General features: G+C 55.1%; 12 protein-coding genes, 4 non-coding genes and 1 pseudogene across 31 annotated transcripts; 9 read left to right on the forward strand and 8 right to left on the reverse strand.

Moving 5' to 3' along the window:
- Nucleotides 1-3515: 3515 nt before the first annotated feature.
- NPW (neuropeptide W) lies at nt 3516-14748 on the reverse strand. Its single transcript, XM_073793238.1, has 3 exons — nt 14540-14748; nt 4065-4586; nt 3516-3830 (listed from the first exon to the last, which is right to left on the reverse strand). Exons 1-3 carry the CDS (start codon nt 14746-14748, stop codon nt 3746-3748), a joined length of 816 nt encoding a protein of 271 aa, XP_073649339.1. The 3' UTR covers nt 3516-3745.
- On the forward strand, nt 14675-26696 carry ZNF598 (zinc finger protein 598, E3 ubiquitin ligase). Of its 3 annotated transcripts, none has more exons than XM_073792436.1 (12): nt 14675-14968; nt 20038-20150; nt 20836-20965; nt 21298-21509; nt 21589-21806; nt 22330-22447; nt 23057-23205; nt 23477-23561; nt 23669-24447; nt 25223-25373; nt 25489-25633; nt 25722-26696. In XM_073792436.1, exons 1-12 carry the CDS (start codon nt 14747-14749, stop codon nt 26073-26075), a joined length of 2676 nt encoding a protein of 891 aa, XP_073648537.1. In that variant the 5' UTR covers nt 14675-14746; the 3' UTR covers nt 26076-26696. The 3 variants fall into 3 exon arrangements, with proteins under 3 accessions (XP_073648537.1, XP_033696958.1, XP_033696959.1); XM_033841067.2 differs by having other exon boundaries at nt 14676-14968; nt 23057-23271; XM_033841068.2 differs by having other exon boundaries at nt 14676-14968; nt 22330-22438; nt 23057-23271.
- Nucleotides 26697-28187: 1491 nt separating this feature from the next.
- SYNGR3 (synaptogyrin 3) lies at nt 28188-37396 on the reverse strand. The gene is made up of 5 exons (XM_033841072.2): nt 37263-37396; nt 32291-32858; nt 30160-30397; nt 29760-29902; nt 28188-29665 (listed from the first exon to the last, which is right to left on the reverse strand). Exons 2-5 carry the CDS (start codon nt 32387-32389, stop codon nt 29456-29458), a joined length of 690 nt encoding a protein of 229 aa, XP_033696963.1. The 5' UTR covers nt 32390-32858; nt 37263-37396; the 3' UTR covers nt 28188-29455.
- Nucleotides 36098-38162, reverse strand: GFER (growth factor, augmenter of liver regeneration). The gene is made up of 3 exons (XM_033841071.2): nt 37812-38162; nt 37263-37459; nt 36098-36331 (listed from the first exon to the last, which is right to left on the reverse strand). The coding sequence occupies exons 1-3, from the start codon at nt 38070-38072 to the stop codon at nt 36169-36171; spliced, it is 621 nt and encodes a 206-aa protein (XP_033696962.1). The 5' UTR covers nt 38073-38162; the 3' UTR covers nt 36098-36168.
- A 165-nt stretch (nt 38163-38327) lies between these two features.
- Nucleotides 38328-43588, forward strand: NOXO1 (NADPH oxidase organizer 1). The gene is made up of 8 exons (XM_033841074.2): nt 38328-40997; nt 41094-41174; nt 41355-41430; nt 41532-41709; nt 41851-42032; nt 42132-42245; nt 42875-42992; nt 43073-43588. Exons 1-8 carry the CDS (start codon nt 40932-40934, stop codon nt 43338-43340), a joined length of 1083 nt encoding a protein of 360 aa, XP_033696965.1. The 5' UTR covers nt 38328-40931; the 3' UTR covers nt 43341-43588.
- Nucleotides 43589-43695: 107 nt separating this feature from the next.
- Nucleotides 43696-49978, reverse strand: TBL3 (transducin beta like 3). Of its 4 annotated transcripts, XM_033841070.2 has the most exons (22): nt 49848-49978; nt 48300-48351; nt 48124-48219; nt 47990-48037; nt 47744-47885; nt 47570-47654; nt 47314-47484; nt 47154-47229; nt 46988-47081; nt 46721-46902; nt 46487-46628; nt 46328-46386; nt 46141-46244; nt 45518-45665; nt 45202-45432; nt 45058-45128; nt 44818-44974; nt 44680-44738; nt 44324-44427; nt 44167-44238; nt 43920-44078; nt 43696-43836 (listed from the first exon to the last, which is right to left on the reverse strand). In XM_033841070.2, exons 1-22 carry the CDS (start codon nt 49886-49888, stop codon nt 43727-43729), a joined length of 2403 nt encoding a protein of 800 aa, XP_033696961.1. In that variant the 5' UTR covers nt 49889-49978; the 3' UTR covers nt 43696-43726. The 4 variants fall into 4 exon arrangements, 3 of the variants coding, with proteins under 3 accessions (XP_033696961.1, XP_033696960.1, XP_073648539.1); XR_012326147.1 differs by lacking the exon at nt 44680-44738 and having other exon boundaries at nt 49848-49976; XM_033841069.2 differs by lacking the exon at nt 47744-47885 and having other exon boundaries at nt 47314-47434; nt 49848-49975.
- Nucleotides 49979-51105: 1127 nt separating this feature from the next.
- On the reverse strand, nt 51106-55190 carry RNF151 (ring finger protein 151). Of its 5 annotated transcripts, none has more exons than XM_019943397.3 (5): nt 54928-55190; nt 54390-54651; nt 52830-52975; nt 52405-52501; nt 51106-51635 (listed from the first exon to the last, which is right to left on the reverse strand). In XM_019943397.3, the coding sequence occupies exons 3-5, from the start codon at nt 52886-52888 to the stop codon at nt 51183-51185; spliced, it is 609 nt and encodes a 202-aa protein (XP_019798956.1). In that variant the 5' UTR covers nt 52889-52975; nt 54390-54651; nt 54928-55190; the 3' UTR covers nt 51106-51182. The 5 variants fall into 5 exon arrangements, with proteins under 5 accessions (XP_019798956.1, XP_019798953.1, XP_019798954.1 ...); XM_019943394.3 differs by having other exon boundaries at nt 54341-54651; XM_019943395.3 differs by having other exon boundaries at nt 54269-54651.
- On the reverse strand, nt 54734-54860 carry LOC117308381 (small nucleolar RNA ACA64). Its single transcript, XR_004522363.1, has one exon. It is a non-coding gene; the product is annotated as a small nucleolar RNA ACA64 (small nucleolar RNA).
- A 148-nt stretch (nt 55191-55338) lies between the features above and the next one.
- RPS2 (ribosomal protein S2) lies at nt 55339-57170 on the forward strand. The gene is made up of 7 exons (XM_004332150.3): nt 55339-55549; nt 55638-55727; nt 55869-55976; nt 56233-56406; nt 56487-56646; nt 56866-56957; nt 57054-57170. The coding sequence occupies exons 1-7, from the start codon at nt 55364-55366 to the stop codon at nt 57132-57134; spliced, it is 891 nt and encodes a 296-aa protein (XP_004332198.2). The 5' UTR covers nt 55339-55363; the 3' UTR covers nt 57135-57170.
- On the forward strand, nt 56030-56163 carry LOC117308427 (small nucleolar RNA SNORA64/SNORA10 family). Its single transcript, XR_004522404.1, has one exon. It is a non-coding gene; the product is annotated as a small nucleolar RNA SNORA64/SNORA10 family (small nucleolar RNA).
- Nucleotides 56673-56799, forward strand: LOC117308356 (small nucleolar RNA SNORA64/SNORA10 family). Its single transcript, XR_004522341.1, has one exon. It is a non-coding gene; the product is annotated as a small nucleolar RNA SNORA64/SNORA10 family (small nucleolar RNA).
- A 263-nt stretch (nt 57171-57433) lies between the features above and the next one.
- On the reverse strand, nt 57434-60131 carry NDUFB10 (NADH:ubiquinone oxidoreductase subunit B10). Its single transcript, XM_004315730.3, has 4 exons — nt 59892-60131; nt 58391-58529; nt 57862-58001; nt 57434-57598 (listed from the first exon to the last, which is right to left on the reverse strand). The coding sequence occupies exons 1-4, from the start codon at nt 60037-60039 to the stop codon at nt 57495-57497; spliced, it is 531 nt and encodes a 176-aa protein (XP_004315778.1). The 5' UTR covers nt 60040-60131; the 3' UTR covers nt 57434-57494.
- Nucleotides 60132-61063: 932 nt separating this feature from the next.
- Nucleotides 61064-61418, forward strand: LOC141276575 (small EDRK-rich factor 2-like; annotated as a pseudogene).
- A 1570-nt stretch (nt 61419-62988) lies between these two features.
- Nucleotides 62989-69912, forward strand: RPL3L (ribosomal protein L3 like). 4 transcript variants are annotated; one of them, XM_073793297.1, is made up of 10 exons: nt 62989-63088; nt 63582-63774; nt 65071-65239; nt 66401-66536; nt 67842-68028; nt 68128-68288; nt 68492-68596; nt 69063-69158; nt 69390-69509; nt 69777-69912. In XM_073793297.1, exons 1-10 carry the CDS (start codon nt 63086-63088, stop codon nt 69831-69833), a joined length of 1227 nt encoding a protein of 408 aa, XP_073649398.1. In that variant the 5' UTR covers nt 62989-63085; the 3' UTR covers nt 69834-69912. The 4 variants fall into 4 exon arrangements, with proteins under 4 accessions (XP_073649398.1, XP_073649396.1, XP_073649397.1 ...); XM_073793295.1 differs by lacking the exon at nt 62989-63088 and adding an exon at nt 63265-63377; XM_073793296.1 differs by lacking the exon at nt 62989-63088 and adding an exon at nt 63265-63377 and having other exon boundaries at nt 68495-68596.
- TRNAE-UUC (transfer RNA glutamic acid (anticodon UUC)) lies at nt 64458-64530 on the reverse strand. The gene has a single exon. It is a non-coding gene; the product is annotated as a tRNA-Glu (tRNA).
- A 474-nt stretch (nt 69913-70386) lies between the features above and the next one.
- Nucleotides 70387-74975, forward strand: MSRB1 (methionine sulfoxide reductase B1). Of its 3 annotated transcripts, none has more exons than XM_033839526.2 (4): nt 70387-70526; nt 72315-72463; nt 72809-72923; nt 73857-74975. In XM_033839526.2, exons 1-4 carry the CDS (start codon nt 70472-70474, stop codon nt 73886-73888), a joined length of 351 nt encoding a protein of 116 aa, XP_033695417.1. In that variant the 5' UTR covers nt 70387-70471; the 3' UTR covers nt 73889-74975. The 3 variants fall into 3 exon arrangements, with proteins under 3 accessions (XP_033695417.1, XP_073648545.1, XP_073648544.1); XM_073792443.1 differs by lacking the exon at nt 72809-72923 and adding an exon at nt 72044-72121 and having other exon boundaries at nt 70391-70526; XM_073792444.1 differs by lacking the exon at nt 72809-72923.
- A 12162-nt stretch (nt 74976-87137) lies between these two features.
- Nucleotides 87138-99149, forward strand: HS3ST6 (heparan sulfate-glucosamine 3-sulfotransferase 6). Of its 2 annotated transcripts, none has more exons than XM_033839525.2 (2): nt 87138-92749; nt 97871-99149. In XM_033839525.2, exons 1-2 carry the CDS (start codon nt 92337-92339, stop codon nt 98484-98486), a joined length of 1029 nt encoding a protein of 342 aa, XP_033695416.1. In that variant the 5' UTR covers nt 87138-92336; the 3' UTR covers nt 98487-99149. The 2 variants fall into 2 exon arrangements, with proteins under 2 accessions (XP_033695416.1, XP_073648543.1); XM_073792442.1 differs by lacking the exon at nt 87138-92749 and adding an exon at nt 92765-96371.
- The last annotated feature ends 33390 nt before the right edge of the window (nt 99150-132539 follow it).

Below are 132539 nucleotides of genomic sequence, written 5' to 3' on the forward strand. Positions count from 1 at the left end.
GCCACAGCCCCTTGGGTGTCCACACCCCAGCTGCTGTCCCTAAAAGCCACTTAGGCTGAAGCGGCAAGGCTGCTCCCCCATCCCCTGGATGATGCTGCCATAGGCTGCTGCCTGGCTAGCCACCTCCATCTGTCTGTCTGTCTCTCCAGAGGCTGCCTGTCTGGCCTGTGACTGGCCTCCCTGAACCCAACCTGGTACTGCTGTCCCCGGAGGCAGTGAGGGTGGGTATGGACAGTGGGGTCCACCATATGCCACCCCAGGTGGGGTTTAGGGGTCACCCTATAGCAACCAGGACCACCCAGGACCTGCCATGCTATAGCTTTGAGGCCATACCAGAGACGAGGGAGGTGGCTGGAGGGGAGACCCCCAGACCAAGGGGAAGGGAAGGTAGGGACCCCTGATCCCTTGGGTCAGGAGGCTTGGAGACCTCTTCCCCTTCTGTAGAAAAGACACTCCCAGATCAGCCTTCTGCAGCCCAGGACTCAGCCTGTGAGTGAAATGGATGGGAACAGAACACCACTGGAGGGTGGGGTAACCAAGGGATGTGGTCACAGCCAGGGGCCAGGAACACTGTGCCCCAGAATAACAAAGGAGGCCCCAAAGCAAAAGAGAAGCCAAGGAGGTACCAAGAAAGGTTAGCAGAGTAACAAAGCCAACATCATAGTAACAAAGGGGACAGATAGCAAAGGAAGTGGATAAAAGCAACAGAATAAAGGCAGCAGGGAACCACTCGGAAGGGAGAGCAGGAGTGAGTGAGAGGGAACAGGGTGAGTACGGAGCGCCTGGGGTGACAGAGGTGAAGAAAGGTGACCCAGCAGCTCTCTGGCCAAACTCTCCCAGGCCTCTTCCTTCAGCCGCACTGTGCGGAGGTGCAAGAAGAGAGAGTCCAGGCAGCAAAGGGAAGGGAGAAGCCTGGGCAGCGGCCCGGAAGTGTGCACTGAAAGGTGTTTGGGCTGGAAGCTGTTTGGGTCGCTGGGGATGGGCTGGGGGAGGTGAGCACGAGGCCAGCAGCAGGCGGGAAGGCGGACAGGTTGCAGGTGAGCAGAGGTCTGGGTGACCCCCACCCCCTCACGCTCCTGTGCTCACCCCACTCCAGCCATCCTGGTCCGCTGGGATGCGACAGAGGGAGAGGAAGTATGTCAGATCTTCCAGTCCTTCTCTCCCCTAGGTCCACCTGGTGTAGGATTGTCCTGTGCTCCTGTCTGGGGGGAGGGGGTTTCCTCTGACCTTTGAACCTACCTCCCTGCGGAGATGGGGCAGAGCCTGGGTCTGGGCAGAGACTCTTTTGGTGTGACCGTGAGCAGAGGCCTTGTCTCCTGAGGGAGGGCCGGAGCCCCCTCCCTAATAGGCATTAAGGGCCTCGCGCGATGACCAGGCGTCGCTTACGACCCTTTCCTTTAGACTTCGCCAGGCCTCTCTTCAGAGCCCCATATTGGAGCAGGCGGGACCAGCACAACGGGAAGAGAGATGAGAACAAGAGACCCAGAGATGAGAGGGAGAGAGAATTGGAGAGGCTTCGAGGATCGAAGAGTGCGGAAGTGCATAAGGCCCGTGGTCAAGGACTCCCAGGTGGACTGCCCCGCCCACCCAGGGATGGCCCCGCCTACCTCCTCCCATCGCCAGAGGAGCGGAGTGCGACTGTAGCCCGGGAGAGCAGCCGCGCAGCGCTCCCTGCCGGCGATGAGTGGGATTACATCGTCCGGGGAGCTGCCCAAGGTTCCACCTCTCTGTCTCTGACTGGTCCAGCCCTGCCGAGTGGGGGATTGGAGTGACACCTGCGCCCTAGGGCTGCTTGCACTGCAGGAGCATAGGGGCGCCATGGGGGTGGTAGCAGAGAAGCTGGGCCTCTGCTGAGCTCCTAACAGGCTCTGCTTTCTCGTCTTGAATCTGGCACCAACCTCTCTGGACTGGGGTATCTTCAGGCACCATGAAATCTAGCCCCTCACCGAGTGTTCCAGCACTTGTGACCAAACATTTGCAGGCCACTTGGTGCCAGGCCCTGGCGAGCACTGGGGAAACATCACTGAGACCCAGGGAAACAGATTTGTGTACCTTGGCAAGGGGAAGCCCAGGGCTGGGGCAGCCTCCAGGAGGGGCATTTAACCTGGCCTGGGGCCCTGGAGTCCTCAGGCAGGGTGAACCACAGGGCTGTTCTGGAATCTGCCTAGAGTTCCTGCAGGCTGTGTGGGGAAGGGGAGGGAGGAATGAGACTGTGGAACAGGGCCTGGCCTCAGAGCATGGATTTCATTGCATGGGTGGTGGGAGCCCTTGAGGTGTTGTGGACTGGGGGTGACAAGGTCAGGACACCCATGTTTTGAAAGGCCAAGTTCAGTGAGGAGCAGGGGCGAGAGCACTGGTGGAGTTGGGGGAGAGGAGGTTGACCTCAGTGGCCTGTGACTTCCCCCAGCGCAGATCCTAGAAGAAAAAAATACTGAGTGGAATCAGAGTAAATAAATTCTGGAGTCCGTAAGAATTGGAAGGGTGGAGTAAAACAGAGTACCCATATTAGCAGACCATGTGGAAGAGAGATGCACCCAGGAGGTGAGAGGAAATTGCCAGTGGGAAGAGGCCTCCAGAGGGTGCTTCCAGAGGCCAAGGAGGTTAGTGTGGGAGCTGGCTCCATGTGGGCACCCCAAAACCAAGAGCTAGACAGACGTGAAGCCACCCCTCCCCTGTCCTTGCTGGGTGCCCCAAGGGCAGCCTTGCCACATGGCCAAGGGAGGACTAGAAGGGCAGACAGCATCAGGGCACAGTGACCAGGCAGTTCGAGGTCCAGGACAGTTGTGGGAGTCGGAGACCACACTGAAGAGGGTTGAAGGGGGAGCAGAAGGGTGGAGTGAGGGGGGCACTGGAAGGGGACCCAGGTGTCCTTGCTATTCAAGATGGCAGAGCACATTTATATGGGGGGACTGGAGATAATAACTGGAAATGCAGAAGGGGATAAGAAGTGGAGGGGTTCCTGAGGAGGAAAGGGGGTCTCAGGTGGAGGGACCCTTCCTCCCTAGGGAGAGATCACGGCCATGGCGATGAAGAAGGGGGCCAGGTGTTTCCCACTTTGTCTCTGGAAGCCCTTGGCTGAGGGGAGGGAGGGGTTCCAAGGAGATCCGGGTTTGAAATGAATTCTGGGAGATGGGGAAAAGACTGGATGGGCTGCCAGGTCTTAAGGTCTCACCCCCTTGGGGAGGACATTCTCCCCATGCTGGCCAGGGGGCATAGTGAGGGGACCTCCTGTGGGCCTCCTAGGAGGCTGGAGTGGGGGCTCCAGCTCAGCGCGGAGGGTGTGAGCTACTGCTCTCCTCCTCCTGCACACCTTGGTAAGTGGCAGCAGGACCCAGCGTCTGACTGCCCTCCCCCACCGTGGGATACCCCTCCCCTCCTGGGGGACCCTGGGACCTGGTCTAATGACCTCACACCCTAACAGGAGGGGCAGCACTGGCAGAGAAGGGAGAAGGGGACCCAGCCCCCAGCAGAGTCAGCCTCCGTCCCCCATTCTGCCCCGCAAGGACACACAGATCTCGGCTGTTGAGGGGAGCTTGCCCGGGCCAGCTGGAGGGCTCCTGACATTTGCCAGGGCGTGGGCGCGGCTGTTTGCGCCCCGAAGCTAGATGTAAAGTACACATCGCGGAGGAAAAGGGTCAAACACCGGGGCGCGGCAACTAGGCAGGTTTTATTGACCAGATGGCCGGCCTGCTGGCAGAAGACATTCCGCCTGCGTCAGGCGTGGGGGCGTGGGCAGGGGCTGCGATCAGGACGGCTCTGGGGAGAGGCGGGGGCTGGCGAAGGCGGTTCCCTGCGCAGACCATGACTGAGCAGGAGACACTCCGAAGGCTCTGGAAAGAACAGAGAGGACCGTGGGAAGAGGGTTGTGCGACCTCCACTACCGCTCCCCCGACTCCCCAGGCTGGAAGAGTAGGGACTGCCCCAGGAAAGCCTTCCTCTACTGGGAGTCGGGGATGGAAAGGTTGTAGGATGCCCTGTGGGCAGGCAGACGTGCGCTCCGGTCTCAGATCTCCCGAGACACCCTCGTCCACTGCTGTCCCCGTCCCCTTCCTCTCCCCGCGTACCTGGCCCGCTCTTCAGAGGTCCAGGAGTAGGATCCCAGCCGCAGCTCCGGTTGGGGCGCGGACTTCGGGGCGCGCGGGCTGCGAGGCGCACTCACCGGGAGCCCTGCGCGGGAGCTTCTGCGTCGCACCTCCCACAGTTTCTGAACTCCGGAGGGAAGCAACAGAGCATCGCGGGCGGCGGGCCCCCCAGAGACGGTGCTTCTGGCAGATGGCCCCTGGGGGGACACGCCCAGGCCGAAGCCGTCCCAGGCAAGGGGCCCGGCAGCCGGGCGCAGTGCGCGGCGCCACACGTAGGGCGAGCGGCGCAGCCCCATTAGCAGGCCCGCGGCGCGGCCCACCGTGTGGTAACGGGGACTCGACACGTGCTTGTACCAGGCGGCGGCGGGCAGCGGCAGCAGCAACAGCAGCAACAGCAATGCGATCAGCCAGCGGCTCGCAGTGGGCCCCCGCCCGGGGCTCCGCACCCCCGTGCCCCGCGCCAGGGTGCTCACGTTGACCGCCGCCCGGAGGGCGGACCAGAAACTGGCTCAGTCGTGTCTGGGCGCGCAGTGTCGGGAAGCTGGAGTGCGGGAGGCTACAGGCTAGGAGTTGGTGCGGGTGGGTCCAGCTATAACTGCTCGGGGGCCCCGCCCCTGCTCGCCCCCGCGGTACCTGAGGGGCTCCCCAAGGGTAGGGGGAGGGATGAAGTGAGAGGAGGAGCCCAGGCTGCGAGGCGGGGACGTGTGTTACTGAAGCACCCTCGCTGAGTGGGCCTCTATGTAGAATTCATCTTGACGCTCTGCTTGGGGCTCCCCTGCTCCCCTCTCTTAGCCCCCCTCTGCCTCTTCCCCCCAAAGAGAGGAACTTCCAGGCATAGGGATGGGGGGACAGGATGTTCCCTGAGCCAGAGCTCTTGCAGGTGGGGCACAAGCAGAGCAAAGACAGGGAGGCCGGCAGAGCCCTACTGGGGTAAAGCAGGAGAGCTGATTGGTGGGGGCCCTCTGCACCACTCAAGACCCCTCTGTGTATGTTCCCCCTGGAGGGTTGTTCCCTGTCCTCGCCTAACACAGCTATCAAATCTGTTCCCACACCCATTCCTCTCCTCCCTAACCCCTAGCTTCTCCCCAACAACCCACTTCCCAGCTGCAGCTGGATGGATGCTTGCAACTGCAAGTTTAGCCGCATCAAACCCTCTCTGAAACAGTGGTTAGGTTAGGCTCCCAGAATAAAGAGTCAGCCCCTCATACTGCCTGGGAAGGATAAGCTCTGCAGTCTTCCAGCCTCCTCTTCGGTTATGATCCCCCCCAAAACCACTTTCTCTGGCCAGGGCAGTCTCAATTCACTTGCCATACCCAACAACCCATGAGTTTGCCCACCTCTGTGCTTCTGTGCCTGGGACATTCCATCCTTTTCAATCTGGCAAACTCCTACTCATCCTTCAGGATCCTGCTTAGATAGCCCTTCTCTGAATAGTCTCCCAGAGTATCCCTCTGTGCCTGCCTGGGCTTAATAGCCCCCTTCCAGAGGACAGGGCCTGACCCATTCTTGCCTGAGTCCTAAACCAGGGAGGATGCAGCCCTCAAAATAATCACACCTCACCCCACCCCCCAGCAACCACACCACTCACGGGGCACCTTCTAGATCCCAGACACCAAGGATCCTGAAATATCTTATTTTGATCTTCAAACAATGCCACGACGTGGGACAATTATTGATTCCATCTACCAATGAAGAAACTAAGGCATGGGGAAAATTAACTTGTTCCAGGTCACCTGTTGGGTAAGCACTAGGGGGAGTGGGGCCCAACCTAGACCCCCAGCCTGAGAGTTCCAGTTTGGGGACCCCAGCTGCAGTGCTCAATGGAAACCTCCCATCCCCCTCCGCCTGTCTCTTCAGCAAAAAGGAGGGGTGATCCCGGGGGCATGGGGGAACACAGTCTGAGTCTGTCCTTCCTCTCAGACCTGCATGTTGGAAGAGGAACAGAGGGGCTGAGGGGTGCCGAGGACGGTGTCTGCTTCTGAGGCATGAGGGGCAGAGAAATTCTGGTAATCCCCTGGGGAGCTCTAGAAGCAGCAGCAGCAGCAGCAGCTCTCCCCACAAAGGCCCTGCAGAGCTGCTGAGAAATGTGTCCTGGAGCCCAGTGACCCAGGCTTGATGGTGGTGGGTGGGGGGGGAGGGGTAAGTGCCTCAACCTCTTCTGCCTCAGTTTCCTCATTTGTAAACTGGGGATAATCCCGGTCAGCTTGCTGTGAGTATTAAGAATACAGGCTGGGACTTCCCTAATGGTGCAGTGATTAAGAATCTGCCTGCCAATGCAGGGGACACGGATTCGATCCCTGGTCCGGGAAGATCCCACATGCCGCAGAGCAACTGAGCCCGTGCCCCACAACTACTGAGCCTGTGCTCTACAGCCTGTGAGTCACAACTACTGAGCCCATGAGCCACAACTACTGAAGCCTGGGCGCCTAGAGCCCATGCTCTGCAATGAGAGAAACCACCGCAATGAGAAGCCCGCGCACCACAACGCCCCACTCACCAACTAGAGAAAGCCTGCACTCAGCAACAAAGATCCAATGCAGCCAAAAATAAAAATATAATAAAATAATTTTTTAAAAAAAAGAAAAGAAATCCAGGCTGGGGGACTTCCCTGGTGGTCCAGTGGGTAAGACTCCACGCTCCCAATGCAGGGAGCCTAGGTTCAGTCTCTGATCAGGGAACTAGATCCCACATGCATGCCACAACTAAGAAGTCCGCATGCGAAACTAAGACCTGGCGCAGCCTAAATAAATAAATAAATATTAAAAAAAAAAAATCCAGGCTGGGCCTTGACATCTTGACACTGTGCCTGGCACACAGTAGGCGCTCTATAAATGGCGTGGCTACCATCTAATTGCTGTTGCTGTTGCTGTTCTAGCGGCTGCCTAGTCCCCTAAATTGTCAGAGAAATCCCTTTGATGGAGGGGTGACAGCGCTGGGACCAGGCAGGGAGGGGGTACAGAGGAAGCCACCTGCGCACCTGGAAGGGCCTGGAGGACCGAAGGGACCAGTGGGCCGAGTGGAAAGCTGCCCCTCCCACCTCTGCCTCACTCTTCTGGGGCCCCTCCACCTTGAGAGCTGCCTAGAGTGCTTGGTGGGCGGGCAGTGTGGCACAAGCGGGCTGCCAGGGTCCCCTGGCACTGCTGCCCCCTCCCTAATAAGGGGATGCAGAGGACTGCAGCCTGGGCAGACAGGGAGCTTCTGCAGGGAGAACGTCATCGATGTGAAATCTGATCAATCATGGCCTATGCTGTAACGGACGTTTCTGCGCAGTTGCAAAATTTAAGAGAACTACAATTAGCAGCATGGTAAATCTGAAAACGCAACGTTGAGCAAAGAAAAAAATGCTCTGCACAATGATACGTTTGGTGTCTGAAGTTTAAATACCGGCAATCCCTCCCGCTTGTTTATGACTGCGAACCAGAGAGAGTGAAAATGTCAGGGTGCAGGTGAAGGATGAAGGCCACATTAGGACAGAGCAGGGCGGCTGCCTGTCAGCTGGAGGTGTGTGGAAGGCAGGCAGGCAGGGAGCCCAGGGCTGGGTAAGGGAGAAAAGCACAGAACAACTTGATGGTCCCTGGTGGCTCCTAGTTTGGGGTGCTCAGGAAGAGGGGCTCTGTGCTTTACCTAGCCCTGACCCCAGGGGCCCAGGGACAAATGTCTCTGCCAGCCCTCCCCCATCCAGGACTCTGGAGCCAAAGTCTATTGCCAGAGGAGGTAGTGGCCCTAATGTCCATAAGAGCTGCCTTGTCTTTCTGGGGCTCACCACTCCTTTCATCCACACACAGCCCCTTCTAGAAGCTGACTGATCATGGCTTCTGACTATTTGCACACCACCTCCCCTGACACTGGACCAAGCCCTCCAGAGACTGGGACCATGTCTGCCTCATACTCACGGCCCCCATCCCAGGCACAGAGCCTGGCTGCCAACAGGAACCCCATCCTAATGACACAGTAAATGAGGAAATCTCTCCGTTTTGTCATTTTAAAAATTATTATATTTTATAATATCAAGGTCATATACGTTATAAGTCAAATGCTAGTATAAGGGACAAAATAAAGCTGTCTCTGTTCCACCCTTTCACATCCCCATCCTGCCCTCCAGGGGCAACTACTTCCAACTCTTTCAGCTATTTTTCCTAGTATTTGCCTCCATATTTTGAAATCATAAACTTAACTGCTACTCTAAAAATGTGTGGTCTTTTTAAGGAGGTATAAGATACTTTGAGTAAAGTGTGCACATCCTAACAATTGCATTTGTTACATATGCCTACACTTGTGTGCCCACAGCCCAGATCAAGGTAGAAAAGATTTCAGCTCCCTAGGGGGCTCCTTTATGCCACTTCCTAGCCAGAAGCCCCAGAATAACTCATCTATCACCTTAGATCGGAATTTTCTCAACCTCAGCATGGTTGGCATTTGTGAGGCTGTTCTGGCATGGTAGGATGTTGAGCAGCATCCCTGGCCTTTACTCATTTGTGTAGGCAGCAAAATAGCCCCTCCCCAAAGACATCTATGCCCTAATCCCTGGAACCTGTGAATATTTACTTTACATGGTAAAGGGGAATTAAAGTTGCAGATAAAATTGAGGATGCTAATCCACTGAATTTAATATAAGCAAAGCACCCTGAATTATCCAGGTGAGCCCAATGTAATCTCAAGGGTTCTTTAGCGTGGAGGAGGGAGGAAGAGTCAGAGAAGGAATGGTGACAATGGAAACAGAGGGTGAAGTGATGTGCTTTGCAGAAGGAGGAAGGGCCACAAGCCATGGGATGCAGGCTCCCCCTAGAAGCTGGAAAAGCCAAGGAAATGGATTCTCCTCTAGAGCCTCCAGGAGGAATGCAGCCCACCTTCACCTTGATTTTATCCCAGTGAGATCCATTTTGAATTCCTGAATTCCAGAACTGTAATCTAATGAATTTGGGTTGTTTTAAGCCATTGTTTGTTGTAATTTTTTTACAGCAACAATAGGAAACTAATGCATCAGTAGATGTCAGTAACAATCCCACCCCACTGTGACAACCAAAAATGTCTCCAGACATTTCCACGTCTCCTTGAGGCCAAAATCACTTCCAATTGAGAAACACTAACTGAGATTATAAACTGCTGCTTTTAAATTTACCTTTTTTTTTAGGCATCAAATGGCTTCCTCCTAATTTATTAAATTTATTTATTTATTTTTGGCTACGTTGTGTCTTCATTGCTGCGCGCGGGCTTTTCTCTAGTTGCAGAGAGCAGGGGCTACTCTTCATTGTGGTGTGCAGGCTTCTCATTGCGGTGGCTTCTCTTTGTTGTGGAGCACGGGCTCTAGGCGCGTGGGCTCAGTAGTTGTGGCTCACGGGCTGTAGAGCACAGCCTCAGTAGTTGTGGCACAGGGGCTCCGCAGCATGTGGTATTTTCCTGGACCAGGGCTTGAACCTGTGTCCCCTGCACTGGCAGGCGGATTCTTAACCAATGCGCCACCAGGGAAGTCCCATGGCTTCCTCCTAATTTAGATGAAGCTTTGGCTCTCTCCCACCCCAGTCACCTCACTTCTCATCTCTCCATCCTCCCAATATGATTTTATCATAATTTTTGGTTGACACTAGTCAGCATTTATATTATTCTGACCATGTAAATATTACTCTCTGCTGAGCCAAGTAGTGTACTATAATTACATTTTTTTCTTGTTGATAGCTGTCTTATTATCTTTCTTTCCTTGTTTTTCTATATTCTTAGTTTGTTATTTCCCCCCAAATGCTCCAAGGAGCTCCAAGCTCCTTGCAATAAATTTTCCTGATTCTCAAGCACACAAGGAGATCACCCACCATCAGTTCCTTATTTACTCTGGAAATCTCCCTCTGGGAGCCCTTGGCCTCCTGCTCCAATCTGGACATCCACTCTCTAAGCCTCTGCACAGGCATCATTTGAATGGGGACATGGGAGCTAAATACTTTGTCCTTTTTATGTTGATGGCTTTATGCGTTGATGGAAAGTTATTCTAGGTGTATAATTTGTGGATGGAAATCATATTCCTTCAGAAATTGGAGAGAATTTCTAGCTTCCAGTGTCCCAGGATTGTAAGTCTGATTCTCAATCCATCATGCAGGTTTTTCTCCCTCCTTACCCCCTCCCTCCTGAAGCTCTCAGGCCCTTTGCTTTATCTGTAGTACTCTGGTATTCCACGATGATGTCCCTCACTGAGGGTCTTTTTTACTTGATTGGGTCCTTTAAACGTGGAGACTCATGTCCTTCAGCTCTGGCATATCTTGCCTTATTGGCTCTTTGATAATTTGCGCCTCTCCATTTTCTCTGTTCTCTCTGAAATTCCTATTAGTTAGATACTACACTGTCTGGATTCAGACTTCTATCTTCTTATTTTCTCTGTTTTCTATCTAGTTGTCTTGTTCTGCTTGCTGAGAGACTTCCTCAACTTTATCTTCCCACTTTGCTCTTGAACTTTTAGTTGTTGTTAGTTTTGTTTTGTTGGACGCGCCATGTGGCATGTGAGGTCTTAGTTCCCCGATGAGGGATCAAACCCATGTCCCCTGCATTGGGAGTGCAGGGTCTTAACCCCTGGACCACCAGGGAAGTCCCTGTTGTTATGTTTTTAATTTTTAATTTCTAAGGGTTCTTTCTTGTTCTCTGCTTTGTGGTTGTTATGGTTGTTCAAGGCATCCTAGTCTCATTTCATGGAAGGAATATCTTTCTTGTGAATATCATATATATATATATAATATATATGTATATAAATTATATATATATAAGTAATATATATATAAATTATATATATGTGTATATATATGTATGTATATATATATATATATATATATATATATATGTCTCTCCTTGGAGGGAGGAACATCTCTTGAATCTTTCTCCTCCTTTTTTTTTGCCGTAGGCGGGCCTCTCACTGTTGTGGCCTCTCTCCTTGCAGAGCACAGGCTCCGGACGCGCAGGCTCAGCATGGCTCACGCGCCCAGCCGCTCTGCGGCATGTGGGATCTTCCCAGACCGGGGCACGAACCCGTGTCACCTGCATCGGCAGGCGGACTCTCAACCACTGCACCACTAGGGAAGCCCTCTTTCTCCTCCTTTTAATCTCCACTGCCACTATCCAAGTTCAGATTTTTCCCTCCTATTCTGGGATTGCTTCTGTGGCTTATATATATATAAATATAAATATATATATAGATATATATGTTTATGATCTGTCTAAAATTTCCTTCTGATCTCTGGGTCTGCTTGTTTTCATCCCTGTATCACACACTGCAGGCTTTCCTCATGAGTCTGGAGATCATTTGTTGCCTGTGCACAGTTGTGAGTGAGACCCTGCAACACTGGTTGGCTGCTCCTTTTTTGGGGGGCATGGCTTGCTGAGTGTGGGCTTCACTGTAGGGCAGCTGGACAGCAGGACAGCTTTTCTTTCTTTTTTTTTTTTTTTGACTTAAAACATTAGGTGTTTATTTTTCTCAAGTAACAAGTCTTGAAGATATTAAAACATTTTCCCTTCAGCGTTATCACATATCTTCTAAGGGATAATGAATGAATAAACGATTTCTCACAATCATTGTATAACTTAGGTTTCTTCCATATATGCATTACTTAGAGGCTTTCTCACATTCTTCACAACCAGTTCTTTTCACTTACCATTTGGTTGTATGTCTTAAAGATTGAGAGTTCACTGAAAGCTACTTTACATGGATATCATTAAAAGGGGGTTTACTGAGCATGAGTTCTCTCATGACACCAAAGGGGTAAGGATTTACTGAAACATTGCCTGCAGACATTGCATTTATAGGGTTTTTCTCCAGTATGTATTCTTTTGTGTGCAATGAGATTACACTTTACACTAACGGATTTTCCACATTGATTACACTCATAGAGTTTCTCTTCCATGTGAGTTCTCATGTGTATTGTAAGGGACACATGCCTGCTAAAAGCTTTTCCATGCTCACTGCACTTAAAAGGTTTCTTGTCCCTGGTATGGATTTTCATATGCCTCCTATGAGATAAGAGACCACGGAATGTTTTCCCACATTCCTTACATTCATGTTTCATTTTCATGTGAATTTTCTTGTGTAAAACGAGGAAAGATTTCACTCTGAAGGCTTTTCCACATCGATTACATGTAAAGGGTTTTTCTCCAGTGTGAATTCTCACATGTTCTTTAAGGCATGAACTATCCCTGAAGGTTTTCCCACAGTCATTGTACTTACAGGGTTTCTCTCCAGTATGAATTTTCTTGTGCCTGATAAAGTTGGAGCTCAGCCTAAAAGCTTTCCCACATTGATCACACTTGTAAGGTTTCTCTCCAGTATGTATCCGCAGGTGTATCTTAAGAGATGACTTACTACTTAGGGCTTTACCACAATGGCTACATTCAATGGATTTCTCTCCAGTGTGGATTGCCTTATGTCTTTTAAAATATGGGAGGATACTGAAGGTTTTCCCACAATCACTGCACATATAGGGTTTCTCTCCAGTATGTGTTATCTGGTTATGGTAAGCCTACAGCTTCTACTGAAGGTTTTGCTGCATTGATTACATTTGTAGGCTTTTTCTCTTGAATGAGTCCCTGAATGTTGTCTGAGAAGTGAGCTATCTCGGAAGGTTTTTCCACAGTCATGGCATTCATAGGGCTTCTCTCTAGTATGAATTCTCTTGTGATGTGTAAGGTAAGAGCTTGAGCTATAGGCTTTCCCACACTGATCACACTTAAATGGTTTTTCTCCAGTGTAGGTTCTCATGTGCAACTTAATGGATGAATGGCTCTGTAATACTTTACCACACTGATTACACTCAAAAGGTTTCTCTCTAATGTGAGTTTTTTCATCCTTCTTAAGGTGTGAGATTGAATTTAAGACTTTCCCCCAGTCACTGCATTCATAGGATGTCTCTTCTGTATGTTGTCTCTTAAGCCCAGCTAAGTTAGAACTCCTGAGGAAGGCATTTTCATCTTTTTTACATTCATAAGATTTTTCCCGAGGAAGAATTCCCTCAGGTGGCTTAAGATGTGAAGAATCTCTAAGGACTTTTGCAGAGTCAAGGTATCGATGGAGTTTCTTGCTAGGGTAAATTTTACTGTGAGTAATGCTAGATTTCACACTCAAGGCTTCAACAATTTCACTGCATTGAATGGGATTGCCTCCAAGAGTTTGTTCCTTCTTGCCATTGAGTGTATATTTCTCCAAAATACCTTGTTTTTGCTGTGGTTGTTGGGCTTTAAGGAGAATCAGCTCATCTGAACAGGTATCTTGATGAATTCTTCTCTCTACTGTCTCCATTTCATCTTCCTGCTCCATCTGGGTGATGAGAGGAGGTTTGCTGAGTTGATGTCTCAGTGAAGCCAAGTTTCTGTAGTTCTCCAGCATCACATCTCTGTCCCCTGCAGTGGAAGGGCATAGTCTTTTTTTTAATTAATTAATTTATTTTTGTCTGCGTTGGGTCTGCGTTGCTGCGCGCAGGCTTTCTCTAGCTGTGGTGAGCGGGGGCTACTCTTTGTTGCGGTGTGCGGGCTTCTCATTGTGGTGGCTTCTCTTGTTGCAGAGCACGGGCTCTAGGCGCACGGGCTTCAGTAGTTGTGGCACGCGGGCCCAGTAGTTGTGGCTCACGGGCTCTAGAGTGCAGGCTCAGTAGTTGTGGTGCATGGGCTTAGTTGCTCCGTGGCATGTGGGATCTTCCCGGAACAGGGCTCGAACCTGTGTCCCCTGCATTGGCAGGCAAATTCTCAACCACTGAGCCACCAGGGAAGCCCAAGGGCATAGTCTTAACCACTGGTCAGCCAGGGAAGTCCTCCAGCCCATTTCTGATTCTAAAGTCCAAGCTCATCCGCTCACAACACACCGCCTCTTTTCTAGAAGGGTTCAGATCCGGAGTAGCCTCCTGTGATAGCAGAAGGGAGGTCCTGAGTGTGCCTGGCCCCCAAGGGTAATGAGGAGGCCCCCCAACAGCTGCAGAGACCCAAAGCCCCAGGATTCACAACCGTCCAATCAGCAAACCTGCCCTGATGTTTCTCTGCGTCAAGCCTCCGGGCTCAGCTGGGTGGGCCCAGCCATGAAGAGGACAGGTTCTCTACCCGCCTTTCTATTGGGACTGGGGGAGACCGCTCCTAGTTCAGAGACTGATGTCACCACGTGTTGTCTTTTCTGATAGGGCTTGTGTTTGTGAGTGCGCAAGCGCGTGTGTGTGCCCTATGACCACGCCCGTGTGTGTCCCAAATTCAAAAGAAAGATCTGGGTTGGAAAGAGATTTTGGGCTCCTAATAGGGTTGCAAAATATTTAGCAAATAAAAATACAGGACTTCTAGTTAAATTTGAATTTCAGATGAACAACGAGTAACACTTTAGTATAAGTATGACCCATCAATATTTGGAGCATTAAACATTTTGCTCTGGGAGGACAGAGCTGGCCCAAGACTAAGGTCAGAGGAGAGGAGGGCCTGATACCCGCAGCCCGGCGCCGGACCTGCGGCTGACCTACAACCTGCCCACTCCGCCTAGAGCGCCCGGTGCCGGTGGCGCCACTCTAGCCGGCGCCTCGCTGAGGCGGAAGTCGTGAGCGCACTTCCGCCAGGTGGGGCCGTTGCTGGGCGGGGCGGTGACGTCGCCCCGGAAGGGGCGGGCCCGCTGGGAGCCAGTCTGTCCCGCGCCGCGCCGCGCCGGCCGGGAGGGGGCCGGATCCCGGACCATGGCGGCGGCGGCGGCGGCCCCGGAGGGGAGGCGCGCGGCCCTGGAGGCGGCGGTGGCGGCACCTGAGCGGGGCGGCGGGAGCTGCGTGCTGTGCTGCGGGGACCTGGAGGCCACGGCGCTGGGCCGCTGCGACCACCCGGTGTGCTATCGCTGCTCCACCAAGATGCGGGTGCTGTGCGAGCAGCGCTACTGCGCCGTGTGCCGCGAGGAGCTGCGCCAGGTGAGCTGCGCTGGCAGGGCCGCGTGTCGGGGCAACTGGGCGGGAGCGGGGGCGCGGCCGGGCGGGGCGGCTGGTCACCCGGAGGCCGGAAGGGGACTTTGCCTTCCTGGTGTCCGGCTGCAGGCCTAGTGGCGCCGGCTTCCAAAAGAGAGGCCTGGCGGGGCCACCCGGGGCGGGGTCCCCATCGTGGGGCCGACTGTGGGGCGTGTGGGGGCGGGAGGCAGGAGGTGGCCGAGCTGATTTGAAGAGGCAGCGGTCCTTGTGGGGACAGAGTCTGGGGGCTTTCCTCCTGAGCCCCGGGAATTCCTGCCGGGCCACAGGAGGGGCATGATCAGAGCAGGAGCTCCTAGACCTGCTCGTCTTGGGAGATTATTCATCAGAGGTCTCCATTCCGGTGGAGGCAACAGGGAAAGTGGGCACCTTCAGTGGCAATCTGTCCTGGAAGCAGAGGGTCAATCTGGGCATTTCCAGCCTAGCTGTGCCTTTCTGGGTGACGCTGAGCAAACTCCTTCTGAGAATGGCATTTCTATCTATTAAGTGATGGTTGTACTCACCATCACCACCAGAGGGGAAGGCAGAACCACTGAGGTCTCCTCAGGGTGCTTGGTGGATGGGGATAAAAGTGTTGCGAAGTTTTCCTCCTTCTTGCCGGTTCCACCTGGTGGCGGTGGCGTGGCGGGGGGGCGGGGTGGGGCTCAGCTCCAGAGTGGAGGAGAGGGAGTTTCTGATTGTCCAGACTTGGAAGCCCTAGTGAGGTCAGAGGGCTCCACGGAGCTTTCTCCCACCCTCCCCGCAATGCCAGCTGCTGGCTGGGAGCACCTAGCTGGAGCTCCCTTGGTTTGCTGTGCTTTGAGATATGTTTGCTTCCAGAGTTGTGAAACGAAAGGAAACGACATCCTTTCTTCACTTTCTTTTTTAAAAGTAGACTTTTATGTTAAAGGAGCCAAGAAAATGCTGTAATCCCATGAGCACTCTGTGGGCACCTACTCTGTGCCCTATCTGAAAAAGACACTTGGAGATGCTGTCAGTCTGTAATGGGGTGGACAGAGATGCACCCGGACCTGGGAGGGATCTGGGGTGCAGGAGCAGTTGGGGAAACCTTGGGTCTGTGACTTAGTCAGAAGGCACCTCCCAACTTCACCAGAGCCTGCCTTGCCTTCCAGTCTTGCATAACGTGATGTAACTCTTGAATGGCCAGGTTTCCCAGCACACCTGTAGCTTCCTTCCAGGCAGGCAGGCAGGCAGGCAGGCACGTGCAGCTGAGGCCCCGGCCCTGGGCACTGCAGGTCTCACTGAGGAAGTAAGCAGACACCTATATATGGGTGTTGTAGCTAGCATCTGGCCTCTCTCATACCTTGTGGGTCCCATACCCTTCAAGGACTCTGCGGCAAGGGGGTGTGGACATGAGCTTTCAGCTGGCTCCAGCTGGGGTGTGGTTTGGCATCAGGTGCCCTGGCCAAGTCTGGCCTTCCTCTCAGGCCTGCTCCTAGTTGCTAGGTAGCAGGAGGGTGTTCTGGGAAGTTTGGGAAGATGATGCTCCTCTCCATTCATCCTGTTTGCGTCTCACTCTTGAACTCTGAACGCCCCTGTATCCCTTCTGTTCCCTTGCTGAGTCCTGCACTGTCCTCTGAATACGTCCTGTGTCCCATGCCTGCTCGGAAATCCCACAGCAGCCCCAAATCCCTGAACCCTGCCTCTCCTCTGTCTCTTTTATGGGACTAAGTCTTTGTAAAAAATTGGGAGGAAAGTGTGCCAAAATGCTTTTTGCGACAGGCCAGCTCCGTTTGCTAGTTAATTCCTACATCTTGACCTGGTGCCTCCCTGTGCCGGCCTGGGTGAGGAGCCAGATCAGTTAGATTGCCCGGCACTTGCTCAGGGTGGAGGCCGAGGCAGGCTCCCAGCTGATGGGTAGCAGCAGCGCTGGTCTTGAGGGCACACTGGCTGAGACTGTTGTCAAGTCCTGGGTTCCCGTCTTCCCTGGTTGTATCTTTCCCCCAGGCCACTTTCTTCTAAAAGACAATTCTTGTCTTACTTTCCACCTTGCTCTGATCCCCGGTGATGTTGAAGAGGCTTGATGGGGCTGCTGTACAAAGTGGGATGTGTCTGAGCTAGGAGGGGCCCTGCAGGCCACCTGGTACAGCCCCACTGCCCCATTTCATAGGTAGGAATTGGGAGGGGAAGCTGAAGGCAGGTCAGGAGGCAGGACCTGCTGACTCAGGCCATGTACTTCTGTTGTCCCTGCCCCCTCTCCACCAACCTGGTCCTGGCCCGCCTCCTCTGAGAGGACCTGCTTGTCCACGTCTGGCTCCTTGGGTCCCTGTACTCTCCCCGTCCAGCCGCTCTCACACTGGTCGTTGCTGACACCCATCCCTGTCCTCTCACGCACTCATTCTCCGTGAGTGCTCGCTGCACGCTGGGAGTGGGGAGCAGCAAGGCCCCAGGCAGAAACCCCTGTGGTGGGGGAGTCTGAGGGGACTTTCGCCCCCATCTGCCTCTCCTCAGGACCTGATCTTGGGGCCCACCCAGAGGCACCCTTGCCCCGTTGGTCATTTACTACCTGGCCCACCCAGGGGCTGCCCAGGGCGGTCCCTCCTCAAGTATCTAGGCCTGGCCTGTACCTCTGTCCTTGGACCCATGATCCCCTCCCATCAGGGTGATCACCAGGGTGGGTGGGTCTTGGGCCACACTGGTTGGATCCCTAATGGGTTCCTGCCCATCCCTGGCCAGGCCAGCATACCCTCATCCTCCTCCATCCATGCAGTTTTGTGTCTCACCTCATCCTCTGCTGAGGGCAGGGACACTGGCCATTCCAGGCTGCACTGCCATCCCATCGTCTGGTGCAGGCCCGGGGGGCCCAGTCCTGGTCCCAGCCTGTCTGTGAGGGGCAGTTAGCATTTCCCCATCCCACCCCCCAGCTCCAAACCTGCTCACCCTCATTCTCAAATGAACACTTTCCTTTCCCAAGCCTCTTCTGTGGTTCCAATCTCTTCCTGAGCCAACCCAGTGTCCCCCTTCTGCCCTGGCTCAGCTGTGCCCAACCTGGGCTGCCCTACCAGACTGCTCGGGAGGGACAGACACCCCACCCAAGCTGACTGTCACTCAGTCCACGGCAAGGGTGCTCACAGCCCAAGGAGAGATACCACCTGTGGTGGATCAGAGCAGACCTCTGAAAGGAGGATGACGGGGTGAGGGTGGGGTGCGGGCCCTCCTGGCACAGGTTTCTCTGGGAGGGAAGTTGTTCCTCTGCTGAGTCTGTCGAGCTTGGATGCTTGTTGGCAGTTTTGGGGCTCCCCTCGAGGCTGGGGTTATGGGCACCGAGTCCCGGTGGTTAATTCCTTGTTCTCTGTGCTCCTCCAGCAGCATCCTGAGTGGTTCATGGCCCTGCACCTGCAGGCGCCTATCCCCAGGCAGGAACTGGGGTCTGTGCTGGAAAGGTACCCTTGGGAGTGGTTGGAAGGCAGGGCTGGATGTGGGCTTGCTCTAGGAGGGCAGATCCCATGAGAAGAGGCCAGTGGAAGGCTCGGGGACCTTCCCCATGTCCCTTTGGGACTACGGAGAAAACTGGGGCAGAGGGTGCGGAGGGTGACCCTTTGGAGGCAGAGCCAAGACCTCCCTGTGAAGATGGGTCACAGGGTGCAGCTTGGATGAGGTGCGCTCAGCGTGTGGCGGGGGCAGGGGTGGGCAGCCACATTCATCCTGCCCAGCTTTGCCAGACATGGTGACAAGGGGAAGAAAAGCCTGTTGGGGCGCTGCCCATCCCCCCCACCCGCTCTGACCCTCCAGAATGGCTGTGGCTGGACCATGATGCTTCCATTGGGCTCCTGTGGGGGCGGGTGGGGGGCAGGCTTGGTTGTCAGCCTGCTCTCCACACCCCCAAGCATGTCCTCACAAGTAGAGGCTGAGCTCCCCATCTCCTTCTCCAGAGCCCCCAGGGAATCAGTTTTAACCACGCTGCTGTTCGGGATGGTGTAACCATCCCCAACAGTCCTACGCTTTCCCAAGTTCATGGCCACCCTGGCCCCAGACATCCTCCCTGACTGGGCCTAAACCTAACAGGGGTGATCTTGATGTGGCCTTTACCAAGGAAAGGCTGTCCCCCTGGGTGTGCTGGTAAGGACTCTGAGCTGAGGCGAGTGGCCAGCTCCAGGCTGGGGGACAGTGGTGGATCGGAAAGGGGCACGGAGAGGAGGAGATGGGCCAGTGTGGTCTTGATGCAAGGGGGAGGGGACAGAGAGAAAGGGGGACTGGAGGATGAGGGAGCCCTGGAGGGAGCAGTGCCCTTGTTGACTCAGAGGGTAGGCCTGAGCCTGTGCGGGGGCCCTGGGGGCCAGGCTGGGGGCATTGGGACAGGGGTCTGGTCATCGTCCAGTGCCAGGGTCTGTGGAGAGGCAGAGCAGGCTGCTGGGCCAGGCTCAGCAGGCTTTACCTGAGAGTGCTGGAGAAGTGGCCAGGCTGCAGAGGTGTCCACAACCAGCACACTAGCTCCTCTGTTTGGCACCCCCAGACAGCCCAGTTAACAGGCAGGAAGCTGGCCAAGAACGGGCGGGGGCCATGACCGAGTCCTGTGGGGGAGCCCTTCTCCCCCTTTGCCATCATGGAAGCATCATGGGTGCGTGGAGGGTAGCCAGGCCTTGACGCATGCAATCTGGCCTGGTAGCATTCACTGTTTCCTTAGCTGCTCCTTGGACTGTGTCTCTCCTTTCTCCTGGTGAAAGTCATCCTGTGCCCAATACCCATGTGATTAAGCCCCGGTTTGCCTGGCTGTCTGATCCCTGTCTCTGCCCCTGGGGCGGCCTCTGTCTCTCTGGCAGGTGCCAGTTTGTCTGTGGATGAGTGTGGAGCCGGCTGCCCCCTGGTGGCAAGGCTAGCCGCTGCATCTCTGTCCTGGCAACCCTAGGTGGGTGGGCTGCGGGTGGGGAGAGGAGACAAGGCTGGCCCAGGCTGGCAGAGGGTGCTTCCTGCTGGGACCTGCCTCAAGCCTCCCAGGAGGGGCCCTGAGTGCCTCCCTTTCTCCTCAGCCTGACGCGTCCATGGTCCGGCTCACCAGTCCCTTTTGCTTTTGGTTTCAGGTGGTCTTTGGGAAGAAGCTTCCTACCTTTGCCACAATCCCTATCCATCAGCTTCAGCATGAGAAGAAGTATGACATCTACTTTGCCGATGGAAAAGTGTTTGCCTTGTACAGGTGAGAGGGGAATTCTCGGCCTGGGTTTCTGAGGGTCTGTGGGATGCTTTGTGGTGGGGACGGACTGTCACCTCCTCTGCTCCTCACATCCCTCAGCGGGGAGGGGGCACTGGTGTGTTGCAGATGTCAAGGCTAGGTGGCTGGTTTCTATCATTGGTTTTCTCTACTGTAACGAGGGATGCTCACAGTCCCCCTCCTGGGGTGGTGGTAAAGAGGGGGCAGTGGGCGACAAGGGGTGAATTCAGGGAAGGCACACAGCCCTGCTTTCTGGGGCTTTTTGAGGTGGTCAGGAGCTCCTGCAAATCAAGCTCTTAGCCTATGGCGGAAAAACCTCATAAAGGGATACAGTTGTTTTGGGGGTGGTCCTCATCTTCCAGGTGAGGGGGCAGGCACCTGTGTGGGCTCAGTCATCATGTCCATCTGATGCAGGGGTCAGTCTCCTGGATCGTGGACCCAGCCCCACCCCGTGGCCTTGTTCAGCTCAGGCCCTGGGCCCAGCACCATCTGGCTCAGTGGTCAGAGTGCTGAAATGCACGGTGGGGCAGGAGTGCCCATCCTCCTGGCTCCTGCTTCCAGGGCATCTGCAGGGGCGTTGGGTGAGGGGCCATGGGGTGGTTCTAGTGCCCCTCTGGACAGTGATGCTGAGTGCCTTTGGGGGCACTGGTGGCTCTCGATGTCTCCCTAGGCAGCTGCTGCAGCACGAGTGCCCACGGTGTCCTGAGCTGCCACCTTTTGGCCTCTTTGGGGACCTGGAGCAGCATATGCGGAAGCAACATGAGCTATTCTGCTGCAAGCTGTGCCTCAAACACCTCAAGGTGAACCCTACCCCATGGCACCTGCCTGGGGATCGGGCATTCAGGGAGCACCTGGTGGAGGTGGGTGGAGGCCAGGCCCAGTAGAGGCTGGCACAGGGTGCTCAGCCAGACAGCTGTGAGCGGCTTGTTGCTGCCTCTGGCCCTGGACAGGCCAGATCCCCAGGGTTTCCCAGCATCCCCAGCTCTCCTGCCTCACAGAGCCTTCCAGGCTGCTGGTGTCTGGGGCTCTGGGGCAGAACTGATGCCACAGGGTCCCCTGCATTGTCGGGCCGTGGGAAGGGGCAGGAGGCCTGGGAGCCCCCACCCCATTCCCAGCCCCCCATTCCCTGCAGATCTTCACATATGAGCGCAAGTGGTACTCGCGCAAGGACCTGGCTCGGCACCGCATGCAGGGGGACCCTGACGACACGTCACACCGTGGGCACCCGCTCTGCAAGTTCTGTGATGAGCGCTACCTGGACAACGACGAGCTGCTCAAGCACCTGCGTCGCGACCACTACTTCTGCCACTTCTGCGACTCAGACGGGGCCCAGGACTACTACAGGTGGGAGTGGGCGCACGGCAACCTTGGGACACCCAAGCGGGCTGGGCGAGGGCCCCTGCTGACACCCGGTTTCCGGCAGCGACTACGCGTATCTGCGTGAGCACTTCCGAGAAAAGCACTTTCTGTGCGAGGAGGGTCGCTGCAGCACCGAGCAGTTCACCCACGCATTCCGTACGGAGATCGACCTCAAGGCCCACAAGATGGCCTGCCACAGCCGGAGCCGTGCCGAGGCCCGCCAGAACCGCCAGATCGACCTGCAGTTCAGCTACACGCCGCGGCACTCGCGCCGGAACGAGGGTGAGCGGGGCCCGCCCTGCCGAGCGGGGGCCCCAAGGCAGGGCTCACGTTGCGGAGCCCTGCTCTGGAGGCCTCAGACCCAGGTCCTGATCTGACCCCTCACGTGTGAGCGGGGACAAGGGACAAGCCTGTTGAGCCTGTGTCCCCCCAGCCTATTGAGGAGCCCCAAGCACCTGAGCATGTTGGGACAGGGAGCTCTTCACTGGCTCCTGAGGGTTCTCAGATCTGCTGTTCTGGGGTCCCTGGGACTCTTCCCCAGGTCAGGAGGATGACTGAGTGCCCACTGTGTGTAGGTCCCTCCTGGGACTGTGGGGCCAGCAGGCCCAGGCCCCTCTCCCAGCCCAGTTCTTGCTCTGACCTGGTGCCTAGGCTAGAGGCCCAGGACCACTGTGAACCCTGAGAGGTGTCTGCGCCCATACCCCAGGTTCAGGTGCTATGGTGGGTGGGGAGGCCTCTGCTGTCTAAGCCAGAGCACTGGCCTCGGTCTGGCCTGGGCCCGTGACGGGCTGTGTGCTGGCCGCAGGGGTCGTTGGTGGCGAGGACTACGAGGAGTTGGACAGGTACAACCGCCAGGGCCGCACGGGCCGGGCCAGTGGTCGTGGAGCCCAGCAGAGCCGCCGAGGAAGCTGGAGGTACAAGAGGTGGGAGGATTTGCGTGCCGCCAGGACTTAATGTTCTCCTGGCACCACCCCTGAGGCGGTGGCAGCAGCCAACAGCTGGGCTGGGGATAGGCACCGCTGTCAGGGGACTTTGGCTTTCTGGCCTCTGGTGTCCTGGGCATGGCAACAGGTCTGCTAGGTGTCCTCAGTGAGGATTCCTTCACTTTCCCCTAGTTTTAGCCAGAGACACTGGGACCCTGCAGATTGGGGTGGTAAGGGGGGTCCTGGGTCATTGGGGGTTCAGTGCAGTTGTGCCATGAAGCCCCAGCGTGGCAGGCACGCACTCAGGCTGGGCTGCCCCCGATGGCCGGGCTGGATCGAGGCATCTGTGGACCCCAAATGCTACCCCAGAGAACAGGGCCGGGTGTTGCCCAGGGAGCCGAAGCTTGAGGCTGGCAGGTGGATGGTCCAGCTCCCTCCACAGCGCCCTCTCCTGGACAGGGAGGCTGGGCTGGCACCGGTCCCGCTGGCTCCTGGCAGGCAGCCTCCTGGTGTCCAGGCTTCCCAGGGGCAAGGCCCCTCCCCAGCCCCTCATCCTGCATGTCACTGTAGTCCTGGGCCTTGCCCAGCCTGAAGTCATCCCCATCCCAGGGAAGAAGAAGACCGAGAAGTGGCAGCTGCCATCCGGGCCTCGGTGGCCGCGCAGCAGCAACAGCAGCAGCAGCAGCAGCAGCAGCAGCAGGACACACGCAGGAGTGAGGACCAGGAGGAGGGCAGCAGGCCCAGGAAGGAGGAGGCAGGTGCGCGGGGTCCTGAGGAGCCCCGGGGCCCCTGGCGCCCGCCCCGGACTCAGGGCGAAGGCCCAGGTGAGTGGGCCTTCCCTGTAGGCAACTCTACTCTGGTGCAGGAGGTGGGAGGTGGGCTCCTGACCAGCGTGGCGGTGCCCGGACTCGCAGGGCCTCCACCCACAAGGCCAGTGAGAACCCGTGTGCTCGCCAATCACCCCACAGGGTCTGATCCTGCCCTTCAGCGTTGGTCAGCCCTGACCTAGGGTTCTTTTGTGTCTTGTAGGCTCCAAGGAAGCCTCAATAAATGGTCCTGTGAGCCAAGAGGCCTTGCCAGCAACTGGCTCGGCTGCAGGAGCCACATTTCCAAGGTACATGTGTGCATGAACCGGGGCTCCTATGTAAGGTGGGTGGAGGGTGGCCGCCGGGCAGGCCAGGGCCTGGCAGGCCACTGACCCCTCTCCTCTTCTCGGCACAGTGCTCTCCCGCCCCCCACTTCGAAGCTCAAGGACGAAGACTTCCCCAGTCTCTGTGCCTCCACTTCTTCCCCCTGCTCCGCAGCGGCTTCCCTGGGCCCCGTGGGGCTGGCGCTGGCCTACTCTGTCCCCGCCAGGGGCAGGAGCACCTTCCAGGAGGAGGACTTTCCTGCCCTGGTGTCCTCTGCCTCCAAGCCCAGCACTGCCCCCACCAGTCTCATCTCTGCCTGGAACAGCAGTGGTAGCAAGAAGGTGGCGCATCCCACCCCAGGGGCCCAGTCTGCCAGCGGGGGAAGCCAGCCCCCCAGGAAGGCTGGGAAGGGGGGTAAGGGTGGTAAAAAGAGCGGACTGCCCCGCGCGGAGGAGGAGGAGGAGGAGGATGGCCGCTCCAGCCTCACCACCCAGGAGGTGCGGGGCGTGCCCACGACAGTCGCCGTTTCTTCCCTGCTGGCTGTGGCCTCCACCCAGACCTTCACCAAGGTCGGCAAGAAGAAGAAGGTGGGCTCCGAGAAGTCGGGTGCCTCATCTCCCCCGCCACTGCCCCCTGACAAAGATGGGCCCCCCGGGGCTGAGCAGGCCCCCGCGCCCCCCACTGGCAGAGCTGAGGGGTCAGCTGCTGTCATCATCAACGGACACACAGAGGGGCTGGTCCCAGCTCGGAGCATCCCCAAGGAACCCCCTGGGCTCCCGAGGCCCCTGGGGCCCCTCCCCTGCCCCACGCCCCAGGAAGACTTCCCAGCGCTCTGCGGCCCCTGCCCACCCAGGATGCCCCCGCCCCCAGGTATGTGTGCCTGGCTCAGGCCTGCTTTTGGGCATCTGGGAAGGGGCCAGGTTTTTGAGTCAGGCTGGAGCCCCTGGGCCCAAGAGGAGCATAGCCCGAGGTTGTGCAGGTGCAGGTGGGGAGAGATGAGCCTGTGTGGTGGTTTCCAGCTTCCTTGGAAACCTGACGGCCAAGTCTGGATGCAGGCTCCATGTCTGTGAGCGGCGTGACTTTGGTCTGCCACATAACTTCTCTGCATCCTTTTATTTGTTTTTGGCTGTGTTGGGTCTTCGTTTCTGTGCGCGGGCTTTCTCTGGTTGCGGCGAGCGGGGGCCGCTCCTCATCGCGGTGTGCGGGCCCCTCACTGTCGCGGCCTCTCTTGTTGTGGAGCACAGGCTCCAGACGCGCAGGCTCAGTAGTTGTGGCTCACGGGCCTAGTTGCTCCGCGGCATGTGGGATCTTCCCAGACCAGGGCTCGAACCCGTGACCCCTGCACTGGCAGGCAGATTCTCAGCCACTGCACCACCAGGGAAGCCCCTAGCACTCTCTTGAGATGAAGGCAAAAATGAGTTAACTTAGGCCAGCATTTGCCATGAGGGAGCACAGCATGCATGCCGGCTCTTGGCATCATCAGGCCCTGGGCCTGCTTTGTGGGGGAGGTGCGGTTGTGGACAAAGCCTGACCCTGACCCTGGTGAGATGGGCAGCTTATGGGAAGTGGGGGACCAAGGCTTGTCTGCCTGGCCAGCGAGGGTCACGTCCTGAGATCTTCCTGTGTGCCCCCCCATCCTCCACAGGCTTCAACACCGTGGTGCTCCTGAAGGGCGCTCCGCCTCCACCTCCACCGGGTCTGGTGCCCCCTGTCAGCAAGCCACCCCCTGGCTTCTCTGGCCTTCTGCCTAGCCCCCACCCGGCCTGTGTTCCCAGCACTACGACCACCACGAAAGCGTAAGTGTGGGTGGGCCACCTGGCCTCATGCCCCTGTGGGGGGAGTGCCCTCACCTTGGGCCACTCCAAAGGCTGAAGCCTCCACCTCCTCCCCATGTCCCGATTCCAAACCCAGGCCAACACCCGTGCCACGGGCCTACCTGATCCCCGAGAACTTCCGGGAAAGGAACCTGCAGCTCATCCAGTCCATCAAGGACTTTCTGCAGAGCGACGAGGCCTGCTTCAGCAAGTTCAAGAGCCACTCGGGGCAGTTCAGACAGGTCAGGCAGGCGGGGGTGTGGGGGCCAGCCCGGCCACCTGGGGCCCAGGCCTGGGCCAGGTGTGACTGGGTCTGGCTCTGGGTGGCAGGGCGTGATCTCCGCAGCCCAGTATTACAAAAGCTGCCGGGACCTGCTGGGGGAAAACTTCCAGAAGATCTTCAACGAGCTGCTGGTGCTCCTGCCCGACACGGCCAAGCAGCAGGAGCTGCTGTCTGCACACACAGGCTTTCGAGGCCGTGAGAGGCCTCCCGGCACCAAGGCCAAGAAGAGCAAGAAGAGTGCATGGCAGGCCAGCACCCAGCAGGCGGGCCTGGACTGCTGCGTGTGCCCCACCTGCCAGCAGGTGCTCGCGCACGGTGATGTCAACAGCCACCAGGCGCTGCACGCTGCCCGGGACGACGACTTCCCCTCCCTGCAGGCCATCGCCAGGATCCTCACGTAGCTCCGGACGTAGCTCCTGCCAGCACAGGCAGGAGCCGCCACACCCATGAGCCTCCTTTCTCCCTCCTCCTCCCTCTGGGCTGCCAGGCAGCCAGGTGAGGCCCTGGTGAGGCCACCCGCTCAGGCCCCTCAGCTGGCCGGCCTGCCAGGGATCACCAGGAAGGCCCGCACCACCCTGTCAGCACACCGTCATGCAGGAGTCCATCTGGATTTCTCCTGGGAACTGGAGAAAGACCCCTGCCTCAGCAGCAGGCTGGTCTGGGTTTACATTCTCATGCTTTTGGAAGGTGCTGGGGAGGGAAGGGCTGGGATGCCAGGACCTGTGTGTGCTGTCAGAGCCGGTGGCCACGGTGGCCCAATCTGGGACCGCCTGAGCCTGAGGGCTGCGGCACCGTGGTCCCTGAGCTGTGGGGCCAGGGGTGCTGGAGTCAGATGTTGAGTGTGTTGTGTAAACAGTTGGCTGTTTCATTATTCAAAAACGTTCAGGATTAAAAGCAGACACGAAATCGTGCTACTTGAAGTTGAATCTTTTTACGAGACTAGCTGAAACTGGGATCTCAAATTGCCTCTGACCTTTTATAAGACAGTTTATCTTCAAATAAATTTATTTTGCAATAATGCACATAGCTGAGCTTCTCTGCCTTCCGGGGTCACCCCACTCATAGTTGTCAGACACTACAGCTCAGGTGGTCACCAGTGAGTGCTGGGGCGGGGAAGACCTGTGGGGAGAGCTGGGCTTGCTCACAGGAAGAAGCAGCCAACCCTGGGCTCCAGTCCTGGAGGTCGAGCACCGCCCAAGCCTTCCAGGAGTAGAGACAGCCATGCTTGACCTACACTGTGTACCCAGTAAAACTATTCTTCCAGAACCTGGGAGTAACACAGACTTGAGGTTTCAATCCATAGACCAGTGAAGGAGCTACTAAAGATCAACAAGAACAATTTAGAAACAGTGCAGGGCATATCTGAAATACTGAAAGAAAATAATTTGTACTTAAATATTTGGATCCAGTATTTTGAAAAGGAACCAGACACCCAGTGAACTCTCTCCTTTCTGCCACAAACACATATAAATAGTAGGAAAAAAGGTCTAAACACATAGCTACATCCAAATAAGGCAACATCCTTAGATGAAAAGAAAGAGATGTCTTTCTAAAAGAAGCAGAAGGGGGTACCCCAGGTGATGAAGGGGACGTGGCCTGCAGTGGGGCCAGGCCAGAGCCACACGGCTGCATGGGTACTGCCTATCTGAAGCCGAGGGCCTGCCTGCCTGCCTGTGGCTGAGACTGGAGCAAGTTCCTGGGTGATGGCCATGCTCGGAGCCCACTAGGAGACAGAGACTTCACGCTCTTCACTCTCCATGGGACTGCCTAGAGGCCACCTGCATTCCCCACCACACCGGAGAAGCCCCTCATAGCTGATGCCCTCTTTGCAGACCTGAGCACAAGCAGCACCCCCAAAGAGTAACCTGGAAGATGAGCTATCTCATTAACAATACTGAAAATACCGATTCTTAAAGACACACACACACACACACACACACACACACACACACACACACACACACACACACACACACACACACACACACACACACACACACACACACACACACACACACACACACACACACACACACACACACTTTTCCGGAAGGGGAGCCTGAGGCACAGACAAGCTGAGAGACTTGCCCAGAAAGACCAAGCCTGAACACGGCCAAGCCAGCATTCCAGCTCCAGCTCTTACCTGCTTCATTCAACCAGAATGTTATTAACCAATAAGTCAGAAATGAAAAAGTAACAGATAAGAATCCCAATAGACAAATTCAAAAGTAAACAAGACCAAGCTGGGGAAATCCCCAAAGGGCAGTTGGCCAGGGAATGTGGCTCTGGATGCTGCATGGTACACATGGTGGTCTCCCAGGAGCAGAAGGCGGTAAGAAGCAGACATCTGGAGAAATCACGACTGCTTTCCCCAGCACTCTCCAGAACATGGGCATCAGCCTGGTCTCCACCTCCCTGTGCCCCTTTCTGGATTCTTGGCCCTGGTGCCCCTCAGGTCCCAACCTCTGGCACTGGAGGGGCAGGAGTAGAAAGGATTCCAAGAGTGTCTGGGCCACAGTAAACTCATTTACAGTCTTTATTGTAAAGAAGCTGCAGTTGGAACATGGGACACTGAAAATACACAATCACAGATTGTTCTTTCAGAAGAGGGAGGGAGAGACTCATATATACAAAAATTGTAAACATGTTCACTTAAATAGCCACAAATAATTGGTCTATGCTACAATGTACAGGGTTGTCACTCAACTGCAACTCCAGAGGGAGGCGACTGTCTGTAAAAATGTAATGTGGCAACCACATTTGGTATTGACTTAATGTGAAAAGCCAGCTTTGAGCAATGCATGAGTACTCAGCTATGCAAAGGGACCCCCAACCTTGGGCTGGGCCTTAAAATGGGGTGCAGTGTGGGGAGCTGAGGGACTAGTCCAGGGAGCCGAGGTAAAGGGGTTTGCGGGGAATGGCTGTCTCCAGGGCACGGTGGGAAGGTGAAGCCTCTAGGCCTCTCTCCTCGTGAGGGGTGTGTCCTGCTGGGCACCCAGATGTCTGGAGCCTCCCTTGGGCAAGGTCTTACTGAAGGGCTGGGAGAGGGCTGATGCCCAGGCCTACAGCCATGTTGTGCTTTCCTGGCCAGAGCTGCCCGCACCCCAGCAAGGGCCTGGGCCAAGGCAGGTAAGGGCCGGAGCTGGGGCCACAGAAAAGAGGGGCTGCTTGTGGGGAACTACGAGGTGAAACCTGAAGACTTGACCACAATCACAACATCGACAGGGCTGGGCTACTCTAGTGAGCCTGTAAGAGGAAATGGAGGGAGGCTCCAGACAGAGCACATGGCCCTACAGGGTGAACCACCAGGACAGAGCAAGGACCACCACTACCCACAGGGACAGGGGATGGGGAACAGTGGCCACGGGGTGAGGGTGGTGTCCCTTCCCCCAGTCACCCCCAGTCCAGGGCAGCCCCTGCATCTGGCTATGGAGGGCAGCTGCACCCCTGACACCAGAGTGTACAGGTGAGCCCTGCCTGGCTGGCTCATGAGGGGAATGGCCCGCTGCCTAGGCTGGTCCACTGGAGGCTGAAGGACACGTGCCCAGGGCTGTGCTGTTCTCTCCTCAGGACCTCTGGCCCTGGGCTGGGGACTAAAGGGACTGGAGGAACTTGGGGGGAACAGCCCAGGCACCCTGGAGGCTACCCTCTCTTGGCCCCAGATGGCCCACAGCATCCACACGTTGCTGCTGGGCCAGGAGGACCTGAGGGAGGTCCCAGGAAGCCTTGGATCCTGCATTGGTGGGGCAGCCTTTGTGCCTTGGTCTGGGCCTGCTGGCCACTAGTAGGCAGGAACCTGGTACCCTTTGGGGCTGGTGTCCAGAGTCTCGGTGAAGGGCGGGCTCTGGTAGGTCTCGGTGCCCTCCACACCGCTGCCCACTGGGTAGCCTGGGTAGGTCTGGCCCGCCCCAGCACCCAGCTGTTCGGTGGCAAAGAGCGACATGTCGGTGCCCAGACGGAACCGCTGCAGGGCCTTCACGGTAAGCGCCGCCTGAGGGGGAGTCCGGGGTCAGCCAGGGCCGACCCTGCCCCGACCCTTACCTGGCCCCAGTCCCTGCCGGCCGCAGGCCGCCGGCCGCACTCACCCAGCTGAGGATGGAGAAGAAGCTGAAGGCAATGGCGGCCCGCGCCGCGTCTGCCGCCTGCGTCGTGCCCGGCCCGGGCGCCGTGCGCTGCCACTGGTTGGTGAGGAAACAAAAGCCCACGAACCACAGGAAGGACCAGAGCCCTGCGGGCAGGTGGGCGGGCGGGTCAAGGGATGCTGCACCGAGACGCCCGGCCCAGCTCTGCCGGGAAGGAGAATCCGCAGACCGAGAACCCGACCCGTCCCGCCCACTCCCGCCCCGCCCGGACCTGTCCCCGCCCCAATCGGCTGAGAATCTACGCGCTCCCTCTGGCCCCGCCCCGAAGCCCGCCCTCCCGACTCCGCCCACCCGAGAAGCCCCGCGCGCTCCCCCAGGCCCTGCCCCTCACGGCCCCGCCTACCTGAGAAGCCCAGGTCCAGCAGCACCGCGCGGCGACGGTCGCGGACGCTGCTGATCTGCTGGAAGCGCACGTCGAGCAGCAGGAACGCGGCGCAGGCGAAGAAGGCCCCAAGGCCGAGCGCGACGCCGAAGCGGCAGGCACCCGCGTTGCCGTTGAAGACGCAGCGCAGCTCCGGGCCGCTGTCGGCGTTCACGTAGCCCTCGTTGACTATGGGCCCGAAGACGGCGATGGAGAACACCTGTGGGCGGTGGGAGCGCTCAAGGCCCTGCGATGGCCCCTTCCTGGTCGAGGCCCGAGGTCTCCTAGCCCACCGTGAGTGCCCATGCCCTCGGGAGTGTCCCTGCGTTCCCCTGCAGCACAGGATCTATCTCTGGGTGGGGGTCTTCGGGGACCCCCTCCCTTAATATCTACCTCAAGTTTAGTAAGTATGGACAAAACATACCATTTAGTGAGCATCAACTGTGCCCAGGCACTGTGCGTAAAATGGCTACATGTGTTTGCTCATGGAATCCTCCCAAACAACCACAAGAGTGCCACTGCTCTTATCCTCTTTGTAGATGGGGAAATCGGGGCTCCAACAAGTGAAGTGCCTTGTGGAGGGTTGCATGGTTGATAAAAGCCAGGGCTGACATTCAAGCTGGGTCCTCTGTATCTTGTGGAGCCCGTAGTGTCCCCCATGGCCCACTCCAGAGTGTGGGAACAGGAGCTTTCACCTGGACCAGTGATCCCCAGGCCTGAGTCAGCAGGGCTAGGGGAAGTAGATGTGGAGTCAAGCAAGAAGGGTGGGAGTATGGGGAGGGGGGGCAGGCAGCAGAAGGTCAGCTGCACAGAGCTGTCAGCCAGGACCTGAGTGGAACCTACCCTCAGCATTTGGGAGCTGTGCAGCCTCGTTTCTTAGCATGCCAAATGTAGCAGGCACAACTCATGGGGTGCTGGGGACAGGAATAATACCCACCATCCTGCACTTTGTGGGCACTCCAGGGATGATGGCCCCACATGACTGTGGCTAATTAACACCATCCATACATGCTTGGGCTTAAAAGGCGACACTGTTGACCTCTGGGGTTCAGTCAAACCTCAGTGCCCTGTGCCCACGAGGGCTGGAGGCAAAGGAGTGTGGACCACAGTCCTTTTAAACCAGAAGCTGCTCTTTGAGCTCTGGGCAGCCCTATATTTCTAAAAAAAAGACCTCTAATTTCAACTTCATTTCTCTCCTTTCCAGCCCCAGCTCCTAGAGACTTAGTCAAGAGTGAAACCAAGGTGCAAGATATGGACACGTACCCAGATTGGTCCACAAGTCAGGTCAAAGCTGGGACCAGAACGTAGGGTCCCTACTTCCTGGTCTGGCCAGTCACTCCACCCAAGGGCCCCTGCCCCACTCTGGGCACCGCCCTCCTGGAACACAGGTGAGTACGCGCCACCACCAGCCACCACCAGGTGGACAAAACCCAGAACTCAGCATTCCACCTTCCATCTCTCCTGCCTGGAGGGATGGGAAGGAGGAGCAGGCCACTGGGCCTAAGGTTGCCCCAGTAGGCTAGGCTGCCTCTAAATCTGCCCCTCCCACACCACCTCCAGGAAGCCTTCTCAGTGTAGAGCCCCTTCCAGCTGCCCCACTCAGAGGAATCCCAGAGCACACCCCCCAACTCACAACTGCAACTGGGGGGCCTGGGAATGGCCAGCTCCCTTCGAAGGAGCCAGGAGGATGTGCGTGCAGAAGTAGGGGGTAGGCTCTGCCTGATTCTCTTGGCTCCGGTAGCCCTTACTCGTGCTGAGGCTGAGCGCTCAAGCCCCTCCGCGAATCCTGCCCCCACCCCTGTGCCCGCTTCCAGGGTGTAAGCACATGAAAAACCGAGCGAGGGCTGAGGAAGGGGATTGAGTTAGACCTAAGGAAGAATTGAGAGGTGGGTGCGGCGGGCAGTGACCTCTCAAGGTACCCGGCTGTCGCCGCCGGCCCCTCCCCCGCCCGCAGGTGGGCGCGCCCTGTCCGGTGACGTCACCCCAACCTGCGGCCGGCGGGGGAGGGGCCGTCAAGGATGAGGAAGGGGGCTAGAGGCAGGTGATAGGGATGAGGGAGGCGAGGCGAAGTGGGACGGGGTATCGGGGCGGGGCTTGGGCCGGGGCCACTCACCCAGGACGCGATCCGCAGCAGGGTCTGGGGCCGCCGCGCGAAGCTCACAGGGTCCAGGGTGGCCCCTGCGCGTCCCGCGCCGAACGAGGCTCCCTCCATGGCCAGCCCGGGCGGGCCGCGTGTCCCCGGCGCCCTCTGTCCTTCTGTCCGTCGGGCCGACCCCACCCGAGGCCGCCCGGGGCTGCTGCCGATGCTGCCAGTGCTGCCGCTGCCGTCGCCGCCTTCCGGGAGTGCGCGCCGGCCGCGGCGGGGGCGCGCGGGGCGGGACCGAGCCTACACCCCTCCCTCTGGTCCACGCGCGCAAGGCTGGAGCACTCACCTCCCTCCACCTTGCCCACCTTCCACCCCACCCCACCCACTCTCACCGCAAGACCAGGGTCCGAGATGGAGACCATCCGCCAGGTCCCCATCAGGAGGCGGGGTCAAGGGGCTGAGTCCCCCACGGCCACTCACAAGTAGTCAGGAGTCAGCAGGGCAGGTGGACACTGGGCTCAGCCTTTGCCGTAGCCACGTGGGTGGACAGACCGACATGACCCCACTCCTCTGTACAGGGCCCTTTCCTGAGTGCCTAAGGAGGTAACAGGTCCAAGGGCTCCAGCGTCTCCCCCAGCCCTCAGGGAAAGGGAACCCAGCTTCCTGCCTCTGGTCCCCATAGACCAGAGGGAGGTTACTGGGGCCTTTCCCATGACTTCCCACTGCACCCTAGCTTCTCCTTCACATTCTATCCTCCCTAACAGGGAGGGAGGATGGCCTCTGCCCTCAGGGGCACTTGTCCAGGCAGGCAGAGCCCAGAGGCACACATGGGTGGGAGTTGGGGCATCTCTGCTCTTTTCCTGTGGTTGGATGTTGTCATTCCGAGGGTGCTCACTGAGCCCTGCACACTCCTGGGTCTCCCCAACTGACTTTCTGCTGACATATTTAGTTTTGGGCCGAGGAGTGGGGAGAAGCATCAGAGATGGGGAGTTGGAAGAGTGGGTACCTAGCTTCCCAGCACCCCCGCTGGGTCTTCACCACAGATGGCCCAGCTCCAGGTTAGACAAGGTCCCTTCCTGCATGTTCCTTCCAGGCCAGCCTGGCAGGGGCCCAGATGACTCCTGTTTCTGTCTAGGACATTGAGGAAAGTCTGCATTTGTTGAGCATTTACAGTGCCAGGTGTTTCACCACGACCTGTGGAGGCAGGGACTGTTTTACTGCCATTCTTCAGATGGTAAATAGGCAAGTGGGAATTCCCTGGTGGTCCAGTGGTTAGGACTCACGCTTTCACTGCGGAGGGCCCGGGTTTGATCCATGGTCGGGTAACTAGGATCTTGCAAGCTGCACAGTTGGCCAAATTAAAAAAAAAAAAAAAAAAGGGCTCCCCGGTGGCACAATGGTTTAGAATCCGCCTGCCAATGCAGGGGTCACGGGTTCGAGCCCTGGTCTGGGAAGGGCTCACATGCCACGGAGCAACTAAGCCCGCGAGCCACAACTACTGAAGCCCGTGTGCCTGGAGCCCGTGCTCCACAAGAGAAGCCACTGCAATGAGAAGCCCACGCACTGCAATGATGAATAGCCCCCGCTCACCACAACTAAAAGAAAGCCCGTGCACAGCGAGGACCCAACGCAGCCGTAGATAAATAAAAAATAAATAAATAAATAAATAAATTTAAACGAACAAACAAAAGGCAGACTGGTTGAGTTCCTTCATCACACTTAGAAAGTGAAGAGCTGGGATTCAAATCCAGATCCCTACTGTGCCAGGGCAGGTGTAGCCAGAAGTGCCACCCACTAGTTGACTCCATGACACTGCATCCAATCCTATCACCTCTCCCCTGTCAGTGACAGTTTCCTCTCTGTCTCATGCATCATTCATTTCCCCCTTTTACTTGATCATTTACATCAGTACCTAAACCTGCTCCATTCCTGAGCCCACTTCCCCTCCAGCTATCACTGCTCCCTTTAGTCCCAGGGGCAATGCAGCCACTGCCATCCTGTCCCCATCCTCCTAGAAATACTTGTGATGTCACCCTCTCCTCGTGTTCCACCTACTTCATGGGCCCTTTCTTGTTATCTCTTTCTGGTTCCCTCCTCTTGTTCCATCTGTGACCTTTGAGCCTTAGGGGTCCCAGGGCATGGTCCTGGGGCTCTTCTCCCTGCTCTATGCTCACTGTCTTGGTCTCCATGCTAACAACTTGAGCCAGAATTTTCCCTTGAACTACAGTCCCACTCATCTTAGCCTGGATACCCTGGAAAACAGAATCTGTGGCAAAGTTAAAGAGTTTTATTGGGAGGTGAAACTTTGGGGAAGCCAGAGTTAGGGAAAAAGGAAAGTGAGGCAGGGAAGGAGGGAGAGCAAACATGGACGGCGTGCTCCTGAGCTGACCACAACTTTGCTGGCTCCCAGCGCACAGGTGACTCGGGAAAGGCCAGAGACAAGCCCTGTGCTGGGGACGTCCATCTGTAGGAGGAAAGAGCAGTGACTTCTCTGCTGGTTGCTCCCTGCCTCCTATTTCTTTATGTAACCTGGCCCCTTGGGCAGCCCCTGAGGAAGCCAGCACCCCCGTGGGGCCAGTGGGGTAAAGATGCCAAGGAGGCTGTGCCAAAGGTTGGCCCCTGCCCAGGGAGGAGCCGAGACACTATGGGGAGAGGTGAGAGCTGTACAACCACAGGGGTACGGCGCACTGTTGCTGGGCCATTCCAGCTGGGAGCCAGTGCCTGGGAGCAGGTGTGGCTGAGAGGGTGTGTGAAGGCCCAAAACCTGGGTGCAGGTCACCCCCAAACCTGCTCCACTCAACAGCCTTCCACATCTCACTGATACACTGGGCAACTCCCTCCTTCCAGCGGCCAGAACCCCACAGCCACCTTGGGCTCCACCTTCAGAGTGTAGCCAGTGAGGCCTCCCACTCATCCTGGGGCGAGCTTCCCTCTCGGCTGCCACAGGGGTATCTGCCCCCCCTCCTCTCGCCCACACCTGCCTCATTCCAGCTCAACAGCCAGAGGGACCTTTCAAAAGTCACATTTTGCTGTTCCTCTGCTCCAAACCCTCCACTATGTTCCATGGGAGCTGGGTGTTAAAACCACATCCTTGCTGGGGCCTTGAGGACCTCCTGCCATGTGACCTCCCCTCACCTCTCTGATCCTCCCTTGGCTCCAGCAACTCAGCCTCCTTGGTGTTCCTGGAACATCCTGGCCCACCCTTGCCTTGGAACTGCTCCCTCTTCCTAAGGAGCCAGAACCCAGATAGGAGGAAGCAGGAGACCACAGAGGGACGAGGGCAGGCCCTGTCCATCGCTGCAAATCCCAGCACAAAACACACTGAGGCCAGGTCTTCAGTTACTTCTCCAGCATTTTATTTTTGGTCTCAAGCTCCACGGAGCCTCCTCTGACAGGCCTGGGACGGCTCTGTGAGACCATGAGCCAGACAGAAGGCGCACAGCAGAGCTCAGCCCCCAGGCCTCTTTCCTGAAGTGCAAATGGCACACAGCCTCTGCAGCTACTGTCCCTGTTGTACCCCTAGCTGTCCCTAGCTACAAGATGGGGAGACAGTGGCCTGGCCCGGAGGGGCGAGACAGGGGAGCCCAGCCAGGCCTGTCACCTTCCTGTGCGGGGAAGTAGGCAGCAGGGTGTCAAGTGGGCAGGAGGCCAAATCCTAAGGAAGGGACAGCCTAGGCTGCTCCTGCCTCCTTCACCTGCAGCACCACGGGGCGCGGGTTGAGGAGGAGGCCATCGGGGTGCCTGCAACGGGTACCCCCACTTACACTCAGAACCTGAGAGGGAAAGGGCTCCACGGGTAGCATCTGGGGACCACCCAACTGAGACAAGGCAGGCTTTGGCTCTGACACGCACTTTAATAAGCCCCACCCTCTCTGGCCAGGCCGCCTACAGGCTCTGGCTGCCCTCTAGTCACAGGAGCCGTCCTTCCAGCCGTCTCGCCAACGCTCGTCCACCAGCGAGCAGTTGAAGTCCGGCTTGCCTAGCTTGCGGTTCACCTCGTTGTGCAGGCGGCATAGCCACTGGGTGAAGCAGGCCCGAGTGCGAGTGTCTGGCTGGTTCCTGCATATCCTGCGTGTGGGGGAGCACAAGGAGAAGGATGGCAGGCAGTGCTCCCACTGTCCCCGCCCCACCAGATCCTTGCCTGCTCAATTCAGGGAGGAGAGCTGGGGCACTGCTGTGAGCTACACCCAGAAGTGCCCTCATGCTCTGAATTCCCAGAAGGGGGCAGACCCTGCAGCAGCAAGGCCTGGTGGACTCCTAGGCCTGCTCAAACCCTCACCTCGGGAGCTTTGCAAACCCTGGCAAGAGCCCTGGGCAAGACATTGAGGCAGAGGTCTCAACTTTACAACCTGGTAACAATCAGGAATCCTCACCCCAGCATCCCTGGCCCCAGGCAGTGTGTGGAAGGGGTGGGGTTGGCATAAAGGCAAAACTGAAAAACAGATCTGTTTCTTAGCACCTGTGGCCCTGCTGCATCAGCTCAGCAAGAGACCTTGTTCTAAATGCCCAGGCTTCAAACAGCAAGGGCTGCCCTGCCCCCCACATCCAGCCCAGAAATGCCATGGGTGCCAAACAACAGTTCTTGGGCTCCCCAGTGAAAAAAAGGTGGCTCCTGGAAGCAACAGCAATGAGTTCCCAAGGTCTTGAAATTGGCAGTTCTGCTCCAGAAGTTAGGCAAAGTGGAGTCCTCCGAAACCTGCCAGAGCCTCCATCAGTGCTAAGCAAGGGATCTTATGAGGGAAGCCCTCCCTGGGAGCATTGTGGCTGCAGGAAGAAGCAGTACCCAGCAGCAGCCCCAAACAGCTTGGCCTTTGAGGAGGAAGAAGATGGCTCAGATGATCCAATCCCTTCTCTGTTGGTGGTCCCTGCTCTCAGCAACCCTCTGCCACCTCTGCATCTTATTTCTCTAGGCTCCCCTTTATGACATCAGCCAGGGGCCCCAGGCCCAGGCTCCAGGTGGGATGCTCTGCTGCCTGCAGACTGTGCAGACACAACTTACCTTTTCCTTATGTCTTCAGCACACTCCTCACACGGGTAAAACTTGGAAAATAAATGTATGAACTGAGCCATATCTTGCTGCTGTTCTGGGGTGGGCAGGTCGGGATAGTAGGCCGCCAGGGTATGGAGGACAGACCAGCTGTGGCGGCCCAGTTCCTCGCGATCCGGAGGACAATCTTCCCTAAACTTGCTGTCCCGCTGCGGAAAGAGGCCGACAAGGGTCAGTTCGGTTTTCCCCAACCAGAAACCTACAAAGCTCCCCTTTTTCCCCCACCAGCCGCAGGTCCGCTGACTGGAGACACAAGTCCTGAGGCCGATCCAGCCCACATGTGGCTAAGAGCCGAAAGGCCTGGGCTACCTTGGCGGCAAGGTTTAGGAACAGCCAAACCCGGGAGGCAAAGTCTCTCAGGCCTAGGGCCTGTGGGAACGCTCGGCCTGGGCCTTGGGAAGTCGGCCCGGGGTGCTTGAGAACAAGGTGTGGGGGCCGGGGCTAGGAGTCAGCAGGGCTCGCGGGCCTCTGAGGGGAGGTGGCGCCCCCCCGCATCTGCACCTTCTGCTGTGTCCGCATCCACGACTTGAAGTCCACGCAGGCCCGGCAGGGCAGCCTCCGGGAGGCGTCCTCGGCGACCTGAGAATCGGAGGCCGGCGCCTGGGATGGCGTCCGGGCCGAAGAGGCGGAATCTCTCCGCCCCGCGCCCCGGCCGCGCGCGTCCGTCACCAGGTCGTCCATCACCTCGGAGCGCGCGCCGCCGGGTAGGAAGGAGAATAGGTTCCCACCGCCGAAACTCCCCCGCTCGCCGGGCGCCGCCATGTTGCCCGCGCAATGCCTGCCGGGCCAGGTCGGCCTCCAGATGGGCTTCCAAGTCGGCCTCCAGGCCAGCGCGCGCGCAGCCGCCAGGGCGCGGCTACAGGAGCCGGGCGCGCGCGCCGCGGGCGCGGGCGCCGGGGCTGAGCCGGGGCCGGGGGTGGGGGCGGGGCCCGGGGCGGTATCCGGCATGGAGGCGGGGCTGGGGGCATTGGTCTGCGGCCGGGAAGCGGCAGAGACAGGGGTCCGGGCTAAGGACGCGTCGGAGACCCGGGTCGGGGTGTGCGCGGAACCGGAGGCCCGAGTCCTGGCCGCGCCCCTGGGCCTCGTTCCACGGCCTGTGCCCGACCTGCGTCGTCCGTGTCTGCGCTCCAGCCTCCTCCAGTAGAAGAGCAGCGTGCTGTGGAAGACGCGCCCTGGCCGTGCCGCGGCCTCGGGCTGCGGCCTCGGCCACGTCCGTGTTACGGTCTTCGATGCCCCCATTGCTCCTCTCTGACCGTCCCGCGTGCCCGCGGCTCTGTGCCCTCAGTTGGGGGAGCGCCCAGCTGGGCCGTGAGCGCACAGAGGGCGTGCTGTTGGTGCTGGGGGTCCACGGGTTCCACTTTGGCGACCGGCGCCATGGCAACGGGCGCCTGGCAACGCGGGGCAGGGCCGTGCCTGCAAAGGAGGAGGTGCGTCTCTGGGCTCCCGCGAGTACCGAGCAGCCTCTCTCCCCCGCCCCCCGCCCCGAATCCTACAGCCTACTTGAAGAGGTTAAACCCACGTCGGGAGTGGCCTCAGGGATACCTCTGCTTCCATATGTACATTAATTCATTCTGCAAATATTTGTGTAGTGCCTAATCTGTTCTAAGCACTGTTCTAGGCACTGGTCTGTGCAAGGAGCAAGATTTGTCCGTCCGTGACCTCCTCAGCTCATAGTCCAGTGGTCAAGACGGAAAAAACAAAACCAAACAAACAAAAAAGAGTCACACTAATAAATGTTCAGGTACAAACTGTGATGGGGGCCATGAACAGGGCATGGTAAATCTGGGAGGCCTCCTTGAGGAGGTGACACTTAGGCAGTGGCCTGAAGGATGAGGAATCAACTGAGGAGGGCAGTCAAGGCCAAGGCAGGAGGGAGGAGGATCTTGGCTACTTGCATGGGCAGAAAGGCCAGTGGGACAGGACCCGGGAAGGGTGGTCGGAGGAGAGATCCAGAGGTGGCCAGGGACCCACCAAGGACCTCATCAACTGCCGTGGCAGCTGGGAATTTATTCTGAGGACCCTGGGAAGGTGCTGGGAAGTTTTGGGCAGGGTACCCTGGCCTGATCCCATTTCTGTTTTGCAAAGATTCCTCTGAAGAGTGGATTTCATGGGAGCGTGTGAGGAGCACAGGCTTTGGGGGAGGATGGGGCTGTTGGTAGTTGTCCAGGTGAGAGATGAAGGTAGGGGGTGTCAAGAAAGAAAGAGTGGAAAGGATCTAGGTTGTTGGGGGTGTAGAGCAGGGGCTCTCAGTTGGCATAGGGAGAGGCCTCAGCATCTTTCTAGGTCCCTGGCTGTGAGTAAGCTGGCCCTTCTCCCACTTCTCTCCTCTGTCTTCCAAGGGAGCAGGATCTGTCCCACCCTGTACCCTACCAGGCCAGTGGCCCCCACTGAGATTGGCAAGGTGACAGCTGGGCTGAAGGCACTTTGCAAAAATTAGGCCTATGTCCACAGGTGTTCATTGCCTGGGCCAAGACTAGGGAAGGTTTGAAGGTTTCAGAGAGAGCCACTGGTTGGACAGATACACAAAGGCCTTTTGTCAAGGCCAGAGTGGTTTCCTGGAGGGATGCCATAGAGGCTGACCCCTCCCTCGAGGGCTTGGGGTAGAGGGAGTCTCAACACAGAGCCGGTGGCTCCAACAGGGGGAAGAACCACTGTGTGCCAGGGTTGGATGGGGCTCCAAAAATCTCCCCTATAAGGAAGCAGTCCAGAGATGTGGGGCACCTGGGCACACCACCTGTCTGGGGATTCTAGGGCCTTCCCTTCACCACCCCAGTTAGTGGGGGGATGGTCACTCTTGATCTCAGAGGCTGTGTTTACAACAAACTATGATAAATCATGAATTCAGAGATGGCTCTCAAAACAGTCCTAGTCGCCACTTCCCCCATCCCCCAAGCGCTGGTGACCCTCTTCATCCTGCCCCAAGTCTCTCCACCACAGGGGAACCTATGGGGTAAAACTGTGACGTCCGCCTCTCCCCAACACATAAAGAAAGAAACCCTGACAGTTAATATCCATTTAACACAAATTTCCTCCTCTGTGATTTGGGGACATTATAGAGACCTTTCCTCCAATGTGAGGATTAAGCCAAACAAAGCACTTAAAGCCTTTAACAGTGGGTCACTGGTTCCAGATGACGACTGCTGTTAGCTCCCCAGGGAGTTCAAAGAGCCAAAGGGCACACCCGGCAGGTGGCTCTGACTGATCTCAGCACTGCACAGGGTGTGGGAGAGCCGGGAGGTGTGGCCAGGCCTGGCGGCACTTTGATGGCCCTTCCTTCTCCTCCTTCTCCACCCACCGCCAGACTCCAGCAGGAGGGCCTCAGGCCGCAGTCCCAGCCCCAGCCCTTCCACTCTTTCTTTGCTTCTCCTCCCACCCACGGAGCCCTGTGCTCCTGCCCCTCTACAGGCTAGGGGTGCGGTGAGGAAGCTGTGAAGGACCCAGTCACAGGCAGGGAAGTGCAGCAAGGACGTGGCAGGTCTGGGGCATCGCCGGAATTCCAAACCGTCTTCTGGGTACCCGAGCCCTCCCTTCCTCCCCAAGTAGGCAGGGAGGCAGTGGGACGCTTGACCACACCCGACAGACTCCAGAAACCTGTGACGGAGATCTGGGGAAGCCACAGCGATGGCAGGCCCCCGGCACCCGGTGTCTGTGAGCGGGGCAGCTCTGGTACAGACAGACAGGCTCCAGGTCGGGACTGATGGGACCCCTGCCAGCCTCAAGGGGGAGGGAGGGAGTTCCTGGCCTAGCGCCTCCAAGAAGCCCCCAACCTATTTCATCTAACAGATGTTCGCCTTTTCCGTGTGCTGGTCGGATGACAGCGACACCTTTGCACGAAGAAGCTGGGAGGAGTTCAGGAGACTCCATGTGAGTGAGTTTGGAGCCACCCTGACTTCCCCCAACTGCATGACCCACCCGTGACCACCCCGCATTGCCTGCCCTTGTGCCCACTCGGGCTTCCAGCCCCTAAGATCCTGGAAAGGGACCCCCGCCCTCCCAGGGGAACAGTGGGCCCTCGGAGACTGACACGCCCCTTCTCGCCCTCAGAAAACCCTCAAGGAGACTTTTCCAGTGGAGGCGGGTCTGCTGCAGAGATCTGACCGCATTCTCCCCAAGCTTACAGGTCAGGCCAGTAAGGATCCCAGGAGGGGCGGGGGAAGCAGCAGTCTGATGTGGGGAGCCCTGGGGTGTGTGTCTCACGGTCAGTCCCTATCCTGGCCACAGATGCATCGTTGTTGGTGCACTGGGGCCGCACTGGCAGAGGCCTGGCACGCCTGCAGCTGCTGGAGACCTACTCAAGGGCGCTGCTGGCGACAGGGGAGCGTGTGACCCACAGCCCGGTGCTCACTGGCTTCTTTGCACCACAACCCATGGACTTGGAGCCTGTGCTGCCAGCTGGCAGGTGCCTGACCCACCCCCAACTCTCTGCCAGCAGAAACATCTGGAATATGGGGGAGGCGGGGTGGAGGAAGGGCCAATGAGGGGAGGCTTAGAGGCTGAATGGACAGGTGGACATCCCACCTCTCACCTGCACCCTCACCAGCCTGGTGATCCTGCCTGCCCCACAAGAGCCCCTGCCAGGCCCCACGGGCAGCCCTGCCATCCGCAGCCAGGAGGCTCAGAGCCTGCACTGTCTGCAGCCCTTCAGCACCCAGGACACATGGGGCCAGCCCTTCCATGCTCGGGCCCAGGAGGCCCTAGATGTGCTGCTGCGACACCCCTCAGGTGGGCCTGGGTGGGAATCTGGGGACACATCCTTCTGCCCCCTGGGATGCCAGTGGGCCTCAGGAACCAAAACACCCCCTGCCCTTATCTTGGGCACAGGCTGGTGGCTGGTGGCGAATGAGGACCAGCAGATGGCATGGTTTCCTGCTCCCTACTTGGAAGAGGTGGCCCTGGGCCAGGGACGAGATGGGGAATGGTCCCTAGGGAGCAGTGGTGAGACTAACCCTCCTCCCCACACCCACCACCACGGGGCTGTGTTCGGCAAAGCTGAGTCACAAGCAGCACGCAAGCCAGGGGAATGAGGCCTTGGGACGACCAGCGGGTACCAGTGGCCCTGTAGTGTGTGCTTGGTCCCCACAGTGAGGCGGAGCCCCACTGGGTTTTTTTTTTTAATTTAATTTACTTATTTATTATTTTTGGCTGCATTGGGTCTTCGTTGCTGTGCACAGGCTTTCTCTAGTTGCAGCGAGCAGGGGCTACTCTTCCTTGCGGTGCAGAGGTTTCTCATTGCAGTGGCTTCTCTTGTCGTGGAGTACGGGCTCTAGGTGCGCGGGCCTCAGTAGTTGTGGCTCATGGGCTCTAGAGTGCAGGCTCAGGAGCTGTGGCACGTGGGTTTAGTTCCACGGCATGTGGGATCTTCCTGGACCAATGTCCCCTGCATTGGCAGGCAGATTCTTAACCACTGCGATACCAGGGAAGCCCCGCACTGGGTTTTAAAGCGGTCCCTGGTGTCAGCAGAGATCCAGAGGGGAGCCCAGAGGTGGTGATTCAGCAGGAGATGATGCAGGGACTAAGAGGTGGGGCCCTGGCCTCTGTGGTGACCACCAAGGATCCGTTCCCAGGGTACCAGTTCTGTGCTTCCCATTCCTACGAGAGCAGCCAAGCCGATGAGCTGTCTGTGACCACAGGGGCACGCGTGCGTGTGCTGGAAACATCAGACTGTGGTTGGTGGCTGTGCAGGTACGTGGGGTGGGGCTCTGGTGGGCCCAGTCTAACAGAGGCAGGGCCCAGTGCTAACCAAACCCCGCCCTCCCCCACAGGTTCCAAGGCCGTACTGGTCTTCTCCCAGCTGCAATACTGCAGCCTGATGGGCTGGGCACACTCCTCAGTGGACCATGGCTCCACCTCAGGGTAGATGGTGGTGAGGACAGGGAGGGCGAGGCCCAAAGCTCCCCCAAGTCCCCCCAGGCCACGACCCTGCCGCCTACCGTGCCTGCCCGACCATCTCGGAGTGCCATTCAGAGCTGCTGCTGCACCATCACCTGTGAGGCACTGGGGCAGGACCCAGGGTGTCACGGACCCCCTTGAGAGTGTGTGGCATGTTGTGGAGGGCTGCGCTGTGCACCCCACAGCTGGAGCGGCAGGCCAGAGGCTCCAGACCCCAAGGATGGTGGCTGCCAGCCACATCAGCCTCAGGGCTGTGGGATGCGCAGTTGAGGGTGGGACTCCCTGGCTGGTGGGGCAAGGAGACTACACTCTCCCTTGTCTTCTGAGTAAAGTTCTCCTGACTGACCCCCACCCAGTGTCTGTGCTGAGGGGCAGGGACTGGGGGATCTTGGGCCAAAGTGTGGGGGCGGGGATGGCTGGTGGGCCCAGCCTCGGGCTGGCCCAGGCAGTGGTCCAGGACCTGGGGTGAGACAAAGCCCAGACAGACACAGGCAGCTGAGATAGCAAAGTACGTGTTTTGGTGTGTTTCAGAGGGCCGCGGGGGCCGCGGGGAGGGTGGGCAGCTTCATGTTGTGCCATAGGAAGTCCAGGAAGGTGGCTGCCTGCAGCATCCGGCTGAGCCGTTGAAAGTGCCGCTCTGGGGGAGGACAGCAGGCGATCAGGGTAGGAGGAGTCTGGCTGGACGGCCCCCTGCGCCCACCTGGGGCTGGGTCTACATACCAGTGTAGGGCAGCAGGGCCTCAAGTGAGGCCCGCACACCGTCGTAGGCCAGCAGCTCTTCCGGGGCTTCATGCTGCAGGAGCACGGCCAGCACGGCCTGGGCTTCGTGGCAGTGCCGTGAGTTGGTGTTCCACGTGACACAGAAGCGCAGCAAGGCCTCTGTGGGTGATGGGGACCGTCAGACCTGCCTGCTGGGCCACCCCAGCCTTACTAGGCACCATCCAGCCCTGACCTGCCTGCCCCAGACCTTTCTGGTCTCGCCGCAGTTGGAGCACCGTGGCTTCCAGCTTCTCGCAAGCCTCGGGGTCCCTTTGGATAGCTACGGGAGGAGAGAGGAGACTGAGCCCTGGGGAAGGACCCGAGAGACTACCCCTGCCGCCTGTCTGGCCCGAGGCAGCACTGACCCTGGATGACAGTCAGCACAGTGTGGGGCCGGTCTAGAGAGATGGCCAGGCCCAGCGCCTGCAGGTACCGCTTCTCGTGGAGCAGGTTGTCCAGTTCTTGTTGCCTGGTGGGGGAAGGAGGGAACAGGACCACTCGGGGACCTGGCTAGGGCTGAAGGCAGAGCCATCGGGGCTGGCTGAGGAGTCTGCAGCCCGGGCCTGAGCACCCGCTGGGGGTGAGCTGTGTTGCTGCTCCGAGCCTTGGTTTCCCCAAGCTATAGAGAGAAGGGACGCCAATGTGCCCTATTCCAAGGGGCAGGGGTGGCGCTAACACATGGGACTTGCCGTGAGGGGTTGGGTGGAGACCCCCAACTCACTTGACCATCTGCTCCTCTCTCTTGGCCTGCTCCTCTGCCTGCTCCACCTCGGTCACATCCTGGGGTCAGACTGGGGTCAGACTGGCACACCCACGCTGTCCTGCCCACTGTCCCCCCACCCCACCCCAGGCCACACACCTTCCAGAGAATGACGCAAGAGTCGCTGGCGCCGGTGAGGGCATGGTCATCCAGCCGGCTGCAGTGCAGACCCCAGACCTTGTCCTCGTGGGCGTCCAGCGTCCTCACACACTCATTGTTCTTGATGGTCCAAAGCTTCACAAGCCCATCAGAGCCGCTGTGTTCAGGATTGGGAGGGGGCTCAGCCCTGGGGCCTGCCCCTAGCTCACCCCTAACCCTGCCCCGCCCTCACCCACTCACCTGGACAACAGCTGTGTGCCGCGGCTCACAAATGCCACCTTCAGCACAGAAGCATCATGTCCCTCGAACGTCTGCAGGGTGGGGAGAGGGGAGGTGTGAGGTGTCACCAGGTAGGGGGCCAGGCCTGGGCTGAGGGAGGCTTACCTTGAGGCAGCTGAAATCCTGCAGTGCCCAGAGCTTGACAGTGCCATCGGCCGAGGCCGTAGCCAACACCTGGTCCATGGGCGAGAATTGGACACACCAGAGGCCACGCCGGTGGCCTGAGAAGACGCCCAGCAACTGGCACTGTGGCAGGGCCCAGAGTTTGGCCGTGCGGTCCTGTGACCCCGTGGCCAGCAGCTTGTCGTTGGGGGCGATGGCCACACTGTTGATGTCCTGGTGGTGGGAGCAGACAGCAGCTCAGATCCCCATCCCAGCAAGGGCCCTGCTACGACCCCACCTGTGTGCTGCGTGCAGTCACCTTGTCGTGGCAGTGCTGCGTGGCCTGGGCCTGTAGGAGGACAGGTCCACCATCGGGGCCTGTGCTCTTGGATGACAGGGCTTCAGGGAGGGGCCACAGCTTCACAGTGCAGTCCTGGCTGCCCGTCACCAGGAAGGTCTCCTTCAGCCTGAGGCCCGATTTGGGGGAGGGGGAGACACCTGCTGAGCCCTGGCCAGCCCTGTCTGCAGCGCACCACAGCTCAGGCCTGTCAGACCTTGGTCCAAACCAGAAAGACTGTCCCGGAATGTGAACTAATGTGCCACCGCCTTAACACCTCTGGGACCACCTGCTTCCACTCGAGTCTGCACTGTGTGCCCTCAGTGCTGTCAAACTCGGGGACTTGGTCCCAACAATGGGAGCCCCAGGCCTAAAGAGCACCCTCTCCCCCTAGAAGCTGCTTAGTGTCATTGTCCCTGGTCTACCACCCCTCCCCTTTTATCCACACAACCTTAAGATCACTTCTTAGGAACCTCCTACAGTAGCATCTGAGGATGCCCCAGCCCCTGTTCTCTAGTCCACATTCCTAGGCTGGAGACTCAGAGAGCAAGGCAAAACCCGCCTCTGCCTCCGTGACACCCCGGACCCCAGCCCTGAACCACTACCTTGAGCAACAAATGGTGCCCACGCTGTGTGTGTGTCCAGAGCCCTGAGCCACACAGGCCACCTCGCCTGCCTTGTTCATCCTCCAGACGCAGATGCTCTGATCCTGGGGATGGGATGGGTGAGGAGAGGCTGGGCTGGGCTTCCTGACCCAGGACCCTGTCCCCCGCACCTCTCGTGGTGCTTCACCTTGGCACAGCTAACGAAGAGCCACCCCTTCCGGAACACATCTAGGGCCAGGACAATATCTAGAAAAAGGTGGAGAAGAAATGGCTAGAGAACAGCTATGGCAAGGCGGGGCAATCCAGTCCTGGGTGAAGTTCGGGGGCGCTGGCCTGGCGCCCTCACCTGTGTGGCCGTGGAGAATCTGGCAGGCGGACGTCTGCAGCTCAAACACTTTCAGGCAGGGGCTGTTAGAGGCCACCACAACGTGGGAGTCCTTGGGCCCGAGGAACCGGACGTCCAACACCTCCTCACTGTAGCCGGCAAACTGTAGGGGCAGGAGGGACACAGGCCAGGGCCTGTGTGAGTGGAGGGCTGGCATCCTGGGCTGTGGGCCGAGCAGCGGCAGTGCTTGCTCACCTGTTTCTGCAGCTGCAGGGAGCGGGCCTCATAGAGAAGCAGGTTGTGGTCAGCAGTGACGCTGAGGAGCAGGCCAGCGGCTCGGGCCAGGGTGCAGTGGGTCAGCTCCCGCCCGGGACCTGGCAGCTGCCGTTGTGCATGGACACACTGCCCAGAGGCCGCCTCCCACACGCGCAGTGTGCCTGTGTGGGGACAAGGGCCGCTGGGACTCACGGGTCCACAGGCCTCCATTACCCCTGCTGCCCGCCCTGGCCTGGCCCCACCCACCTTGGTCGCCAGCTGTCAGGAAGTGCAGGCCCGCAGACTTCACACCCAGCTCCGGCGCCGGCTCCTCTGGCAACAGAACTGCAGCCTCCACACTCTGAGGACGAGCAGGTCAGAGGTGGCAGCCCCGCACCCCACCCCGCCCCACTCAATGGCCCTGGCGCCCCACCTCAAACACCGGCACGGTCCTTGTGGCCTGGAGGCTCTGCAGGTCCCAAACAATGCAGATCTTGTCACGGCCTGAGCTGGGGGGAAACAGCCACCTCAGTTCCCAAGTCTCAGCTGTGGCCGTCCCTTTCCTGCCAAGGCCTGGGTAGCTGGCTACTGACCTGAGCATGGTGTGACCATCGGCACTGAAAGTCAGAGAAGTGACAGCGCTGTAGTGGGCAGTCAGCATGGCCAGGCACGACCGGTCCTGCAGCGACCACACGCGGATGCTGGTGTCTGCGGCTGAGGAGAATAGGAGCAGGCGTGCGGGGTCCGGGTGGAAGGCCACCAAACTGCAGGCAGGTGGAGTGGGGCTGGTGAGCTATGCCACTCTGACTGTGACGCCCCACCCACCCGCCCTCCGCCACCCCTACTCACTGTATGACACCCGGTGAGCCCCGAAAGTGGTGTGTCCCATAGTGCTGCACGACATCCCAGACACGCACAGCCCCATCACAGCCGCCTGTGGGAATGTATTCGAGGTGCAGGGGCTGTATGCCCAAAGCCCCCTGCCTGGCTCTAGCTGCTCCCTCTACCCAGCCGGGGTCCTACCTGTGGCTAACAGCGTGGAGGTGGGGTCAAAGGCCATGGTGGCCACAGGGGCTGTGTGTATTGCCTTCCACAGGCGGGTGATGCTGCCCTCTTGCCAGGCCCACTGAGCCAGCAGCAGTGCCCGGCTGGCTGTCACCAGCACCTGGGGGAGCACGCAGTTCAGCTGGGGGCAGAGGCATGGACGCCATCCTCATCAACTCTGGTTGGGAGGTACCGAAGCCCACCTCTTGTCCCGGTCCCATATACCTTGTCATCGGGGCTGAGATCAAAGGCAGTGATGTCCTCCTGGTCCTCCTGGGGCGAGAGTGAATGCACAGGGTGCCATGAGAATAGGCTGCCCCCCACACCAGCCCCTTACCCTGACCCTCCCCCGCCCTCACCTGCTCCAGGCTCTGCAGCATAGTCCCCGAGGCCACATCCAGGATGTTGACTCTGGTGCCACAGACACAGAAGAGGTGCTGCCCAGTCTGATCCAGCTAGTGACAAAGGAGTCTCAGTCAAGGTAACACTTTTCAGCCCCTGCCTGCCCCACCACTCTGCTCCCCTAGGCCAGTACCTGCACCTTCCCGCCCTTGTAGAAAGGCTCGATCTTGCGCTCGACAGCATAGCTGGAGGAGAGACGGGGAGAGAGTGAACCACCCACCCCTTGGTCCTCAGTGCCCAGCCCTGCGCTAGATGCTCCCCTAGAGATCAACCCAATAGGGCCCTGCCCTTGAGGAGTTCCTGGGTAGCAGCAGGGATGCAGGAAGCATGAGAGAGGAAGAGTGATGAGCTCTTCTACTGTTCCTTTCTTTAACTCTCAGCTGTACTGTGAGATGGGTACCCCCATGTTACAGAAGATTTGGGACCCTGGGCTGGTCCGTGATCCACACGGGTCCCAGGGCAGTCCAAGTCTTCCCAGACTCCCCGGTATGGAGGAAGCCAGGCCTTGGGGGCCCCCTGCTGGCCATGAGAGACAAGGCTTGGGTACCAGCCCAGAGCAACATCCTCTTCAACATCCTCAACACTTTCATTCCTGAGGTCCAGCCTGCCCCTTCCCCAAGCCCGGCTCCTTCCTCCATCTCATTCTCTGAGCAGATTCTCATTTCAGCAAAAGTGTCAGGCTGTCCTCTCTCCTCCCTCTTGGCTACTTCCATGCTGGTCCAAGCCACTGCACTCTCCTCTCCGGGGAGCTGCTCCAGCCTCTTCATTTGGTCCCTATCACTCTCTCAAACCCTGCTCCCAGAGAGGCCTTCTAGAACATAACTCTGTTCATGTCATCACCCTGCCTTAAAGTCCTCTGCTCTCCTTACACGTTTACGAGACCCTGCCTCGAGGGGTGTCTCCTGACTCTTTGTGTTCACATGGGCTGTTCCCTGTATGTGGCCCGGGTCTCTCTTCCCGAATTTCAAAGGTGCCTGGATGACTCCGCTGGAGGAAGCCTGACAGCCAAGATGAAACGGAGCCCCCCTGAACCCACTCGACCATCCAACAGATGGTCTCGGCATCAGGGCTACCCCTTGCTAATGCGTGTCACAGGTCCTGATAGAAACGATTTGCTTAATATGTTTATCCCACCAGACTGCTGCACAGGGCGAGGCTGAGTGTGTCTGGTCCCGGGCACTAAGCACTCAGATGTTCAGCATAAGTTTGGGGGTTGAAAAAGCACGGGATTGAGAGCTTCCTGGCCACGGAGGACCAGCCCATCTCCTGACCTCTCTTCCTGCTGCTCCCCGGAGAAGAGGGACAGCAGATGAAACCCCCCAGGCCGCCTGCCCCAGAGGTGGTTCTTCTCCTGCTACCTGAGCGCTGGGGAGTCCCGCTCCCGTCCAGGACCAGCCTCGACCTGTGCTCAGTTCGCCCCTTCCTCCCTCTCTCGGATTTCTTGTCCCCCTCCCCCTCTCCAAACCGGCTCCAAGTTTAAGTAGCGGAAGCCAGCTGCACCCGGTGGGACTCCAGTGCCCGCCCTCCGAGAGCAGTCAGTGCCGGCTCTCCCGCGAGGACTCCGCGGGCCTGTCCGTATCCAGCCCTCACCCCCTCCCCAAATGGGTGCAGGACCCACGCCAGGCGCCTTCGCTACTCCGGCAGCGAAGCCGGCTCCCTCCCCGGCGGAGCCCCGGCTCACTTGGACTTGAAGCGGCCTACTCCGGCTGCCGCCTCCGCCATGTCGCCGCTGCCGCCGCCGCCGCCGCCGCCGCGTGAGGGAGACCTGGGCGCGACACCACACTGTCGGCGCCGGGGGATGGCGTCACCGCCGGCAACTAATGTGACGTCACCAGCGCTGCGGCCTCGGCGACATCTTTGCTGAGGGCAGCGGAGCGGCGTCAGGAAGCGGAAGATGGCAGAGGTGTTTCCGGCCTTGAGGGCGGGCTGTAGAACAACGTGGAAGCGGCTGGGGTCGACTGGCAGTGTGCTGGGGTCTCTAGCTGCCTGTCGTTTTACTGGACTTTTTTTTTTTTTTTTTTTTTGCGGTACGCGGGCCTCTCACGTTGCGGGGCACAGGCTCCGGACGCGCAGGCTCAGCGGCCATGGCTCACGGGCCCAGCCGTTCCGCGGCACGTGGGATCTTCCTCCGGGACACGAACCGTGTCCCCTGCATCGGCAGGCGGGCTCTCAACCACTGCGCCACCAGGGAAGCCCTTACTGGACATTTAAAAAGCTATTCGGGAACGTACCTGGTGGCTCAGTGGTTAAGAATCCGCCTACTACTGCAGGGGATATGAGTTCGAACCCTGGTCCAGGAAGATCCCACATGCTGCAGACCAACTAAAGTTAAACCCCTGCGCCTCAACTACTGAGCCTGCGCTCTAGAGCCCGCAAGCCATAACTACGGAAACCTGTGCGTCTAGAGCCCGTGCTCTCCAACAAGAGAAGCCACTGCAATGAGGCGCCCACTTACCGCAAGAAGAGTAGACCCGGCTCGCCGCAGCAAAAGGCCGTGCGCATCTTTATTTATAAATAAATAAATGTATTAAAAAAAAGCAAAAAAGGTATTCGTAGGAAATGTTTACTAAAGTAATCCCAAGACTCCTGCCCCCTTGGCATTCTGGGATTTGGGGCAAGAGTGGTCAGGTGTGGTGAGTTAGCAGATACAGCCTGTGAACCGGGCGCTGCCTTAGGGCTTCCAGTATAGTATGAGAAATAACGCAGGTAAATTAATAAGTCGGGTGATTTCAGAGTCGTTCAAATATTGATTGAGCACATTCCACGTGCAAAGCAGTGTTCTAGGCACTTGGGAGACACCACAGAAGCCGGTGAGCCAGTGTGAAGAACTAGTGGGAAAGACCTTGGAAAGGTTCAGGTAAACAGGCCAAGATGTCCCTTTCAGATGAGGTGAGTAATGCCTGGAGGGGAAGGCGTGAGGCCAGCAAGCACAGCGGTGGTGAGGCGGCCAGGCCGGGGCTCTGCGTTTATTTACTCTCCTATTTACAAGGTAGCTTGGCCCTGGGCCCCCCACATCTCAGCCCCAATGCTGCCTTCTGGGGGGGGCCTCAGTCTCCTCTTGCGGGGCGCCCAAGAGCAGGGCGTCATCTTCCTCCAGTAACTCTCCGAGCTGGGCCAGCTGCCGGCGGATGTGGTTGGCAGACCGGTACACCTTGCGCATGCGCCGTAGCAGGCACAGCACCAGGGTCCGGCTGCGCTCCTGGCGCTGGCACCAGGCCTTGCGCAGCTCACGGTAGCAGTTGTGGCTTGCGCGTTCGGCCGGGCCCAGGGTGGCCCCGCAGCCCAGGGGGCAGCGCTGATGGGCACCATGCTGGCAATTCTGCCGGTGCTCAGCCAGGTTCCCACGAGGCACCCGCGACGTGCACCCCTCATTGGGACAGGCCATCAGCTCGAAAGGGCATGAGTCCTGGTGCCCCTTCCGATGGGCCAGGGGGCACGTCACCAGGCAGCCAGCTTCGGCGTTCTTGCACTGGGGGTGGAGGAGAGCATCGTGTGAGCCAAACCAGGTGAGGCACTGCCAGCCATGAGCCGGCTGCCCCCCATAGAATCCCCCATCCATGGCATTCCACTGAGCAGGAACCACTGAACTGGGAGCCTCCCAAGCTCTTATGTACCACTGGCTTGGTAGAGAGAGGGAAACAGTGGAGCAAATGCTTGGAGGTGGGAAAAATCTAAATCTCTGAGAGGAGGGGGACAGGACCTGAGGTTTAGAGAACAGGGAGTTACATGGTTGGGTTGGTCGGGTGGATTGTTTGTATGCCAGGTTTTTTTTTTTTTTTTTTGGTTCCACTGTGTGGCTTGTGGGATCTTAGTTCCCTGACCAGGGATTGAACCTGAGCCATGGCAGTGAAAGCACTGAATCCTAACCACTAGACCATGAGGGAACTGCCCAGTCAGGTTTTTAAAAAAAAAATCTAAATTTCTCCATCTATAAAACTATGGGGCTGGAGAGTAATGGGCAGCACAACAGACACTCCATTCTCTATAATCCCCATTTTACAGCTGGGGCTCCTGGGGCTCAGAAAGGTTAGGTAACATGCCCAAAGTCACACAGCAAGTAAGTGGTAGAGAAGTGAATCAAATTCAGCCAAGTCTGATGACCTCAAGGAGGGCAGTCTGTTGGTATAGAAACCCTCAGTTCTGAGGATGGGATTCTTTTCAACCTCTCTCCTGGCTCTGCTCCCCACCCCTACAGGGGTGAGGAGGGTAGGGGGGTGGGAGTGGGTGTTTTGAGCTACCTTGACTTCCAGGCGGCCAATGAGCTTCCGGAGTTTATTCACATGGACCATCTTTTTCTGTTTCACCTCTTTCCTGCAGCACGGACAGGTCTTCTGCCTAGGAGACATGAGTGGGGGTGATTATTGGGAGTGGGAGGAGAGCAAGTGGCAGCAACATGCCTCCCCTGGTGGTCCCTCCTTCTCTTTAGCTGGAAGAGACATAAGAGGGCATTATAGGGAGCTCTCAGCTCTGAGGCTGGGGCTAAGGGTTGCAGATACCACAGGGTGACCAGACTCACATAAATTAGTGTCCCAGGAGATTTGGCAGCTGAACTTTATGGCCGTCATGACCCAGTGCTTGGCTGACCTTCCTCTCTGTTCTGGGCCCCAGGAATGGCTCCCAGCCCCACCCCTGCCCTCCCAGCCTTTTGGGTGCCCAGTAGCACCTGGCTAGCCACGGGAGGATGCACCTCTTGCAGAAGATGTGGCTGCATGGCAACCTCATCGGCCTCTTGAGAACTCCATGGCAGACAGAGCACAGGAAGTTGCAGTCGGGAGGGCTGGTGAAGAGGTTGAGATCATACCCGCCACTCTGCAAAGGCCAGGACAGCATTAGGGCCTGGCTGGGACCAGGATCTGGCTCCCCACTCCACATGCCCAGAGAAGGACCCCAGGAAGCTTTGGGTGGGAGGTGGGCCACATGAGAGCCCCAAGTGGAGGGCTGGGTTAGCACCCACTATGAGGCGACAGTGGGGAGGGTCAAGACCCCCCATGACTACCAACCTCCAGCTGTAGAAGCTGGCCTTGGCCTGGAGTTAACACCTGCCCAGAGGGGCTTCCCTGATGGCGCAGTGAATAAGAATCTGTGCTCCCAATGTAGGGGGCCCGGGTTCGATCCCTGGTCAGGGAACTAGATCTCACATGCATACTGCAACTAAGAGTTCTCAAGCCTCAACTAAGTAGCCCGTGAGCTGCAACTAAGACCCAGTGCAACCAAATAAATAAATACTATTTTTTTTAAAAAAAGACTTGGCCAGAGCCCTCTGAAAGGTTTCCGTGTCCTATTTGGGAGCTTGTACCCCACTGTGCACATCATCTTAGTGAGGAATGGGGTCCAGCTCTGGACAGGTCTAAATGCTCACCATGATCTCTGGATGGCAGCTCCACTGACCGCTGGGGCTCAGGAGCCTCCATTTCATAGCAGGAGCAGGCCGACATCACAGTGGCATTGTCCAGCTCAGGCCAATCACAGCCCTGGCCCAGGGCACCACCTGGCTCTTGCTCCCCTCTCAAGAGTCACAGGGCACCCCAGAGCCGGGATAGGTCTCTGGAGCCCCTGCCTTGCCTCTGCCTTGGGGGTGGCTGACAGCCATCTTCAAATAGCATTAAGGCTGGAACCAAGCTTCCAGGGGCTATTTCCTCAAAGCTGAGGCTCCAGCAGGAGCGCAGGGACTGTTCCCCTCTCCTTCCTCAAATAGGCTGCCCAGGTGGCCAGATCCCCAAGAGCTCAGGGGGCATTAGACATTGACTCATCATCAGGTCTCTTAGGATCAGAGACCTATGGAGCTAGCTCCAGGGTACAAACCAGGAGTGAGGACCAGATTTCCGTGGTACTGCAGCAGGAGCCTAGCATGTGGGAGAGCCTCCCAGAGCAGGTAGGCTGACCACCTGGGTAGGCCTATGAGGAAAGGTGTGAGGAAACCAATTTCCATGTGTGAGGCACAGAACAGAGAACTGCAGTTTCAATACCACTGAGTGTTGAGCTCATCAAATCCTAAAGACCCTAACCCTTTCCTGAGAGCAATAGGGAGCCACTGCAAGCCTCTGAGCTGCAAGTCTTACCCTCCCACCCTTGTTAGTGTTTTGCTGATCCAGCCTGACTCACCTCAAGCTCAAGGTACTTTACATGCTGATGTAGAAGATACGGGGTATGGGTAGAAATAATATGGTTTCAAACCTGGCTTTGCCGCTTTTAGAGGGTGGGACCTTAGAAATCACTTGCCAACCTTCAAGACCGGGTTCTACCCCTGCGTGGCATCCAAAGCAGAGTTGAGCTGGCCAGGAAGGTGTCCCACAAAGGTCTCCCTCCACAGCACACCTCGGTTCCCACGTCAGCAGATGCGTTTTCCAGGATGGTAGTCGGGGGTTCAAGAACACCCACACACGGATGAATCAGATCAACAGCTTTATTGAAAAACGAAAGCAGAGCCCCCCCTTCCCCCCCCGGTCATGGCGGCGTCGGCCTCAGGCTCTGAGCATCCAGGCATCCTAAGGGTAGAAGACGAGATCAGGGATCAGGTACCAGAGTCCGGAACATGAGAGCAGCCGCAACCGGGCCCGGAGCGGCGGCGCGTGTCGGGGCCTGGGTTTCACCTCCCCACACGGAAGAGCGGGCGGTGAGCTGAGGCCCCCGGTGGCTCTGGGCGCCGAGTCTCACCTGCGGCCACGGCCAAAGCCGCGGGTGATTTTCAGCCAACGCCGATCTCCCAACCACCCCACAGCGCCGCAAAATGCCAGGCAGAAGTACTTAATGAACAGACCTACCTGCAGCCGGAGAAGACGAGGTAGAGGCTGAGCTGCCCCTTATAGCAGCGTCCCAGTCGCGCAGATTCCGGGGCCGCGGACACGCAGGCACTCGCCGAGCTCGGCGGGGGCGGGGCCCCTCGGAGCCAATCACAGGCCGTTTTATAGGCCCTTGGCGCAAGAGCGATTGGGGTGGGGCAGCCGAGATCTCGCGGCGCTTGGCGCTATATAAAGACTCCCTTGGGGGAAGCTTCCTTCTTTTTTTCCGTAGAAACACGTGAGTATTCACGTTAGTAGCTGCGGCCGGTGGGCCTGGGCGGTGGGAATCCGCCGTCATCGGGCGGGGTCCGGGCTGGTGCGCCCACGCTGTGGGGCTGAAGCCCGGTCTGGGCGTCCGAGGTGTCCGTAGATGCCAGGGCCTCACTGACCGGCTGGTTCTTGTTATTCTTTTTAGCAAATGGCGGATGACGCCGGTGCTGCGGGAGGCCCCGGAGGCCCCGGGGGCCCCGGGGGCCCCGGCATGGGAAGCCGTGGTGGCTTCCGCGGAGGCTTCGGCAGCGGCGTCCGGGGCCGGGGCCGGGGTCGCGGTCGGGGCCGGGGCCGAGGCCGCGGAGCTCGCGGAGGCAAGGCCGAGGACAAGGAGGTAGGTCTGCGCTATGCGCGTGAGGCGGGCACTTGGACGGCACCGGGAAGGCGGTCCTGGGCACCTGCTGCGCCTTTTCTTCTTCCAGTGGCTCCCCGTCACCAAGCTGGGCCGCTTGGTTAAGGACATGAAGATCAAGTCCTTGGAGGAGATCTATCTCTTTTCTTTGCCTATCAAGGTAAACATAGGTTCTCTTTTTCTTGGGTGGGGCCTTGGCCTGGCTGGGGTCGAGGGAGCTTTGTCACTGGTTGGACATTGAGGGGTCCTAGGCTCCACCTTTGGTTTTATTAAAGTTTTGTCACAAATTTTTTTCTTGTAGGAATCTGAGATCATTGACTTTTTCTTGGGGGCATCTCTCAAGGACGAGGTTTTGAAGATCATGCCTGTGCAAAAGCAGACCCGTGCTGGCCAGCGGACCAGGTTCAAGGTACCCCAGCAATCTTATTTTACTAGGCTGTTTCTATCAAAGGCTTTTGTGAGACTCTCTCAGCTCTGCATGGTTGCACTTGTGTTCATGCGTGTGACTTTCGTAATGGGGAGAGAGAGAAAGGATCTCCTCAGGATCTCAGATAGGTCTCCTGGTGGCCAGTCTTTCCTTGAGGGGCACAACAGACCCTGTGCGGTGGGTGGCTACTGACGTTATGAAGGGCAGTGGACCACCAGCCACGTCAGTCTCTTTGCAGGCGTTTGTCGCCATCGGGGATTACAACGGACATGTTGGTTTGGGCGTGAAGTGCTCTAAGGAGGTAGCCACTGCCATCCGTGGGGCCATCATTCTGGCCAAGCTCTCCATCGTCCCCGTGCGACGAGGCTACTGGGGGAACAAGATCGGCAAGCCCCATACCGTCCCTTGCAAGGTAGGCTGGATGGTGGTGCGTGGCAGGGCCTGCAGTGGTGCAGACTCTCCAGCCCATCTCCTGACTCGATTCCTTCCCAGGTGACTGGCCGCTGTGGCTCTGTGCTGGTGCGCCTCATCCCTGCCCCCAGGGGCACTGGCATCGTCTCAGCCCCTGTGCCCAAGAAGCTACTGATGATGGCTGGAATTGACGACTGCTACACCTCTGCCAGGGGCTGCACTGCCACGCTGGGCAACTTCGGTAGGTGGCCCACATGTAGACTCTGGCTTCTCTCAGCTCTGCTCAGTCACATTCTTTGTGTGGTTGGTGTATTTTGAGAGAGAGAGGAAGGCTCTCCTAATGCACGACAGATTGGCCCACAGTGGCCTCTCTGTTCCTAGGAGTGCGACAGCTTCTTGCTGTAACTGGGGGTTCATCTCAGGTCAGTTCACTAATCCTCTGCTATTTTCCCTTTTTCAGCCAAGGCCACTTTTGATGCCATTTCCAAGACCTACAGTTATCTCACTCCTGATCTCTGGAAAGAGACGGTGTTCACCAAGTCTCCGTATCAGGTACTTCCTGCCCCGCCACCCTGTTAGGCATAGGCCGGGCAAAGCAAAGGGTAGCAGTCTGTTTGGTTACAACTAAAGCCTCTTTTGTTTTTCTAGGAATTCACTGACCATCTTGTAAAGACCCACACCAGAGTTTCTGTGCAGAGGACCCAGGCTCCAGCTGTAGCCACCACATAGTTTTCTATAAGAAAAATAAAGTGAATGAAGCTAGTTTATAGTTGTCTCTTGTTTTTTTTTTGGGGGGGGGGGGGCCGTACCATGAAGCTTGTGGGATCTTAGTTTCCCGACCAGGGGTTGAACCTGGGCCCCCAGCAGTGAAAGTGCAGAGTTCCTAACCACTGGACCATCAGGGAACTCCCTATTCTCAAGTTTAGTGGTGGCTGAATTTGGAAGGGAAATGGGGCCAATAAGATGAGAAATCTGAATAAGGTTTATCAATGTGTCAAGGTTGGGAGCTAAAGATGACACCACAGGGATTCCATTACTCTTTATTTTAGCAACAGCGACAGACAGACACATGAGGTGGCTCGAGCTGCCTCAGGCAGCAGCAGTCTCTTTGGTGGCTTTTCTCTCTGCCAGCATCCTCTGCTTCTGTTTTGCCAGGCACTTCCTGGCAGAATAATGGGCCCCCAGGTCATGATCTGGGAAAGAGATGGGGAGGGGAGTCATAGGCCATGATGGGAATTCGTGGTCTTTTCTCCATGCAGGGAGGGCTTGGGCAGCTAAGACAAGTTATTGAGCAGATAAGGGATGAGGTGAGGTGGTTTTCTTTTACAGCCACCAGAGATTGGGCTAATTAGCAAAACGTCTAGTACCCAGCTCTGTAGAGACTGGAAGGAGGACTGGGAAGTGGGGTGGCAGAAGCAGGAGTAGCTGGGGGCAGGCTGGGGTGGAGCTGACTCACAGCGGTCCTGGTAGGCCTTGGCCACCTGGGTGAACTGCTCCAGCTCCTTGGTACAGTTCTGCCTGTAGCTCTCACCTTCCCTCTGCTGACAGGCCTTTAGCCTTTCCTGGATAATGTTGACGATTTCCTGATCAACTTTGCTGAAAGGAAAATGAGAAAGGTGATGAACAACAGGGGTCCCCAACCCCCAGGGCCGTGGACCGCTACCGAAGCTTCATCTGCCACTCCCCATGGCTCGCATTACTGCCTGAACCGTCCCCCCACCGCCACCCCGTGGAAAAATTCTTCCATGAAACTGGTCCCTGGTGCCAAAAAGGTTGGGGACCGCTGGTCTTAAGGTCTATAAGGATTCCCTGTACTCAGGGAAAGTAAAATGAAGGCAGGGCCTGGGAGCCCTGTGGTCTGGCCCCTCCACCCCTAGATCTGGGTTGGCCATCATCTCATGGCATCCGGAGGGAATATGCTCATTGCACAGGGCTCTCAGTAGTATTCACTGACTAAGAGCAGAAGCCCAAGGGGGAGGACTTACTAGTCTCTTCTCCATTGCATTTCTGCTTCAAACATGCACAATATGTCCTTTTCCTCGCACTCAGTGATGTCCGGCACGCGGCGGAACTCACGGTGGTAGTAGTAATACCTGTTCTTGGCATGCTGCCGCTCTATAAACTCTGCAAAGAGAAAACCCCAGGTGCAAAGAGAAAACCCCAGGTCCAAAGGCCTTATTGGTTTGGAGAAGCCACAGTCTGAAAGGGCTCTTAGCTTTGTATTTCTCATAAGCCGTGGAAGAGGCAGGTTTCCCAAATGTTCCCAGCTTTTACAAAGACTGGCAACTGGACTCCCAAAGAAGAGGTGTGGGCTTGCACACAGTCCTGGAAAGCACTGGGCTACAAATGGCAATGTCTACGGTTTATGGAGAGTTTCTTGTAAGCCAGGAACCACCCTGTGTTGCATAATACATTAACTCACTTTGTCCCCACGATAACCCTATGCGGGGCAGGTCCTTTTCATTTACAGAGAGGAGACCCAGGCTCTGAGAGATGGCAGGATTCAGAGCCTGTTCTCTGCAAGCCCACACCCTGCTACAGTCCCTCCTGCCGGCCCAGCTCCCCCAGAGCACGGGGATTCCACTGTGGAGGCAAACAGGCCCCAACAGGGAGCCACCAGCAGGGATTCCAGTCCCAGTTCTGCTACTGCTGACCTTCTGGCCTCAACTTCCCCATGGGTAAATGAACAAGTTGGACCTAGTGAGATCTCATCCATCCAGACGTATAAAACACTTTCTAAGAAACTGCTATACAAAAGAGGGAGCAGATCCACTACTTGTTTTTTCCAGACCTTGGGGCGGGGTGGGGTGGGGTGAGGGTGGTTCCTCCCCCCACAAAGAGCCACCAGAGCATACTATGCACCCCAAACGTTCTGTTGTTGAATGAATGGATTGATTAATCAGGCGATTGATGAATCGCCTGGCACTAGTGACTAAGGGCATTATGCTCTGCCTGCTGCACCACCAAGATGGCTGAACCACAAACTGTACAACGATGGTTTAAAACGTTCACCTAGTTTGGACCAGAGATGGCGGAATTTGGGCAGCTCTCAAGCGTGGGCACACACGGAGGGCAAGTTACAGCACACGTAGGTGGAAGGGGCCTCGGCCATCAATGACCACCCGGGCCATTTTGCAGGCATGCAAAGGGTTGGGAGAACCCCTGTACCTCAACAGCCCTCTGTGACCGCCTGCTGTGCAAAACGCAGGATGCAAAGCGTTTAGGGAGAGTGGGATCTAACAAGCCTCAGGACGCAAATGACTTCGATCAGCAAACAGCCCCTAACATTTGAGCGAGGCCGGAGACCAGGGGTCCGTGGACGGCGGCAGGGGCCATACAGCAGTGAGGGCTCTTGGTGTGTGTGTGGCGGGGTCGTCCCAAGAGGTGAGGCCTGGGGTGCAGTGGGGATCCAGGCTGAGTGACGGGTGCGGGGGGCCCGGGAGCGGTGGGGGGCCCCGGGGCGCAAGGCCCGGCTGGGGCTCGTACCTCTCGCGAGGGTCACTGGCCGATCCACGAGGAGGTCGAAAGCCTTCGTAAAATAGGTGATAGGGTTGGTCAGAGTGGTCTGCGGCGAGGGCGCCGGCGTGCGGCGCGGGGGCTCGGGGTACACGTTGTTGTCCCAGCTGTCCGGCATGGCAGCGACGCGCGGCGGGCTCGACTCTCGGACGCGCTCCCGCGGCCTCCGCCTCGGTCCCGCGGCCTAGTTCGCCCGCACAGAGGACAACTGGAGAGCGGCCGCGCCTGCGCAGGACAACGACGGCGCCCGCGAGGCACCATGGGACTTGTAGTTCACCCCGCCTGCCCAAGTGTGGCCTCGGGAGATGCTTCGCAGTGCGAGCGCCCTCGCATGGGACCGCCGCGCCATTGCACTCGCGACGAGCGCCTACTGTGTGCTGGGCGCTGGTATCAGCGGTGAAGGAAACAGATCCCTATTTACATTCTAAGGGGAGACAGACACAGGAGTAAGGAAACCATTCAGTTCGGAGGGAGTGTAGGTACGTGCCAAGTGCAGCAGGGAGCAGAATGATGAACACAGCTGGGCTCTTCTGGAGAACTCAGGCCGGTAGAGCAAATAACAAAGTCAACAGATAACACAAACTGCCAAAAGCTGTACCCTTCCAGGAAGCCTTCTTGGATTGTCCATTCCCTACATCCCTCTCTGAGCTCCATTGTGTCTGCCAGGGCCCCTCATGGACTGGCTGATGCCACTGAGCTTGGAGAGGGGGCTGCCTGGGACAGCACAGGAGGTAGGGTTTCCCCTCTCCACCCTCACCCCTCCCCACCCCACGACTAGGGAGAAGTGGCTCCTACCCTGGGCACAGGGCACTCTGTTTTGGTTCTGAGGGTTCCATCCTGGCCCTGAGCACTGTTGTGCCCTTGAGGCAGCTCCACTGACCAGGGCCCTACTGGCCACCCTCTGTGATCTCCATACCTGGCACACCCTCTGGCTAGCACCAGGGAGGATGGGTGCTGGTCACTTCCTGCCCAGAGGCTGGGGTCAGTCATTAACTCTATGGATGCACAGAATCCAGAATCATAGTAACCTTAAATCTTCAAATCATGAACTCTTAGAAACTGTCACACTCAACTATCATAACATTGGCCTGCAATGTCGGGCTGAACGAGGGGACCCAATGGAGGTGGGCCGGAGTCATCGCATGACCTGCAGTAACCAGCACGAGCTCGCTCACCAGAGGAATATGAGAAAGCAGAGTATAGTACTCAGTTAAGGGAAAGCACCCAGATGATGGCTTTCTGCTGCCACCCAGCAGCAGATAGACTCAGAGATCACGTAGCAGAAGCAGAAAAAGGCAAATGAGAGGGAGGGACCCAAGCAGCTTTGTGGCTCCATGTCCGACCCTCTGGCCCTTGGCCTGTGTGGCTGGAGCCCCCACTGTGTGCTCCCAGGCCCAGCACTGAGGGTGTTCCCTTTGGCCCTGAGTCTGCAACATGTCACTCCTGTGCTTCCTTCCTTCAGGGAGCCCCTCTCCCCCAGGGCCATTTCTGGGCTGAGGGGTTTACCCCTTCCCAGTGATTTTTTTCCTGCCAGACTCAGCCCAAAGTATTAAAAGTAGCTTTGTCATTCAAAAACAACGACAAAAACAAAGAATTGTAGATTTTAGTAGCATAGAATTTTAGCAACCAGGGATGCAAAATCCACAGACCTGCAGAGATATCTTAGGCCTGTAAAACTCTGATTCTACAATTACAGAACTTTATAACCATAAAATCTTTGAATTAAAAAATAAGAGATTTCAGGGACTTCCCTTGTGGCGTAGTGGTTAAGAATCTGCCTGCCAATGCAGGGGACACGGGTTTGAGCCCTGGTCTGGGAAGATCCCACATGCCGTGGAGCAACTAAGCCCGTGTGCCACAACTACTGATCCTGCACTCTAGAGCCCACAAGCCACAACTACTGAAGGCCGTGCACCTAGAGCCCGTGCTCCGCAACAAGAGAAGCCACTGTAATGAGAAGCCTGCACACTGTAATGAAGAGTAGCTCCTGGGCTTCCCTGGTGGCACAGTGGTTGAGAATCTGCCTGCCAATGCAGGGGACACAGGTTTGAGCCCTGGTCTGGGAAGATCCCACATGCTGCGGAGCAACTAGGCCTGTGAGCCACAACTACTGAGCCTGCGCGTCTGGAGCTTGTGCTCCACAACAAGAGAGGCCGCGATAGTGAGAGGCCCGCGCACCGTGATGAAGAGTGGCCCCTGCTCGCCACAACTAGAGAAAGCCCTCGCACAGAAATGAAGACCCAACACAGCCAAAAATAAACAAATTAATAAATTAAAAAAAAAAAAAGAGTAGCTCCTGCTGGCCACAACTAGAGGAAGCCTGCAGGCATCAACGAAGACCCAACGCAGCCAAAAATAAAATATAAATAAATAAATTTATTTTTAAAAAGTATAAAAAAAAATTTAAGTTCATAAAAATTATCTTAAGGGACTTCCCTGGTGGTGCAGTGGTTAAGACTCTGTGCTCCCAATGCAGGGGGCCTGGGTTCAATACCTGGTCAGGGAACTAGATCCCACATGCATGCCGAAACTAAGGAGCCCGCCTGCTGCAACTAAGACCTGGTGCAACCAAATAAATAAATATTAAAAAAAAAAAGTATCCTAAGTGTTCTTGGCTCACAGCTACTAGAGTCAAGGGACCTTGATTGAATCACAGCTCTAGTGATCCTCTGGGCACACAGCCAAACTTCCCCATCTTCCCACCGTTTTTCCAGTTCAGGTTCACAGCCTCAGGACAGCACAGGAATCTGCTCTGCTTCAAGGCCAGCAAACTGGACTCAGACACTCCTAATGGCAGCTGCCCAAGGGAAGCTCCCAAACCCGAGTTCCTAAACCCCCTACCAGGCCAAGTTGTTCCCGTTTTGGAGGGTCACACAAAGCAGAAAACAAAGTGTGTGACCCAGTCCCAGGACATTTGAGGAAACGAGTGCCAGCCCTAGCTCCAAGTGCACCCCCCCAGGCTGCCCAGGCTGCCCCCCTTCGCCCTGCCCTGGGCCAGGCCCGCTTCTGACACCAGAGCCCACATCCGCCACAGGAGATGACAGAGCTCCCCTGCCAGGGGCTAAATCTGGGATCTGGCTGCTGTGCGTCCTGGCCCTGCCACTTGACCTCCGACGCCTGGTGAGGTGGCCCCTTCCCTTCCTAACCTGCAGGGACAGGCCTCCATGGTCAGTGGGCTGGCGGGAGGGGGGTTGGGGGGAAGCACGCCAGCTTCCTGGCGAGGGGCAGGTGGGCTTCTGGGATCTATCCCAGCAGAGAAGGTCCTTGGGCCTGTGACAGAGTAGGTGATTACAGGGGACAGCAGGGGGCCCAAGCTCTGGCTTCCAGGCCTAGGACAGGCAAACAGAGGGACAGATGGCAGTGGCCCCCTGCCTCTGTGGCCTTGGCTGCAGTGTGGATCTGCCTCTTCTGGGCCCAGACAGGCAGGACCAGGCCACTGAGACAGGAAGCCCACGGGTAAGGGGGGCTGCCGCTGGCTCTGTCCCTAAGACACTGCCCTTGGAGAAGTTTCCCTCCTTTCTTGTGGACAGATGCAGGCCCTGAGGGCCACCAGGTCTCAGCCTGGGGTCTCTAGCTCACTTCTGGTCTGGTCTCTGGGACTGCCCAGCTGCACCCAGCAGGGAGACTCCAGCTCTGATCTCCCTTCCCTTCTGTCCCCAGTCCCACCGGAAGTTCTCTGCCCCTCGGCATGGACAACTGGGCTTCCTGCCACACAAGAGGAGCCGCCGGCACCGGGGCAAGGTGAAGACGTGGCCTCGGGACGACCCCAGCCGGCCCGTGCACCTCACGGCCTTCCTGGGCTACAAGGCTGGCATGACACACACTCTGCGGGAGGTGCACCGGCCAGGGCTCAGTGAGTGGCCTCTAGGGGCCCCTGGGGGGCGGGCCGAGCACCCCCGACCGCCAGAAGATCTGGAGGTTCTTCCAGAGGCTAGGAGCCACAACTGGGCTTCCGGAGGGGAAACAGCCCCAGAAGGGGCCAGGCCCCGCCCATGGGCACCTCAGTCGGAACGTTGACTGCTGGCCGTGCCTCAAGAACCGATCTGTCATTGCCCCAGTTTACAGATGAGGAAATAGAGCAGTTATGAAACTTGTAAGAGCTAAGATTCAAGGGCAGGTGCCCCTACACACTTCCGGTTTTGAGATCATCATAGTGTGGTTATAAGAAATAATACAGAGGGATTCCACGCACCCTTTACCCAGTTTCCCCAATGGAAACATCTCTTAAAACCATTGTAATATGTCACAGCTGGATAATGACATGGATACACCCTACTCATCTTATGCTGGATTCTCCTGAATAAGATGTGTGTTTATTTAGTTCTCTGGTTCTGTCACGTGTAAATGACAGTTTCTGTCATGTGTAAATGCGTGTACCCACCACCTTGGAACGTCCCATTCCCACAACAGTCCGTCCTGTTGCCCTATTATAGCCACAGCCGCCACCCCCCAACCTTCTGGCAACCACTCATCTGTTCTCCATCTCTCCTAAAGTATATATTTTTTGGCTGCGCCACGAGGCTTGCAGGATCTTAGTTCCCTGGCCAGGGATCGAACCCGGGCCCTCGGCAGTGAAAGTGCCAAGTCCTAACCTCTGGACCACCAGGGAATTCCCCTAATATATATTTTAAGCATATACTTCTTTGACTTCAGATCAGCCTCATTAATAACATCTATAAAATCATGGGTTTAGGACAAGTCTTAGGTTTTGTTCTAGAACTCATCCATATACATTCATAGTGCCCATTTGTACTCCCCTAGAGAATGACCAACCCTACCCTTTGGGGGACGCTGCTCTGGCTGTGGCTCTCCTGGGCGGTCTGGTGGGGAAACCAAGGCAGGAGCAGGTCAGGCCTTACCTGAGCTGAGTCAGAGCTACTATGGACACCTGTGGGGTCTTGCCCAGCAGTGGCTCCACATGCAGGGCAGAGCAGGGAGAGAAGGGCTGGGAGTGGGGAGGCTCAGGGCTGGAGGTCAGGGGCCTGCTCACAGGGGCCTCTGTCCGCAACAGCCCTGGGGCTCTGGTGCTGGGTCCTCCCGCGGGCAGGTGGGGCTGTGGTCGGCACTTCCACCCCTGTCCCCTCTCCATGGAACTCCCCATGGGACTCGGAGGCCCCCCTCCACGCCTCTGTCTCTGGGTTTCGTTCAGAAATTTCCAAGCGGGAGGAGGTGGAGGCGGTGACAATTGTGGAGACGCCGCCTGTGGTGGTGGTGGGCGTGGTGGGCTACGTGGCCACCCCGCGAGGCCTGCGGAGCTTCAAGACCATCTTTGCGGAACATCTCAGCGACGAGTGCCGCCGCCGCTTCTACAAGGACTGGTGAGGGATGCCGGGTGGTTGGGCAGGAGGAGGAGTGTCAGCAGCGTGTGGAAGGCAGAAAAGTGTGTGTGTGTGTGTGTGTGTGTGTGTGTGTGTGTGTGTGTATGCGTGTGAGTGTGTGATGCCTTCCCGCCAATAAAAGACAAGGACTAGAGGGCTGGAGAGGAAATTAGTTAGAGGAAAAAGGAAAGCAAACATTCTCATCCTCAGGGTGAACTAAGAACTGATTTGATGGAATGTCAGAGTTGGTTCCAAGCTTCCTAGTAGCCAGGGTGAAAAGGGAAATAGCCAACTGACAAGCTCTTTTCATCAGAAAGAAGGGCATCCTTAGGCCTCAAATCTTCCCTGGCATTAAGTCCAGAAAGGGAAGGCACCCCTGCCTGAGGAACCTCACAGACATCCCCTTCCATATGGAGGCAGAGGCACGTGTAGCCTCCATGGGAGGCGAGGACCTTGGGCCCCAGTGTCAGAGCAGGTTGTGTGACCACAGGCAAGCTGACTGACCTTTTAGAACCTCACCTCCCCCCCACACACACACTCCCCACAGACACCATCAAATGGGAACAGGAGAGGTCTCCGCATCTTGGGGCAGCCCTGAGGATGAGCCGAGCAGAGTGTGTCAAGTGCTCAGCACAGGGAAAGAGCTCAGCGAACGCCAGCTGGCCTTGTTTTTGCTGCTGCAATTGTGATCAACTTGCCCCTCATCTGACCTCTGTGAACCTCGGTTTCTTCATCTGTAGGATGGGGATAATGATGTCCACCTTCCAGCATCCTGGCAAGGGTTAGGAACGATGGGGTGTGGGGCCTGGCCAGTCCTGACTGTTCGCTTTAGAAGTGGGTTCAGCAGCCATGGCAAAGTGGGCACGTGGCCATGGCTGGCTGGCACGCCCCTTCCCTGGGCTCCTGCACATCTGCTCACTCTCAGCCCCAGGAGGCAGGGAGGGTACCCACTTTACGGAGGAGGAAACTGAGGCCTAGAGAGGGAAAGACAGTCTGTGCTTAAGGAGGGCGCCTGGAACCAGCCCAGGGACCCCAGGGGCCCAGCAATGCCTCCCCTGGGAATGGGAGGAGGGAGGAGGGGGACATCTAAGCCCATGCTTGGTAGGATGCAGTAGAGGCTGACATTCTGGTCGTGCTGAGCACCCTCTGTGCACGGCTCAGGCACAAGAGCAAGAAAAAAGCCTTCACCAAGGCCTGCAAGAGGTGGCGCGATGCCGACGGCAAGAAGCAGCTGCAGAGGGACTTTGCTGCCATGAAAAAGTACTGCAAGGTCATCCGGGTCATCGTCCACACCCAGGTCAGCCCCTACCCCCTGGTCCACACTGGTCAGCCAGTCCACCACTTGGGCCCAACCTCCCTCAGCCTGGCTTCCCTGAGCCCTGGCAAATGTCAGCCTAAAAATACTGTGAGCCTCGGGCATGGGCCCAAAGTGTCGGCTGACCAGCCAGCCGCCTGCAGCCCCGGGGATGGGGTGTTGGGCATCAGTGCACTCTGAGGGCTACGGGGTACTGGCCACACCCAGCAGTCAACCAAGGCCCTGAAATGCCCCAAAGGTCCAGGATCACCTGCCCAGTGTTCGGTGTGGGGGTCCGGCAGCCTCTGTTTGGGGTCTGGCACATGTGGGTGTGAATCAACATTCGTGAGTGGGGTCTGGCTTCGTGTGGGTTGACAGGTTACCTATACCCTCTGGCTTTTTCTGGAACGTTCAGGGAAGCCTTCCCAGGCCCGGAGCAATGACCCTCCCTACCTGCCTGAGTTACTCTCCCACTTGTAGTTCCTGGTTATGTGTGTCATTGGTTAACATCCATCTCCCTCCATAGACTTGAGCTCCATGGGGGCAGGGGTCACAGCTCCCTGCTCACTGCTGTACCACACCCCCCAGGAGGCTTATATGCAACAGGTCCTCCATCAGTACTGGTTGAGCCCTATGCTGTGACCTAACCGTGTCCCTGCTTCCACCTCACACAGCAGCAGCCAGAGATGTTTAAAAATGTGCAACAGATCATGTCACACCCTGCACTTGGAATAAAGCCCAAGCTACTCCCTATGAGACCTGCCTGGCCAGGCCCCTGCTCACCTATCACCATCCTGAACCCTCCTCCCTGTTCACCACAGTCCAGACACACTGGTCTCGTTTCTGTCCCACCAACCACTGCTCCCCCATCTTCCCTGCCACAAGGCCTTTGCATATGCAGTTCCCTCTGCCCCAAAAGCCCTCAGATCTTCACCTAGTGGTTCCTTCTTGCCATTGATGTCACCTCCTCAGAGAGGCCCTCCTTCACCACCGTCATGTGCAATAACTGTCCCCTCCACCCTCAATATTTCATCACAACACTTAGGCCTATCCAAGAGTTTACTTGGTTTCTGCCGCCCAACTAGATGGTGGCTCCATGGGGGCCAGGACACTGTCTGCCTCATTCCATGCTGCATCCCCAGTGCCTCGCACAGAACGTGGCATATAGGCACACCAGAGCATGGGATCATCTGTTGAATGAATGCATGCGTGAAAGTCTGCCAGGGATCACCAGCTGGCCATGTCGTATCGGCAAATGGGTGTGTGTGTGACTTTCTGGGAACCGACTGGCCGTGCCATGTCTTACAGATGAAGCTGCTGCCCTTCCGGCAGAAGAAGGCCCATATCATGGAGATCCAGCTGAATGGCGGCACGGTGGCTGAGAAGGTGGCCTGGGCCCAGGCCCGGCTGGAGAAGCAGGTGCCAGTGCACAGTGTGTTCAGCCAGAGTGAGGTCATTGATGTCATTGCCGTCACCAAGGGCAGGGGCGTCAAAGGTAGGGCCGGGTGGGGATGGCGGCTCCAGGAAGGCTGCCTGGAGGAGGTGGGGGCCAAACTGGCCTCTAAGCCACCCACCCTGCCCCTCCCACCTGCAGGGGTCACGAGCCGCTGGCATACCAAGAAGCTGCCGAGGAAGACCCATAAGGGGCTGCGCAAGGTGGCCTGCATTGGTGCCTGGCACCCTGCCCGTGTGGGCTGCTCCATCGCCCGGGCTGGGCAGAAGGGCTACCATCACCGCACAGAGCTCAACAAGAAGGTGTGTCCGCAGGCCTGGTTTGAGGGGGGATGCCCGTGACCACACCCCAGTGAGTGGGGTGCATGACCCAGATGCTGCCTGGCCCCCTAAGGCTCTGAAATGCCCCCACCAGCGCCTGGGTCTAAGCCCACATTCTGATGGGTGTGGGCATCTTGCCAGCCCCAGAGGCTACCTGCTGTCCCCAATGTGCCCTGTGCTCCTAGCAGATCTACCGCATTGGTCGGGGGCTGCACACGGAGGACGGGAAGGTGGTTAAGAACAACGCATCCACCAGCTACGATGTGACCGACAAATCCATCACACCACTGGTGAGGGTGGGCCGCCAGTTTGGCTGTGGGGCAGGCCTGTGGGGTGCTGCCCTCTCCCAAGAGCTCAGGCTACAGGGTGGACCACCTGGTGGACCAAACCCCTGCTGTTTCTGCATCCTCAGAGCCACCACTGCAGACAGCTCATCCTCCAGCTGCTGTCACAGGGTGCGGAGTGCAACAGCTCTGACTGTGGCCTTGGAGTCAGGCTGCCTGGGCTCAAACTCCAGCTGCAGTGGGTAGCAGCTGCGGGGCCTGGAGCAAGTGACTTCACCCCTCTGAGCCTCAGTTTCCTCCTCTGTAAAATGCAGATTTTTAAATAAGATAATCACGGGAAGGACTTAGGGTGTGGCTCAGATGCTGCCCTGATTAGTGATTGAGAATGTCACCCTAGGCCAGGGGAATTCTCCTAGGGCCTCCAGCTGCCTCCTAACCCAGCAGCCCCTTTCCTGGACTCACCTTCCCACAGGGTGGCTTCCCCCACTACGGGGAAGTCAACAATGACTTCATCATGCTGAAAGGTTGCATCGCGGGCACCAAGAAGAGGGTCATCACGCTGAGGAAGGTCAGTGCCAGGTGGTGAGCTGGGGAGTGGGAGCCCCATGGGCCTTGGGGGAGTTGGGCGGCTGGCCTACCCTGTCCTCCAGCCTGCTTCAGGAGGGGTGGGGATGGGGAAAGCAAAGAGGGAGAGGTTCTAACAGAATCTGGGTGAGCAAGACCTTCCTGACTGGGGGTAATGGGAGGGGCTGAGTGGGGACCTCCAACGGTGACAGCTCCCCTCTCCCACCGGCCACAGTCCCTCCTGGTGCACCACAGCCGCAGGGCCCTGGAGAACATCGAGCTCAAGTTCATTGACACCACCTCCAAGTTTGGTCATGGCCGCTTCCAGACAGCCCAAGAGAAGAGGGTCTTCATGGTGAGCCCACCAGCCTTGCTCTCTGGGGCTCTGACACCACATCCTACCTGCCCCAGAGCGGGGAAGCTGAGCAGATGGGGGTGGCACGCATGTCCCTGCACTCATCCACAGGAGGGGGCTTTTAGGGGTCCAGTCCTGGGCACTGATTCTTGCCAGAAAGGAAGTAGGGGAGAAACAAGTGGGAGAGGGCACAGGGCCGACTCCGCGTAACCCAGGCGGCTGGTTAGACCCCTGTGACTAACGCTCCTCCTGTCCCTCTCCCACCAGGGTGTCCAGAAGAAGCATCTTGAGAAGGAAAAGCCGGAAACCTCGGGAGACTTGTAGGCAGGATGGGATGGAGGGAGCCTGAAAAAAGCGCGGCGCAACCCCCGCCTGTCCCCTTGTCTAATAAAAGCCAGAGACAACTCTTCCCGCGGTGTCTCAGAGTTGGGGGGCGCGGAAAGGCTGGTCAACGGCCGGCAGCCCGGGGCTTAAGCGCCGGGAAACGACGAGAGCGTACGCGGCTCAGTGTGGTGCACCGCGACAGTCACCCCAAACCCAGCGCAGCTCAGCGCCCCGCCCTGCTGCTAGGGGCAGGGGGGCAGGGGGGCAGGGGCGGGGCCGCGGGGACCGCTCAGGAGTGGTCCTTAGTGGTGGGCGGGGCCTGCTGGAAGACGGAGGGGGCAGGTCCTCGGGAGGGGGCGGGGCCTCCTGGAGGCGGAAGCCGGAACCCTAGTCCCGGGGTGGGATTGGTCCGTGGAAAGGGCGGGTCAACGGGAGGCGGGCCCTGCGAGGGTGTCTCGCACCTCTGGACGTGATTGGTCCCCTTGGGGGGCGCGGCCTAGGGCGCCGGGGCAGGTCCGGGATCCGAGTGGGATTGGTTCTCGGGAGGCGGGGCAGGAGGCGGGCACAAGCACCAGGTCGTAGGTCTGTGGCCTCGGATCTGTTGGAGGCGGCGATCGTGCAGCGGTCCCGCCGGCGCCATGTCGTTCTGCAGCTTCTTCGGGGGCGAGGTTTTCCAGAACCACTTTGAGCCGGGTACGACCTGTGACCTCCTGGAGGACAGCGGGGGCGGGGACGCGTATTAGAGGGGACGTCGCAGCTCTCCGGGTGGCGATGGAGCCCCGGAGTCCCGGGAACGGGGGCCGAGTGTGACCGCGCGGGGAGGAACGCATGTGGATAAAGGGGATACAGAGAAGGGAGGAGTTGGGGGTTCCGGAGAGTAGGGGTACTTGAGGGGAGAGGGACATTGGAGAGAGGGTGTCGCTGTCCTCGAGGACAACAGAACTTGAATGTGAGCGTGGCCTTTTCCGAGGAAATCTGCGGGGTCAAGGTATGGGGGTGGTGACGCCGTTGCGGGTATCCGGGTCAGGATCGGAACTTTAGGGGGAGGCGGTGGAAGGTCTTGTCCAGGGGCAGCTCCTGTGACTGGCCTGCCTCTCCTTGGGGCATCCTCCTGATATTACTCCAGCCCTTTCTTCTCCCCGGTGCCCCAGACCTGCGGGGTAAGCTGGAAAGCACGTCTTGTTGGGATCCAAATGTGACCGCCTGGGTGCCTACCCCACCTGCCCAGGGCCCCAGATTTGGGTAACCAGGAGTGCTGCCAGGCTGCCAATGGCCAGTGAAGTTTGACTGGACAGCCTGGGTCAGATAGGAGGGGTGGAAGGTAGGGGGTGAGTGGTTGGTTTGGGGGCATGGCCGGCAGTCAGCCCTGGGCCCAGGCTTTGAGAGGCCCAGATGAATCCCCTTCTGGGCTGTGCTGCCTGGTCATGGACTAATTTGGTAAAAATATGTCCACAGGCAAGACTAGGGCAGCGACCTACCCCTGGGTGGGATTTGTTGGGTGTCAGCCCTCGAGGGAGCTGGGATGTGACACCCTGGTCTCTGTGAGCCAGCTGTGACATAGGACCCTCTGGGCAAAGTCCTCCCTTCAGACTCTCTGGCTGTGGGACTCCGGGTTGTCCTCAGGCTACTCTGCCAAGCTGGAAACTCCACTCCCACAGCAGCTCCCGTTTCCTCTTTTCTTCCTCAAGTTACTGGTAAAGGCTGAGTAGGTCACAGACTCCAGGGCAGGCTGTCTCCAGGCCAGGCAGGGGGCGAAGGGTGACTCAGTACCCCTCGAGTGACCCCCAAGCAGTTTCCTGTTCTGCGAGTCAGTTTTGCAACCTTTCTTTTTCCCCCCTCAGGGTGATCTTTTGGCGGTAGGTTAAAACTCATCCTTCTCCCTGGTGCTCTGTCTTCCTGGCCCTCTGTCTGACTGGAGGTCTTTTGCTGGGATCAGTCTTTTCCTGCTTGGAGAGCAGGCTGGTGTCTGGGCATCCACCTTACGGCTTCTTTGGGCAGAGGGAGGTCCCCGTGGGAAGGGCGGGGGGCTAGTGGTGGTGCTGGCCATGCCACAGCCCCCACCGTGTGGGGCCTGCTTGTGTGTGAGGGGCAGAGCTGTGTCCTCATCAGACTGCCTGGGTTCCTTCCTGGCTGCACACCCTGTAGCTGAGCATTTTGCATCCCTGAGCCTCAGCTTCCTCATCTGTAAAATGGGAACATCTGCATTACAGGGCTGTTAAGAAGAGTGAAAGAAATAATTGTGAAAAGTGGCTCTCCTGGCCTCTGGCACAGGCTCAGAACTGCTAAATGTGAGCTCCATGCTGTGTCTCCCCCACAGAGCCGATACCCAGGCTTATGGGTGGTGGGTGGGTGAGTGGGGAGGGTGTGCAGCCCACCCTGTAACCGGAGTGCTGCTGTCCTCTCCTGGGTTCAAGGATTTAGGTGCTCACCCCCGAGGCGCTGGAGCCAGCATCTCTGCTTTTACCTCCCCTTCCGCCCCAGGCATCTACGTGTGTGCCCAATGTGGCTATGAGCTGTTTTCCAGCCGCTCAAAGTACGCACACTCATCCCCATGGCCGGCCTTCACCGAGACCATCCATGCTGACAGTGTGGCCAAGCGTCCAGAGCACAATCAGCCTGGAGCCTTAAAGGTGGGTGGTAGCAACTGGGGGGCGGTGAGGAGGTGTCAGCCAGGGGGGTCCTGAGAGCCCCCCACCCCTTCCTGCTGTTCCCCCTACACCTGTAGGGGCCTAGGGTCTGTCTATTCCAGACCTCTGGCTTCAGCCAGGGGAGTGACACCCCAAACTATTGGGAGAGCCTGGGGTCCTGGTGGGAACAGGGAAACAAGATGGTTTTCCGGGGCAGGTTCTGGGCCAAGGCCAACCTCTCATGCCAGAAGTTACCTTGGGAAATAGGCATGGGGAGGACCCCATGTGCTGGTGGCAGCAGGGGCCATGGCTGCAGCTGTTTTCATGGCTGTTTTGTGGTCTTCCCAGGTGTCCTGTGGCAGGTGTGGCAATGGGCTGGGCCATGAGTTCCTGAACGATGGCCCCAAGCGTGGACAGTCCCGCTTCTGAATATTCAGCAGCTCACTGAAGTTCATCCCTAAAGGTGAGCTTGCCTGCCGGCAGCTGGGCACAGGCCTACGTACAGGCCTTTAGAGGCCCAGGGGCACACTGTTCTCATGCACTTACAGTGACAGAGCATGGGGGCACCAAAGCGCGCTGCCCAGGGCCACTGGAGGGTGGCTGCGGGACAGGGACAAAGGGCAGATGTCCTGCCTCCTGCATCTGGTTGATTGTGTGCAGGGTGGTGCGGAGGTTGAGTTCTGGGGCTGTGCAGCTGCAGGCTTGCTCGTCAACCTCTCTGAGCCTCCTCATCTTCTGTGTAGTGGGCGTGATGGCAGAGCCTCCTTTACAGGCCCGTTAAGACTGGCTGCATGAAAGTGCACTGGGGTCTGGAGTGTAGTAGGGGCTCAGTAAATATGTGCTCCTGTTGGCAATATTCTTATCACTGGTAGATTGTTTGGGAGCCGTTTTTCATTTGTGTGTGTTTTATCTGAGCTCAGCCTCCTCTCTGACCCATTGCTCTCTGTCTGCATCCCCAGCCGCCCTCTGGACTCCTTCACACTCTTTGTACCTCAAATCCCTCTCCTCATTTGCTGCCCGCAAGACTGCGGCCAGTCCCTAGTCTCAGTTTTATCCTCTGTAAAATGGGGTTGCTAACAGCACCTGCTCGCTGCCCTCACTGTGGGGTTAAGTGAGGCTGTCTGTGAGGGCCGGTGCGTGATAAAGTTTTGATAATACTTTTGTCCTTTTGTAGCTATTTGTCCTCCGGTACGTGTGGAGGAAAGACAGACTCTGGGTTCTCCTGCAGATCTCAGGGAAAGAACTGGGCACAGAGACACCCCCAGGCTGCGGGTCTGGGTCCTCCCAGCTCTCTTGGTCTGCAGGCTGCAGTGGGAGTGGGCTGGGCCAGGGAACGGTGTCTGAAACCTAAGTTAGCAGCGACTTGTTTTTCTCTCCCCTCCCTCATTTCTTCCAGGCAAAGAAACTTCTGCCTCCCAGGGACAGTAGGTGGGCAGCCCACACCCAACCCAGATGGACACTGCTTTGTGGCCACACTCTGGACATCCCACCTTAGAAGTGGAACCTCAGACATTTGGACAGGGGAGCGGGGGTGGGGGGGAGAGGGGTAGCTGAAACATCAGGAAGGTTCCCGAGGCCTTGCCTCCGAACAGGCTAGGAGAAGGGAAGAGGCTGGGAAAAGGAGAAGGCTACACTAGGCCGCCAGGGGGTGCCTGGAGGCCCCACTGTCGGCTCTCACAGGCGTCTCAGGGAGGGGGCTCTAGGCCTGGCTCGTCTTAGAGTGATGGTGCAGCCTCTACCTTCTCTCCTCAGCCCGCTGCCCCCTCCCTGCCTGTTTGGACTCACCCCGGTGAGGCCCAGTTCTGAGATGGGCTCTGGCCCTCGCAGAAGCTCTTGCCTGTCTCCAGCAGGCTGTGCTAGGAGAGAGAATGCAAACAGGGGCGGCTCCAGTTGGCTGCTCCAGCCCTGGTCACTCTATGATTCTCTCTGACTAAACCCTTCCAGGCAGCCAGAGTGGTGATGATCTGTGACCTGCTGGGGGAGCAGGCAGAGGGGTCAGATCTCTGGCCTCTCGGTTATGAAAGGAGAAATCCCGAACCCTGTTGCACCATCTGTGTGGATGCTGCTTGCCCCACTCAGGCTTAGGAAAGCAGCTATTGCTCCATCGCCTTGACTGTGCAAGGCTGGGGACACCGGAGCTCACAGCCTACAGTTCACCATTTCCGGGGACACAGTGACTGTGCCTCACTGCACATGCTCTGAGGGTCCTGCCATCAGGGAGGGTGGGCGAAGTCCCTTCCATCTTGAATCCTCTTTGGAGTAATCAGGAAGAGATCAATAAACAAACAGAACCCAGGCTTGCTGTCTTTATTAACAACATCAGGGACTCCAGGACCCAGGGTCAGCCTTTGCACAGCTGTTTCACTTGTTCCACAAATAGTTATTGAGCTCAGTGTCAGGCTCTAGCTTCAGTGCTGGGGATGCAGCCATGAGAAAGGCAGATGGGGCCTGCCCTTAAGGTCTTTTTTTTTTTTTTAATTTTTAAATTAAATTAAATTAATTTTTTTATACAGCAGGTTCTTATTAGTCATCAATTTTATACACATCAGTGTATTCATGTCAATCCCAATCACCCAATTCATCGCGCCACCACCACCACCCCCTGCCGCTTCCCCCCTTGGTGTCCATACGTTTGTTCCCTGTATCTGTGTCTGTTTCTGTTCTGCAAACTGGTTCATCTGTACCATTTTTCTAGGTTCCACATATATGCGTTAATATACGATATTTGTTTTTCTCTTTCTGACTTACTTCACTCTGTATGACAGTCTCTAGATACATCTACATCTCAACAAATGACCCAATTTCGTTCCTTTTTATGGCTGAGTAATATTCCATTGTACATATGTACCACATCTTCTTTATCCATTCATCTGTCGATGGGCATTTAGGTTGCTTCCATGACCTGGCTATTATAAATAGTGCTACAATGAACATTGGGGTGCATGTGTCTTTTTGAATTACGGTTTTATCTGGGTATATGCCCAATAGTGGGATTGCTGGATCATATGGTAATTCTATTTTTAGTTTTTTAAGGAACCTCTGTACTGTTCTCCATAGTGGCTGTATCAATTTACATTCCCACCAACAGTGCAAGAGGGTTCCCTTTTCTCCACACCCTCACCAGCATTTGTTGTTTGTAGATTTTCTGATGATGCCCATTCTAACTGCTGTGAGGTGATACCTCATTGTAGTTTTGATTTGCATTTCTCTGATAATTAGTGATGTTGAGCAGCTTTTCATGTGCTTCTTGGCCATCTGTATGTCTTCTTAGGAGAAATGTCTATTTAGGTCTTCTGCCCATTTTCGGATTGGGTTGTTTGTTTTTTTAATATTGAGCTTCATGAGCTGTTTATATATTTTGGAGATTAATCCTTTGTCCGTTGATTCATTTGCAAATATTTTCTCCCATTCTGAGGGTTGTCTTTTCGTCGTCTTTATGATTTCCTTTGCTGTGCAAAAGCTTTGACGTTTCATTAGGTCCCATTTGTTTATTTTTGTTTTTATTTCCATTACTCTAGGAGGTGGATCAAAAGTGTGATTTATGTCAAAGAGTGTTCTTCCTATGTTTTCCTCTAAGAGTTTTATAGTGTCCGGTCTTACATTTAGGTCTCGAATCCATTTTGAGTTTATTTTTGTGTATGGTGTTAGGGAGTGTTTTAATTTCATTCTTTTACATGTAGCTGTCCGGTTTTCCCAGCACCACTTATTGAAGAGACTGTCTTTTCTCCATTGTATATCCTTGCCTCCTTTGTCATAGATTAGTTGGCCATAGGTACGTGGGTTTATCTCTTGGCTTTCTATCCTGTACCATTGATCTATATTTCTGTTTTTGTGCCAGTACCATATTGTCTTGATTACTGTAGCCTTTGTAGTATAGTCTGAAGTCAGGGAGTCTGATTCCTCCAGGTCTGTTTTTTTCCCTCAAGACTGCTTTGGCTATTCGGGGTCTTTTGTGTCTCCATACAAATTTTAAGATTTTTTGTTCTAGTTCTGTAAAAAATGCCATTGGTAATTTGATAGGGATTGCATTGAATCTGTAGATTGCTTTGGGTAGTATAGTCATTTTCACAATATTGATTCTTCCAATCCAAGAACATGGTATATCTCTCCATCTGTTTGTATCATCTTTAATTTCTTTCATCAGTGTCTTATAGTTTTCTGCATACAGATCTTTTGTCTCCCCTAGGTAGGTTTATTCCTAGGTATTTTATTTTTTGTTGCCTTGGTAAATGGGAGTGTTTCCTTAATTTCTCTTTCAGATTTTTCATCATTAGTGTATAGGAATGCAAGAGATTTCTGTGCATTAATTGTGTATCCTGCAACTTTACCAAATTCATTGATTAGCTCTTGTAGTTTTCTGGTGGCATCTTTAGGATTCTGTATGTGTAGTATCATGTCATCTGCAAACAATGACAGTTTTACTTTTTCTTTTCCAATTTGTATTCCTTTTATTTCTTTTTCTTCTCTGATTGCTGTGGCTAGGACTTCCAAAACTATGTTGAATAATAGTGGTGAGAGTGGACATCCTTGTCTTGTTCCTGATCTTAGAGGAAATGCTTTCAGTTTTTCACCATTGAGAATGATGTTGGCTGTGGGTTTGTCATATATGGCCTTTATTTTGTTGAGGTAGTTTCCCTCTATGCCCACTTTCTGGAGAGTTTTTATCATAAATGGGTGTTGAATTTTGCCAAAAGCTTTTTCTGCATCTATTGAGATGATCATATGGTTTTCATTTTTCAATTTGTTAATATGGTGTATCACATTGATTGATTTGTGTATATTGAAGAATCCTTGCATCCCTGGGATAAATCCCACTTGATCATGGTGTATGATCCTTTTAATGTGTTGTTGGATTCTGTTTGCTAGTATTTTGTTGAGGATTTTTCTTTTTTTTTTTTCCCGGTACGCAGGCCTCTCACTGTTGTGGCCTCTCCCGCTGTGGAGCACAGGCTCCAGACGCGCAGGCTCAGTGGCCATGGGTCACGGGCCCAGCCGCTCCGCGGCATGTGGGATCTTCCCGGACCGGGGCACGAACCTGTGTCCCCTGCATCGGCAGGCGGACTCTCAACCACTGCGCCACCAGGGAAGCCCCTGTTGAGGATTTTTGCATCTATATTCATCAATGATATTGGTCTGTAATTCTCTTTTTTTGTAGTATCTTTGTCTGGTTTTGGTATCAGGGTGATGGTGGCCTCATAGAATGAGTTTGGGAGTGTTCCTTACTCTGCAATTTTTTGGAAGAGTTTGAGAAGGATGGGTGTTAGCTCGTCTCTAAATGTTTGATAGAATTCACCTGTGAAGCCATCTGGTCCTGGACTTTTGTTTGTTGGAAGATTTTTAATCACAGTTTCAATTTCATTACTTGTGATTGGTCTGTTCATATTTTCTATTTCTTCCTGGTTCAGTCTTGGAAAGTTATACTTTTCTAAGAATTTGTCCATTTCTTCCAGGTTGTCTGTTTTATTGGCATAGAGCTGCTTGTAGTAGTCTCTTAGGATGCTTTATATTTCTGCGGTGTCTGTTGTAACTTCTCCTTTTTCATTTCTAATTTTATTGATTTGAGTCCTCTCTTTTTCTTGATGAGTCTGGCTAATGGTTTATCAATTTTGTTTATCTTCTCAAAGAACCAGCTTTTAGTTTTATTGATCTTTGCTATTATTTTCTTTGTTTCTATTTCATTTATTTTTGCTCTGATCTTTATGATTTCTTTCCTTCTGCTAACTTTGGGTTTTGTTTGTTCTTCTTTCTCTAGTTCCTTTAGGAGTAAGGTTAGATTGTTTATTTGAGATTTTTCTTGTTTCTTGAGGTAGGCTTGTATAGCTATAAACTTCCCTCTTAGAACTGCTTTTGCTGCAGCCCATAGGTTTTGGATCGTCGTGTTTTCATTGTCATTTGTCTCTAGGTATTTTCTGATTTCCTCTTTGATTTCTTCAGTGATCTCTTGGTTATTTAGTAATGTATTGTTTAGCCTCCATGTGTTTGTGTTTTTTATGTTTTTTTCCCTGTAATTCATTTCTAATCTCATAGTGTTGTGGTCAGAAAAGATGCTTGATATGATTTCAATTTTCTTAAATTTACTGAGGCTTGATTTGTGACCCAAGATGTGATCTATCCTGGAGAATGTTCCATGCGCACTTGAGAAGAAAGTGTAATCTGCTGTTTTTGGATGGAATGTCCTATAGATATCAATTAAATCTATCTGGTCTATTGTGTCATTTAAAGCTTCTGTTTCCTTATTTATTTTCATTTTGGATGATCTTTCCATTGGCGTAAGTGAGGTGTTAAAGTCCCCCACTATTATTGTGTTACTGTCGTTTCCTCTTTTATAGCGGTTAGCAGTTGCCTTATGTATTGAGGTGCTCCTGTGTTGGGTGCATATATATTTATAATTGTTATATCTTCTTATTGGATTGATCCCTTGATCATTATGTAGTGTCCTTCCTTGTCTCTTGTAACATTCTTTATTTTAAAGTCTATTTTATCTGGTATGAGTATTGCTACTCCAGCTTTCTTTTGATTTCCATTTGCATGGAATATCTTTTTCCATCCCCTCACTTTCAGTCTGTATGTGTCCCTAGGTCTGAAGTGGGTCTCTTGTAGACAGCATGTAGATGGGTCTTGTTTTTTTTTGCGGTATGTGGGCCTCTCACTGTTGTGGCCTCTCCCATTGCGGAGCACAGGCTCCGGACGCGCAGGCTCAGCGGCCATGGCTCACGGGCCCAGCCGCTCCGCGGCATGTGGGATCTTCCCGGACCGGGTCACGAACCCATGTCCCCTGCATCGGCAGGCGGACTCTCAACCACTGCGCCACCAGGGAAGCCCTGGGTCTTGTTTTTGTATTCATTTAGCAACCCTGTGTCTTGTGGTTGGAGCATTTAATCCATTCATGTTTAAGGTAATTATCGATATGTATGTTCCTATGACTACTTTCTTAATTGTTTTGGTTTTTTTTTTTTTTTTTTTTTTTTTTTGCGGTACGCGGGCCTCTCACTGTTGTGGCCTCTCCCGTTGTGGAGCACAGGCTCCAGACGCGCAGGCTCAGCGGCCATGGCTCACGGGCCCAGCCGCCCCGTGGCATGTGGGATCTTCCCGGACCAGGGCACAGACCTGTGTCCCCTGCATCGGCAGGCGGACTCTCAACCACTGCGCCACCAGGGAAGCCCCTGCCTCCATTCTTCTTCCGAGGTCCTGGATCATCTTCACTATGATTATTCTGAATTCTTTTTCTGGAAGGTTGCCTATCTCCACTTCATTTAGTTGTTGTTCTGGGGTTTTATCTTGTTCCTTCATCTGGTACATAGCCCTCTGCCTTTTCATCTTGTCTGTCTTTCTGTGAATGTGGTTTTTGTTCCACAGGCTGCAGGGTTGTAGTTCTTGCTTCTGCTGTCTGCCCTCTGGTGGATGAGGCTATCTAAGAGTCTTGTGCAAGTTTCCTGATAGGAGGGACTGGTGGTGGGTAGAGCTGACTGTTACTCTGGTGGGCAGAGCTTAGTAAAACTTTAATCCGCTTGACTGTTGATGGGTGGGGCTAGGTTCCCTCCCTGTTGGTTGTTTGGCCTGAGGCAACCCAACACTGGAGACTACCTGGGCTCTTTGGTGGGGCTAATGGCGGACTCTGGGAGGGCTCACGCCAAGGAGTACTTCCCAGAACTTCTGCTCCCAGTGTCCTTGTCCCCACGGTGAGCCACAGCCACCCCCCACCTCTGTAGGAGACCCTCCAACACTAGCAGGTAGGTCTGCTTCAGTCTCCCCTGGGGTCACTGCTCCTTTCCCCGGGTCCCGATGTGCACACTACTCTGTGTGTCCTCCAAGAGTGGAGTCTGTTTCCCCCAGTCCTGTCAAAGTCCTGCAATCAAATCCCACTAGCCTTCAAAGTCTGATTCTCTAGGAATTCCTCCTCCTGTTGCCGGACCCCCAGGTTGGGAAGCCTGATGTGGGGCTCAGAACCTTCACTCCAGTGGGTGGATTTCTGTGGTATAAGTGTTCTCCAGTCTGTGAGTCACCCACCGAGCAGTTATGGGATTTGATTTTACTGTGATTGCGCCCCTCCTACCGTCTCACTGTGGCTTCTCCTTTGTCTTTGGATGTGGGGTATCTTTTTTGGTGAGTTCCAGTGTCTTCCTGCTGATGATTGTTCAGCAACTAGTTGTGATTCTCACAAGAGGGAGTGAGAGCACGTCCTTCTACTCCGCCATCTTGGTTCAGGGCCTGCCCTCAAGGTCTTAAGGCATAGTTGAGACAGTAAGTTCACGCCAGATGAAGAGAAGGGCTGTGTATAATTACAGCAGAGAGAGATGCTAGAATATGGGGGCGGGGGAGCAATTAGGGGGCTGGTGCTTTGGGCCCAGTGGTCAGGGAGGGGTATGCCAAGGAGGAGTCATGCCAGGTCAGCAGCGAAGGTGACAGAAGCAAGGAGAAGAGCTTCCCACAGTATATGCAGAGGCCCTGAGAAGGCCACGGACTTGGCCTGCCCCAGGCCCTGCAGGAGGATGTGCACAATGGGCCCTGTGAGGAGGTGTGGTGTACTCCAAGAGAACTACACTATTTTCCCAATTTATCTTTTTTAAAAAAATTATTTAATTAATTTATTTTTGGCTGCATTGAGTCTTCATTGCTGCACGTGGGCTTTCTCTAGTTGTGGCGAGAGGGGGCTACTCTTCGTTGCAGTGTGCAGGCTTCTCATTGTGGTGGCTTCCCCCCAATTTATCTTGACAGAAATCCAGGGAACGTGTTGGAATGAATACTAAGGGTGGGATAAGGTTGGGAGGAACATAACGTTGGGTCAGGTCAAATTTATTGATAGGGGCTCACTAAGCAGAGATTCTGGGTTTAATGATATAGCTTGGGGGATCAGAAAGGGCTCTAACGGTTTGGTTGGTTGGTTGGCTGAAACATGGACTAAAAAGTGGCCAACACTGAATGAGCTGTAATGCCAGACCTGCCTTGGTTCAATGGAGGGAGGGATCCAAAGGCTTAGGGAGACAGGAAAGTTAGAGTGGGTCTGTCATTTAGGACCTGCTCTCCCACCTTGGAGGATCCAGACAGCACACCTCTCACCACGATTGTGAGGAAAGTTTGTGCGCGCAGCCCCAGAATCATAGAAGCGCTCTTTGATCACTCTTCTCTGTAGGCCAGGAATTACAGAAGACCTGCTGCCACTGAATCAGAAGACTGAAATTCACGGGGATCACTGGATCCCGGGGTGACAGGACCACGTGGTGGTGCTCAGTGATGAAAGGCAAGGGAGCGGTGCTCACTGTGATGGCCAGCAGAGGCAAAGCGGCTGTCAGAATAGTCTGATTCCCACAGAATTACAGCGTCGGCCAGTGGGACGGGGTGCTCCTGGAAGTGAAATAGATCGGAAGCCTGCTGAATTCTCACTTGATCTTAATGAGCAGAAGAGTTCTAGGTCAAGTGAGCAAGAGTCTAACTTGAGTCATAAAGACAGTCATGACCCCTCATTCAATTCCCAGGCTTGAGACAGTTTACATGCCCAGAACACCTTGAATGAACCAGAGGTGGGACCCCTCGAGGAAGGACCCTGCTATATCACCAAAAATTTAGATTGTTAATCTTTCTCCCAGCCTTCTCCAAAGTGACCTATACCAGGGTCACTCTGCATTGGGGAAACGGAAATAATCAGACATTTTGGGGACTGCTGGATACTGGCTCTGGACTGATACCAATTCCAGGATACACAAACTGTGTCAAGTAGGGGCTTATGGAGGCCCGGCGGTCAATGGAATTTTAGCTCAGGTCCATCTCACAGTGGGTCTAGTGGGTCTCCAAACCCATTTTGCGGTTATTCCTCCAGTTCTGAGTGCATGATTGGAACAGACCTACTCAGCAGCTGGGAGCATCCCACATGGGGCAGAGTGGAGCCTGCAGGTGTGAAGGCAGAGGTGGTCAGATGAGGTTGGTGTGGCTGGGGAGGGAGGAGGGAGAGGCCAGTGCTGCCCTTTCCCTGACCCCCAGTCACAGGTCAGGGGTCTCTGCTCTGGCACAGGGTCACTGTGCAGGGGCTGCTGGCTCACCTGCTGGGCCTTGGTGGGCCTCCAGCTTACTTCTCGATCTTGGGCGGTGCACATAACCTTCCCCTGTCTGGGGAACCCAGCCTGTCTCCCTGTTGGGTGAGGGCACGGGAAAGCCACGGGGGTGGGGCAGGAAGGTGGCGTTGATGCATGGATTCTGAGTGCATGTTGCTCTGTGAGTTAGACCTGAGCCGCTGAGCAGGGGAAGGTATGTGGCGGGTGGGAGGGGTCAGCACTGACAAAGCACCAAGGAGGCCAATGCGGAGGACCCCCATTCAGGAGGGGCTTCCTGCAGCTCATCCCCTCCCCACAGTGCGGCAGCCTCCTTGTCTAGAAAGCCTCTCCATCTCTGCCCTGCTGGGGGCCAGCACTGATTGCAGCTGCTAGAAAATCCAGCTGGGTTTGCAGAGAACCCTGTGTTTCCAGCTCGTATCTCTGACCAAACTCCCCTCTGTGTCCCAAACTGGTCACCGGCTGAAGTGGAGCCTAGTCACTTGGGGTCATTACCGGCCCTGGGGCACTGTCCCAGCCCAGCCTGTGGCCTGCTCACGCCAAGTCTAGCAGCCAGCTTTGGCCCAGGGCAAGCCCACTGTAGGTGAGCAGTTATTGAGTGCTTAGTGTGTCTTCATGGGCATCACGGTGCTGAAGCTCTACCCTAACCCTGGTGGGGCAGGTACTCATTCTCCAGGGGAGGAACAGGAGGCTCAGAGAGGGGGCGGGACTTGCCTGAGACCGCTCAGCCTCAGGTCCTCTCTGTCCACACCTGTCCGTTTCCTCTCTTCTTCACCCCCAATGACAAACGGTGGCTCTGGGAAGGTCGCAACCACCTGTTGACTGTAGTCTGATGTCAGCAAGCATGTTGAAGGTGGCTGGGGTGGGGAGGAAGCCAGCTGAATGGTCAGCAGGAATCTCGGCCCCAGGGCCAGGATGGACCTTGGACTTTGCTCACCTCTCCCAGCACTCCTGGCTCTGCATACTGGCCCAGGGGGCTCCCTGAGCGTGAACTCGGCCCAAGAGCAGGCTGGCCTCCTCCTGCAAACTGGGCCAATGTGTCCAGGCCATGCCCCTGAGGGTGCCTCTCTGGGCTGAGACCTGTAGCGGGGTTGGATGGAAGATCTGCTGGTGCCCAGGTGGACTGGGGCTGGGGCTGGTGAGACTGGTAGGGGAACTGTGAGCAGCAGTGCCTGGCTGCCTGCACCCCAGGGGCCCCATGCTCATTTGTACATGGTGGTTAACTGGGGGGGTGGGAGCTGGCAAGCAGTGTCCTTGGAGAAGGGGAATGAGGAGGGTGAGCCCCAGGACCCCGAGGTCCCCTCACATCGTGAGCCTGGAAATGGATGGCCCCGGGCAGTGTCTCTGCCAAGGGCTGGGTAGAATCATGTCACCCACCCCTCCCCCCGCTGCTGGGTTACATCATAACCTCTGGCTTGCAGCCCCAGTTGCTTCTTGAGAAACAAAAGGCTTTTTGAGAGCCCATCCCCCTCTGCTTCCTACCCGTGCCCCCTTCCTTGCCAGGTGGAGCCCCTAGGACATGACCTTTGGAGCCAAGTGTTGCATTTGGGAGCAGACAGCTCCTAGTGCTCTGCTGACACCAGCCAACAGCAGCCAGCAGGCCCAGGCACAGCACGGCAGGGCAGGGCACCTTGGGCAGCGGACCAGTGGGAGAAAGAAGAAATCTGTCTGGGACTCTGCTGATCCCCAGCCTGGAGGCAGGGACCGGCTCAGAGGGGAGCTCAATAAACGTGGGACAGACAAGTGAATTGACAATGACTGGGACTTCCGCTCATCCAAGGCTTTCCTTTCTTCCGAGTGACAATTGCCAGGGAAAGCCGTGACCCTGGGGGTAGTGCTGCTCAGGGCAGGTCCTGTGGGTAGGTCTCAGGACCCCCTGACCTCATGCGGGCACGTGGGCAGGGCCGGCAAGTGGAAGTGGCAGCCCGGAGAAGTCTGCGGTCACCGCCAAGTCATCCACCGTGCCCCCACCCCCGTACAAGGCCCTGGTAGGGGGCCTAGCGCTATGACCCCCTTCTGAGTCAACCGTTCCTCAAGGCCCCCTCCTCTGGGAGTGGGCCTAGGGACCGTGTGCAGGACGGACCAGCAGGGGCCGCTCAGGCCCCAGGAGCGCTGGGGCCTGAGCGGTGCTGCAGTTCCCCGTAGTGCCGCCGGGGGCGCTGCGGCGACAGCTCTGACGGTCTGGGCGGGTCCCTGCGCCCAGCTCCCCGCACGCCGCGCCCCTTCCTGTGACCCCCACTCGGGCCGGGTCCTCGCGCCCTAACCGCACCTCGCGCCCCAGTGGCCTCGCACCCCAGCCCGGCTCTGCGTCCCCTACTCCGCCGTCCTGCGCCCCGGCCCCAGCCCGACCCGGTGCCCCTCGTGACGCCCGCGACCCGCACTGTCCCAGCCCAGCCCCGCGCCCCGGCAGCGCTTCCCCGCGGCACCCAGTGGTCGGCGCCGGCATCACCTGGCCCCCAGGTCGCGCCCGCCCAACATGCCAGTGCCCGGCGCACAGGCCGAGGCTTCTTGGCGTACGAGGGTGCGGCGACCGGTGATGGTGGGGCCGCATATGGTGGGCTTCAAGACGGTGACTAGTGCGGGGCGAGCAGTCGAGGCCCAGGGTGCCCCCTCCGGAGTCAGCAGGAGCGGGACAGAGCTGGGGGCTGGGGGAAGGTGGAGACAGGACGCTCCCAGCCCCAGCCAAGCCTCAGCCCCTTCTCCAGGGCAGCTGGGTGGGACCCGCCTGCTCTGATGCCCCCAACCTCCTCTGGCTGTGGCCCTTCCACGCCTTCATTGTACCTGCTGCCACCCTGGCCCACCCCGGGAGCACCACGTCCTGGAGTTCCACTTCCCATGCATCTTTGCCCATTTCTCTCCCCCACAATAGTGACAGCTCTCAGCTGTCCCAACCGGTGTGGTCTTTGCAAAATAATCATCAGACCAGGTAACTTCCCTCAGGGGTTCCCACTGGCTCTGCTTGCTGAGGCTCCACAGAACCCCCCCACTGTCTTGATTTCCCACTCCACAAATGATAGCAGTGTTTTGTTTTGTTTTGTTTTAATCATAACTATGTTGTTTTTATTACCCACAGCCCCCGCACCCAAACCCCTGCACCTGGGCCTCTAGGCCAGCCAGAGTCCATTCTAGAATGGGGTAATCTTGTTCCCTACCCCAAACACAAAGCCCTGAAGGGGTGCTGCCCGAGGTAGAATCAGGTGAATGTGAATCAAACTGCACTGCCTTCTGCTTGCTCCCTCTGCAGGGGCTGCACAGTCTCAGGATGAGCAAACCACACATCTGCATGAGTGAATCTGTGCCCTGGTGGATGCAGGAACCCCAGGACCACCTGTCACTCTCCCCTGGCCCTGGGCACTAGGGCTCTGCTTAAGGAGCTTAGGGGCAAGAAGCCCAGGGAAGACAGTTGGTGGGCCTCCCAAGCAGACAGGAGGGGAGGCTGCTGGGGAGGGGACTGAGGGTTACCTGTCTATAAGCTCCTTCCACCCCAGGCCCTCAGCACCCCCAGCACCTGTCTCTAGGTGTGATTTGTTCCTTGTAAAACCGTGGAGATTATCCATGGTTCAGCCCCTGGTTTCATGTCGTATCATGTTTCATCTCCAACTAGGACATTTACAAGCTCTTCTTGGCTGCAAAAGGCTTGGTGGCTGCACTGCCGGAGGCTGGAGCAGAGACGAGGCGGGCCCTGTGGGCTCTGCCCCACCTCACCCCGAGATGCAGTCTGCCTGTGGCCCTGGGCTCCCCCTCCCATCTCCGACTGCAGTGGCTTTTTGGTCCCGTAGTCTCAAGAGTGTGAGGTTTTTTGTACCCCATCTCTGAGACCGGAGCCCCTGGGGTGTGTCTGGAAGTTGGGGGAGGACAGGGAAGCTAGAGTCAGAGGAAGGACAGCGCTGACTGGTATAGGAGTCATTGTTCTCTGAGAAGGGGGTGGGAGTCAATTTTGAAGGTCCTGTTGTCAGAGCAGGAAGCCTGCCGCTTAGGGAGGGGTCTGGCGGGGAGCAGGGCAGAGTGCCAGGCACCTGCCCCAAGATGCTCGGCCCTGGGCTCTGGGTTCTGGGTCTTCCTGAGCCCCAGCTGAACAAGACTGGCTGCATACCTGTCTGTATGTCTGTCTTGCCAACTGTGGGCATGGGGTGTTTCTCCTGGAATTGCGGGGGGATGGAGTGTGGCCCTCCGTGGGGGTACTGTTCACTGGCTGTGCTGGCTGTGCACCTGTGAGTAGGTCACTCGTGTCAGGGAGGTTCAAACTTGGGGCTCTCCACACTGGGTGGGGGACAGTGGCTGGGGCCGGGCAGCAGGTCTCTGAACCCCACTCCTGCCTCTGTGTGTGTGTGTGTGTGTGTGTACACGCCCATGGTCGTGTGCCCTCTGCAGAGCGTGGGGTTCCTGAGCCTGCGCCGGGTCCCTTGCTTCTGACAGAACGTGCTCACAGTCAGCTTCCAGTCCATGGGGACCCTCACCAGGGCACAGGCGGACAGACCTGGCCACAGAGCCCCAGTGTCTTAATGTGGGGCCTCTTAGATGATTCCCAGCCTTCCCCATGATGCCAAGAGGCTCCTACGCCCAGAGGCCTGGCGTGGGGCTGTGAAGCTGGAGGAGGTGGGGATGGGGTGGGGACAGAGGGAGTCCTGTTTCTGTCTGACCCTCCTTTCTTCCCCCTTTAGATTCACTTTGGCTATAAAGGCTGTTACCAGCCCTTCTCTTTGCAGGGCTGGGACTGCCAGCCAAGAAGGATTGTTGTAAATTGAGCTGGGCCAGGCTGGTGGGTGGGAAGCAATTTGCAGGCCCGGTTGTGCATCCTGAGAACCCGGAGCCCTGCCCTCTCCTGGAGAAGCAGGGGCCTGTGGCAAACGGCCCTCTGTCTGTGCTGAGCCCTCCAGGAAGACCCAAGGGAAAGGAGTGAGGGTGGCTGGAAGCAAGCTGGGGGCCATCCCTGTGCAGGAGAGGTGTCTGGCTCCTTCTGGCAAACCCTGGAGCCCTAGGCAGGCTCCGTGCATGTGTGTGACCACTCAGGGTGGCTGGGGAAGCCCTCGCTCCTCCCCACTCCTTGCCAAGGGGCCCTTCATATGTCCTTCCTGATGCTGGAAATATTGTCTGCCCTGGCAAACCCTTGTGTCCCATGGTGTCCCCACATCTAGCTGGTCACCAGGAATAAGACCCTGGGTTCCAGCAAGCCAGACTGGCTGGACACCTTGAGACTAGGGAGGCCTTTCCTCTCCAGCCTGGACCCCAGGAGGATGAATTATGAAGTACTTAGGTCTTTCAGCGTGGGAGCAGCTTCAGGGCACCCCTTCTTGTGCCAGGGTCACTGTCACATGTCCACTACCTCCTAATCATAAAGAGCTTAGAAGCCAGGCACCCAAAGAGGTGGGGGCTGGTGTCATCTTTGTTTTATAAAGTAGGAAAATGAAGCTCAGAGAGGCTGGATACCTGTCGAGGTCACCTGCTAGGAGGGGTAGAGCTGGGATTGAATCAGCCTTCATCGCCTAAAAAGTTCTTGCTGTCAGCTCTGTACTGTGCTGCACGACCCCCCCCACCCCACTCCCCATGGCCTCCTGGCCCCCTTGTTCCCTACCAGGCTGAACTGGGCTCTGGGGGTAGGTGGGTAGACGTCTCTTAGGGGTCCCTCCCCAGGAGGAAATTGCATCCTCAATGTGCTCGGGCAAATCCGGTATCTCAAGTGGAAAAATCCCACACAAATCAAGGACAGCTGGGCCCGCCCTTGGTCGCAGCCCCCTCCCCTCGGCTCCCCTTGCAGGCTGAGGAATCCCAGCAGGCTGTGGGAGTGGGTCTGGGGGGTAAGGGTGTGGTTCTAGGGGAGGAAGTTTCTGGAAGGCCCGAATGTGTGAAATCTCCCCCAGCTGTCCCCCACAAAGGGAGGGACTGCACGGTGTTATTAATCATTTTCCAGAGTGGGGCAGCTGCTTGCACACCCTGCGATGCTGTGGGGGCCTAGGCTGGGGGTGCCCACTCTGCGGAGGGGACAGGCTGGGAAGGAGACGGAGAGGGGCGTGGGAGAGGGGTCCACACCTAGACTCTCTCAGACATACACACAGAGTCAGTTACTCAGTCACTCAACAAACATTCATAAGCACTCACCATGCTTAGGCATGGAGCCACAGCAGGGCTCAAGACTGACCCCGTCCCTGCCCTTGCAGAGCTCATGGGTAGGTGGAGGAGATAGATGGGGATCAAAATCACCCACAGGGAAATAATTAGAGTCTGTGAAGGAGACACAGACATAGCTGGGTAGCTGGGTCATGCATTTGTGAGGCCAGGCTGGGCCTTCCTCCCACCATGACCTTGCTCCTCAGGACTCCCTTTCTAGACCTGCCCTCTCTGATCCCCTCTGCTCTGGCCCCCCTTGTCATCTCCCCCAGAGATGATGTGTATGTGACCCAGCAGCCTGTGCAGCTCAGCCCATCTCCTCTCCCACATTCTCCCTGTTCCTGCCTGGCCGCCACATCAAACCCGACTTATTTGCTTGTCTGATGGCTGGCCTAAGGAGGAACCTCTGCCTGGCCATCCTGCATGGGGGTCCAGACAAGGTGAAAGGGGAATTGAAATTGGGCCATGTGGAGCCCTCAAAGCCGAGGGGCCCCAGGGGAGATCAGGCTGGGCAGAAGCGCCTGGCTGACACCTGTTTTCTCTTGATAGGAGGTGCGACCAGACAGGGCAGGAGTTGAGCCACCCTCTCAGGGCACAGGGACAGCCACCCACCCTGTGCCCCCATGGCCTGGTCTCTTTTGGGGCCCCAAAGTGACTTTTCACCTTGTGGCTCAGAGAGGGGGATTCACTGTCCCTAGATCACACAGCGGGGAGCTGGGGTTGGACTCTGATGGCAAAGCAGGGCAGAGGCAGAGTGGAGGAGCAACTCAGACATCCTGGGGAGGAGGGAAGGCAGCAGCTCTGGGGGTGAGGATCATGGAGATGTAGATTCTGAAATTCCCAGATTTAACCTTCAAAAGGACTCTTCATAAAAGGCTAAATGTAGTTACTGTCTACCCAGCAATTCCACTCCTAGGTATATACCCAAGAGAAATGAAACATATGTCCACAAAAGAACTTGTAAATCAACATTCACAGCAGCATGATTCTCAATAACCAAAAGGTGGATAAAACTGAAGTGTCCATTGACTGATGAATAGATAAACAGAATGTGATCCATCCATACAGTGGAATACTATTCAGCCCTAAAAAGGAATGAAGCATTGACACACACACACTACAACATACATGATCCTTGAACACACTATGCTGAGTGAAAGAAGCCAGTTGCTAAAGGCCACATAATGTATGATTCCACTTATATGAAATGTGGAGAAGAGACAAATTCACAGAGACAGAAAGTAGCTTAGTGGTTGCCAGGGGCTGGGTGGGGGAGAACAGGGAGTGACTTCTAACGGGTATGGGATTTCTCTTTGGGGTGATGAATATGTTCTGAAATTTATTGTGATGGTTGTACAACACTGTGGATATACTGAAAACCATTGAATTTGAGAAACTAAATGGCCGAATTGCATGTTATGGGAATTGCATTTCAATGAAGCTCTTCCTTCAGAGTCAGGTTTCTATTTTAGGGACCAGAGGTTTAGGCTGGTAGGAGCCTGAGGCCATGTGCTAGAGAAAGATGAGGCTGGGACCCACTCCCCAGGGATGAGCCTCGGCTCTACCCCATTCCTCCTCCTCACCACCCCCATCCCATTACTATGCTCTCTGCTGCTGGGCCTTTCCCCAGCCGACTGGGATGCTGTCCTGCTCCTTGCCTGACAATCACCTACTCTAGAAAGCCTTCTTCAGCCTCTCTCTCCACTCCCATCCTTCCACTGGCTCGTCTCTATTGAGTGCCTATCAGGTACCAGGCTCTGTGAGGTACACTGGTGAACAAACTTCCCAAGGCTGCCATCCTGGATGTCCTTAGATTTGCACCCACCCCTCACCTGAGAACAAGATGGTGGGTGGAGAGAGGGGATCAGATGCCAAACACCAAGCTGACTCTTGTCCCTGGACCTCACTCCCCCACCCCCAGCATGTTTGGTGTCCTGCTGTTCTTGGTAAGTTCTTCCTGGAAAGTCCTCAAGGTGTATCTGTGTGTGTGTGAGTGTGTGTGTGTGTGTGTGTGTGTGTGTGTGTGGTGGGGGGCGGGACTAAGGAAAAGGCATTCCCAGCAGGGAGAACAGCATGAGCGAAGGCTAGGGGGTGCCTAGCCAGTGCCTGTGCTGGGCAGGGAGATAGAGGGGCCATCAGGTTTTAAAGCTGGAATTTGGAGCCCTGAGTGGTGGCTGCTGAGGCTCTGGGTGGGTGCTGCAGGTGGAGTGGGTGGCTCTAAGGAGAACCAGACTGTCTGGAACAAATCCCGTTTTAAGCTAGACCAGAAGAAGAACTTCCTGTGACCCTGCACGTGCCGGCATGTACCCCAGACAGCGCTGTGCCAACACCCCACAGACAGGGCTCCTGGCTGAGTCATGCCCTGACAAGCAGATGCAGGCATGGCGTCTGGGAACTGGGCTGAGGGCCTGGTCAGTGGTCTTCACCCCACTGGCTCTGCAGAGCCCTCTTCCGGCCAAGGCTACCTCTGGGTGGGTCATGGAGGCCCCTGCCCTGGGGAAGTGCTCCAGGTTGCCCTTAGATCCAGATACCATTAGGCTCAGGAACAGCCCATTAACCAGCAGAAGCCAGGGCAGTAGTCTCTGGGCATTGGCTGGAGGAAGGCTGGCCTCTTCGGGGAGCCCATGCCCACCTGCACTAACCCTGAGGCCAGGAAGCCTGGGGTAGAGGCAAAGGCAGGACATGGGTTCCATTCTGTCTCTACCTGGGGCTGTGCTCACCTTCTCCCAGCCAGCTCTCCTCTGCCTTCTTTGTGCTGGGCTGGGGGTTCAGTGAGCCTGGGGGTGTGTAAAACTCCCGCAGAGTGTCCAGCGCCCAGCAGGTCTCATTACTGGGAGTGGCCCCTGAGTCTCCCTGCCCCTCAGAGGAAGCTCCTAGGACAGGACCCCGGCTCCTCCTTCTAGTTTCCCCTGCACAGGTCTCCTGAATCCTTCACATCTCCAATAGAAGCCGCTTTGCCAGTGCCAGAGATGGGTCACTGACATCCCAGGGCAACACCAGGTGGACTAGGCTGCACAGACAGACCGTGTGACATGGTAAAAAGGGTCAGAAGACTGAGGTCTGAATTTCACTGGGCCCTTGGGAAAGACGCCTGTCCTCCCTGAGCCTGTCTCCCAGACTTTAAAATGGGAATCAACTTGGCTAGTCCTCTTCAACCGCCCTGCCCGTGACCCTGACGCATGGCAATGGCAAGCCAACTATCAGCAAGATGCGCCCCATTCCCGCCGCAGACTTCCCTCCACCTTCCCGGAACCCCTCTGCTCACTAGGGCCAGGTGCACGCGACTTCTTGGCCCGCTTGTTCCTCCCGCGCACCTGCCGCGTTGCCCTCGTCAGGGAGGGGCAGCGATCGGCCCTCTAAGAGCGGGTCTTTTGGCCAGCAGCTCAGTTCTGTCACCGTCCTGCGTCCCAATCTGCCGCCGCCGCATCCTGAGCGGGCTGGGGCCTGGGGTCTCCGAGCGGGCGCGTCCGGCTAGTCACTGAGGCTCGGAGTCGCGCCGCGGCGCCCGTAGGTGCCGGCGAGTCCCGGGTGGAGCAGTGGTTCAAGCGGGGCGGGGCCTCTGGGCTGGGCGGGGCAGCCCGCCCTAGCACTGGTCCCTCCCGGCTCCCAGAAGACTGGGCAGTGGGGCGCAGAGCAGAAGCCGGGCGCAAGCGGACTGAGCGCGGCGCGGGCGGGGATGTGCGCCCTCCTGCAGCCCCCGCTCCCAGGCCTGGGAGCGGTGTGGCCCCATGGCAGGTAGCGGCGGCCTGGGCGGCGGGGCAGGAGGCAGCCAGGGAGCCGGGGGCGGGCCTGGGGCCACGCTTCGGGCGCCCCGTGCGCCTCTGCTGTTCGCCGCTCTGGTGCTCGGAGCCTACTGCCTTTGCGCTCTCCCCGGACGCTGCCCGCCGGCCGGCCGCATCCCCGTGCCAGCCCCCGCGCCCGCCGAGCCGCCCCGCGCAGCCCGCAGCCCCGGAACGTCCGGCCTGCCGGTGGCCAGTGGCTCGGGCCGCCGGCGCTTCCCGCAGGCGCTTATCGTGGGCGTGAAGAAGGGCGGCACGCGCGCTCTGCTGGAGTTTCTGCGATTGCACCCCGACGTCCGCGCACTCGGCTCGGAGCCCCACTTCTTCGACAGGTGCTACGAGCGCGGCCTCGCCTGGTACCGGTGAGCGCTCGTCCCGTCCGCCCCATCGGCTTCCTGGCGGGTGCCTTCCGGGAAACCGCGTGGTGTGCCCCAGGGGTCTCACTGGGGACCCCGCGGGGCGAGGACTCCAGGCATCTTCAGGGGCTGAGACCAGCCTGCGTGGGGGCTGAGGCTTGGCCGGGAGGACGCGGCCCTCCTGCAGCAGGTTTTATGGAAAAGAGGGTCGGTCACTGGCCACGGACTCCCAGAAACTTTGAAAACTCCAGGGAAAGCCCTGGTTCGGGGCTAGAGTGCGATTCCAGCGAGAAGTAGTTTGGAGCCTGTGGGGTCTGAGGTGCTTTAGAAATGCTTCATGCTCAGTTGGCCCTCTCCCCTGCATCACTGAGGGGAACGTGTCTGAACTCTGGTCAGTTACCTTAAGAAAGAGTCTCCGGGTTCCCTGCAGCCTCCTAGAAAGTATCTGTCAACCCATTCCCCACACCTAAGACCCCTGATCCTGGAGAGAGGAATCCTTCTCCATAGTCCTGGGTGTCTGGAGAAAGTCTGATCTTTAGAAAGGAGGAGGGTGCCTTTGAGTCAATGCCCAGGGATGGGAATTGGGACCCCAGCCTCATGTCATGGGGCTCTGTAGCTGCCCTGACTCCCACCCAGTATGGCTTTGGGGGGTGTGGTGGAATGTGGGGGAGCACCCAGCCACAGCTGAAGTAACCTGTCCTGGTGGCTGGTCAAACACCAGCCCCTCCCTGCCGAGGTTAGCACCGAAGGTTGAGTGTGAGGCCCAGCCCTCTGCCTCTGTCAGTCGGGCACAAGCCTGCCTCAGCGCTCTATCCCTTCCTTCGGGGAAATGAGAGCTTACAGATGGAGGGTGAGTCACCCCACTCCCCACAGCACCAGCCTCATCCCCAAGCTTGGGCCAAGCCCCTAAGGGCCAGAGAAGACCCTGCCCAAGGTCACCTGGTGAATTAGTGGTGAGTTGGGGGTGGCAGGACTGAGACTTTTTACCTCCAGGTTTACCAGTTTTTCTGTACCCAGATTCCACCCTGCCCCCACCCTTGTTATCTTTGCTTTTTTGCATCAGAATTACTTATGGGTTTGGAGGGTTCCCAATGAGAACAGGGGGTTCTGGCTCATGAACTCTGAAGGGTTGCTGCTGTCAGAGTCTAGGGAAGTTGTGTGGTGACGGGGGAGGTGAGTCCATCCCTGGACCTGACTGTCTGAATCCCTGCATTCTCAACACTCAGGGAGAAACCACTACCCCACTCTGACAGTGCTTCAGCATCTGAAAGCATCCCTAATTCCTCACTTCTGTGCAGAGGAAGAAGAGGAGGGGGAAAGGAGGAGGATGGAGAAGGGGAAGGACACACTGTTAACCATAGTACAAATTTCAGAGCTCACTACTGACCCCATAAGCTGGGCTAATGAGGGGCTGCAGGAGAGTCTAGAATTGGGTTTAGACCTAAAAAGGCTCCCAAACAGCCAGGGATCCTGAGAGCCTATCCAGGCCCTCCCTGGGCACATGCTTCAGCTCTGGGGGACTGGTCAGGGGAGCCTGAGGGGCCTCAGAGGAAGCCAGCTGGACCCAGGTTCGGGGTCAGATCCTCAGCACAGGGGAGGGGCTCTTGGGACATTGGTGTCCCTGAGGCCGGAGATGGGAGTGGGATGATTCAGCAGCCTGTTTAAGTCTGGTAGAGGAGACTTTCTCCTTCCTCGGCCCAGCCACCACACTGGGGGGAGGGGTGCTGCAGAGGAGGCAGAGGGTCAGGTCCGTGGCTTCCGCCCCTTTAATCTGGAGCTGTCCCTCGGGGCTGGCTAGTGCTGACCCTTCACTGGCTGGTGCAGGGCTGAGCTTCTGGAGTGCGTGTGTCCACGTGCCTTCCAAGGGACGAGGCTGTGCGCTGATGTGTGTGCACGTGGGCATGGTGTTGCTCACAGGCACCTGTGCCTCTGAACCTGACTGTCCTTCCAACCAGCCGTGAGTGTGCAGTGAACCTCTGAAAATGCCCACCCCTGCCTGTTTCCCCAGCTGCAAAGAGGATGCCCAGCCCCCGGGCAGGGAGGGTCTGGTGGCCTTGTCTGCTCTCAGGACCCTGGGCCCAGCCTCCAGAGCCTGTTCTTGGTGGGGGTGTGGGACGGTGAGAAGAGGAGCAGTGGCCAGTGCCCCCAGTTGACTTTCTGGGACACCTGTTCCCACTGGGCTGTGACCAGGCAGTGACTCTGGCCCTTCCCTTGGCCTTGGCAGGGGTGCTGGGCTGCTCAAAGTTGACCTTGGCCAAACCAGTCCCCCTCCCTGGGCCTCAGCTCATCCCTCAGGCTCTTGAGGATCCTCCTTCTTGGGGACCGTGACCCCCAAGTGTCCCCAAGCTCACACAGCATTTGTTCATCTAGTCACTGACTCATTGAGCACCTTCTGTTTGGCAGGTGCTGGGGTCACACAGACAAACACCCCCAGGTCTCAGTTCAGAAGGGGGCGCCCTGTCTGGGGGCAGGTGGGGGCTGTACTTTGACCTTAGTATTTTGGAAAAGCACAGAGACCAGGAGGGATACAGGTAGGGCCACCCCCTTGGCTCCTGGTACCGTGTTGTTCCAGACAGGAACCATAGCTGGTTTCTGCTGAGTCCCAGGCCCCGCTGGATGAGGCCCAGGCGAGGTGCAGGATAGGGGGGTGGGGGTGGGGCTGAGACAGAGGAGGGAGAGTTGCCTGGGGCTGGATGGAAGCCGCAGGGAAATGCAGACCAGATGAGCAGGGAGGGAGTGTCCACAGAGCAACTTGTCAGATGTTTGCCGTGTGGGGGTCAGAGTCCTGTTCCTCTCATCCTCTCCCCAGTCTCTCCCACCCCCAAGAAGCCCCCATCCCCCGCTCCTCTGTGCCTGGCTGGCTGGGGACAGGCTTCTGAGGCCTGGGGAGGTTGAGTAATTGATCCCAAAGATCTCAGATCTCAAAGCTGGTTTGTGGCAAGAGTGGGCCTGGAAAGTCAGCCTCCCCCATCCCCGTTCCCATCCCCCTTCCACGGTGGGGCTGTGGGCACCTCCCTGACTTCCTCTCCTCTGACTTCCTTGGAGAGAAAATAGCAGTGGGTGCTAAGGTCCCTCTAATTTTTGCCCGCTTCCTTGCAGCCCCTCCCCCCAGGCAGGCGGGAAGGGGTGGGGATACTCAGAACCAGGTGAGCCCAGCCTGGAGAAGGAAAGAGGGTGCTCCTGGGGTCACTGGGCACCTGGGGGAGGAAAGGGATGGGAAGGGGGTGTCAGAGGTCGGTGAGGAGGGTCCCAGAGCAGTCAGGGCTGGTTCCCTCCCTCAGGAGGTTGATGAAGGGAGGGCGGTGACTTCTGATGACATCTGTCGGCACTGGCTTATGTCTGTGGGTCTCAGCATCGAGGTCCAGTGCGGGGAGATCCGCCTTCTTTTGTCCTCCCTCTTGTGGGAAGGGGGGTTCCCTGAGCTGGCTACCCCAGGCTGCAGTCCTGAACCTCAGCCCTTGGCCTTGTTCCCACCCAAGTTCTCTTTGAACTTATTCACAGGGAGGGCTGGGTGCAATTCCCACCTGGATTCCTGGGAGCAGAAGCCAAGCCAACACCGCCTCCCAGCAGCTGCAGCCGGCATCCATCCCAACACTTCCTGCTCCATCTCTGAGCCTCAAGTGGGGCAGTGAGTGGGGTGGAAGGAGTCCCAGATCACTCCTGGGACATGGCGGGAGCAGAATTATCTCCCACGACTTCTGTAGACCAGCTCTGCCCAGGGCCTTAGTTTGAGGGGAGGGGCAGCTCCCACAGCCGGCAGACCCTGCAGCCCACCCCACTCCCCCGAGCCAAGAGGGTGGTGTCAGGGGAGCCGGCGGCATGCCTGGGACTCATGTGTGCACGTTCTCCAGTCCCGACATCAGCACCCTCCAAGCTGAGCATGCCAACTCGTGTGCCTGTATACCTGAGTGTCCACCTGGCCTGAGCAGGAAGAGGAGACCGTCTCTCAGAAGCTCGTGTCTGGGGGTCACTAGGCTGGATGAAACCTGAATTTTGTCCTGTGTGTCACCCTCCTGGCTGGGGCCAGTCCTGAGGGCTGTCAGTGGGATTGGGGGCAGCTCCTTCAGAGATGGGGGACAGAGACACCCCCCACCCCGTCCCTAGCACAGAGCCTGATAGCCTCTGCCTCTGTTGACCTAGTTCCCAGCCCTCCCTTGGAGCTGTTTGCTCAGCTGGCCCTGCTGCTGCACCCTGCCCCTCCCCACCCTGTTCTACCTGGCTGGCAGGGTGGCCTCAGGATGCTACCCAGGGTCCCTGGACTGCCTGGGTGGAGTGCTAGGATGGGCTTCCCCAGATTTGGGGTTGTCAGGGGTCTGTCACCAGCCGACTCCCCCGGAACCTTGGGATGGTTCCAAGGTTCCTCCACCCCCCCAATCCCCACCCCTGGTCAGAATGAGAGGATTGCTCAGAAATGCTGCAGCTGCAGCCTTGCACCATGGGTTCCAAGCCGGGTCTGGGCAACCCAGGCAGCTGGGGTCTTGAGACAGATCCTCAGGCTGCCTCAATGACCTCTCCAGTGTCCTGGGCTGCGCTGTGGCTTTCAGCATTCTGGGGGGCCCAGGTCGGGGAGAATTAGCAGGGCTGCCACCAAAGGCGGGAGACGCCATGCAGGGGAGGGAGTGATAGGAGGGGCAGCTGCCCATTTTTGGGGACACTTGTCAGTAACTAATGGCCTAATTCAGGGGACACCATCAGCCACTTAATGAAAGTGTGACTGGGGTAATTACAGTGCAGGGGCCTGTGGGGGTGGGGATGGTGGGTGGAGCCTTGTGGGCGGCAAGTCTGGGAGTGCTGGGTCTGGGGTGAGAGGCACAGCAGTGTCAAGGTTGGGGTGCAGTCAAGCTCTGGGAGGGGTGTGGATAGCCTTGGAGGATGGGCCCCTACTTTGAGCCTGTGCTGAGGCTGGGCGCCCTCACGGCCCACACCCCAGGCTGCCCACCCAGACACTTAGGATGGGTGGGCCTGGTGGGGAAGGGGAGATGGGGAGCCTCGCCTGTCTTGTAGGTATGGGGCTTCCCTGGAGGAAGGGGAGGTTAGTCTCGGGCCCCTGGGGGCCGGTCTAGCATGGGAGGACTGGAGGAGAGCCAGTACCTGCTCATGCCCCCCTCTCCACCCACCTTCCCACAGGAGCCTGATGCCCCGCACCCTGGATGGGCAGATCACCATGGAGAAGACCCCCAGCTATTTTGTGACCCGGGAGGCCCCACGCCGCATCCACGGCATGTCCCCGGCCACGAAGCTAATCGTGGTTGTGCGGAACCCCGTGACCCGGGCCATCTCTGACTATGCGCAGATGCTCTCCAAGACACCGGGCCTGCCCAGCTTCGGCACCCTGGCCTTCCGCCGAGGCCTGGGCCCCGTGGACACGGCCTGGAGTGCCGTGCGCATCGGCCTGTACGCCCAGCACCTGGACAACTGGCTGCGTTACTTCCCGCTGTCCCACTTCCTCTTTGTTAGTGGCGAGCGCCTGGTCAGCGACCCAGCTGGGGAGCTGGGCCACGTGCAGGACTTCTTGGGTCTCAAGCGGGTCGTCACAGACAAGCACTTCTACTTCAACGCCACCAAGGGCTTCCCCTGCCTCAAGAAGGCCCAGGGCAGTGGCCGTCCCCGCTGCCTGGGCAAGTCCAAGGGCCGGCCCCACCCGCGTGTGCCTGAGGCCATGGTCCAGCGCCTGCGGGCCTTCTACCGACCCTTTAATCGCAAGTTCTACCAAATGACCGGCCAGGACTTCGGCTGGGACTAATGGGGCTGGGGAACCCACGCCCTGCCTGGGGACGCTCAGTGACCTTAATTTATGCCTGTCACCCAGCCGGAGCAGGCCCTGTACACAGGGCTGGGCAGAGAGAAATATTTACAAAATAAAGTTTGGATCTGTGTTCTTCTACGTGCCCTTGAGGGTTGGAGGGTGGGGTTGGAGGTGCCACCTCCTGCGGGGATGATAATCCTACCAGCTAACATTACTGGGCACTGTTCATGCTGGGAGTGGTTAAAAACCCAATCCTTGTCTATCCCTCGAGGTGGGCAGTGAACTTGGCCACCTGTCACAAGTGAGCAACTTAGGCTCAGAGAGGTTTGGGGCCTGCTCAGTGACATACAGCTCAGCCCTGGTGACTCTGGAGACCACCCTCAGGCTCTCTTCTCAGCCCTGGGATGCCAAGCTGGGTTGTCCCATATTCCAAATGGGGAAACTGAGGGCCCAGGTTGCTTGAGTGGTGGGGCAGGATTAAAGCTGTGTCTGTCCGGTTCTTCAGGCTGCACCCGTGACCTCAGCTAATTCTGTGTACCTGTGCCCACTGAACACTCCCTCCTGGAAACCTGGTGGAATCTCTGGACAGTGGGTATGAGGTGACTCCCGTGTGCAGGATGTTTCTTTTTTTTTTTTTAATTAATTAATTAGTTAATTATTTGACTGAGTTGGGTCTTCGTTGTCGCGTGCGGGCTTTCTCAAGTTGCATCAAGCGGGGGCTACTCTTCGTTGCGGTGCATGGCCTTCTCATTGTGGTGGCTTCTCTTGTTGTGGAGCACAGGCTCTAGGCACGAATGGTCAGTAGTTGTGGCTCATGGGCTCTACAGCATAGGCTCAGTAGTTGTGGCGCATGGGCTTAGTTGCTCCGCAGCATGTGGGATCTTCCTGGCCCAGGGATCGAACCCGTGTCCCCTGCATTGGCAGGTGGATTCTTATCCACTGCACCACTAGGGAAGTCCCAGCGTGTTTCTTCTAACAGCCTCCAAGGAGCTCCCTGCACAACCATGCGTCACCTACCCAGGCACTGCCCACCACAGGTCCCACCCACCAGACTGCAGGGCACGCCCACTCCCCCAGGCCCTCCATGCCCCACTTTTGTGGTGTTTATTCAGCTTCCTCCCCTGGGGATGGGCAAGAATGAACACCCAGCTGCAGCCCAGCTGCCAGCTCAGCTCTTAACCAAGTTAGGCCAGACTCAGGCAGGCTGGGGTGCCCTGTCCATCCATCTCCCCCCAGAAATGCAGGGCCTCTCAGTAATGACTGTCACCTGCTCCTGGCCACAGTGCTGTCTGCCAGATGCCCACCAGATGCCCTGACAATGACCTCCAGGGCCCCTTAGGCCCAGGCCTGGCATGCCCTGGGCCCTTGCAGGACCTGGCTGTGACCCCTGCTCCCCAGGCCTTAGGTCTGTATCAGATGGGCCAGGCCAGGGGCAGGACTGGTGGGAATGTGGTGGCAGATGTGGGCAGATGTCGAGGAGACGTACCCACAGCCTCCTCCCTGCTGCGGACCTCTGATGTGGGTGTGGGGGAAGGCTGGCACAATCTGCAGTAACGATGGTGAGGAGGGGTCATGCTCCGCTTCGGAATCCCGCTGGGTGGCGAGCACTGGCCTTGGCAGCTCTGTCCCCACTCCCTGGACCGGGGACACATTAGGGATGGAATGGCAGCCTGTCCTGGATGGCAGGGACAGGAGGGGAGGCAGGACAGCCCCTGAGCTCTGGCCTTGTTCTCAGCCTGGTCCCTACGTGTTTCTTCTTCTTCCCGGACATAACCGTGTCCAAACTTTCACCATCTCATGAGCGGATGGCTTCAGGTCACCTCTTTTGTTCTCTGGCGATGAGCTCTCTGCACACACGGCAGCCACAGGGGTGTCTTCAGAGTAAACCAGTCCCCATTATTTTAAAACACTCCAATGGGACTTCCCTGGTGGCACAGTGGTTAGGAATCTGCCTGCCAGTGCAGGGGACACGGGTTAGAGCCCTGGGCTGGGAAGATCCCACATGCCGTGGAGCAACTAAGCCCATGCGCCACAACTACTGAGCCTGCGCTGTAGAGCCCGCGAACCACAACTACTGAAGCCCGCACGCCTAGAGCCCGTGCTCTGCAACAAAGAGAAGCCACTGCAACGAGAAGCTCTCGCACCGCAGCTAAGAGTAGCCCCTGCTCACCGCAACTAGAGAAAGCCCACACGCAGCAACGAAGACCCAATGCAGCCAAAAATAAATAAATTTATTTTTTTAAAAATGAAGAAGGCAATTTATTCATTCTTTGAAAACAAAACAAAACAAAACACTCCAACCTTCTCCCCCACCCCCTTTGCTTCTAGAATGAAGACCAGATGTCTGACTGCAGCTGTTCAGGCCCTCTGAGGCATGCCCCCCCCCCACCCCGAGCCTGTGTGCTCCTCTCGCTTCTAAGCTTCTGCCCCATCAGCTCCTTCCACCTGCCATGGTCTTTCTTACTTCATAGCCTTTGCATATGCAGTTCCCTCTGCCGGGAATGCCTTTCCCTGCAGAAGGTGAAGATCGAGAGGGAGGCAGCCTTAGAACCGGAAGCTATACTCTCCCTCTGGCTCATTTCCTCCCTAGAGGGACTTAGAGTTCCTTTCCCGAGCCTGCCACCATGACCCACTTCTCCCTTCCTGAAGTTTCTTGGATGTAGAGCTGTGGGGTCGGGGGGCACTAGTTTGTCTGGTTTGAGGGCCATGCTCAACTCAGAAGGCAGACTCTGGAACCAGCGAGGAGAAAGAGTGAACTGGCTTGTTCTGTTCACCCCCCCTCCCAGGGGAAACTGGGCCTAAGAGCCAATGCCCAGCGCCAGGTGCCCAGCTGGGTCTCAGAACACACTGAGGGCAGATGTGGGGGTCCTCCTGGCTGTGCCTGGAGGTGGGGCTCCATGGGAGAGTCACTGCCTTTAATTAAAATCCCTAAATTGCTTCTCCAGCTGTTCAGTCGGTTTTCCATTTTGGAATGTTCCAGATGGAGTGAGCAATGCTGATCCAATTACCCTCTTCCTATTCCTCCCAGTGGAGAAGGGGCAGACAGACTGGGATGGGGTGGGTGGGGCTGGGGACTCTTCACAGCCCTGGGTGTCTGGGAGGGGGCTTGCAGACATCTGGGGAGGTGGCTGCTTCTAACTTGGGGGTCCTTTCCCAGCTCCAGACCTTCTAGCCATGGTTGGTATGGGTTGGGGTCCAGCAGGGTGAGGACAGTGTCCTCTACTCTGAGCGTTGCACACACAGGCACTGGAGACCTTGAGCAGACCCTGAGGGCCCGAGTGGCCCCTGTATCAGGCTGGAGACAGGGGAGGCATCGGACCCGGATCCACCCTTCCCACTGGCTCCAAGATACTTTGCTATTGTGCATCTTCATTCTAGATTGGGGAGGAGCCCCAGAAAGTCCCGGTAGCTTGATCGTCCTCCTCCTGCCATCCGCGGAGCCTGGCTCCTTCCCTCCCCCGGGGGAGGCCCCACCAGCCTGGGGATTCTCAGAACACAGCTGTGGCCACCGACCTGCTGAATCCTGTCCTCAGTGGCGGCCCCTCTTCCCAGGGCTGGGCCAGCCTTCCTGTGGTCAGAGCAGGCAGGGCTGGAAGGGCCTGGCAGACTGACCCTGCTTGCTCCCCTTTCAGGCTCCCAAGAGTGGCTGCAGGGCAGGGCCAGGTGTGGGAAGGGAGATGGGCTCTAGAGTGAAGTCTGGATCTTGGGGGAACCCTCGGGCAGCACCAGTGAACCCGCTTTGTCCCAGGATAAGGGGTGCTTTGGGGAAAGACCTGATCCTCCTGGTCCCCATGGCTGGTCCCTGTGAGGCCCAGGGTGGACACATCTGGGACCTGTCCCTCCAGCCAGATCCAGAGACCCTTCACAGATTTAGACTGTCTTGTTCCCAGGAGGGTGCCAGGCCACAGTGAGAGGGCTTGAGTGATGCGTGGAGGGAAAGCCAGCTTCGCCTTCCAATGAGCTGAATCTCTTGGGAGCTCCCCACCTCTTTCCTGGCTTCCTAGGCCTGGGCCGCGCCCCCCCCCCCAACTCACCAGCCCACCGGGGTCCCTTATTCCCATAAAGCAGCTGCTGGACTGTGGTGACTGAACAGGTTCCTCTGCACCGCCTCCAGGACAGCCAGGGACAGCGTGCAGACCTCCATGCTTTCCTCTGGTGGCCACGGCAGCCATTGGGACTCTGGATTCCATCTGTGCCCCGGGAGCTGTGCAGTGGGGCCCTGGGGACTTGCTCACACCATGAGCCCTGTGGCTCATTTTTGTGGGACTCTCTCTTTCTAGAAGTTTCCTCTTAAATTGGCAAGTGCTGACTCCTGAGGACTCCCTCCTTGGAATCAAAGGCCAGGTGGGGGATGGGGGGGTCCATAGGGGTAGGGAGTGGGGAGTAGGTTGAAGGTGGGAGGGTTGGGGGTAGGAGGTGGGGAATGAGGTGGAAAGATGGGGAGGGAGGGGGGATGGGGAGTGAGTCAGGGGTGGCCTTGGGACCCAAAGAATCCTTTTCATCCACTTTTCCCCTGGGGACACCCTTTGGGCCACTGGGAACCATTGGTCCCAGGCATGGCCATAGCCAGGGCCTCCCTCTCCTGCAGGAAGCCCCCACTCCGGTGGCCTGGAGCTCTTTGTGCTCCTCCCTGGGGCTCTCCAGTTCTGAACTCGCTTTTTCTCTCTTTCCTGCATGTCCACCTTATGCTCCCTGAGGAGAGGGATCACCTTCCAAAGTAACAGGAAAAGCACAGGGGGAGGGTGCAGCAGGTGCCTCGAGTTGGGAGGCAGACAGGCAGAGGTCAGGTGATGGAGGGCTGGTTAAGAAAACTGTGACTATAAAACAAGCCCTCCGTGTATACACCCAGAAGTATTAAAAACAAGTGTGCAAATAAAAATTTGTACATCACTGCTAATGGCAGCAGTATTCTCAAGAGGCAAAGGGTGGAATCAACTTGTGTTCGTCAATGAGTGAAGGAAAAAGCAGACTCTGGTCCATCCATACAATGGAATACTATTCAGCCATAAAAAGGGACGAAGTAGTGATACATTATAACATTAGCACCTTGAAAAAAACGCTGATTGAAAGAAGACAGACACAAAAGGTCACATGTTGTATGATTCCATGTATGCAAACTTTCCAGAATAGCAAATCCATAGAGACAGATCAGTGGTTTCCAAGGGCTCGGGGTCAGGGGTGCTGGGGGTGAGCACTTAATGAGCACAGGGTTCTCTTTTGGGGGATGGAAATGTTGTGGAACCAGGTAGAGGTGGTGGCTGCACAACCCTGTGAATGTACGAAAAGCCGCTGAACCGTCCACTGTAAAACCGTTTATTTTGTTATGTGAATTTCACCTCCATTTTTTTAAAAAAGGACTTGATAGAAAACTCAGCAGTACAGGGATGGGCCAGAGAGAGAAGTTTGTGGGAGATATTTCTTAGTTTTCCAAGGAAATAAAGGAATCATTAGGGAATGCAGACCACAGACGGAACAGGGTGGAAGTTAAGTGAGACACGGTTCAGGGGTGGAAAGTGAGCCTTCTTCCACAAGAGGGCTGAAGGGAAACTTTCGCACAGAGCTGGCTCTGCTGTTGGGAGCATGCCCTGTTCCCAGCCACGTGTCCCATACCTGTGCCCCTCAGCCCTCAGCCGACGTTGGGGGGGGCCCTCCACAGGTCTCTGGGCTCGCTCTGTTTGTGGCTTTCTCTTCTCCTGCAGATTCTAGCCTCCTGGTCTCCTGCAGGCTCAGTCTGGCTCTTCTTCCTGGGGAGTTGCCTGGCTGCCTCGGTTACCCTCCCTGCCCCAGGGGGTGACTGTGAGACTCACCTCCTTGTTTCCTGTCTCTCAGCAACACTGTCCTGTGCTGCCCGCTGTCCAATGTCTGAAAACCACAGTTTTGTAGGTTTTGTCCTGTTTTTCACTTGTTTCAGGCAGAAGGGTAAATCCAGCCACCACACACCAGGTTGTTTAATTGCTCTGTGGGCTCAGGGGACCACCGAAGGACTTGTGGGTCCAGGGCCACCTGGAAGAGTGGGCTCTGAGCAAGGCTGTCAGGTGGAGGGTTTCAAGGTTCTGGGAAGAGGGTCTTGGGGCTTCTTGTGCGAGAACTGGGGATGAGAGGGCTGGTGTTGGGTGGAGAAGCAGCCCCCACCACCCCTGGCCTAACACACTGGAGGTGGTGCGTCTGGGCCTCATGGGCACGCGCGGTTCCCTAGAGTCTCAGGAACCACTGGAACTCCGGGGTCCTTGGTGTTTCTGAAGATAAGAGGTTTCTCCCCAACTTTGACTGCTCCAGAAACTGCCTACAGATTATTCTTTCTTATGACTTTTGCCTGGTTGTGAACATCCAGGACCTGCAATTATGTCCAGAGATCCAGACTGTGAGCGAACTGTCTCAAAATATGTCCTTGGGATTTTAATTTATGGAGGTGACTGAGTGACGACACAGAGAGGCCAATGCCATTAAAAGAACTTTTATTTTTATTTTTTTTGGCTGCGCCACACTGGCATAGAGTATCTTTAGTTTCCTGACCAGGGATCAAACTTGTGACCACTGCAGTGGAAATGCAGAGTCTTAACCACTGGACCTCCAGGGAAGTCCCATAAAAGAATATTTTTATTACTTACATTTCTGAAGAGAAGGGGCATGCCACGCCATGCAGGGCCACATGGGGAAGCACCAGTTTTGGCCAGGAGGCAGAAAGAAGCCAGAGAAGCTGAGACCAGAGCCTTTGCTGGGGCTTCCAAGGGCTTTCGAGGGAAAGGCAGGGCAGGGTGGACAGCCTAAGATGGGTTAGTTTGAATAGTTCCAGCATAGGGGCTGTCTGTCTTTGTCTGGTCCCTGGCTTGGGTGACTTAGGTGGGGCAATATTGGTGTGGTGGTGGGGGGCTGGATGAGGTGGGGGGTTTGGGCTCTGGAGCCAAGGCAGATGTAAACAGCTGTGGCTGGTAGGTTGGCCCTGAGATTAATGATGTGAAATAGATAAGCACAGAATCTAAGAAAACACAGTCAGAACACCAGCCCTGTGTCCTTTGTGCCAGAGCTGTTCCTTTGCAGCCCTGGCCCCTTGCTAAACCCTGGACCACAGCCCTCATACTGTTTTGTTTTTTTTTTTTGGCCGTGCGGCATGTGGGGTCTTAGTTCCCCAGCCAGGGATCAAACCCACGCCCCCTGCAGTGGAAGCTGGAAGAGTGGAGTCTTATCCACTGGACCGCCAGGGAAGTCACATCATACTGGGGTTTTGTCTTTGACATAAACTGTGCTCTGGGACATTCTGGGTCCTGGGCTGCTGGGGCCTTGGGCTGGGCATGTGTCTGAGACACAGTGTCCACTGGCCGGGTACAGCAGCCTCTCACGGCCCATCCCACCCCACCCCACCCTGCTCCCCTTGGAGGCTTTTGGTCTGCTGCCAGGGCAAGGGTGGTGTGTCTGGGAACAGAGTCTGTGCCAGGCAAGCTGGCCTGGGGAGAAGAGATTTGCTCAAAACCCTGGATGGGGTTGAAGGTGGGCATGCTGGCCTAGGCCTCTCCCTGGAGGCCGGCCAGTGTGCTGGGGTCTGGAGGCAGGGACCCACCCTCTGGACAAGGGCGCCAGGGCTGTATATCCTGACAGCTGAGGGTAGGGCCTGGCCGGGAATGCCCTGAAGGCCTGGCTCACTGAGGCCACTGTCCATGGTGGTTCCCAGGCAGACGTGATGGACGGTGGCCCATGAAAGCCAAGGATACCCTCCAGGCGAGTAAGTACTGCAGACCACCGACCTTGGGCGATGTCGCTGCCCGAGAGCCTGCTGCCCTGAGACGTTCGGCCCCACCTTTCAGAAACGATGAGACTTCTCTAACTTGACCACCAGCATGGGAACTGCCCAAGTTGCCAGGGACATCAGACAAGAGGCTGGGGACCCTCCTCCTGCTCAGAGCCAAGCTCCGGGCTTTGAGGCTGAGGAATTCCCTTTATACTGCTTAATCTGAGCCACATTGTCTGTGCTTTTTTCTGGAAGAGCTGTACCAAAACAGCCAATCAACCAAGACAGTTAATGCAAAACTGTTGCCAGGAGGATTTCATACACGAGGGTTCTGACTGAGGGGAGAGCGGGGCCCGCAGTCAGGCAGTGGAGAACAATCAGAGATCTCGTTCTCCTGAGTCTCACTCTCAGGCCTCCTGAGCTGCCCCGAGCGCGGGGGGAAGAGCTGACCGACCCGCAGCCACCCGCAGGTCAGATCCTATCACTCCCTTCCACCTGCCATGAGGGAGGATGGAATACCTGATGGAGAGCAAATCTGGAGATGAAGAATGCTCTGACCGCCGCAGGGAAGCTTGTCTCCCACGTGAGGAGAAGGAAGAGGGAGCGGCTGTGGAGCAGGTGGACCCCTCCGCCAACCACACCGATTTTGGGGGGAGAAGCATCCAGAAACTGTCTGACCCCTGGTCTCACTGTCTGGACTCTGGTGGGGAGTGGGGGGCACAGGGGTGTTTAATGCCTTCATCACTGGCTGGTCCTGTCAGGTGTGAAGTGGGGAGACGCCCGCAGGCTAAGAGAGAGCATCTCTGGGGCACAGAATCCCAGGAAAGGCCTGGAGGAAGGAGGAGAAACAAATCCGGGATTCCCTTTATCCCTAGGGAGCTCCCAGCCTCATGGGGGCTCAGAAAGAGCCCAGAAGTTGGGGGATTAGAAAGAATGGGAAAGAAGGAAAGGAGGCAGACGCCAGTGTAATAATGACCGCTAGCATTTCCTGGGCACTCACTCTGTACCAGGAATTGGCGGTTGTGAGGTTTGCACAGAAGAATGTATTGAAAGTACTTAGTGCAGGGCTGGCATCAGGCAGATGCTCAATCAATGCTGTTTTATTTACCAGGTAGCTGTGTCATTACCCCCATTTTACAGATGAGTAAACCGAGGCTGAGAAGGGATATGAGTTATCAGGAGGTGGCAGAGCACACACACCCAGGTTCGTCTGCCCGAGGCTCAGGCCCTCATCGCTGGTGTTGTGGTGTGAGTGGTTCAAGTGGATGCTAGCTCAGAGCGGGGAGAGGAAGCAGCCCCTCAGGGCTGGTCCTTGGTGGACAGGCATGGTAGGCAGAATTCTGAGATGGCCCTGAAGATCTCCAGTCCTTGATGTACACACCCTGTAAAATCCCCTCCCCCTAAGAGTGAACCTGATGGATGTCATTACTTGCTAATCGGTTGACTTTGAGTTCATCGTAAAGAAGAGCATTCTGGGTGGGCCTGACCTAATCAGGTGGGCTCTTACAGGGGTTTATCTGGGTGATAAACACGTTGTGGAACCAGATGAGGTCATGGCTGCACAATATTGTGAATACACGAAACGCCACTGAATTGTTCACTTTAAAATGGTTACTTTTATGTTATGTGAATTTCACCTCAATGAGAAATTTTAAAAAAGGGAGTGTCTTAGCATGGGCTGCTACAATAAATACCCCAGGCTGGGTGACTTAAACAATGAACATTTATTTCTCAACTTTCTGGATGCTGGAAGTCCAAGATCAAGGTGTTGACAGATCTGCTGTCTAGTGGGGCCTGCTTCCTGGCTTGCAGTTGGTTGTTTTCTTAGGTGTCCTCACGTGGTGGAGAGCAGAGGGAGAAAGCAAGCACTAGTGTATCTTCTTATAAGGGCACTAATCCCATTCATGAGGCTACACGCTCATGACCTAATCACCCCAAAAGCTCCACCTCCTAATACCATCACCTGGGGAGGTTAGGATTTCAACATGAATTTTGAGGGTCCTGGCCAACAGCCAGTGAGAAAACAGGGACCTCCGTCTTACAAATGCAAGGAAATGAATCCTGCCAACAACCATGGAGCTTGGGAGGGGTCCCCGGACCTCAGAAGAGACCCCCCTCCCATCCTGGCTGACCCTGAGCTAAGCTGTGCCTGATTCCCCACTCACAGAAACTAAGTTGCTAAATTTGTGGTCATTTGTTGGTCTGCATAGAAAACAAACACAACAAGGTGGGCCAGCCAGGAAGAATGTCCTGGAAGAGAGGAGCAGGGCTCAGATAGGGTTCATGCCGCACTCACTTTCTGGATGATGAGGTGTGTGTGGAGGAGAGTCTGGAAGCTTCGGGACAGTGGTTTGTTTTCTACCAGTGGTTTCTGCCTGTGGGTCCTCATGGGTGGGCAGCCCCCCGCACCAGGTCACTTACCCCACCACCCCTCCCCCGAAGTACTGGGAAGCCTGGTGCCACTCTGGATGAGACCCTGTGGGGTACAGTCTGGTTTTTATTAAGTATCATAAGCTCAATATTAATTCCTGCCAGAAACAAACATTTAGTCCCTGTCCTGCTGTAAACACAGATGCTTTGAGACACAGGTCCTTGGGTCATGGGGAAGATGTGCGTAGTCCTTCCAAAGTCCCCATCCACCCCGCAGAGCCTCTGGTCTGGAGGATAGGTCAAGGAAAGGGAGGAACGCCAGGGCTAAAAAATCCCAAACCTGATGACAACGTCCTGGGCTCCTTCCTACGGCAGCATCAAGCTGGAGCTGGTGGACAGTGATGGGAACAGTCTGTGTCCTCTCCAGGCAGCAGTTAGGAGGGGTTGTGTTAAGGGTATGTGCTGCCACCAGGAACTTTTCTGGGGACATTTCTAGTCCTGTGACACGCTTGGCGTGATTCGGGCAGAACTCACTCTTCAGGGCCCAAGTTTCTCCGAGGGACCCCTCAGAGCCCTGAACATGAGAGGAGTGGGAAACTGAGACTTTTCTCAGGAGGCTCCTGCCTCAGCAGACAGGAAGTGAGGCCACAGGAGTTTACCTGCCCAAGGGGTCTCTGGTGGGTTGAATAGCATCCCCCCCCAAATTCATGTCCAGCCAGAACCTGTGACTTGAGCTTATTTGGAAATAGGATTTTTGCAGATGCAATTAGTTAAGGATCTTGATATGAGAGCATCCTGGGTCAGGGTGGGCCCTAAACCCAATGAGTGGTGTCCTTGCTGTGTGTGTGTGTGTGTGTGTGTGTGTGTGTGTGTGTGTACTTTTATTAGTTAGTGATAAAAATAATCAATATAAATTATTTATTTATTTTTTATTGGGATATAGTTGTTTTACAATGTTGTGTTAGTTTCTACTGTACAACGAAGTGGAGTTCCCTGTGCTATACTGCAGGTTCTTATTAGTTATCTATTTTATACATATTAGTGTATATATATATGTCAATCCCAATCTCCCAATTCATTCCCTCCCTCCCCAGCTTTCCCCGCTGGGTGTCCATACGTTTGACTGGTGTCCTTTTAAGTGGTGAGGGCACAGAGAGACACACAGAAAGGATGGCCATGTGATGACAGGGCAGAGATAAGAGTGAGGCCAAGAAACACCAAGCATGCCCAGCAACACCAGAAGCTGGAAGAGTCAGGAAGGATCCCCCCACCCCTGACCACAGCCTCCAGAGGGAGCCCAGCCCTGCCGACAACTTGATTTCAGACTTCTGGGCTCCTCACCTGTGAGAGAACAAATCTCTCCTTTGAAGACACCCAGTCTGAGGTCCTTTGTTACTGCAGCCCCAGGAAAGTAGCACAGGGGTGGAGAAAAACAGTCGGCACTTCCCTTCTCCTGCGTGGGTCCTGGAAGTGGGATGGCCTTGGTGGGGGCTGTCTGCCTGGGTTGGGGGGACACAGTGGGGCCTCAGTAAACACGTGTCCTGAATGGGGGAGAGAGACATGGTGTTTGGCCTCCCAACTTGAAGCAGCTTGGTGACATTGCAAGAAGGACCTAGCATTCACTTCCGATTGCTGCCTTAGCGAATCACCACACACTTGTGCTTTTTAAAAAAAATTATATCGACGTATAATTGATTTACAAAGTTGTGTAACACTTGTGTCTTAAAGCAACAGAAATGTGGTTTTTAAAAAATTAATTAATTAATTTATTTTTGGCTGCATTGGGTCTTAGCTGCTGTGCGTGGGCTTATTTTAGTTGTGGCGAGCGGGGGCTATTCTTTGTTGCGGTACGCAGGCTTCTCACTGTAGAGGCTTCACTTGTTGCGGAGCACGGGCTCTAGGTGCGTGGGCTTCAGTAGTTGTAGCACGAAGGCTTAATTGCTCTGCGGGATGTGGGATCTTCCCGGACCAGGGATCAAACCTGTGTCCACTGCATTGGCAGGCGGATTCTCAACCACTGTGCCACCAGGGAAGTCCCAGAAATGTGTTATCTTATGATTCTGGAAGTCAGAAGTCCAACATGGGTCTCACCAGTAAAATCATGGGGTGGGCAGGGCAACATTCCTTCTGGAGGATCCAGGGGAGAGTCTGTTTCCTGCTCAGACTATTGGCAGAGTTCAGTTCCTTGTGGTTGTAGGACTGAGGTTCCCATTTCCACGCTGGCTGTCAGCTGAGGGCCATTCCCAGCTTCTGGAGGCACCTGCATTCCTCGCCTCCTGGCCCTTCCTCCATCTTCAAAGGCAGAAACAGTGGGCCGAGTCCTTTTCATGCCTCAGATCTTTCTGAGCTTTCTTGCATGGTTACATCTCTCCAACTGCAGCCAGGAAAAGGTCCTCACTTAAAAAAAATTTTTTTTTTCTTTTTTTAGGCTGTGCCACACGGCATGTGGGATCTTAGTTCCCTGACCAGGGATCAAACCCACGCCCCCTACAGTAGAAGCTTGGAGTCTTAACCACTGGACAGCCAAGGAATTCCCAAAGTCCCCACTTTTTTTTTTTTTTTTTTGCGGTATGCGGGCCTCTTACTGTTGTGTCCTCTCCTGTTGTGGAGCACAGGCTCCGGACGCGCAGGCTCAGCGGCCATGGCTCATGGGCCCAGCCGCTCCGCGGCATGTGGGATCTTCCCAGACCAGGGCACGAACCTGTGTCCCCTGCATTGGCAGGCGGACTCTCAATCACTGCGCCACCAGGGAAGCCCTAGATTCCCCACTTTAAAGACTCTTGTGATGACATTTGCCCACCAGGCTAATCCAGGATGATCTCTCCCAAATCCTTAACTTAGTCTCATCTGCAGAGTTTGTTTTGCTATGTAAGGTACATATTTACAGGTTCTAGGGATTAGGACGTGGACACATTGGGGGGCCATCACTCTGATGACCACAGACCCCCAAAGCAATGACCCCAGGATTGACCTTTGCTCGGGGACTCTGAGGCACAAGATAAGCTGTCAGAGGCTGGTGTCTGGGGGGAGCAGTGACCTCACTGCCCTCGGCTGGCCCTGAATCCACCTACCGGGCATTCTCCCTTGGGGGGGCCAAGTCCCCTGCTGCTGTCAGGCTAGATCTCCCAGTCTCTCCAAGTCTGGCTACCTCACACACACCTGGGGATCTCAGGCCCCTCCACACTCTGGGATTCAGCAGGTCCACGGGGCCATGGGTTTCTGTGTAACAAGCTGTCAGGTGATTCTAATGCTGGGCTGGGGCTGCTGCCTCACTGCCCCCAGAATCTCCCAACCCCCTGCCCCCTCCCCCTCCTTGTTAAGGCCTGGTCACGTGCCTCCGTCATGGCCCCTCACCTACAGCCTCTGAGATCTGGGTGCCTCGTTCTGACAGAAGGTAAGTCCTCGAGGGCAGAGCTGTGTCTCATCCCGTCTCCGTGTGGGCCCGGCCCCCTGGACAGTGCTCCGTGGACGCTGGCTCAGTAGATGCCCTGTGGACCTCTAGCCTGTGTTTCCTTCCTGAAATGAGGGAAGAAAAGGCTGTGGGGCAGGAAGCCCTGGAGAATAAGGCCTCAGGGGCACAGCTGCAGGTCGGCAACGCAGTCACTGTCAGAAGCCCCCTCTCTGTGGCTCTGTGGGCAGGGACCCTCAGAGCAGCCCCCTGGGCTGAACTTCCTCCCAAGTGCTGCTGTTGCAAGGGAGCCCTAAGGAAAGGGAGACTCTCGTGGGGCTGTTGGAAGCCCAGCTCTCTGTCTTGGTGTCTGTCCACGCCTTGACGACCACCTTCCCTGTGCCTGCCCTCTGGCCCCCTCCTCTCTCCTCCAGGGAAAGGTTGACTCCAGCTTCCCTGGCCGGGCTGGTTTGCCTCCTGCCAGCCTGAAACTCAGGGAAGACACCTGGTGAGGCTGACAGTGTGATGACTGGCACTGTGGTACTGGTGACACAGGTGTAACTGTAGCTGCTGGTTACTGGATTTTTTTTTTATAAATTTATTTATTTTTGGCTGTGTTGGGTCTTCATTGCTTGGTGTGGGCTTTCTCTAGTTGTGGCAAGTGGGGGCTACTCTTCATTGCGGTGGCTTCTCTTTGTTGCAGAGCCCAGGCTCTAGGCGCGCGGGCTTCAGTAGTTGTGGCACATGGGCTCAGTAGTTGTGGCTCGTGGGCTCTAGAACGCAGGCTCAGTAGTTGTGGCACATGGGCTCAGTTGCTCTGCGGCATGCGGGATCTTCCCAGACCAGGGCTTGAACCAGTGTTCCCTGCACTGGCAGGCGGATTCTTAATCACTGCGCCACCAGGGAAGTCCAGTTACTGGATTTTTACTGCATGCCCATCACTCCCTTGCCATGCGTGGATTGTCTCTCTGCAGCCTTAAATGGCTTCGTGAGGTGGGTGTAACCATTGTTCCCATTTTACTGAGACTCTGAGGGGCCAAGTGACTCACTGAAGCTCACACAGCTGAGAAAAGCCCCAACCAAAACTTCAGCCCAGATCGGTCCGCCCCAGAGCCCAAACGCTTAACCTCTCAGGATGCTGACGGGGTGTGGGGGCCCAAAGGGGTGCTGCCGGATCAGGGTGGCAGAGGCCTCCAGGGGGAGTTGGGAGCTGGGCTTTGCAGGAGTAAGACGGGGCGGTGGCTGGTGGGGAGTAGGGGTGGTGGCACAGCTGACAGGCCCTGGATTGGAATTCGCCTCTGCCCCCTCCTGCATTCACATCCTGGTATGATTTGTTGGTGTGTCCCCTGTCCCAGCTGAGGGAAGCCAGGAGAAAGAGGGTGGCTCGAGCACCCCTCCCTCTCATACTCTGTCATGGTGCAAACGCAGGAGGGATGGAGTTGTCTGCAGGGAAGGAATTCATGCCTGTCTTCCCCCCTGTGCACTAATCTTGCAGAGACATTGTACCTGCCTCCTGACTCCTTGTTTCAGATGCGTTTCTGCTCTCAGGGCCTCTGGACCCTGGTTTCTCTCTCCTTGCACGACGGACTTCTGCTCTAACCCTGCCAGGGGAGAGCTCTTGGAGAGAGCCGATTGATTTGACAGTGGCAATAGCTACAGGGTAGACCAGGGCCAAGGCCAGCTCTCCCACTTGTGCCTATGCCCCAGAACCCCTGCCCACCCTCTGGTTTGCATCTCTGCGTCTCGGTGCAGAGTGGGTTTCTGTCATCTCCTAGGGCAGATGGACTGTGGCTCCTACACAGCAGAGCATCACTCCCCTTGGTCACTGGTGCGTAGAGAGGAAGGACAGAGGTGGGGACTGGGAAACAAAGGGAAGGTGGTTGTCCTGGGAGGTGTGCTGGCCCATCAGACAGGACGTGTGACCCTGGAACCATCCCTACCCTGGCCTAGCTTCTTCATCTGCCACTCGGATGTGCCTGAGGAGGACTTGTTGGCTGCTGTTTCACAGAGAATCTTAATTTCTATCATTCCCCAAATATGTGCCAGGCATGTACCACATACACCAGGCAATGTGTCAGGCTCTGGAGGTGCCTTTTGAACAGAGCACAAGTGGTCCCTGCCTGGAAGAGCACAGGGTCTGTCTGGGAGGGAGACAGACAATAAACAAATAGTCACCCCTGGTATCCACAATCTGATAAGTGCCAGGAAGGGGGAGGACATCAGGTGGGGGACTGTGGTTGACTGAATAATGGTCCCCAAAGATGTCCATGTCCTAATCCTTAGAACCTGTGAATATGTTCCTTACAGCAGGGGTCCCCAACCCCCAGGCTGTGGACTGGTAGCGGTCTGCAGCCTGTTAGGAACCGGACGCACAGCAGGAGCTGAGCGGCGGGCGAGTGAGAGAAGCTTCATCTGCCGCTCCCCATCACTCCCCATCGCTCCCCATCGATCCCCATCACTTGCATTACCTCCTGAACCATCCCTCTGCACACCTGTCCGTGGAAAAATTGTCTTCCACAAAACAGGTCCCTGGCGCCAAAAAGGTTGGGGACTGCTGCCTTACAAGGTAAAAGGGGCTTTGCAGATGAGATTTAGTTAAGGAGGCGGGAGATGACCCTGGATTATCCTGGTGGCCCAGTGTCATCACAGGGTCTTTATGAGAAGGATCCAGAGTCTTCAGCCAGAGTCAGAGGAGATGTGAGGATGGAAGCCAAGATCTGAATGATGCAAGGAAGGGGCCACAAGCCAAGTAATGTGGGTGCCTCGAGAAGCCAGAAAGGTCAAGGAAATGGCTTCTCCTCTAGGGTCTCCAGAAGGAACCAGCCCTGTGGACACCTTGATTTTAGACTTCTTGATGTTACACTTCCAGAATCATAAGAGATTACATTTGTTACAGCAGCGACAGGAAACAAATACAAGGACTCATCGACATTCCCCTGAGAAGTGATTTTTGGGTTGAAACCTAAGAAATAGGAGGAGGAACATGTAGAAAGCAGACATAGTGTTTTTCTGGCAGAGGGAATAGTGTGTGCAAAGGTCCTGAGCTAGGAGGCTCTTAGTCTCTTAGGACAGCAGTGCTCAAACTTTTTGGTTTCAGGACTCCTTTTATACTCTTAAGAATTATTGAAGACCCCAAAGGGCTTTTGTTTATGTGTGGAGTAAATCCCGGGCCAGCTACATACTTCTTAGGGCCTGGTGCGAAATGAAAATGTGAGATCCCATTTTTAAAAAGCAGGAAGCAAGTGCTGTGAAAGGTACTAAAATAGCAGCTTTCCTTTTTTTCCCACAATCTCTCCTCCCTCTCTCTCTGGCTCGCGTGCATGCCCTCAAAGTGTCATGGTGATTTTATTAGCTATTTAACGTCATTCTAAGAAAACAAAAAATTTAAATATTAGGATGACTTTTACCATCTATCTTTATATCCTGCAATGCCTGTTTCAATGCAGCCTGAGAGAATTTAACTGGTATAGAGAATCACTGAAATTACTCTATTTGTATTGTTTAGCTTGTCCCCGGAGGGTCCCTGGAGCAGGGCAGGCACAAACGGGAGGCAGAGTCAGGAAGTGAGGAAGCAGGAAGAGGTGCAGGGCTGGCCCCAGGCATGCTTCCTGGGCCAAGGACCCTCACAGGCTCCCAGGGCCGGGTGACTCACACACCCCAGCCTGACAGCCCCCTCCTGCCAGTCCCAGGAGTGATGCACCATGGCCTGGCTGGGTGCTTGAAGCCAGGCAGCTCTTTCTCGTGGGCCTGTTCCAAGCCATGGCGGATGGTGGATGGGCAACCTCTAAGGATAAACTGCCATGCCTGGCCACACAGGTACCTGGATGGGGGTAGGGAAGAGGCTCACACCTGCCAGGAGGAGGGTGTCTTGGGTGGGGCTGCTTTGCCCCAATGTGAGAAACTTAGCCTGACCCTGACTCTTCCCTCATTTGCATCCAGGCTCCCACTCTGGGGTGGAGCGATGCAGAACACAGCTTCCCCTTCCCCACCCCACCCCACTGTCTCTGGGCACTGAAGTTGCAGGTTGAGAAGGAAGGTGCTGGGTGGGGAGGATTTTTATTTAGCAAATGATAATACGGGATGCCCAGTTAAATTTGAATTTTGAATAAACAATGAATAATTCTTTAACATAAGTATGTCCCATGCAATTTTGGGGACATATAGTGCCTCTCCTATCTGTGGGGGGGGTTGGTTCCAGGACCCCCAGCATACCAAAATCTGCAGATGCTCAAGTCCCTTTTATAAAGTGGAGTAGTATTTGCATATAACCTCTGCACATCTTCCGTATACTTTGAATCATCTCTAGATTACTTATAATACCTAATACAACGTAAATGCTATGTAAACAGCTGCCAGCACAGTAAATTCAAGTTTTGCTTTTTGGAACTTTCTGGATTTTTAAAAAAATATTTTCAGTTCACGGTTGGTTGAATCTGCAGATGTGGAAGCTGCAGATACTGAGGACCAACTGTATTTAAGTTTAAGATGTATTCTTTGTTTATCTGAAATTTGAATTTGTGTGTCTTGTATTTATCTGGCAACCCTGTGGGCAGACCCAAGGCACCAAAAGGCTGAGGAATGGGTGTCTGAGGTAGGCGGTGATTTGTGGCGGGGGGAACACTGTATGCTGATACCCACGTTCCAGCACATGCTCTATTGCCCCATCGACTTCACTTAAAAAACACAAGTTCAAAGATAAAATTATAAGAAGTTTAAGACAGCAGAGCACGAAGCCAAGTATGGGGTCCTTCTGAGCCTGGGGCCCTGTGTGATAATGCAGGTTACACACTCATCAGCCAATCCTGGGTATATCCATTGACACTTATTATACTAGAAATTAAACTTGAGAAAAAATTAAAAATTTATTAACTCGGCTAAAAATAACAGTAATAAATCCATTGGATGTTTACATAAATAACATGTTTTATGAAAAATAAATGTAGTTTCCAAAATAAACAAGAAAAGTTAGCAAGAAGAGTGGTTTTGTTTTACATTTTGGCAAATCTTTTTACTATTTGGCCTCATAGAAGTCTCTAGAAGACAGCCAGGTTCTCATATCTGCTTTTGTGTTCACCCCTTCAAAGTGTGTGTTTCAGTGATTTTAGTGTATTCAGAGAGCTGTGCATCCATCATCAGGATCGGTTTTAGAACATTTCATCATCTCCCCCCCACAAAAAAAGTCCTTATCCCCATTAGCAATCACTCGCCATTTTCTGCTTCCCAGGCCCTGGTGGCCACCAATCTACTTTCTATCTCTATGGATTTGCCTATTCTGAATATTTTATATAAATGGATTCATACAATATGTGACCTTTTTTGTCTAGCTTCTTTTACCTACCTATCATCATGTTTTCAAGGTTCATCCATGTTGTAGCAGGTGTTGGTTGGATTAGACTTATGCCTAAGTTTTCTTCCAAGAGTTTTATAGTTTTAATTCTTATATTTAGCTCTTGCATTTACATTTAGGTTCCATTTTGAGTTAATTTTTGCATATGGTGTGAGGTAGGGGCCCAATTTCATTCTTTTGCATCTGCACATCTGATTTTCCCAGCACCATTTCTTAAAAGGACTATTCTTTCCCCATACTTCTGTCAAAAAATCAATCGACTGTATATGGATGAATTTATTCTGGACTCTCCATTCTATTCCATTGATCTCTGTGTCTAGCCTACACCAGTACCACACTATTTTGATTACTGTAGTTTTGAAGTAAGTTTTGAAGTCAGAAAGTGTGACTCCTTCAACTTTGTTCTTTTACAAGATTGTTTTGGCTATTCTGGGTCCTTACAATTCCATGTGAATTTTATTTTTTAAAATTTATTTATTTATCTGGTTGCATTGGGTCTTTGTTGCTGCGCGCGGGCTTTTTCTCTGGTTGTGGTGAGCGGGGGCTATTCTTCGTTGCGGTGCGTGGGCTTCTCATTGCGGTGGCTTCTCCTGTTGCGGAGCATGGGCTCTAGGTGCGCAGGCTTCAGTAGTTGTGGTGTGTGGGCTCAGTAGTTGTGGTGCACGGGCTTAGTTGCTCCGCAGCATATGGGACCTTCCCAGACCAGGGCTCAAACCTGTGTCCCCTGCAATGGCAGGTGGATTCTTAACCACTGCACCACCAGGGAAGTCCCCCATGTGAATTTTAGAACCAGTTTGTCAAGTTCTGCAAAGAAGCCAGTTGGGATTTTAAAAGGGATTGCATTGACTCTGTAGATCAGTTTGGGGAGTGTTGCCATCTTAGCAATATTTAATCTTTCAATCTATTAACATGTCTTTCTATTTCATTGATTTCTTTCAACAATGTTCTATAGCTTTAAAAAATTTTTTTAAAATTATTATTTTAAAATAAATAAATAAATAAATTTATTTATTTATTTTTGGCTGTGTTGGGTCTTCGTTGCTGCGTGCAGGCTTTCTCTGGTTGCAGCGAGCGGGGGCTACTCTTCGTTGCAGTGTGAGGGCTTTTCATTGCAGTGGCTTCTCTTGTTGCAGAGCACAGGCCCTAGGCATGCAGGCTTCATAGTTGTGACTCGAGGGCTCAGTAGTTGTGGCTCATGGCTTAGTTGCTCCACGGCATGTGGGATCTCCCCAGACCAGGGCTCAAACCCGTGTCCCCTGCAATGACAGGTGGATTCTTAACCACTGTGCCACCAGGGAAGTCCCCCATGTGAATTTTAGAACCAGCTTGTCAATTTCTGCAAAGAAGCCAGTTGGGATTTTTAAAAGGGATTGCATTTCACTCTGTAGATCAATTTGGGGAGTATTGCCATCTTAGCAATATTTAATCTTTCAGTCCATGAACATGTCTTTCTATTTCTTTGATTTATTTCAACAATGTTCTATAGCTTTTATTTTTTTCTATAGCTTTTAGAGTACGAGTTTTGTACTTTTGTTAACTTTTTTTTTAAGTAATTTGTTCTTTTTGATGTTAATGTAAATGGAATTGCTTTCTTAATTTCATTTTTGGGTTATTCATTGAAAATGTATAGAAACATGACAGATTTTTGTCTATTGATTTTATATCCTGCAATCTTGATGAATTCATTTATTAGTTCTAACAGTTTTTTTAGTATATTCCTTAGGATTTTCTACATACAAGATCATGCCATCTGCAAATAGGGGTAGTTCTTACTTCTTCCTTTCCAAGTTGGATACCTTTTATTTCACTTTCTTGCCTATGTACACTGGCTAGAAACTCCACTGCAACACTGAATAGTATGCTGAATGGCAAGAGTGGACATTTTTGTCTTGTTCCTGATATTAGGGGGAAAGAATTCAGTTTTTTCACCCTTGAGTATGATATTGGCTGTGGGTTTTTCATAGATGCTCTTTACTATGTTGAGAACATTCCTTTCTAGCTGGTGAGTGTTTTATCAGAAACAGCAGTGTATGAGCCACTTACACTCACAGCCCGGGGAAGGAGTGGTGCTGTACACCACTCAGGGCCACATGGGGTTGCACTCAGGAACAGAGTGAACCAGCAGGGGCTGTGGGAGGAGGCTTTGTAGTAATAAGAGGGCAGGTGCCTCCTGGTTCCCACAGGAGAATGTGATGTGCTTGCTTGAGTAATCCGTGGGCTGGCGGGGAACTGAAGCCCACTGCTCATGGCCCATCAGGGTCTGTGTTCCATTTGATAAGGGGGGCTGTTTGGCTAGGGGACCCTATCTGTGGAAGCTGAGTGGGGTGGGGAACTTGCAGCTAGGACATTCAAAGGCCTCCTGGTTTCAGATGTCAAAGTGGTATATAATGTTGGGTCTTAATTTGGGGCCTTACACTTAAGACCACTGGGGACCTGCATGGGGGGGCGGTCAAAGCCTGTCTACGGTCAGTTCCTGGGGGCAGGCCTGGAGTCACCTGCTGGACTAATGCATGAACGCGGGCTACAGCAGCTTCCCTTCAGATGCCTGGGGTGTGGAGCTCAGTGGGACCACTTCTCTCCTCCCCTCTCATCTGAATGCTTCGATTGACTTCCTTTACTAAACTGTATTCACCTGTGCAAATATCTGTGGTTGGCCCAGCCCGCTGCCCAGTCCTCTCTTGCTGCATGGGGTTCTGCTGGTATTGAGCTGCACCTCAGAGAACAACATGTCTCACAAACACTGCCTGTTCAGTTTTTTTCCTTTCCCGGGGACACGCACCATTTATTTTCACCTACATAGCATGCACACACAGGTCCTATTTTAAAAGCATTAAGAACAATACCATTGTGCAATTATGGAACTACCACAGCAATTCACGGTCAGTCATGAGAACGCTTGCGTTTGTCAGCCAAGAGCTCCCGGCACCTCAGTCACCTGCTGGTTGACCCCGTGTTCTCTCTGTGACGTTGCTCTCTTGCTTCCAAGGCTCAGACCTCAGAAAAAGAAAAATGGCAGAGTACACCATACTGGGATTTCCCAAGTTCTCCTGGACTGAAAGCGTTTAACACTTTCTGCCCTGGAAGTTAACTGCAATGGAATGTGATTCAGCGGAGATGAAATATTTTATCTGCTGCTTGTAGGTGCCAGTGCTGGGAGGAGAGTTCCAGGTTCTGGGGTTTGCCCCTCTAGCTCTGATCCCAGGCTGCAGGCAGCTCATCTATGTGTGCCTCGGATGGATGGGCAGAAAATCAATGGTTTTGCTCTGCTGACAAAAAGGCTCCTGGCAACTCAAATGCAGGAGACCATTAAAATACCACTGACACAATTATTTACTCTGAAGATGTAGCTATTGATTTAACAGTTATATGAATGAAATGCAGGAAAACGAGTGACAGCTGGGGGTAGCAGTCTTTTCCCCAGAAACGGTCCCCCTAGAGTGTGACAGCTTAGGTATGGGGAGAGATGAGCTCTTTCTTTTTTTCACATTTGAAAAACTTTTTATCATGAAATAATTTTAGACTTATAGAAGAGTTGCAGAGATCATTCAGGGAGTTCCCATGTCACCTGTCACACAGTTTTTTCCTCCTAATGTCAACGTCGTACATAACCAAGTACGATGACCAAAACCAAGAAATCATCACTGGCACCACACTGTTAACTGACCACCGACTGCGTTCGAATGTCATCAGCTCTGAATCTAATGTCCTTTCTCTGTCCCAGGGCTCCACATTGCATTTAATTGTCATGTCTCCTTCGTCTCTCATCTGTGACAGTTTTTCAATCTCTCCTATCCCTTTGTGACCTTGATCCTTTTGAAGAACAGTGTTCATGTGTTTTTGTAGCAAGTCCCTCAAATTGGTTTTGTCCAATGCATTCTCATGATTGGATCGAGGCGATGGATTTTGGGGATGAATCCCTCAGAAGTGAGGTGCCCTTCAGTGTATCCCATCAGGGGCTCATGCTGTCCATGAGTCTCAGTCCTGGCGCTATGAACCTTCGTCCCCTGGTTAAGGTGGTGTCTGCCACCTAAAGTGACTATTTTTCCCTTGGTAATTAATAAACATTTAGAGGTACTTTGGAATCATGCACATATTCTGTTTCTCCCTAAACTTTCTCCCACTCATTTTAGCATCCTCGATGCATTGAGCATTTGGTTTGAATTCCAGAAATTCTCTGAGCAGCCCTTTTTCCCTCCATTGCAGAATTAAACTCAAGCTGCCAAAGGTCTGCAGGCAAAGTCTTTCTGAAGTCCGTTGTGAGTTAGAGGACACAGGAAAACTGTCACCAAGTGTGCAGGTCAAGGTGACACAATTACATGAATGGTTCCAACAGGCCACTCTGTCCAGGTGTTGCCATGAGAGAAATGACCTGTGGGCTCTCCCCATCTTCGGTTCTGGTCACAAATGTGACTTTAGGTTTAGATCAAAAGGCACCCGCGTCTTCAAGCCCACGTTGCTGCCACCAGCGTGTCATTTTTGTCAAGGAATGTGTGCAATTAATAAAGGCGGCAGGGCTGGCTGGGAAACCAATTACAACAAACACATCAGGTGTCGATAGGGAGACACAACCACAGATCCCATTGATTGATGCCAATCACCCTCGGCACCTGGCCTTCCAGCCCGTTTTTTACACCTTTGGGGACCATTGTAAAATGTCAGTTTCCATGCGTTTCCAAGCGTACTCACACAGTGTGTGCTTTTGCCAAAACCTGGGTTATGTATGCAGGGAACCAAGAGTATATTTCTTGCTGCTAACGTCTGCTTTGTTCTGACTCTTCCCTGGTATGTCATGTAAGGCTTAAAAAAAAAAGCTTATGAAGAAAGAAAACCCAAAAGGCAGAGCCTGTTGAAGTGATGGCCTTCACCTATCTCCTGGGTGGAAATGCTCTTCTTGCCTCTTGGGCCTGGTGGGCAAAGGTCTGCTGGCTGCTAGCCCACCAAAAGAGATGGGCTCCTCACTCCAGACCTTTCCAAGGTGGCCCATTCTGCTGCTGGACGGACTGAGCCTGGTTCCTGAAATTCTTCCCTCCCCACAGCTGGGTTCTGTCCCCTGAGTCCTCACAGGACAATGGCAGTGACTTGAGGGCAGAGACCACGTGTCCATCTTTCATCCTAGAGCCCAGCCCAGAGCCTGACCCAGAGTCTGTGCTCAGGAAACCTTTGTGGAGCTGAGTCACTGGAGAGATTTGGCAGAGAAACTCACCCCAGCCCGAAGCCTCTGGAACCTCTGGGATATTCTCCAGCAGATCGTCCTGCTTGCTCGGCGGCTGATGGGTGGAGGGAGTCGGCAATGGTGCTTAATCACGTTCTGTGTCAATTAAGTGTTTGGTTCAGTGCTGCCCCTGGGAGGGACAGGAGGGCGGTGATCCCACGGGGCTCAGGGAAGCCTGGGCGCAAGCCCTGGGGATGGAAACTGTGGGCAGGAGGACGGGCTGAGTGTGTGTGGATTCTCCTCTGCAGACTTCAACAGCAAGTCTTTATTTCGGGGATGAGGGTGCTTGCGTCTCATTAGAGCAAATCCCAAACCCTCTTCCTGGGGCTTTCAGGTGAGGGGCCAGAACGGTTTTTTTTTTTTTAATTAGTTGTGTTTTCTGGGGTGGGGATGGGCCACAGTTGTGTCCCTGGCCCCCATGACTGACAGGGTCCAAGGAAGAGCAGGCTTCCTAATCTACCCAGGCAAGTTGGGTGAGCGGGAAACGGGCGGCCAAGTGGGCTCCAAGAAGAGTCTCCTCAAGCATCCAGAGGCTCACCCCAAACCTTGGTGCTTGTGGAAGCTCACGGGCCAAGTCTGGGGTCTTGCAAGTAAGGGGGCTGCTTCCACTGTGACATCTTCTCAGACCCAGACACTTCTACTTATACGGACCCCTGCGGTGACACTGGGCCTACCTGCATAATTTAGGATCATCTTATTTTAAGGTCACTGATTAGCAACCTTTTTTCCCCCTTGCCAGAAAACCCAACATATTCACAGGTTTGGGGGTTAGGATGTAGATATTTTGGGGGGCCATCTGGCTCCTCTCTGTGTCCCAGAGGCTGGTACTCAGAGGAGGCTCTCGGTGTATTTGTTACCGGCTGGGTGGACAGTGGTTGACAGGTGTGGGAGGACAGAGCTGCACCCAGTACCTGGGACGTCCCCTCCTCCGGGCATTAGCAAGACCTTGAGACACAGACCTACTAGAGCATGGACTTGAGGATATGGGGAGGGGGAAGGGTAAGTTGTGACAAAGTGAGAGAGTGGCATGGACATATATACACTACCAAACGTAAAATAGATAGCTAGTGGGAAGCAGGTGCATAGCACAGGGAGATCATCTAGTGTTTTGTGACCACTTAGAGGGGTGGGATAGGGAGGGTGGGAGGGAGATGCAAGAGGGAAGAGATATGGGAATATATGTATATGTATAACTGATTCACTTTTTTATAAAGCAGAAGCTAACACACCATTGTAAAGCAATTATACTCCAATAAAGATGCTTAAAAAAACAAACAAAAAAAAAAACAAGCCTCGCTCTGGTCTCTGGAGCAGCCCTGCCCACTCATGTCTCTTAGAATGACCTATAGGCACACAAAAAAAAAAAAAGAAACGGGAGAGAAAGGTTAAAAATAGATTTTATTTAACCCAATATATGCAAAATATTACCATTAAGTGATTAGTATATATTACTAATGAGATATTTTACATTCTTGTTTTTCATTCGAAGCCTTTGAAATCTGATATGCATTTTGCACTTAAAGCACATCTCAGATCAGACTGGCCACATTTCAAGGGCTTCAAGAACCACATGTGGCTGGTGGCCACTGCATTGGGCAGTGAACATCTAAATCACTAGGCATTCACAGAGAAGGTTTGGTAATTTAGAAGTAACACTACGTACTCCAGGCCAGGACAGACCCACTTAGTAAGTTACAGTCACTGTAATTCTTATTCCCTCTCCCTCCCTCTACTTCTTCTTTCCTCCATCAGCCTTCTGGCGACTGGGCTGTGAGTTTAATTTCAGCTCTTCTCCTTACTGACGGGGGACCTTGCCTGAGTCACTCACCCTTTGAAGCTTCCGTTTATTCATCTGTAAAATGGAGATGGTAATCCTTACTCGCTGATAGTCAAAAGGACCAAACAGCACGTTCCTGGCCCTGGCCTCTGTGGACACTCCTGTCCTCTGCACCATCAGGCTCAGACCCTCAGTGGCCCCGCACTGAGGGCAGTTGCCAGGAGCTCCCCTCTAGCTGGAGAGGCAGAAGGGGAAAAGACTGTATTATAACTAGAAAATACTGTAAGGCCAATGGTAAAGCTTCAGTGGGCTAAAGTCAGAAATATATATATATATATATATATATATATATATTTGACAGCAACATGTGGCTTACGGGATCTTAGTTCCCCGACCAGAGGTCAAACCTGGGCCCTTGGCAGCGAAAGCGCGGAGTCGTAACCACTGGGCTGCCAGAGAATTCCCTAAAGTCAGAAATATAACCCAGGGACACGAAGGAGATGAGAACCCTACACAGGGCCTCTGGGACTCTGAGCCTGATAGCAGGACAAAATCTTGTGCTCAGGCACCTGTCCTGCATCAGCGCAGCCAGTTCTCCTCAGCTGTCCCACTGGAGTGAATTACTTTACGGGCACCCCTTGGAGATACGGCAAGTTCAGTTCCAAACCACCAAAATAAAGCAAATATCACAATAAAGTGAGTCACGTGGATTTTTTTTGTCTCCCAGTGCATATAAAAGTTATGTTTACACTATGCTGTAGTCTATTAACTGTGCAATTGCCTTATGTCCAAAAGAACAATGTACATACTTTAATTTAAAAATTCTTTATTGCTAAAAAATGCTAACCATCATCTGAGCCTTCAGTGAGTCAGTAGTATATTCAAAGATCACGGATCACCATGACAAATATAATAATAATGACAAAGTTTGAAATATTGTGAGAATTACCAAAATGTGACACAGAGACATGGAGTAGCTGCTGTTGGAAAAATGGTGCCAATAGATGCTTGATGCAGGGTGCACAAACCTTCAATCTGTAAAAAACGCAGCATAGTGGAGATCAGTAAAACAAGGTGTGCCTGTAATTCCTCTGTGGTTGGGTTGCTGTGTGTCTCAAGGGCCTGGTTTCATCTCCAGGAGCAAGTGGGGCAGGGAAAAGACCTCCTGAGTGGGTCGGTAGGTTGCAAGGATAAACAGAGGCATCCTGGCACTCAGTCATGAGGTCCCAGCCCTTGTTCTGACGATTTGACACCCACTGCAGGACAGTGACAGGCACCTTGGAAGAGTCCTGTACCAGCCCCAGGAATTCTGGACTCTGCTGCTTTTATGTTTTTCTGCTGGACGGCAAAGGGGCCTTGTGATGCATGGTGATTAACCAGTCCTGGAAGGGCTGTGTGCTCTTCTCAAGTTCATCAGAGGTGGGAGAGTCCCTGCTCTTTGTGGCTTTTCTTCACTGCTCTGCATCACCTACTTGCTCCTTAAGGGATGGGAGGGGACACATTTTGGAAAATAAAATTGTGGGGCAGTGTAACGATCAGATGCACACTTGCGGTTCTCTGTGAGGTAAGTGGCAGTGAATCAGAAACTCTTCTGGATTTGGGTCGAGTTCTGTAAGCCTGTGTGAGTATGTGGAAAATCAAGGCTTGGTGTTTAGGGAACCCAGGAAAATTCTGGAAGTTTCCACTGTATGGGGAGTCGACAGAGCCTGTGTCCCCAGGACTCCAAGATATCTCCGGCTCTCCACAGAGGGAGGACCTCCCGGCAGAAGGGCCCAAATATCCGGAGCCCTGGGCAAGTGAGGAAGGCTGAAAGGAATTAACAAACAGATGGACAGCTGTGTCTGTCCACTGGGCAGTAATTGCATCCTATCAGCATTGCTAATTTGCTTCGTTATCAGTTTCTTCAACTTACAGAGTTGTGTTTTGGGTTTTGTTTTTTTTTTTGGCCATGACCCGTGGCTTGCGGGATCTCAGTTCCCCTACAGAGTTTTTCGTTTTTTTTTTTTTTTAATTAATTAATTAATTAATTTATGGCTGTGTTGGGTCTTCGTTGCTGTGCGCGGGCTTTCTCTAGTTGCGGCAAGTGGGGGCTACTCTTCGTTGCAGTACACGGGCTTCTCATTGAGTGGCTTCTCTTGTTGTGGAGCACGGGCTCTAGGCTTGTGGGCTTCAGTAGTTGTGGCTCACTGGCTCTAGAGCACAGGCTCAGTAGTTGTGGCACCTGGGCTTATTTGCTCCACAGCATGTGGGATCTTCCTGGACCAGGGATTGAACCCGTGTACCCTGCATTGGTAGGCAGATTCTTAACCACTGTGCCACCAGGGAGGTCCGGGGATGTGATTTTTGGTTGCTCATGTCAAGATGTCTGTGTGAGAAGCTCTGTAGGTTACTGTTTTCCCTGTGCTCTCAAATAAGCAATCTGTGGGCAGACACCGTACAAATGTCATGGTCCTCATGAAGTGTGCCTCCTGGATTTGACACCCATTAACGATTCTTGTCTTTACCAACCTTTACAATGATGGTGGCAAAATGGAAATTTTCCAATTCAGCATCCCTTCACACATACCAGTCTGCAGTTGACTTTCTACTATAAGCAAGAGCCCTCCTTTCTCCCCCACTTATTTATTTATGTATTTATTTTTGGTATGCCTTCATGATTTTTTCAAACTAAATTTATTACAACTTCTTAATTATCTCGGTGCTCAAATTGTCCCAGGTGTGATCAGTGGGAGCCCTGTCAAGCTGGCTCCTGGGTCCTTTAGCCATGCACCATCATTATTTTTTTTTTGAATACTTCCTTACTTTCTGGTATAACAAGGTATTTCAGGCTCATCTTGGCCTTTCCTGCCCCTGTCCTGGAATCAGCCATTTTTCCAAGGAGCCCTGGTTCCTGTTAGTGAGGAATGGTGTTAAGCACCAAGATCTGGGCAGTAGGTGTGCTCATTTTTGCTGTCGTGTCTTTGCTTTGAGACTTTTTCAAAGGACAGAGCTAGAAAACAAATACACGTATACGCCCACGCACATTCATGTACCTACAGGTATATACACATACACAAATGCTTGTATTCACGCGTGTGCTTGTTTTAGAGACCATGTGTCCACACCAATACCCCCACTTCCAACCCATCCTCCTGTCCATATTTGTATTTTCCTTCTCCCAATACCAGCAGCACCTTTATGCATTTGCTCAATCCTATAATATATCCTAAAATAGCATTAGAATTGCTGCACAATGTCCACTACAAACAACAAATCTGGTAAAGAGTTCCAGAGTTTTCCCTGTTCTGCTGACCTCCCCGCTCCCCCCACAAAGACTGAGAGTATATAGTGAAATCCTGGATTCACAAATGCTGGGGGTACTTCTCAGTCTCTTCTGTGGGGTCATGATATCCATCAGCAGTACAGTTGGGTTCATTTGTCTGTTTTCTTCAGTTTTAGGGTTTTTATCTTTCCATCATCGTTAATTTGCTTTTATTTTTTGAGTATGTAGAAGGTGCTTCAAAACTTGAAACTATATAAACAGGTATATTCAGAGGACTGTCACGCATCCCAGTCTCCCTCTTACCCTGTTTCCTCCCACCTCTTGTAGACAAACATCTTCATTGTTTTCTGGTTTATCTCTTTGAGTTTCTCTTTGTAAGGATAAGCATGTGGGTGTACACACACACATACACACACACACACACACACACACACACACAGTTTTCTTATCTTTTTTTCCTTAGGCAAAAGGTAGCATACTATATATGCTCTTTTGAACTTTGCTTTTATCACTTAATAATATAGCTTGGAAATGACTCCATAGCTGTTCACAGAGAGCTTCCTCATTCTTTTTGGCATCTGTAGTGTACTCCGTTGTGGAGATAAACAATAGTTAATTCAACCAATCTCCTATGATTGATTGGTAATCAGTGACAATTTCATTTGCCCCATCTGTGTCTTTTTAAAAAATTGTGATAAAATACACATAACATAAAAATTACCGTTAACCATTTTTAAGTGTAGAATTCAGTGGCATGAAGTACATTCACATTGTTGTGCAACCACCATGACCATCATCTCCAGAACTCTTTTAATCTTACAAAACTAAAACTCTGTCCCCATGAAACCATAACTCCCCATTCTCCCATCCCCAACCCCAGGCAGCCACCACTCTACTTTTTGTCTCTATGAATTTGACAACTCTAGGTACCTTGTGCAAATGGAATCAAACAATATGGGTCCTTTTGTGTCTGGTTTATTTCACTCAGCATAATGCCCTCAAGTTCCATCCATGTTGTAGCATGTGTCAGAATTTCCTTCCTTTTTAAGGCTGAATAACGTTCCATCTTCTGTTCCTCTTAAAAATGAACTCTTCACCTATTTGAATTGGGTTGAGCAGTAAGAAATGCAAAAAGTGAGCAATTGTACTGAGCTGTATAGTCTGCTGTGTCTAGCTGGGGAGTTACTATCTTAACTATGTGCAGAAAACTCATAGTGTGTTATCCTTTCACCTAAAAAACTACTGACAAAAGAATTGATAATGTATGCTCCCATCCCGGGAGATGGGGAGCAATTCCCACCTTCTTCCCTCTTGAGGGTGGGCTAGGCTTAGTGACTTACTTCCAAAGTAAAGAGTCTGGAAGGAGAAAAATAGTAGCTTTACAGTGGAGAAAACTGGCAGACACACCTTGACTGGGTGATCAAGGTGAATGTTATCCATGATGAGTCATGAGGAGGTCAGGCACCTCGAAATGATGTGGTAAGAAGAGCACCTCACTTCTGTGGGGTTATTCCCCAAACCTATAGCCCCACTCTAATCACAGACACACAAAAAACATCAGAGAAACCCAGCCTGGGGGACATTCTACATGATTCCTGATCTGTACTTCTTAACACTGTACTTCTTAAGACTGTCAAGGTCGTGAAAAACAAGGAGATTGAAGACCCTTCACAGACCAGAGGAGACCAAGGAGGCATCAAGACTAAATGCCATGTGGTCCCTGGATGGAATCCAGGGACAGAGAGAGGACATTAATGGGAACACTGATGAAATCCAAACCAAACCTGGAGTTCAGTTAGTAGTAATGTCTCACTGTGAGTTTCTTAGTGACAAATACACCACAGTTATGTAAGATGCTATCAGTAGGGGAAACTGAGAGAGGGTATGGGGGCACATGCTGTACTATCTTTGCAACTTCTCTTTAATTCAAAAATTATTCCAAAATAGAAAGTTTATTTTGGAAAACTGCTAAATATCAGAGAGCTGGTACATTGGCTCTCGGTATATTGAAAAATACAAACATTTGTTAAATAATGGTGAGGCACATTCTGACCAGAAATTTAAAAATATATATTTATTTATTTGGTTGCCCTGGCTCTTAGTTGTGGCAGGCAGGCTCCTTAGTTGTGGCATGTGAACTCTTAGTTGCAGCATGCATGTGGGATCTAGTTCCCTTACCAGGGATTGAACTCAGGCCCCCTGCATTGGGAGCACAGAGTCTTAACCACTGCACCACCAGGGAAGTCCTTTGACCAGAAATTTTTTGAAGTAGAAAATATTATTTTTTTGGCTGTGAGTCTTTCAGAATCTTTGGACCCCGGCCACCACAGTGAAAGCACCGAGTCCTAACCACTGGACCACCAGGGAATTCCCTGCGGGAAACCAACTCTTGAAGACTAGTCTTCAGGCTCACCCATGTTGAAGCATGTGTCAGAGCTTCATTCCTTTGTAAGGCTGAATAATCTTCAGTGTGGTGAACTTTCATATGGAACTTTCCCCACAGTTTGGACAGCCAGTCAGATGCTGTCAAAACTTTATAAGTTGGGACTTCCCTGGTGGTCCAGTGAGTAAGAGTCTGTGCTCCCGATGAAGGGGGCCTGGGTTTGCTCCCTGGTTGGGGAACTTGATCCCACACGCATGCCGCAACTAAGAGGTTGCATGCCGCAACTAAGAAGTCCACATGCTGAAAGTAAAAGATCCTGCATGCCACAGCAAAGATCCCACGTGCTGCAACTAAGACCCTGTGCTGCCAAAATAAATAAGTAAATAAAAATAAATCTTAAAAAAACCTATATGTTGGACATAACACACACCTGGGGCCTAGTTCTTAAGACATGGATTGGCCCCACCCATAGACTTTTGGGGCTGATTGGTCTGGGGTGTGGCCTGGAGAGTCGTGGGTTCCAAGCTCCCAGGTGATTCTATTTTGCAGTCAAGGTTGAGAACTGCAGCCCTGGGGCCTGCTCCTGAGAGTCCCTGAGGGCAAGGGAGCAGGAGTCAGGGAAGGCTCCCTGGAGGAGGCAGTATCTAAGCAGAGAGGAAGCCTCAGGGAAGGCATGGGATAAAGAGCCACATGGAGGGCTGACACCCCTGACACCCATGGAGGGAGGAACAGGCCTGACACCCCTGGATGCCAGTTGGTATCTTTTGGGTGCAAACAAGAGAAAAATGCAGTCCAAACAGTCATGCGTGCAAAGGGAGTTTACTGGTGTCGGCATAGGCCTCAGCTGGAAGCTGTTGGAAACACAGGACCTCAGCCCCACCCAGGTCTCCCTAGATCAGAATCTTCATGTTAACATCATTACCCAGGTCGTGGTGTCTCTGCACCTCAAGGTTTGAGAAGCATGGCTTTAGAAGATGGAAAACTGAAACTTGGAACAAAATATTCTGGCTAACCAGGGGTTTTTCTACAAACTGACACAGTAATTGTACCTGCAGATCTTGTCTGCAGATTTTCAAGCCTTTGCATACAAATCCCAGGAATGTTACTTGTTTGGCTCCAAGCAAGGAGCAGGCACATGGCGCATCGTCACATGTGGGCCCCTGGGAATCCGAGGGGACCTGGGCTGACACCTGGATTTTCTTAGGTTCATCCTCCTATAGGAACAAGACTTAGTTGTCTCGGATCTCAGCATATTGTGCTGCATGAGTGTTTGGCTCCTGGGAGAAGCTGAGCTAATCAGTATAAGAAGAAAATCAATTTTTAATTGATCATTTGGAATTGTTTATTTCCATACCTGGCTCTGATCATTGGCCTCTGTGCTCATATCCTACAGGATAAGAAGTAATGAATTATCCATTCCATGTGTGTTAAAAGAGTCAGCTGATTCTTGTTGTTCACAGTAGTTAAGTCTCTAAACTCACTGTGAACACTGAGTTAGGGAATCAGTCCTGGGGAAATACAGGGTCAGGTTCCTGCGAGCCTCTGGTCACAAAATTTTGTCAACTGATCAATACATAACCTTGTTTTGTGAGAGTCTCTGTTTAAAGGCACCTTATTTTCCATATATTGTTGGGTCATTATCATTGAACTCAAGGCCCACAGCACTATAACTCCCACCTGAATGAAGCTTATGTAACATGGGTATTTTCTCTGTGGGGCCCATCACAGCCTTCACATGCTTAGGACACTAAGCCATCACTTCTGCATTTTCGTGCCATTTTAAATGGTGCAACTATCAACAAATACTCAAAAATTAGCAAAAGGGTGGCATGAAAGAGACCTGGAAGGCACACCTACTCGCAGTATGAGAGCTGAAAACTCACTGTGATCAGGAGACACATTTTTTGCTGCTCTGCTTGTCTGTGAATGACCTCAAAAATGTCCAATATTAGGGAGTTCCCTGGTGGTCTAGTGGTTAGGATTTGGCACTTTCACTGCCGTGGCCTTGAAACAGGAGGGAAGCGGTCAGGGTACAACCTTTGAAAGAATGATATAGCCTGAAGACATGACATAAACTGATTAAAACCAAATGGGTCCAAGATGGCGGACAAGTCAACTTCCACTAGACCTTGAACCTCAGTATACGCTCACTGTAACACATCAGCAAGCTAAATGACACACCCACAGGCTCTATGACTGTTCTAAGGTGACCATAAGGATCAAAAAGTGAGCGGTGGCCCAATTCCTGGAAATTCCCACCCCTTTGCAAAATAGCTGGAATACTCCTCCTACTCATTAGCCTACGAAATTACCCACCCCTATAAAAACTGACAACCCCATACCCTGGTCCCTTTCTCACCAACTGAGATGGCCCATACTCTGTGGAGTGTGTTTTTCTCTAAATAAATCCACTTCTTACCTATCACTTTGTCTCTCACTGAATTCTTTCTGCGATGAGACATCAAGAACCTGAGTTTCATTAAGTCCTGAAACCAGATGTGTGATCTCAGTTGGAAGACTGTAGGTTTTGGCTGGGTTCAAGTCCTGGAGGCGTGGGTTCAAGTCCCAATCAGGGTTTTGGCTGGGTA

Source organism: Tursiops truncatus, chromosome 15, assembly GCF_011762595.2.
Source record: "Tursiops truncatus isolate mTurTru1 chromosome 15, mTurTru1.mat.Y, whole genome shotgun sequence".
Taxonomy (NCBI): domain Eukaryota; kingdom Metazoa; phylum Chordata; class Mammalia; order Artiodactyla; family Delphinidae; genus Tursiops; species Tursiops truncatus.

What these genes read in the sequence shown, in the direction of transcription:
- ZNF598 (XM_033841067.2), top strand. Translation starts at nt 14,747, where the DNA reads ATGGCGGCGGCGGCGGCGGCCCCGGAGGGGAGGCGCGCGGCCCTGGAG. An exon ending in AAAGTGTTTGCCTTGTACAG is followed by an intron (nt 20,151 to 20,835) that starts GTGAGAGGGGAA and finishes ATGTCTCCCTAG; the next exon opens with GCAGCTGCTGCAGCACGAGT. An exon ending in GCAGGAGCCACATTTCCAAG is followed by an intron (nt 23,562 to 23,668) that starts GTACATGTGTGC and finishes TTCTCGGCACAG; the next exon opens with TGCTCTCCCGCCCCCCACTT.
- NPW (XM_073793238.1), bottom strand. Translation starts at nt 14,748, where the DNA reads ATGGTCCGGGATCCGGCCCCCTCCCGGCCGGCGCGGCGCGGCGCGGGA. An exon ending in CTAGGCGGAGTGGGCAGGTT is followed by an intron (nt 4,587 to 14,539) that starts GTAGGTCAGCCG and finishes CGACTGAGCCAG; the next exon opens with TTTCTGGTCCGCCCTCCGGG. An exon ending in ACCTCTGAAGAGCGGGCCAG is followed by an intron (nt 3,831 to 4,064) that starts GTACGCGGGGAG and finishes TGTTCTTTCCAG; the next exon opens with AGCCTTCGGAGTGTCTCCTG.
- SYNGR3 (XM_033841072.2), bottom strand. Translation starts at nt 32,389, where the DNA reads ATGGAGGGAGCCTCGTTCGGCGCGGGACGCGCAGGGGCCACCCTGGAC. An exon ending in GCTGGACCTGGGCTTCTCAG is followed by an intron (nt 29,903 to 30,159) that starts GTAGGCGGGGCC and finishes ACCTGCCCGCAG; the next exon opens with GGCTCTGGTCCTTCCTGTGG. An exon ending in TCTTCTCCATCCTCAGCTGG is followed by an intron (nt 29,666 to 29,759) that starts GTGAGTGCGGCC and finishes ACTCCCCCTCAG; the next exon opens with GCGGCGCTTACCGTGAAGGC.
- GFER (XM_033841071.2), bottom strand. Translation starts at nt 38,072, where the DNA reads ATGGCGGCGCCCGGCGAGCGGGGGAGTTTCGGCGGTGGGAACCTATTC. An exon ending in GGATGCGGACACAGCAGAAG is followed by an intron (nt 37,460 to 37,811) that starts GTGCAGATGCGG and finishes CTCTTTCCGCAG; the next exon opens with CGGGACAGCAAGTTTAGGGA. An exon ending in GCTGAAGACATAAGGAAAAG is followed by an intron (nt 36,332 to 37,262) that starts GTAAGTTGTGTC and finishes CCCCACACGCAG; the next exon opens with GATATGCAGGAACCAGCCAG.
- NOXO1 (XM_033841074.2), top strand. Translation starts at nt 40,932, where the DNA reads ATGGCAGGCCCCCGGCACCCGGTGTCTGTGAGCGGGGCAGCTCTGGTA. An exon ending in CATTCTCCCCAAGCTTACAG is followed by an intron (nt 41,431 to 41,531) that starts GTCAGGCCAGTA and finishes TCCTGGCCACAG; the next exon opens with ATGCATCGTTGTTGGTGCAC. An exon ending in TGTGGTTGGTGGCTGTGCAG is followed by an intron (nt 42,993 to 43,072) that starts GTACGTGGGGTG and finishes CCTCCCCCACAG; the next exon opens with GTTCCAAGGCCGTACTGGTC.
- TBL3 (XM_033841070.2), bottom strand. Translation starts at nt 49,888, where the DNA reads ATGGCGGAGGCGGCAGCCGGAGTAGGCCGCTTCAAGTCCAA. An exon ending in GTAGGCCGCTTCAAGTCCAA is followed by an intron (nt 48,352 to 49,847) that starts GTGAGCCGGGGC and finishes TCTCTCCTCCAG; the next exon opens with CTATGCTGTCGAGCGCAAGA. An exon ending in ACAAGGGCGGGAAGGTGCAG is followed by an intron (nt 48,220 to 48,299) that starts GTACTGGCCTAG and finishes CTTTGTCACTAG; the next exon opens with CTGGATCAGACTGGGCAGCA.
- RNF151 (XM_073792439.1), bottom strand. Translation starts at nt 53,582, where the DNA reads ATGAAATGGAGGCTCCTGAGCCCCAGCGGTCAGTGGAGCTGCCATCCA. An exon ending in GCTGCCATCCAGAGATCATG is followed by an intron (nt 52,976 to 53,525) that starts GTGAGCATTTAG and finishes TGGCCTTTGCAG; the next exon opens with AGTGGCGGGTATGATCTCAA. An exon ending in ATCCTCCCGTGGCTAGCCAG is followed by an intron (nt 52,502 to 52,829) that starts GTGCTACTGGGC and finishes CATGTCTCCTAG; the next exon opens with GCAGAAGACCTGTCCGTGCT.
- RPS2 (XM_004332150.3), top strand. Translation starts at nt 55,364, where the DNA reads ATGGCGGATGACGCCGGTGCTGCGGGAGGCCCCGGAGGCCCCGGGGGC. An exon ending in CCCATACCGTCCCTTGCAAG is followed by an intron (nt 56,407 to 56,486) that starts GTAGGCTGGATG and finishes ATTCCTTCCCAG; the next exon opens with GTGACTGGCCGCTGTGGCTC. An exon ending in TGCCACGCTGGGCAACTTCG is followed by an intron (nt 56,647 to 56,865) that starts GTAGGTGGCCCA and finishes TCCCTTTTTCAG; the next exon opens with CCAAGGCCACTTTTGATGCC.
- NDUFB10 (XM_004315730.3), bottom strand. Translation starts at nt 60,039, where the DNA reads ATGCCGGACAGCTGGGACAACAACGTGTACCCCGAGCCCCCGCGCCGC. An exon ending in GCCAGTGACCCTCGCGAGAG is followed by an intron (nt 58,530 to 59,891) that starts GTACGAGCCCCA and finishes TTCTCTTTGCAG; the next exon opens with AGTTTATAGAGCGGCAGCAT. An exon ending in CAAGGCCTACCAGGACCGCT is followed by an intron (nt 57,599 to 57,861) that starts GTGAGTCAGCTC and finishes TCTCTTTCCCAG; the next exon opens with ATCATGACCTGGGGGCCCAT.
- RPL3L (XM_073793295.1), top strand. Translation starts at nt 63,276, where the DNA reads ATGGCAGTGGCCCCCTGCCTCTGTGGCCTTGGCTGCAGTGTGGATCTG. An exon ending in CGCCGCTTCTACAAGGACTG is followed by an intron (nt 65,240 to 66,400) that starts GTGAGGGATGCC and finishes TGCACGGCTCAG; the next exon opens with GCACAAGAGCAAGAAAAAAG. An exon ending in GGGTCATCGTCCACACCCAG is followed by an intron (nt 66,537 to 67,841) that starts GTCAGCCCCTAC and finishes CATGTCTTACAG; the next exon opens with ATGAAGCTGCTGCCCTTCCG.
- MSRB1 (XM_073792443.1), top strand. Translation starts at nt 70,472, where the DNA reads ATGTCGTTCTGCAGCTTCTTCGGGGGCGAGGTTTTCCAGAACCACTTT. An exon ending in CAGGCTCAGAACTGCTAAAT is followed by an intron (nt 72,122 to 72,314) that starts GTGAGCTCCATG and finishes CTTCCGCCCCAG; the next exon opens with GCATCTACGTGTGTGCCCAA. An exon ending in ATCAGCCTGGAGCCTTAAAG is followed by an intron (nt 72,464 to 73,856) that starts GTGGGTGGTAGC and finishes CATTTCTTCCAG; the next exon opens with GCAAAGAAACTTCTGCCTCC.
- HS3ST6 (XM_033839525.2), top strand. Translation starts at nt 92,337, where the DNA reads ATGGCAGGTAGCGGCGGCCTGGGCGGCGGGGCAGGAGGCAGCCAGGGA. An exon ending in CGCGGCCTCGCCTGGTACCG is followed by an intron (nt 92,750 to 97,870) that starts GTGAGCGCTCGT and finishes ACCTTCCCACAG; the next exon opens with GAGCCTGATGCCCCGCACCC.